Source organism: Leiobunum rupestre, chromosome 1 (genome assembly GCF_980474605.1).
Source record: "Leiobunum rupestre chromosome 1, qqLeiRupe1.1.hap1, whole genome shotgun sequence".
In the NCBI taxonomy this organism is placed as follows: Eukaryota; Metazoa; Arthropoda; class Arachnida; order Opiliones; family Sclerosomatidae; genus Leiobunum; species Leiobunum rupestre.
The window spans coordinates 90100417-90244595 of NC_143384.1; the positions used below are offsets into that span (position 1 = coordinate 90100417).

Here is a 144179-nt window from a genome sequence, read left to right on the forward strand (position 1 = left end):
CTATTCACTGGATTTCTATGTACAGTGACTCCGCTTACTACCGCCGTGGCCGCACGTTGAGGTTTTATGTAGAGTCCTTCGCTCCCCTTACGGAAAAAACTATTGGAATCCAATTGGCAAATTTTCCAATAAGAAACCTATTATGTTTTGGGACAATTCCCAATAAGAATTCCAATTGGATTCCTAAAGGTACGAACAATTACATTCCAATTGGATTCCAATAGGAACCAACAATTATATTCCAATTTGATTCCTAGAGGAACCACTTCCCAATTGGACTCCTATAGGAACCAACAATTATATTCCAATTGGATTCCTATAAGAAATGTATTTTATATTTCCCAATTGGAATCCAATTGTGAGGTAAATCATTTCTATTAACATTTTGCTTTGATTTCCCTAAAAGGCATGAATAATTATTTATTAAAATAAGCTTACGAAAAGAGATTTTTATAAAGCCAGAGCCATCAAAATGGCTACCACAAAATATACAAAATTTATTGGCCTAAAATATTTATATTTAACCCAATTTACTTATTGAACGTTGGGAAAACCAAGGAAAGCAATACAACACATTGGTTTTTGAATTCTTAAGTATACTGTTTCCTGCATGTGTTATGTAACTGACACCACAACACGATTCTGACTAATACAAACATCTATTTAAAAATTATTCTGTGCAGGTTAATTAGATTCAAAATTATTACCAATTTTTGACTGTTTTGGTAGCGAAATTCCTATTGGTTTTCTTTAGGAATGATTTACCAATGTCTTTTTAATAGATTTTGTATTCCGTTGTCAATATTGTATCAATTCATTTAGCTTTTAACTTTTTACTAAATTTTATATTATGTAGTTAGTTCATTTATTGACGGTTGCCATTATTTCTATTGATGTTTAATCGGCATTTTATAGTCCGATAAGCGTTTAAAATTCAGTTTATAATACTCCAATAACTCAAAAATATAAATTTATACGCAATTCAAATATTTATTGGTTTTAATACAGGTTATGTAGGTTTTGTATGGGTCGAACCACGAGGCGAAAGCACATATTCAATGGGAATTGCGACACCGTGACCAAACCAAGGGATTACCAATTTAATTTAAAAATGGAGAGTTTACCAATAAACCTCCACTAGGACTGTTGCGCGAATTGGATTTGTATTGGAAATTATTTCAATAAATATCCAGCGGGAATTGTGATATCAACCCAATATATTAACAATTGGATTTTTATTGGAAAAGTTTCCAATAAATTCCCAATAGAAATTCTTTATTTAAGCCAATTGGAATCATATTGGAAATTAATCTAATAAATAACCAGTAGGAATTGTGACACTAACCCAATAGATTACCAATTGTATTTATATTATAAATATTACCAATAAATCTCCAATAGGACTGTGATATATGCACCAATTGGAAAGCAATTGGATTTGTTTTGGAATGAAATTATTCCTATAAATATCTGGTAGGAATTGTGACACCAATCCAATAGCTTCCCAATTGGATTTATATTGGAAAAGTTTCCAATACATTTCCAATAGGATTTTGGTATATATGCTAATTGGTAACTAATAGGAATCATATTGAAAATTATTCCAATAAATATCTGGTAGTAATTGTGACACCAATCCAATAGATTCCCAATTGGATTTATATTGGAAAAGTTTCCAATACATTTCCAATAGAATTTTGGTATAAACGCTATTTGTAAACTAATACGAACCATATTGGAAATTATTCCAATAAATATCTGGTAGGAATTGTGACGCCAATCCAATAGATTTCCAATTGAATTTATATTGGAAAAGTTTCCAATAAATTTCCAATAGGATTTTTGTATATGCAGCAATGGGAAACCAATTGGATTCGTACTGGAAATTATTCCAATAAATATCCATTAATAATTGTGATACCAATCCAATATATTTCCAATTGCAATTATTTTGGACAAGTTTCCAATATATTCCCAATAGGATTGTGATATGTGCCAATTGGAAACCAATAGATTTCCAATGGGAAATGTATTGGCGATATTTCACCAGTACCTTTCAAATTGGAACCAATAAATTTTAATTTTTTTCAATAGATTTCCTATTGGATTCCTATAGTTTTTTCTGTAAGGGTCGCATCCCTCGAAACGGACCGGAACTCTGGAGTTACGGGACCTAGAGAAAGAGAGATAATACGGTAAATTACGAGGGTCTTCTAGGCTATGTTAGTTGTTTTAAGTGATATAGTATTATATTGTACTATTCTTGTGGTACTCATAAAATAAAGTTAACTATTTTGAATACGTGTAAAGTTAATGTTACCAACATAATCTAAATTCTAAACATGTATTATAGGTTTTTTAGGCATATAAATGTATAAATGACATTAGAACATTTTATATAAGACCAGTTTAATAATTCATAAGCTAGGGGGTCACTGGTCATAAGGACCAGTTTAAAAAAAACCTTATTTCCAAGGCTGCTTATGACCAGTGACCCCTAATATTATCATATGTAACATAATTACTCATAAGTATGCCACTGTACCTTTATTCCATTCAAAAATCTTCACTAACGGTTTGTTTCACCACGAACTAGTAAAAAGGTGGACTACGTTAGATTTTAACCTTTTTATTCATCCTAGTAATTTTGGGAGTCACACTATTGGCTACTAACATATTTATTTAAGCCAATGGAAAACCTCTAAATTGAGAAGGAATTTTTTGCGTCGGAATTTTAGTCAGCCCAATGTAGCTTTATCGAAATTTATAAACTCGCTCGGTGTGTGCGGATGAAGTTAAATAATGAGTAATTTAGAAAAATAAAAGGTTGGGGAAAATGATCAATAAGTGATCGCTTTCCGAAAATGGAAAAAGTCGTCGAAGTGGAATATTCCACCAGCGTTATTAAAACCCATATCAAGCCTAGAAGAGTTAGGCCTAGGTTCAAAAGAATCTGCAAAGACTCCAAACTTGTAGATGGCCCGGAAAAGCTCAACCTGAATTTCAACTATTTTTTCCAATAAACCTGCTTCTTTTATTTGACAATGCAAATTTATTTTAGAACGTGAGTCTCCGAGAACTTCATTAATTTGCAAATTAATTACATTAACAGAACTTGACACTATATTGTAGTTCATTTTAGCTCCTAAGCTTTGGTTGTTCAAATCGGTTTGTTTACTAAAATAATAATTGCCGTCGGTTTATCAGACGTAGAGCTAATTGGGCATTTGAGATTCGATGACGTCAAATAAGACATCGTAGGGTACGGATGACGCAATATCTGTGAAACAAACCGTTAGTGAAGAAATAGAGCTAGTGGCATACTTATGAGTAATTATGTTACATATGATATTATGAATTATTAAACTGGTCATTATGACCAGTGACCCCTAGCTTATTAATTATTAAACTGGTCTCTTATAAAATGTTCTAATGTCATTTTATAAGTAAAAATCCCTGAAGAAGGAGGAACAGTTCCTCCGAAACGTTGGATTTTTAAATATATATATTGTGAATTTTAAAACCGTTTTAAGTCTCTTTTCATTTAGTTTTTCACAATGTGCTTCTCTTCACTTCATTTTATAAGCCTAAAAAACCTATACTACATGTTTAGAAGTTAGATTATGTTGGTAACATTAATTTTACACGTATTCAAAATAGTTAACTTTATTTTATGAGTATAAGCTATGGTATAAGTCATATAGCATAGAAAACCCTCGTAATTTCAGTGATGGGCATTTTTCAAAATTTTGTGATTACTCTCACTCCACCTCATTCCCGTTTCTAAAATTTTTAACTCAAAATCATCTTCTCTAACCACCGTAAACTAACTTTATATCTCATCGAATTTCGCTAATTAATCTAACCTCGCGCACACTCCCGCTAGTTTTGTTGAAAAATCTGATCTCATCTCACACTCTTTTCCGTTTATGGAAGTCATAAAATATCTCCTTTCAATCTCCTCTCTCTGAAATGCATACTTTGCGAAACTCCTCCTTTTGAAGTTTTGCGCACCTCACCTCCTCTCAGATTCTCACACCTTTCTCACAGGGGTAGAACAACGACCATCACTGGCCGGTGGCCACATTAGATTTACTGTCTTTATCTTCTTTATAGCCTTCTAACGTCAGCATATTATGTTATTGTACGTTTGGGCTTTGTTATTGGCCAAAGTTACATAATTATATCCAAGAAGGTCATGTTTTTATATTTCCATTGTTTTGGTTTTCTTACATCTAAACTCAAACTCACCTCCTCTCACCACCGCAAACTAAATTTTTAGCTGATCTCCTCTCATCGCATTTCACTAATTAAATTAACCACGCTTACACGCCAAATATATTCTTAGAAAATTTTTATTTCCACGCACTCTCCTATAAAGAAGTTAAAGACAGTAAATCTAATGTGGCCACCGGCCAGTGATGGTCGTTGTTCTACCCCTGTGAGAATCTGAGAGGAGGTGAGATGCGCCAACCTTCAAAAGGAGAGAAGCGTGAGAGGAGTTTCACAAAGTATGCATTTCAGAGAGAGGAGATTGAAAGGAGATATTTTATCACTTCCATAAACGGAAAAGAGCGTGAGATGAGATCAGATTTTTGAACAAAACTAGCGGGCGTGTGCGCGAGGTTAGATTAATTAGCGAAATTCGATGAGAGGAGATGAGATAAAAATTTAGTTTACGGTGGTTAGAGAAGATGAGTTTGAGTTTAAAATTTTAGAAACGGGAATGAGGTGAAGTGAGAGTTATCACAAAAGTTTGAAAAATGCCCATCACTGAAATTACGAGGGTCTTCTAGGCTATATGGCTTAGATGAGATAGTACTATATTGTACTATTCTTGTTATACTCATAAAATAAAGTTAACTATTTTGAATGTGTAAAAATAATGTTACCAACATAATCTAACTTCTAAACATGTAGTATAGGTTTTTTATGCTTATAAAATGACAATAGAACATTTTATAAGAGACCAGTTTAATAATTCCTAATCTAAGGGGTCACTGGTTATAAGGACCAATTACTAAGCTTGAAAATAAGGGGTTTTTTAAACTGGTCCTTGTGACCCCTAAATTTACAATTACTTAAAGGGGCTCCAAAGTTCGGTGGCAAAATGTGTGTAAAGTCAGTAAAGTGCGAAATTTATGGTTGACTCTGCCCGCCTCTGCCAAGGCCGAGTAAGGGGTTGGGGGCAGCCTTGGAAATAAGGTTTTTTTCAACTGGTCCTTATGACCACTGACCCCTTAGAATATGAATTATTAAAGTGGTCATTATGACCAGTGACCCCTAGCTTATGAATTATTTAACTGGTCTCATATAAAATGTTCTAATGTCATTTTATTAGCCTATAAAAACCTATACTACATGGTAACATTAATTTTACACGTATTCAAAATAGTGTATAGTTTATTTTATGAGTATCACAAGAATAGTACAATATAGTACTATCTCATCTAAGACTACGGCCATAGCCTAGAAGACCCTCGTAATTTACCGTATTCTCTCTCTACTCTAGGCCCCGTAGCTCCCGAGTCCCCGGTCCGTTACCGCGTAGATTACCGTACTCGGGGGAAAGCGAGACAGAGGATTGAGGGTTTGGGGCTTTGAGGCCAGAGGGGGTTCGACAGTTCGACTCGTTCGTGGGATGCGGAGTTGCGGTAAATAGAAATCCGGTGAATTGGGAAATCAAAATTGATCGAAACCTTGAAAAAATAATCTGTTCATCTCCTATTATTTGATATTATTTCGAATTAATAAACTGGACACGGTGACCAGTGAACCCCCAAATTTTGAATAAATAAACTGGTCTGAGCAATTAATAAACTGGTCTTTGACCACCTGACCACCGTTATTTCCAAGGCTGGTTGGGGGGAAGGAAAAGCATGCTCAATTTTCTTTTTTTTTTGCCACCTAGCTTTGGAGCCCCTTTAATAGTCGCTTAAATGAATCATCCTTCCAGGAAATCACCAAGAAGAAATATTTCCAAGAGCCAGATCCCGCAAGTAATTGTTTGTATAGGCTTGTGGAAATAATGGGATCTTTTCACCTGTTAACAGAACCATTGAGTTGGGAATATTAATCTAGAGGTCCAATCAAAACGTCGGATTTCAGTATTTCGCGAAACAAGTTTTTAAAAAATAAGAATACTAGCGTCTGCTCCCAAATGACTAGAAAACTTTATCATTCTACGCGTGGCGCCGTCTATCTCTCAATGGTTCGTTCAAATAAGACGCATTTTCCGGCAAAAATATTTTTTTTTTCAAAAATAATGGATGACGCGGCTGGCGCCACGGGTCATATGATAACGTTTGCTCGTCATTTTAGAGGAGACGGCATAATCGTAATTTTCAAAAACCTTTTTCGCGGGGAGATTTGATTGGATCTCTAGATTAATATTCCCAACTCAATGAACAGAACGTCGTTTTTTGCCAAGCCTTAATATGTCAAAAAAGCTACCTGGTTAAAAAGGAACGCCTTGGGGAACGCTTGTTGCTGCCGTAAAAGCGTAAAAGTTAATAATTTCCATTATTGTAACAAGCAGGCTCTCGGAAATTTTACTTCTTGGCGATTTCCTGAAGCGTCTATTCGTCATTGGGACCAGTGACCCCTTGCTCTTTTTGTTTTTTAATGGCCCAATGTATCTCTCCCAATATTCAAAAAATTTGTTTACACAGTAGGTGGTTTTTTTCGCACGCGACAAATTTTCAAAGATCGCGTCGTATGAAGGGGTTTTATTAAGTCGCATGCGACGTTGACAGAAAATAGGTTGGAACCTATTTTATCGCGCGCGACGGGTAGCTTTAGTAGTATTAAAAGTTGGAGTAAACGGGAGACATTCCTTTGGAAAATTTCTAAGTTTCTTCCACGCGACGAAATTCTATTTTAGCATACGGGCCGGGGCGTTTGCCTCTTCTTTCGACGGGTTTATGCTAGCATAAACATAAAATGTCCAAAATAAATGGTCAAATTGGGAATTTATATTTCATTTGGGAGCATGTTTCTGGTATAAGCAAATGGTTGAATGATGCGATGGATTATCTATTTGGAAGCTACGACTTGTTTCATTTATGGTCATTGCTTTCTTCTTTGTTATCGTCGCGTTGTGTGAACGAAATTCTGGTGCGACCGCGTTCTGAATCGCGTACGACAAAGAGTCGCGTACGATAAAATCGCATCGTGTGAGCCAAGCTTTAGATTTACACTGTCCCGAATTTTGTTCGCTTGTTCCAGAGCTCTAAGGAGGTGTAGAGGGAGTAATCTAGCTTTGTCGTCTGCTTAAACGAAAACATGACTCGTTTAGGCCTCTTCACATGAGGCAAGCTTTTTGTAAATAACCTTTAACCTTTAACTACTCCCTTCTTACTCCAACTCGTTTTTTTCGTCAAGACAGAATTGAAATAAAATGACGTCATATGGCTAAACTTTTTAACCCGCGCAAAAAACCCAGAACAGGTGAAAAAAACCACCTAATAACACAAAGCCCTCCCAGGCTTAATCTAACGTCGGAAATATTAGTAAATATTTTTTCCTTAATAAGCCTTTCTATGAAGTCATTACGCTTGCCGAACTTGTTTAAATGTATCGCTTTCGTCACGAAATACGTTGGAGTTCAGTTCAGGTTAGATCATAGGGCGAACGTAGCGGCTGCCCCAGGCGCCAAGTCTCAGGGGGCGTCTCAGTGGTAAAGAAAAATTAAGGAAAACATATTTTTATATTAGGGGCAAGCAGGGGGGGGCGCCATAATCGGATCTCACTCCATCCTCGGGCTGGCAATGAAGAAGGCGAGGGGATCTCATCATTTCATTTCAAAATTTGTAAGTTTAAAGTTCTGCTTGCAAGTCTCTTATGGTTCTCCTTTTCTTGTCGAGGGTGAGAGTCTTTTTATACCCTCGGCCTGTGCGTCATTACTTAATGATGGGGCTCTTCTTGGGCATTGGGTTCCTGGGCCAGAGGGGGTGGCTTACGCCTTTGGCTATCCTTTTTTGAGTCACGGTCGTTTTCGGATGACGCCGTTGAGAACAGGTGGTTGCATTTTCGCGTAAGGAACCAATTTATTATTGCAATATTACGTAAAATACGTCAACTTAAGCTTAAACACATGTTGATGGAAAGTTCGAGGGGATATACACAAACAAAGACATACTTCGCTTTCCGGATTAAAAACAAAACGAGTATTACACAAAACCTGGAAACACTTGGGGACTTAACATAAAATATAAAATGGAATAAAAAACGAAAAAAATATAACAAAACAAGGTGGTTACATTTACTGGAGCCCCTTTTATTATTTCCAATATCTTTGATAGAGCTGGATATCGAGTGGTTTATTTTTTAAAGTTAGAGGGTATACATCTTTAGGGCTGTATTTTTCTTTACGTCTAAACTGACAAGGAGACGACCCGAGGTGTTACACACCGATTTTGTTCAAACTCGGGGGATTGGTAGACCTTCATGTAACTGGAAAAATCCTAAAGGGAATTTATTCAATGGGCAACGGTTTTGCCATGGCAACGAAAAATGTTTTTGACAACATAAAATGGAAATTTTTCCTATTTAAGCCATATCGGTTAATTTTCACAAATTTGGTTCAAATTGATCAAAATGTGATAAATTTTATTTTTTTTCGTCAATTTTTAACAATTTTTTTTATAATTTTGGTATTTTAAAATTTTTTCAATTTGTAAAATTTTTCCCAGGGGGGGGGGGGGACCAGTGGAATCGGTCCAAATCCCATGTTATTTTCAATGGGAAAATTTCCATTTTATGTTGTCAAAAACATTTTTCGTTGCCATGGCAAAACCGTTGCCCATTGAATAAATTCCCTTTAGGATTTTTCAAGTTACATGAAGGTCTACCAATCCCCCGAGTTTGAACAAAATCGGTGTGTAACACCTCGGGTCGTCTCCTTGTGAGTGGCTATACCATTCGTTTAAAGGACATCCACTCAGTTTTTAAACTAATTTGTTCTTCTTCACTAAGAATTTCATGGAAAAAATGTCCCACTTGCTGAATTTCAAGTTTATCAATATCTTGATTTGCTTTAGTGTTTTCGTAAAAAGGGAATATGAGGTCATTTCTGTCGTCCCAAGAGTTCCAATATTGACCGCTCTTACCAATGTCGTTGGAGGTAATATTCCCTTTAAACTCAGAATATTAGTTTCACAAAGTTTGTTAACATAGCGTTGGAATATAAACCCAATTTTCGTGATGAAATAGTTTTAGAAGATTAGTATAATAATAAATGTCACCATAAGTGTATAATATTTTTACATGAGTGTGACATTTCCTATTCTCCACATGCAAAGGTTATACTGAGAGCTATTCACAAGACAGACTGCATAACGGATTTCGTCGTCGTTTTGCGTCGGCTTGCTAACGCGTCACACGTAGCCTTTGACAGCGCCTCGCTATGGGGGAGAATTGCTTCTTGTGACGACATTACTCCGTTACTAGCTCTCAGTTAAATATTCCCCAAAATAACAAACTTATGAAACAATATTATAGACTTATGATGTCACGCATTGTTTTTTCTTCCGAAACCTATATTGATAAATAAGCGGGAGATTGCGAAGGTACATAAGATTAGCGGTATACGAAGATGAATTATTCTCACTAACATTTATACTTTTGTTATTACGCATCGCTTTATTAACAATAAAGTTTCACTTGCATATACGATAAAATAAATTGATCACGTTAAAATGGTAACGGTCCAAAGGGATGATTTTTTAAAAGGCTACAGAAATCATTTGAAAAAAATTAGCCCGAATTTCAGCCAGTTCTTCCCCTTCCGTTCCTCGTGATAGCAGATATAAACATTAAGAATAACTGGTTTTTCGTGCCCTCACTATCGCTATCTTAAATTTACGAAATCCCTTGGTGCCAGGGGCGGCGTTTGGGGTAGGCGGGATAAGCTGTCGCCTACGTTTGTTTTCACTTAGGGGCCCACAAATCGACTTCAGAGGGCGCCGAAGGGGCCTCCTCATATCAAGTTACACATAAAAATTTGCAAAATTTAATTTTTTAGTCAATATATAGGGGGCCCCAAAATTGAGAAAAATCTCCTGGCGCGCCGCCCCTGCTTGGTGCTCTAAGCTTAATCCAGCTCTGTCACCATTGAACAGGCGGTTTCTAAACTTTGAAAACATTGGTGTTTAAACTGATACATACGTGCTAAACTAATACGGAAGTGGGAAGTGATTTAGAAATAAATACTTTATAACTATCTCAAAAGTCAATTATTAGAACTTACCATGATGAATTCGGTTGAGCGTAGGAAAGTAAAATAATTTAAATAGAACATTAAATTTATTTATAATTGATTTATTTGACGGTACTAACTAGCTATGCTGTAATTCCGTAAGTGGTAACCCACTCTACGGATTTTCCATGAAATAGGAGAACGAAGTAGTTGTGACAGTTGAATACGATCGTAACACTAAACCTTGGTACTTCCTGCCCTCGATCTGCATTCGAATAGGAACGGGGAGATTGTGAGTACGGGTTTTTCGGTTTTTACCATCAATCAAACAAAAATTCATTTCATGTACAACTTTCCTGGTTAACAGGTGCGCCGGAAAAAATGGGATTTCCGCTTCGTTCTGAGCAGTTTCCTAACACAAGGCGCTTCAATAACGTTCCCGTACTTTGTGGTAACGTGACTGAAGGTACAACCGGATTCTTCAAAGACCTTGTAGAAAGGAAAACTATCACTGGGAAATTATATTTGTAAGACTATGGGGGCCCTGATGATTGATTCGCACCAAGGTGCCAATGGATCTTTAGACATTCCAACTGTATACATACGTATATGCATACGTAGTTTCTTCGTAGTACGCGGTAAAACTTATTCGTGATCGAAACGAGTTCTGATGGCACTACGGCGCCACGGTCTTCCGAGGTAGCGCGCAGGCTCGTAAATAAGGGTGGGGGTCAAAAACCAATTTATTAATTCGCGCCCGAAACGAGTCTAGGTGGCGTAACTGCGCTTGCTTCCCCGAGGTTACGCCTAAGATCTAGCGTCTGCTAAAGACAAATTAAAAAGTCATAAGAACGTTATTTTTTAAGTAAACTTTTCAAAATATAAGCAAACGATTATTTATAAAGTCAAATTTACGAATAACGATGAGGAAAAATTAATAGTGTCTGCTTTAGCCGCGACCTATCTAGGTTGTATTTATGGCAAAATGAAGAGACCCAAATTGTGGACTCGATTGGAGAAAGCAACGAAACCAAGAGAACGTATTCATTTCGACTTCTGGGGAGCCTCACCGACACCATCTATGAAGGGCAAGCGCTATTACCTTATCTTCAAGGACGAAAATTCCGGCTTACTGGTCTCTAAGTTCCAGGCGAAGAAATCATAAGTGGTCGAACATTTCAAAGATTTTGGGGCCTTGTGCAGTTCAAGAAACGGTCACCGATAACGGCGCAGAATACGTCAATGTTGAATTTCATCGGATGACAGCCCAGGGAGGCCTCAATGACATACAACCCCGAGCAGAACGAAGTTGCCGAGAGGGAGAATCGTACAGTCATGGAGTCTGTTCGAACGATGCTACATTCAAAGCCAGATTTAAAACTGAAGCGGTCAACACGACGATCTACATTTTAAATCGAACAGCACCTGGGAAAAACACCGTGTGAACTGTTGACCGGGAAACCAAATCCATCGATTAAACATCTATGAGTGTTTGGAACCGAATGCTTCGTGGTGATATTCACGATAAGATGGCGGCCATTGCTCTAAGGTAGATAGTTATGGGGGAAAGGGGGATGACACTAGCCTTCCACTACAGTGATGATGACGTCACGAGAATTCACCCTATTCCGAAAGGAAAGAGAAGAAAGCTGCCAAAGTTAGCTTATAAGGAATTTCTCATGGGGTACGAAAGCTTGATGATGTTCTGTGATCTAGAGCTGTTAGGTTTAATCCAGAGCGTTGCATCATAGACACGTATTCACCAACTTCTGACGACCTCACTAACCAGTGCGAGCATTTATCCAAACCCGTCAATGATGACTGCGATGAAGTTTCCAGCCAAGGCGAGTCATACGGCGCTACAGATTCCGATCTCCCAGAAATAAAAGACGTGGAAATTACACCCGTCCAAAGGTTCGTAAAAGAAAAGCACTAAGGTTGGCTCTTGTAAGAGTGGCGGGAAATTGGATTTCGGCAGCCGCTGGGAAAGGGGAAAAAGAGCGTTGTTTTTCCTAGTCACTAGTGAGAAAAGTCAAGGATACTGTACAGTATCCTTGGAAAAATTAAACAAGACGTGGCGTGAAGTTATATTTGTTATATCTACGGCGCAGGTGCAAAGGAATAAAAAAACAACTTCCACCTGCAGAGCTTCCACTGAATAGATATATCAGCCAAATTTGACTATAAACAACAAAAATAGATATTTATGATTTACTTTATAAAACGTTTTTTAGAGTTGATTGTATTTTTTAAAGCTCATACATTTAATACTATAACCTTTAAATTAATATTGGAGGTCAGTAACGTTAAAGATGGTACATAGTAATCTTATTTTATTGAGCGATATTTTTAAGAATATGTGCGGGCACAGTTAGGCCATGGATTAGTCCATATGGTTAGGTCTAATGGTTACGATTTCCTACAAACCACGTGGCGACGGTGGCATTGTTATGATTTTCAAATTGATAATAAATTTTAACATAAGCCTATCATAAGGTCCCCCCCCCCATAAGCAAAGGTCTACCATAGGGGCACATGGTAACGGCGTTGTCCTGGAGATAAGAAAATGAACGTATGACGATAGGGCAGTAGCGACATCTTTTTAAAATTTTCTACATCTAAAATATTATCTTACTTGGTAGAGCAGCTACGCTCGGGTTGATAAATGCAACTAAAATACGTCTTAATCTCAATTTTAAAAAATAAACACCTTCAGGAACACAACTCTTATTTCTCATAGCCAGTTTTAGGTTCCGATGAATCATTTTGCAAAGATAGGCAGGGCCGGACTGGCTAGTAGTTGGCCCCACCATGGACACTGTATCTCTAACCAGACGGGAAAAGCTGTAGCTTCCACCATACAAAATCACCTGCCGCCGTCACCGTCTCTCTGTAAAGGGGCGGAGGTTCAAGAATTTTGAAAGTTTCGGGCTGTCAAGGCCAGGCCCCTCTCTACCATTGGGCTAGATAGGGCTAAGCCCTAGGGCGCCACGCCCGGCATGGGCCCGGCGTCTCCCCGGAGGGGCGCCGTCTGGCCCTTAATTTTTTACACATACTATAAAAAATATATAAAAGGGCGCCTAATATAATTAGCCCAGGGGCGCCTGAAAGCTAAAGATGGCCCTGGTCAAGGCCATATAATTAGTCACGTGGTCGACAAAACGTTCCGTTTGAAATGGGAGTTTACATTCTTTCGAATGACCTTGACGGCCCTGCGAATCGAGTACGGCCGACTATTTCAGCTAATACGAAGTAGGACGCAAACGGACAGTGAGGGGGTACCTCTTTTAGGCTGCTTTTCCCGTACGGTTAGAGATACAGTGTCCATGGCCCCACCGGCTATGCAATCGTGTTGGCCTCATGTCCCATTAATGCCAAATTTTTCCACTTAAGCTCACAATTTGAGTTGGCCCCGATCTGACCGGCGGAGATTTATCCCGCGTGGTTTTAAGTTTAAAAACATTCGTTCACGGCTTGTGCGCATTCATCATGCATTTCGCGAAATTTATTTCAGAAATGCATAGTTGAGGACGTAGCCACTAGGAGGTGTAGATTTTGGATACCTACCTCTTAATAACGGGTATGTGATCGTCAAAAATTTGGCCTAGACCTTTGCTTATGATTTTAAGGTAAGAAAATAATTTAACAATGAATGTTTTTTAATATAATATATCTACGTTTTAATTTATATTCGTGTATTGAATTCCAGGCTTCGGTTTAAGTTATTTTTATCTCTAAAAAAAACAACAAAGCTTCCACAACACTAGCCTCCATAAAGGGGGCGGTTACCTCGTAAATCGCGTTAGTTCACGTGGTGCAATGGGAAATTCCCTGGAAGGGTCGAGTAATGCCAGAGCCATGGCGAATATTCTTCAATATTCTTAAAAGGGGTCGTTCATAAATGATATGGCTAGTAATGGTAATAAACGTTACAATGGTACAATTTCCAAACACAAAGCGATACTCGAGAAGGAGTCGATTACAACGAAACTTTTGCTCTAGTTGCCCACTTCGATATGCTGAGAATTTATCTCAGCATTGCTGCCTAGAAACGACTCTGTCTTAAGCAATTTGACGTAAAGACCGCATTTCTTAACAGGGAATTACCAGAAGAAATCTACGTGAAACAACCAGATGGTTTTGACGATGGCAGAGGAAGAGTTTGGACACTCTGGAAAAGCTTGAAAGGTCTGAAGCAGTTACCGCGCTGTTGGAACGAACAAAGTCCTACGCGAGTTTGGTTTCAAACAAGCAGATGTCGATCACGGCCTATATATCTTCTCACAGGGTAATATGTACCTCGTTCGTCTACTCTACGTCAACGACGGGCTTATTTCTGGAACTACTGCCGACTTTGTTCAAGACTTTTTCCGTTAATTTTAATTCTCCTCTGGGGCAGCCTCTACTTACCTTTGTTTGAAGATCGACTTCACGAAAGAGGGCTCAATCTTCCTGCATCAAAGCGCCTGTGTTGCAAATGTCCTGGAAAGATTCAATATGGGCGATTTCTAAACCGATGAAGACGCCTGCCATTGCCCAAGTAAAGCCGGAAGCATTTGAATCAACGAAAGTTTGCTCATCAGCTTTGGAAGCCTACGCTACGAAGCCTTGGGCACACGGCCCGACATTGAGTTCACTGTTAACCGAGCAAGTCATGGCGAAGTCAACTGTCGCTGATTGGAAGGTTGTCAAACGTATTACCCGGTATTTGAAAGGAACATCAACCCAGGGTCTTTTGATCAACGACACTTTGACGACGATACTCTATTGTGACGCAGACTATGGTGGTTGAGAAAAAAAGAGACGGCCACCGTCAGCGATTGTCTGCCTTTTGGATTTCCCTCCAGTCATTTGGGCCAGTCCCAAGTAGCAACATGTCGCTCTCGCCACCATCGTAGCCGCCGCAGAAGCAGAAAAGGACGTCGTTTGGATCCAGAGCGTGAAATCAGAGCTACATATCAGCCTGCTCTTCGCATTTATAAAGCCGGAGCCCTTAAGCTCATCAGAAATCCAGTTTCACCGGCGCACAAAACACATCGGTATCTTGCAATTCTACATTCGAGAATTGGTCGAAAAGGAGTCATTGATGTCACCTATTTCCCCAGCGAAGATCAGGTAGTGGACATATTCACGAAGACCGTATGCAGTGAAGCGTTTGCACCACTTGTAAATAGCAAGTAGTGACTATTTTCAAGGGGTCCGCGTCTACCGATTGATTTTTGTAACGAGTCTTTTTTCCTTCTTCCCCTTTGGCTTTATTCCTCCCCTATGACATAAAACTTCACTAACTTTCGTTCCCCATCAGTAAAGCTGATGACGCGTTTTTCGTCACGGAGTCGTAAATTACGTAATTTGCATCATATCCCGTAAACAATGCTTTTATGGCATACTTATGAGAGATTATGTTACATATGGTACTACAAATGGAAAGTTGTACAAAAAATTTATTATTCCTTTCAAGTAATCAACACATGAAAACATGCTGATGCATATAATTTTTTGAAATAAACCAAGATTGATCAATTGTTCTTGAAATAATTCTGGTAATCCTCTTACCTTTGTGTACGCATGGATTAAACACTAACTAGTGTACGGTACTTGCCAACTTTTCATTTAGTTTTTTAATTTTCAATTGCTATCTTCTGCTTGAATATGTTTTCAAATCCGCTACTTGAACCATTTTGTTTGACTTTGTCTCGATATTAGCTTTAATAGCCTGCTGAATTTCAATTGTAGGAATTTCCACTGATAAAGAAAATCATATGAAAATTTAATGGAGTTGTTTCGAATGAAACTTTACAATCTACAAACTGTAGATATATTTTCGCTGGAACTTGCTCCAACTGAAACACAGCTCCTTTTTGTAGGTCTATTGTTGCGCTCTTCCACCATTTCTACAGACCGTTTACTAGATTCTATTTGAAATTTGATTTTTAAGTTATGACCCCGTTACCAGCTCCTGCCGTTACTAATATATAAATTTCACCGTACCAGTTGTTTTATAAAAGTCCTTGATATCATTTTCTACTTAGTTCTATGGAACATTTACGTTTGAGCAACTAGCTAAATGATCATTCCCTTTGGAAAAATGTTTAATTTAAATTAATATATAAATAAACAATACTTAAAACTAAATTTTTACTTGTTGGCCTAAATTCATTTGGAAATATTGTTTGAATAGCGTTTGGTGTCAAGTCTGTATTTTCTTATAAGAATCCTCAAAATGTAGGGCGCATATTTTATTATGATGTAATTGTATAGCATCTTTCAAATAAAGATCGCTTCTTCCGACATTTATCTGCCATTTCACAGAGGTAAGTTTATTGAAAAACCACATATTAAAGATAAGCCTAACAAGAGCTATTAATTTTCCCACCGTTTTCCCTTTTGGAAACTTAAACTAGGATATCCATGGCTTTTCTTTAGAACTATTACATAATTTTGCAGAACAATTACTACCGGGAATATTTCTTTATTGCTACAAACACTCAAGATGATAATTTCTGAGACGAAACGCGTAGATACATTTTTGCGTCTGAAAACCGCAGTATGGGATTTCGGAAAATAATAAGCTCCGCCCCCGTCGGAGCCAATAGAAACGCCGGAAAATATCGGCGGGAAGCAGGTCACTTCAGTCGCTTAGTTAAGCCTTAGCGTTGTCTGCAATTTATTTATTTAATTAACTAATAGTAACTTGGCCTACCAAGACGAGTCCCGCTTTTGTGTAGGCACTTACAGGAAGGTAAAGAATCGTTCTCATAGAAACTAATATACAAAGTACAAATTTTACAAAACTCCAAATAAACAAACAAATGTAATAATAGAAATGGACCAGCATACTAATATGGGGCCGAAACATACAAAGAACTAGATGGGACCAAGAAAACCAAGAAAGAAAGAAAAAACTATATACAATAAGGAGAAAAGAAAAAAATAATCAAAAAATACATACAGTACAAAGAGTCAAGAATATTTAAGGGGTTAGAACGGCTAGGTGTAGGAACTACGGGGTGACAATTAAATGGTCAGTTACAGAGGAGCAGAATTTATGGTAGTCCTTTATTGAAACAATAAACTGCGGAAGTTTATTCCAATCGTTAATGACAGCGGCAATTTTCCACTTTCGACTTTGAAATCTCGGCTAGTTATCAGTTATTTTATAATATATATATCTTAAATTTTATTTATATATTTACCTTGTTTTATTTATTATTAATGAACGAGAAATTATTTTAAAAATTGGGAAAGCAAAGGGCAAAGAAGTTTAACCAAGGTTGCACGAAAGGGAAAAGTAAGTGTTAGTCTCGAGTCGTTGGACATATGGTCGGTGGTCCCGGAGCAGAGGGCGGAGTTGGGCGCTTTATGTGGGGAATTTTCGTCTCTATTTTCGGAAAAACCTGGGAAGACGATGGAGATTTGTCATCATGTTAGGTTGAGGCCAGGGGCGGTTCCGGTTTCCGGTCAGCCCTATCCGCGGAGTCAGAGGGATAATGAAATCATAGATACTCATGTGGCGGACTTGAGGCAGGGGTTGATTAGACCTTCGAGTAGTTCTTGGGACTCTCCTGTGGTATTGCATAACAAAAAGAATGGGGAAAAGCGGTTCTGTATTAATTATATTGCCTTGAATAAATTGACGGTGGCGGATCCTCAGCCGATGCCTAGGATTTATGAAATTATTGACCAGATAGGGAAACCTAAATATATATCTCGTCTTGATCTACGTTCGGGGTTTTGGCAGGCAGGCTCCCCGCCAGCAATAGGCACAAGTAGGCACGTGCCTACGTTGAAAAAGTGTAGGCCTACTTTGGGGGCCTCTAAATTTTTGAAACGGTGCCTATTATAACCCTCAATATTTTTAGTTACTAGTTTGTAAAATAAGATTTGATATTTCCATTTTTAGCCTACTGAGAGTAATATAACAGATTGGAAACGAAGAAAATCGAAAGTTAATTTTATCGAAATGTACTATAATTAGAGTACGGTTGGTAACGCTGTCCGTGATTATAGATTTTCCCCTTGAAAAAACTTTTTCTTTTGAATTGACTGATAAGAGATGGTGACGCCGGGAGGGGGAAATACGTCATGCTAGGCCGCAAAGTGCAGGGACACCTGTCTTTTTGCCTCGGTGTCAGTGAGAAGCTACAATACACACAACAAAGACATTTAGTTTCTTGGAATTTGACGACGTCAGTGAAGAGGACCGGAGGGGGGGGGGGATTGCCAAAACTGGATTTCTCCCTTTCTCGTCCCAGCAGAGGTAAAGCCCAAGCCTATTGCTTTGATAGGAAGGGGTTATTCTTTCAAATATTGAGGAATTTGGGTTTCCCCTTTTTCCCTCTTTTGCGAAGTCACGTGATTTCAGTGACCATCGAACGGGGTCCGTCAGTGATTAGGGCCTCGCGTTTCGTCAATCGTCATTTCGTGTTCGTCTCCTGAGCAAGATAGTTATCAATTTCGAGCCTCTTTTGGCCAGAATTTAACTAGATTTTAGTTGATTTTTCAACAGCCTTTTTCAAGGCTAATAAGCTATTTGTAGCTTAATTTTCCAAACAGCCTTTTTCAAGGCTAATAAGCTATTGTAGCTTAATTTTCCAAACAGCCTTTTTCAAGGCTAATAAGCTATTGTAGCTTAATTTTCCAAACAGCCTTTTTCAAGGCTAATAAGCTATTGTAGCTTAATTTTTCAACAGCCTTTTTCAAGGCTAATAAGCTATTTGTAGCTTAATTTTCAAAACAGCCTTTTTCAGGGCTAATAAGATATTGTAGCTTAATTTTCCAAACAGCCTTTTTCAAGGCTAATAAGCTATTGTAGCTTAATTTTCCCACTGCCTTTTTGAAACCTAATTAGCTATTATATTTACATATACTATAGCTCTGCTTTATCCAAACAGTCTTTTCGAGACTACTAAGCTATTACAAGCTTCGTTTAGAATAGGTTTTAAATTAAGTTTTAAAATATGAGCACCCGAAAGTTTTTATCTGGGGCCCAAAAACGCCAGAAGCGCAAGAGAGAAGATGGTGTTGTTAGTAGTCAGAAAGGCGCGATGGAACGTTTTTTGAAATCGTCTGGCAAGAGTCATAATGATAGTCCCGGGGAAAGCTTGGGAAATAAAGAGGGTTTAAAATTCGAAGGTGGTAATATTTCTGAGGTTCTTCCAAACGTCAGTTCTGCTTTAGACATTGCACTAAGTAATGAAGCCGAAATTATTAGAAACCCTACTATATCTGCCGATGTGCAAGATTTAACTAATTTAACAGAAGTGCGCTTACACGAATTGGATATTAGTTTAGATAAAGATTGCCTTCTAGTTCAGCCTAAACTCAAACCTTTTCCTAAAACTTTAATGGGTGGTAAAAATCGTGGTTTCATTTCTTCTTGGTACGACAAATATCGAATGCTTGAGTATTCAGTTGCAAAAAATGCAGTTTAATGCTTTTGTTGCCGTCCTTTTCTAGGCAGTAGAAATACTGGATTTGTGAACGGATTTTCGGATTGGAAAAATATTGCGAAAAAATTCGAAGAACATTTCACTTCGAATAAATCTTCCCACCAACTAGCTTATAGAATGTATTTAGACTACACTGAATTAAAATCTCGTGGATCAATAGCGTGTCAGGTTAATGGCCACCATAGACTTGACGTAATTAGAAATAGAGAGGTATTATCTGCACACGTGGAAGTCATAATTTTATGTTCTCAACAAGATTTAGCACTTCAGGGGAATACATCTGCCGATAAAATTGGAAACAGAGGAAATTTTAGAACTTCTGAAAAGAAAATGTCCTGATTTGAAAGCCAAATGCGAGAGTATGCCCAATAATGCAAAATATATTCACAGCACTGTACAAAATGAAATAATTGACATTTGTGCAAATTTAGTAAGGAAAATGATTGTCGAAGAGGTCATCGAATCCGGTGGGTTTTACTCTGTAATTGCCGATGAAACCCGAGACAATGCAGGGGTGGAGCAGCTAAGCGTTTGTATTCGATATACTAGAATAGAAATAGGTGTCGTAGAAAGATTTCTAGGTTCCACTGATTTACATAAGTTCGATTCTGAGAATATCAGCTTGGCAATTATAAATCTTTTGACAGAGGGTGGTTTAAAACTGGATAATTGCGTTGGACAGACATATGACGGGGCAAGTGTTATGAGCGGACACGTAAAAGGAGTGTGGGTGAAAGTAGAAGAGGCAGTAGGCGGACATTGTCCGTACGTGCATAGCTACGCGCACCGCTTAAATTTAGTTTTAGTTGACTGTTGCTCCAAAATATTGGCAGTTAGGGAACTACTTGGTTTGGTTCAGGCCATATACAATTTTCAAAGCAATTCGGTTATTAGAAGCGAATATTTTGAAAACTCTCAAAAAGATCTGGGCTATGAGATACTTAAAATGCCACAAAGCTGCGACACTCGGTGGTGGAGTAAAAAAAAAGGTGTTAGTTATTTTAGAAATAGACTCGATTCCGTAGTTTTAACGTTAGAGAATCTAATTGAAAACGGAAAACCAGAGGAAGCTGCTGAGTGTCGTGGGTATATATCCCAATTACATAACTTTAACAACTTAATATTAATTGTCGCACTAGACGAAGTATTAGGCGTAACGAATTCCCTGTCGGAATACTTGCAAAGTTCGAAAGTTATTTTAACGGAAGCCGTTGCCATTTGCCAAGCTACCGTTAAGACCTTAGAAGAATGTAGGAACTCGGAACGTTTTGATTTAATTTGGGTAGAAGCTACTAAAATCAAAGAATCTGCTTTTATTGCAATACCTGATCGTAACAGCGAACCGATAGCTTTACGGGAACGTAAAATAATCCCTAACAAGAGATTAAAACATAGTGTGGTAACGAGTACAACGGGTAGCAGGGAAACGGAAGCAAAAACCCTGATTGACCAGTTGAGGTCCACCTATTTCGAATTAGTTGATAAATTTATTTCAGATATGAAAATTCGACTATTGGAAAACTCTGGCTTATTCAAAGGTATAATGGCGTCTGACCCTAACTCGGAAAACTTTCTTAACGAAAACGATATCGTAACCCATTGTAACACTTATAATCGGTTTCAATTCGACCTGAATTCGTTAAAAAGCCAAATTAAAATAGCCAGAAATTTAATTATCCCCAAGAAATTTACCAGCGTAATCGACTGCTTCCAAATTGTTTCTTGCATTCCTGTGGCAAATACAATCTCAGAAAGAAGTTTCAGTTCACTCAAAAGAATTGAAACACGTCTACGGACAACTATGGGAGAATTTAGGCTTTCAAATCTGGCTTCACTGTCGATAAATCGTGATTTGTCGAATTGTTTAAAAGAATACCCAAAGTTAGTAGTCGACGAATTTGGAAAAAAAAACTAATCGAAGAGTGTCATTCCTTGATTAAAATGCCTTTAAAAAATTCAATGGGAAAATAGAAATCATGTCAAAATTTAAAACATTTAAATAAAAAAATCCTTGAAACTCAAGAATTTTTTAAATAAACATTATAGATGGGGCCTCTAATTCAGGCTGGGCCTACGTGCATAAAATCCCTGGCGGGGCTACTGTTGGCAGGTGGGGATGGCTCCTGAGAAGACGGCCTTTGTGACTAGGGAAGGGAAGTTTGAATTTTTAGTGATGCCATTTGGTCTCACGGGGGCTTCAGGGACGTTCCAGAGGTTAATGAATAAGGTCCTGAGGTATGCCCGTAGGTATGGGGTTGCGGTATATTTGGACGATATCGTCATAGCTTCACAGACTTGGGAGGAGCGTATGCGGGCACTGCGTTATGTTTTCTCTCAACTTCGTCTTTCGGGTTTGACTTTACGGTTGGACAGATGTAGTTTCGCCCAGTCTGTCTTACTTGGGTATAAAGTTAATTCCGAGGGGGTACGGTTGGACCCTGCGAAGATTGAGGCTATAAAGGAGTTTCCCAGGCCTACAAAGTTGAGCCAGGTTCAGCGGTTTCTCGATATGTGGGTGGCATTCTCGTTTTATCCCTCAGTTTGCGGCGCTGACGGGTCCTTTGAATGGGTTAAATTGAAAGAAACGGCGTTGGAAGTGGGAGAGGGAGTAGTACGAGGAAGCTTTCCTTAGTTTAAAGACGCGGATTGCGGAAGCTGCCAGGTTGCGAACCCCCGATCCTGATGGGAAATTTTTTGTGACGACGGACGCTAGCGGCCAAGGCATTGGGTGGATGTTGTCGCAGATTCAGGATGGCGTGGAGGTGCCTTTGGGTTATGTCAGTCGGTTATTACGGGGGCTGAGTTGAGTTATAGCACGCCTGAGCAGGAGAGTTTGGCTGTGGTTTATACGGTTGAGAAGTTTCGGCATTATTTGGAGGGGCGGGAATTTACCGTAATCTCCGATCATCAGGGGCTGTGTTGGCTCCTTCGGTTGAAGGGCAAGAAAAGTCGGCTGATGAGATGGGCGCTTCGGTTGCAGGAGTTTTTGCCGTTTGACATAAGGGGAATGAGAATGTGGTCGCGGATGCCTTGTCTCGTTGTCCTCTGGGTTCCGGCGACGGGGTCAATATTGTGGATGGTGTAGATCAGCACGGTGATCCTGAGGTCGGCTGTATTAATTCGATGATTTGTCATGAGGTCAACACTGGAGGGTTGTGAAGCAGATTTCCTTGGATGAGATAAGGGAGGCTCAGAAGCAGGATCCTTTTTAGGTGAAAGTTCGGGATCGGCTGGAACGTGGGCTGGAACCTGGCGAAAGGGCCTACGAGGTGAGGGAGGATTTCTTATTTCGGCGGGCTGAGGGATTTAAACCGGCGAAAATAGTGATTCCTTCGGCAGTTCATGCATCCTTGCTGCGTGCTTTTCACGATCATCCTTTATCGGTTCATCGGGGGCGTACGGCTACCTACGAGAAGTTGGCTGCTAGATATTTTCACCCTAGGCTGTATACTATAGTTCGGGACTATGTGCGTTCCTGTGAGATTTGTCAGCAGTATAAACCTCGGAATGTGAAGAAGTCAGGTTTAATGCTGCCGTCTACGAAGCTTTGTCCGGGGGATTTGGTGGGCATAGACATGATGGGTGACCAAGAATCAGAATAGGTTTTTGGTGGTGATCGTAGATTATTTCACTAAATATGTCGAGATTTTTCCTGTTCGAAACATTACGGCTATATCGGTGGGTAAGGCTTTGGTCCAATACGTATCTCGGCATGGTACGATGAGCGCGTTACTGTCGGATAATGGTCCTCAGTTCATTTCGGGGCTATGGAGGAATGTTTGTTGACTCCTAAGGATTAAGTCTAAGTTCACTACGCCGTATCATCCTCAATCTAATCTTACGGAGCGGGTCAACAGGGTTTAGGGGGAGATGATCAGTATTTATGTGGGGAATTGCCATACTAAATAGGATGAGAACCTGCCTTTGAATCAGTTGGCCATCAAGTGCTGTCCATCACTCGACGCTCTGGACCGGGCTGTCGATATTAATTTGGTGGCTAGTGATAAACAGAAGTCATATTATGATAAGGGGTATAAGGATGGGTCTCTTGAGGTGGGGATGCTGGTTTGGAGGGTTAATCACCAGATCTCGAAGGCTGCGGAAGTGCGGATCGGATATGTCGGAAGTTTCTTCGGAAGGGGTAGATGCTCGGCGAGGTCCTTCGGAGGGTTCTGGTGGTGTATCGACTCCTGGGGTCGCCTCTGATTGTTCGGGGGTTGAGTCTCTGGTTCCTGAGTTTTAGGCTCACAGTGGCGTGAACGAGTGTGAACAGGGCTCTGGGGATGCGTTGACCTTGTCGGGTCATTATGGGTGGACCCGGTTTTTGGTTGGTCGAAAGGTAGGTCCTAGACGTGATGTTTATTACGTTACCCCGGGGCGGTTCGGGAAAAGTTGCGGTCGGGTCCTCAGGTTGCGGCGTATTTGCGAGATCATCCTAGCCAGGGTCAGGTGTTGAGTTTGGAAAACTTTCCTTTTTTTTCCTCTGGTGTGGTTTTTTTCCGAGGCTTCCCTTTTTTGGTGGGTTTATTTATTTTTCAATGGAGCTGTCTCCATCTTCATGCTTGTTTTTCTCTAAATATCAGTTTGTCGGTAGATTTGAATTTCATTTGTATATTTTTCAAAGGTGGTTATCACCTTCCTGTAATTTTTACCCATAAAAGTAGTTTGTGGCTCAATAAACATTTCATTAAGTATATTTGGGAGTTTTTTATCATTGGGTGTCAGATCAAAAGGGAAATGTCTCCCCCTTTTTGTTTAAATGATAAATAAATACTTATACTATAGGAATTTAAATAATTTTTATTATAGTGGAGGAAATGTTAAAATCAAGGTGTAATACAAAAAATAATTTGAGTGTTGATGTTGTAATTCATTAGACAAACACTCAACTTAACAGTTCTATGTCAATAATATTTTGCAGTCTTCCCAAAACAAATATAGCATAGATCTGTAGTAAGATTAATTTATTATACAATTGCTCCAATAGTGACGTTTTAAATATATTAAAACGAAAAGATCGTTCTTTCTTCTTTTCGTTTTATTATTAAAAATAATGGTAAAGGAATTCTTACCTGCGTAGACTGTATAAGGGGCGCCCTTCAATTCGGGCTTTGGCCATTCCTATTTGTAACTCAATAAACGCGGTTTCAGGTAAATGTTTGATTGGTAGTGCCAAAAATCCTTTTTCTATAATCAATTCATAGTAATTTAATGATACATTATTTTCAGCGGGGCATATGTTTCGATATTGTTTACACCTTGATTTATCATGTTAGATCAAAGAAACTCCGCTGCCATTTAAAAAAAATTATTTTAACCGGCTCTCGTAAACGCGTTCCGAGGCTTTCTTAATGTTACACTTCTGGCCGGGTTTAATGCCCTTGCCCGTTGGTGCATTGAGCAGAATGGACTTTTCAAAAGATAGAACTTTTCTTAAAGAGGATCCAGTCAAATTTCTAAATGGATCGCAAAATTGTTTCTGTCAATTGCCTGTGTGTGTATAACAGACAGCGCAAATACTATACTCCATTGGATTAGAGAATAAAATACTTTTATCTGGTCTAGATACTATAATTTGATTTTAAGAACCTGGCATTGGTTACAATATTGGAAGAGGGGTTGCAAGCATTTTAAAAATTTTGTTTTTGTATTTAGGGTCGATTTTAGCCACTTAAGGACCACCTAATTCCTCACGTAGTATAAAAATTCCTCGAAGATTTTACTAGGGGCTTGTCTGAAATCTTAGGAGGGTCTTAAAAAATTGTTTTGTGGCTCAAGCAGCCCCTAAAACTCCGTTCAAAAAACAGAGCCTGCAGTAAAGTACTAACGCGGCACGCCACAGCTAAAGAAATGACTATTAATTAAGACAGTGTAGTTTTTTTTCTAAATCTTTTCACCAATTCTCATTATATACTTTGGCATCAGTATTCAATTTCCAAATAAAATTAAGTATTTCAAATATTTCTATATTTTAATATCACAAGATAATAGAAACATTTCATATTACTGGTACAAATACTGCCAAAATGTGCTACAGTTAAATCTTATACAAACTTCTGCTTTTCATTTGCTAAGAAAACAATCAACAGCAAAGCACTTTTTTGAAGCAGATGTTTTAAAAACTGCAAAATTGGCAATAAATTTAAAATTTTACATAAACAACTAAATGGGTTTTTAAAATCAGTCTATTCCTTTTATTCAAATTTTAAATAAAACTTTTGCAACTAGAAAATTTTCTTTAGATGGTATGCGTGATAACATACAAAGCTACATTCGTACTAATACAAAAAATTTTTTCAATTACCCATATTATATATTTACAAAATTTATATTATTTGTAAAATGTTCATATATACAGCGCTAAAAGAATTATTTTGAAGTCTATATAATGAAATATACTTAAAATCAATAACAAACCTACATTTTTTTCAGAATTAAGTTTCCTGTTAAACATTTGCACGTCTTTCATTATTAAACTCGTTCATTCAAAAAGTCCTTAAATATTTTTCTAGCTTTATTTCCAGATTTCATCAGGAAAAATTGGAATATACAAATATTATATTTTTACAATATTATTTATATGAACAAGTTATTTTGAAACTTTATTTTACATACCCACATACGCAGCTTCTCTTTCAAACAAATGATTTATTAAATTTATCACACCTTTTATTTAGTATGCCGTCTTTTGTTTTCATAGAAGAAGAAATATAGCTTAAAGAAATCTTCTAAAACATACAGCAATTGCACACATCATAACTTCTTTAGGTGCTACATTAGAGTGGGCTTTGTCAATTTATAAACTTTCTATAAAAACCACTGATGGTGCAACACTTAGAAGCAATTGCAATTCAATACAAAAGTGTCCCCAAAATCTGTCAAATAGATAAAAAGTTTATTGGGACAATTATTTCCAAACTTTATGGGATTTTTTTCAGAAAATAATGGCATATAAAAATGTTTATAACATAATAGAAATCTACCTATACTATTTGTTATTTGCTTAAAACCTCTACCTCTCTAGTCTCCTGCTGCTTTTCTAAAATACACAAGGCAAATATCATTTATAGATAGATACTGTGCAATTTTTTTAATTTATTGTTTATAGAATTTTACATTACTAGGCAAAGTAATACACATTGTAAAGTTGCCAACACAATGTAGTGAAATCCCGTGCAGATTAAAAACTGCCTTGATATTATGAATATACTTTAGCAGACTAGATGGATTTTTCTTAACTTATTCCAATAACCTTTTTCTTGGTAGGTTATTATTACATTTATATGTCTATTAAATGAAGCGTTTAGGCAAGATTAAAAAAAGTTTAATAAAAATATGTGGACAATACGAAATTTCTTTAACACTGGTTTTCTAACCTAGTAAAGGCGTTAAATGACTTGAACCTAGTGTACAAAAAGGTTTACCTCGTTATTCATTAGTATGTGACATAGGTGGGAATTCATTCTCATCAACATATGCTGTATTACTTATGGAACCCACACCTAGAGAACCGTGAGAAGGCGACGAAGACTGTGCCACATCAGACGTCAAACAATCTGAATTTATAAAACCGATCGGGGAGAAAGAAAAAAAAAAGCATGAACTACCCTAGGCATTACATCTAATGTCATTAGTCCTGTGTTAATTTTCATAGTGTTAAAGGTAATGTTTGTTAACATTTTAAAGCAATAATACCACTGTAAGTTCAAAAACACAAACCTTCCTTGTGCTAATTTCAAATAAAAAGTTTATTATTTTTTGCAAATAAAAAAACTAGTTTAAAAGAAAATAACTTAAATTGGTGAACATAGTACTCATTCAGAAAAAAAAACACTTAATTTTAAATTCAGACTTTGGGTACTATTATTAACACTATATAAAATTTAAATGTAAAAATATATTTTACAAAATGAACAAAAATATACAGTCATAATAGTAATTAAAAATTTTCAGCTTTTGTAAACAACTGAAGAGTACATCATCGGTATTCATTATTTACTAAGCGAGCAAATATCATGCTTGTCTTTATGAAGCCATAATTGTACAAGACAGACGTAACAGAAAGCCTACACACCTTTCTGAGAACCAGAATCGGAACCGCCGCGCACTATGGCAGCATAGCTTGTGGTTCCTGCACATTCAAATAGAAAGACAATTGTCGGTTTTTTGTGTGTGTAATCCCGCAAACGGGGGTATGAATTTTTTTAATTGTGAGAGTAAATTTTAGGTGACGATTAGTACATGAATAATGAAGTTAGGAAGTATTATGAATTTAGAACAAGATAATCACACCTATAGTACCAAGATAAAGATCTATTCATAACGTGAAACGTTAGCCCTTAAAATATATTGCAAACAGGCAAAAACATTAAGATAACATGCTTAACAGCAACTTAATTATTTTTTTTACTGAACTTTAAAGAAAAAATATTTGTAATAGAGTAAGACGCATGCATAAAATAAATTGGTTTAAGCAATGCACTACCTTAAAATTAACTTCCTCACATTTCCCTTACCAAAAAATAAGTGGTCTAGGAAATACTTTAAGTTGGTATTTGAGACAAATACCAACTTAAAACCAACTAAATACCAACTTAAAACCTACTTAAAACCAACTTACAAATGTCATTTTCTGACCACTAAAAACCAACTTAAAGAAAAAGGCATTTTCCCACCAACTTAAAACCAACTTATTACCAACTTAACTAGTTTACTGAAATATGCTGACCACTTAAAACCAACTTAATATCAACTTAAATGTGAATACCAACTAAATACCAACTAAAAACCAACTTATTTTTTGGTAAGGGTTATCGAAATATATATCAAGTGTATTTATTTATACTTTGGAAGAATTATCCACCTGCACAAGAAGGGGAGGGGATCATGTTGGAAGATATCAGTTTTAGAGGATACAATGAACTGCCAGGCAGATTGATTTTTTTTAGGGGCAAGGATCTTACGGCTTCACACAATCACATCTCATACCTTCTCTTCAACTTATAAAGGGGTTTGAATTTCACTAGCATCCCACATATCTCCAAACCAGATTATTATTGGTTGGATCTGCTAACAATTAGGGTATCAAACCAATTTTGGCAGTGTCAAGTTACAAACTTTTTTTTCCAACCATATTACTTTAGGGTTATTTTTATTTATACCACATAATGGTTTTGCACATTACTTGTAGGCTTACTATTACCACACCTAATTATCAGTCCGTGGAAGCAGATACTAAACATGGTTAGCTGGGTTAAAAGTAAACCCAAGAAGCTAAAGAAACGAAAATACTGGGTCAAGTAATTTCACTAAGCAAGTAAAGAGCGGAGCGAAAGAAAACTTCATTTTCTCGGAATTGTCAATGTATATGTGAAAGGCTTTATCACTTGGTGCATTTAAATAAATGCAGGCTGTCTGTTACTGCGTTAGATTAGAAATCAGCAGAAAAACATGAATGGAAGTTATCAACAACGTACAGAACAACACTAATGTTGGTTTCCAATACGATGAACTAATAATGATATTATGACATTTAAAATTACTTAATAGATCTTTAAAAAAGTTAAAAGATTACAACTAATAATTTGGTCAATTAAATGGTAAAGCTAAATGAGTAACACCAGAAAATCATAACAAAACACTTTTGAAGAAAACTGCTTACTAAAAGTTTTGTAACATGCTTTAGATGGGCTCTAACACAAATGGCTATTTTCCATTTTCTCAAAGCATGCATGGTAAAGAGGAAAATTGATGGTTAAATTCCTAATTCTGACTATCAGACGATGAGATGATCTAAATCTTTAAGGCCAACAATGACAGATACTTTCAAATTGGTCCACCCATTCATGCAAAGTGAATTTTTAGGGTCTTGGCCTAATAGTTTATTTTTTTTAAAATAACCTTGAAAATCAAATTCCTATTAAAGTTGATAATTTTGCCAATGCTAACCACTCTCCTCTAAATTTCTGCATTTAATCTATAGAACTTTCGTTTAGTTAAAACATTTAAAACAGTAAAATTGTCATTTGTAATCTTTCTAATTTTTTAATTCAAATCCAGATATTAAACCACATATAATATTTTAAAATCAATATTTGTTTCCATAAATTAATATTTAATGGGAAAAAGTAAAACATTGTAGAATTTGGCATGCACAATTAAAGTAAAGGAAAAGAAATTCTGAAATTCTATGAAATTATTACAGGTGGACAGAATGACATTGCATTGCCGATAGACCCTTAGAAAAGACTAAAAACACTTAAATATCACATCTATTAAACCTTTTAGCACTACCCCGTCCAGTCTTTGCATTGCCTTTTAAATCATGTACCTTAAAAATATTTTATGGAAACATCTATTGAAATACAATCCAAGATTAAACCTAATTTTCAACTTTTCATTTAATATATTAAAAACTCCAAAATCAACTGACAAAAATATGTAACTTTTAAGTGTGCTTCCATATAAAACTACATAGAAAACTTTCAGATAACACAATTTTACAAGCGATCATCAAATGAAATTCTGCGATTCTCAAATCTGGCTATGATGTCGAACTTCAGTTTCCAATCTTACGATGTCTATTTTATCATGAGTTGGGACAAGGTTTAATTATGAAAATTATCACTATGGCACACATACATGATTATATGAGTTATACAGTCCTGAACATGACTATGTAAAACAAAAGTTATTTTAGGAATGATACACTTGCTAAGCTGACACGAAAATGTGACACTGCATAGATTAAGGAATTATTTATCACTGATAACTTCTATTCACTCAATTCTGCTACATAATTTAAAAATTTCACACCAGTGCGTACCATTGACGGCAAAATGATCTTTCCACCACCAAAATAAATCATAAAATGAATCTTACGAATCACTGACAAAATTGAATACATTACCAGGGGTTCTTACTGGACGTCGGCTTCCGACAGCACTACTACCAGTCGCTGAAGGATTGGGAGATCTGTCCGCACTTCCAGCAGTGCTTTCTTTACTTGAGCTAGAATCATCTTGGCTGTCCAGCCTGTTAATTATAATAAAAAGTTTACACTATCAATTTTCTATTAATACTTAAAGGGAGTATAACCACAGTATGGAAGGTCAAGCTTCCAATATTACTAAACACCTCGTACCATGATGGGAAATTGCAATTTTCTACTACGTTTCAGACTGTTGCACCATGGGTGAGTATTGATGGAAGCCTGACCTTCCTTGCTAGGGGTTATGCTTCAACACTCCAAAAACAAAGATAAAAGTTGGTTGTAAATCATCTTTATAAAAATCAGGGTTGGCAAAACACGGTTTTTTTCTTGAAAAGTCCACTGGTATGGTTTTTATCAGGCTAAATTTGGATTTTTGGCGTTTTATCCAGATTTTTCAAAAATCATACATTTGCCTTGTTATTAAATAAAATTGTGTTATTTTCCGTCCTCCACTATGATGCCCACCCGCTTTCGGCATCCTACAATATTAGTTTTACTATTATTCAACGTGGATAAAACTGGACTGGCTACCACTGTGCCAACCCTGATAAAAATATTGTGAATCACCAATATAATCTTTATTGATATATTGTAAAACATCTTTAAAAATTCATTTTGGAGTTCATTTCAATAACTTTATAGCCATCACTCGCAATGGCTACCGATAGTTCAAATGTAATTTTTAGTGGCTACACTATTCCATAAAGGAACTGCACTGAAAAGGCATTGCTACTTCTATGAAACTTTACAATGGAATCGCAATTGGAAACAACAATCAACTACTTTGAATACAAGTGAATATTACAATAAAAAAGATTGATTAAAATTAATTCAAAAATACCTATGTTGCTTGAGCATAGTGCAATCACCTCCATCTTCAGGATCTAGACTGTATATATACAAATATCCATCAGCCGATGCGACTAACACAGATAACTGCTCTTGAATTCTGAAAAATTAAAATATATTGTAAAGAAATCAAAGGTTCTCTAAACATGTCTAAATAAGCATGAATAAGGTATAAAACTTACACAGCTAACGCGCAGACATTTTTCAAACCAGAGAAAGGCAAATGAACTGTAGCAAAAGATCGACCTTGATTAAACATGTCAGTAACTTGGGCTGGTAGATAACTCGCGCTTTGCATAAGAGCCTTGCCAAAGTAGCCCATCCAACCTTGAGGTTCCTCAGCTTCAGTTCTACAAAAAAAATTATAAATTAAATACTATTTAGGCAATAGTTTATGGGCAGTGATAGGCCAAAACCAATATGCCATTGGTAACCGATATCACAATTTTGACAATTAGATCTAAACTTTTTCAATATTTTAAAACTGATCTTCTCAAAACCAAGACAGATGGCGCCACTAAACTTAAGCTTTGGCATTGCAATTTAATGGGAAATATGTGTATCAGTAAAAATAGGTTAGATATGGATAATTATTGGTTACATATTGGTAATAATAATAATAATAATCAGCTAGGCTAATACCCAAGGCACCACCTTAAGCCTAAGTCATCAAGCGACTTTTAAAGCCAATAATTCAGGTGGTTGGGTTACAATGCGTAGGAGGGTGGTGGCAAGCCCTTCATGCCACGCGAGCCAACAGCTCCCTACACTAACTATTACCGTTAACCTCGAGAAGTTTTTAGGGAAAGGGAAACTGAAGAACTTGGGGGAAACCCCCTTAATTCAGTGGGGAGAGAACTTGCAAACTCAACGCAGAAGGAGTAGTTCCGAGTTTTCACCCAGTGCCACAAGCTGGGATCGAACCCGGCTCCTAACAATCTGTTAGATATCGGTATCAGTTAAATCACAATTTTGACAATTAGATCTAAACTTTTTCAATATTTTAAAACTGATCTTCTCAAAACCAAGACAGATGGCGCCACTAATCTTAAGCTTTGGCATTGCAATTTAATGGGAAATATGGGTATCAGTAAAAATAGGTTAGATATGGATAATTATTGGTTACATATTGGTAATAATAATAATAATAATAATAATCAGCTAGGCTAATACCCAAGGCACCACCTTAAGCCTAAGTCATCAAGTGACTTTTAAAGCCAATAATTCAGGTGGTTGGGTTACAATGCGTAGGAGGGTGGTGGCAAGCCCTTCATGCCACGCGAGCCAACAGCTCCCTACACTAACTATTACCGTTAACCTCGAGAAGTTTTTAGGGAAGGGGAAACTGAAGAACTTGGGGGAAACCCCCTTAAACCAGTGGGGAGAGAACTTGCAAACTCAACGCAGAAGGAGTAGTTCAGAGTTTTCACCCAGTGCCACAAGCTGGGATCGAACCCGGCTCCTAACAATCTGTTAGATATCAGTATCAGTTAAATTACAATATCAGCCAACACTAGTTTTAAGAGTTCAAAAGGGTGCTTTGAAATTAAGTCTAATAAAAGCAGATTTAGATTGTTAAAAATCTCAAAGACTGAAGTAACGGTGATTAATGAAAAAAACTTCCCACCTTCGTCCCAGGCATTAGTTTAGTTTTTTTTTACTAAACTAAACTTTAAATGAAAACTATGTTATAGTAACTTAACATTTGATCCTTGATATTTTTTACAGCGTAATTGAATTTGGCAACATTCAAGCGCAATACTTACAAATCACTTGGTTCAGTTAACTTAAAAACGTGAACGGTTTCAGTATTACTTGATGCACAAAGAAACATGGAATCCATACTGAATGCTAAAGAGTATATATTCACACACCTAAAAATAGAATGATACTTAAAATGAAATGAATTTAACAGGGGTAATAGCTGCAAAACTGAAATTCCCACTGACCTCTTAACACCTCTTCGAAATTCAAAAAGTTTTGTACCATCCAAAACATTGAAAATACGAATCACAGTTCCCTAGAATGATTAACGTATTCTTGAAACACATAATTGTAACAATATTTTGAATTAAATATAACAATGCTATTTCACTATTAAAAACGTTTTTGTTCATGCAATTCAGAAAAATAGTTATTTAGTAAATAATTGGTGATTATCTTCTCTCAAGCTTTATTGAATACACGGCCCAAACTGACATGAGCTTGCAATTTTACAAATAGTCGGTAAACATCAAATTTTCCATTATTCCCACAAATTAATTAAAAAATAGCTACTGGTACCAATTTTCCAACTTTTTTATTGATTATTAAAAATCCACAGAGGGATAAATTGACCCTTTTGTAACAGCTAATAACACTGAACTTTGATGTAGCAAACATAAGTTGAAGGTTAATCAGATAATCTGTAAAGAATAGGCATCAGAATCATTTAATTTACAATATTGACAACACTACACTTATCAATAAATTCTTTTAAATCTTTTCTAAATCTGGAAAAAAAATTTATTTTAACTACACGAGATGGGGCATTTAGTAAAGCTATTAAGCGTCAATTTACTGTTTTAAAGCAACATACTCATCCCCAAAGTTTTCTTTAATCAAACTAAAAGTTTTAAGGAGAACTAGTTCAACTTAAATTTTTTGGATAAATTATGAGCAGGAACCTTTTCAAACTTGGGTTATCTTTCTTAGTTCATGTTTCTGAATCAAATTTAGGGTAATTTAAATAACTAATGTGGACATAGTTACGATCTTAAAATAACAAGGTGACTCAAAACCCTTTGAAAAAAATAATCTATGGGTGGTATTAGTCAAAAGATGTCCAGTGAACCTCGAACCTATTTGGTACAATTATTTAATTATGAAAACATGAGTTATAATCCATGGTTGTGCTAGTTAATAAAAAGGCAAGATCAGATGTCGGAGAAAGATAAGAAGAACATAGCTCCCCAGCAATGTAATGTTTGAAGGTTATTTAGTGCAGTTGTAATTTAATTCCCAAGGATAAACACAATTTATTAACCTGTTGTTGAAAATTTGTCAGATTTAAATTTAGAAATCGAAAATAAATACTTAAATAATTATTACTAACTTTTAAATAACTTAAGTTTAACTAAAAGAGAACGTTTTGATTTGTTTTAAATTTATAAAACTTCAACCAATAGAAAACGTTTTGATCTGTTTTAAATTCATAAATCTTTAAGCTTTTAGAATTAACTGTTTTATTTATAAATTTAAGGAACACCCCTCCTTTTTCAACTTTATGAACTCTCCACCTGACCTTGATTTCACGCTAAAACGGTTCGTTGGAATTTTCAGAAAAACACGTTCGTGAAAAATCTTAGTTAAAAATTAAAAAAGGCTGTTAGAAGCAGTAAAAAAGGGCTCTGCAAATCAGAGTAGATGTTCGTAATAAAACTAGTTAAAAGTATATATAAAGTGGGATTTTTGAAGCTCCAAAGAGTTGACTTGTAATGAAGCATTGATCTATAAAAAGTTTAGAGAGTAAGAAAGAATTTCCAATAATTTTGTGTAAACTTTGATAAGCCTAAAGCTTTCCCTAAATAAATTGTTAAGTTGTGCAAGGGAAAGGTCACAACACCTGCTTACCCATGGGGAATAATATTTAATTAAAACATTCTTAGGTTCCACTGAGTTGTCTAAATTAATTGTAACAAGGATAATTTTTCACTTGCATAATAGTGAAGGCTATATGTTCAATAAATAAGCTCCTTAAGCACCTGATGTTATTAATTTTTAACACTCAACTTTCAAATTTATTTTTAAGGAAAATTTTTTATCAATGACATTAGCGCATTAAAAAATACCTATAGCAGGATAATTTCTTTAAATTTTTGACAGTAATTGAAAGTAAAATTAGTTCCTGGTCTTTGAAGGTTTTGTGAAATTGATACTATGAAAAAAGGGGAACATTCAGCTATTTTCTACCATTTTTCCACACATGATGATAAGTTTCAATTAATAATTTGCATTTTAATTTAACAAGTTCGAAGTTAGATAAATTTATAGCTAACCGAGCATATATAAACATAACTTGTCAGTTTACTTAGTTGGCACCACAATTATTTCTCAGCCAAAGGACAAAAACTGTCTAAGAGCATCAATCAATCCGTTGTTGAGGTAGCAGCTTAGTTAAAAATTCCTTTTATTTTATCATCTATTTGTTTTCTATCTCCATGACAAAAATTGCTTGACTTTTTACTTATTGACATGTCCATCAGATATAGTTATTAAAGATTTGGCATAGCATTGTAACTATGGAACCAGACCCAGATAGGTTTATAGGGCTATATAACATCTGGTTTTTCATTAGGTTTTACGCCATAAAATTTACTGGGCAAATTATCAACACACCAACGCACGTCTGACTTTTTTTAATACTTTAGATAACACTTAACATTCCTGTGACAAAATTATTTTGCGGAAATGAAATTTCGCGGAGATATTAATTTTGCAAAATTAATTTGTGGCCTTTGGCAAAAATTCGGCCTGCTTAAAAATTGTTGTAGGCAAGTAGAAAACGCGATGGGCTTAAAAGGAATAAATATGAAATAAAAGGAGAGCACTGTCTAATTTATTTGCGGAAATGGTTAACCTTGTATAAGTTAAATGTTTGTTTAAAATTTTTTACATGGTCAAGGAGTAGGAGAGTTCAAAGTAGCTGCTGCCTTCAAAAATGACAAAAACCAATTTCCCCCAATAAATTTTGGTAAAGCACCTATCTCCAAACACCAGGTGACCACTGAAAAACCCCAAAAAATTAATAGGAACATAGGTAATTCAACAGTCGATTTATAGGATAATATAGGAGTATTTTCTTTAATAAAATAGCAACATATAGGAAAATTTGCATAAATAATATTTAAATTTGTGTTAATATAAAAGAAACTCCATTTAAGCAGACGACGATATTCTTAATTCCATTCAGTGCAGTTCTTTAGAGAATCAGTTCACTTTTTATCAAAGGCATTAAGTACATCTGTATTAGGAAAAGCAAACTTGGCACGCGGGAAATTCGTAAACACCGAGCAAAATACCAAATATGGTTAAATATTAGGAAAATAAAGGGAAGCATTGAAATATAGGAAAAATTATAAAAAGGAAGAATAGTCACCGTGGAACACAAGACGAGTGTAAAAAAGTATCATGGACAAATACCCAAATAAATTCATAAACTAACAAGGAGACGACCAGAGGTGTTACACACCGATTTTGTTCAAACTCGGGTGATTGGTAGACCTTCATTTAACTTGAAAAATCCTAAAGGGAATTTATTCAATGGGCAACGGTTTTACTATGGCAATGAAAAATGTTTTGACAACATAAAATGGAAATTTTCCCATTGAAAATAACATGGGATTTGGACCGATTCCAAGGGTCCCCCCTGTGAAAGATTATAAAAAAATTGAAAGGTTTTAAAATACCAAAATTATACCAAATTTTTTTAAAAATTGACGAAAAAAATCAAAAATGATCACATTTTGATCAATTTGAACCAAATGGGTGAAAATTAACCGATATGGCTTAAATAGGAAAAATTTCAATTTTATGTTGTCAAAAACATTTTTCATTGCCATGGCAAAACCGTTACCCATTGAATAAATTCCCTTTAGGATTTTTCGAGTTACATGAAGGTCTACCAATCCCCCGAGTTTGAACGAAATCGGTGTGTAACACCTCGGGTCGTCTCCTGGTAAGTGTTGGCACCTAACAGTGCCGCACATTCGCTACGCTCTAGTGCTGGGGGAGCACGGCGCCACCCCAACCCCATTCTTGCTAATCACAGTGGGCCCTCTAGCATTGCAACCTAGAAAAAATAGCATATACTTTGTCCCCACCCAATACTCCACGAACGGAAAAGTAACGCTTGAAAACGTCAATTTTCCACAAAATAATGTTGACACAGAAATGTTCAGTATCGTCAAAATATCCAAAAAAATTAAATAAAAAAATTGGACATGCGTTGATATTCACCCATTTATTGCAAAACAAATAATTGATTATAATCTAAACAAAGAAAAACAACGTACCTTTATAGAAGCAGAGGCAATTTTTGTGCCTTCAGAATTAAATGCCATGGCTGCTAAAGGGTTGTCATGAGCTGGGATCATAAGTTTGGCTTGCTAGAAAAGAAATCAACATCAACTTTTACATAAATTATGTTACAATTAATTAAAATCTTTTACGCATTAAACTAGTAATTAAAAATTCCAGATAATTTATACACCAGACTTTGGTATTTATATACCCCGTGCAACGCCTAAGCATTACAGGGGTTTTTCATCATTTATCCCGGCCGAGCCATCGACCTGTATACAAATTTAGAAATCACTTCCTAAAAAACGCACACAAACAAGTATACACCCGTATACTTGTACCACCTACTCACGACTCACTCGTGAGTTCGTCAAAATTCACAAAGATATAATGCATTACGCGTTCAAGATCGTTGATCGTTTCATTATCCAGATTTCGAAGCCCATCCACTTCTTATCAAATGGTTCTTTTTGGGACAATTACGAACATATTGCTCTGAGTCTGCTTCCAGAGCACCGCATATGCATTTGGGCGATGCAATATGACCCAAGTTGAATAGGTAAAGTGGGAACTTACCGTGTTCACTTAGGATTTGCGTCAAATAGTAGTTAGAGATAATTTATAAAGTCAACATAGTCTAACCTGTCTGAGATAACAGTATTTTTCAATATCCCTTTTTCAATTTTCGAATTCCCTCTTGTTTTTTCATACTCATCTTCAATGATGCATAATTGCTTCTCCTGGGCTAGATAATACAAATTCGCACCCAAAAAATGATTTATTCCACCTAAATCTTATGTCAAACACGCCTTCTAACTTTGTTAGTAATGTCGTTATTAGTGTTGCCGTTTAGAACCCGAACCGAAATTCCCGGTTCCAAGAAATGGGAACCAAAGCCACTTTGGTTCGGTCCAGTTCCTTGGACTACACTTTGAAGAATCTTTGGATTGGCACCCACATATACAGTATATCATCAGCAAAGTCAAGAGTAGGCTTTGGCTTATGAAACCGCTCCAAAGCCATATCTCGATCGACTCTCTTAGACTAATTTTTAATACTTTTATTAAACCAATCATCGACTATGGCATAATTTTCTATGCGTTGGCGACTAAATCTGATCTCGTTAATCTCCAGAAAGTCCTAAACAGCGCTACGAAATTAATTGCCGGATTCCCAAAATTTTCGTCATTAACTGAAGCTAAACATATTGCTCGTATTAATTCTATTGATTTTACCTATTGGCATAATCTCTTAATCTTTATGTATAAAATTAAAAAGAATCAAGTCCCTCGTTATATCTTAGATAGATTCCTCCCCCCTCCCCATAATATTAATACGAGAGGAGCTAATGATAACTTCTATATAGAAAAAATCCTCAAAACATTTCGGACAAAAACTTCTAAAAGTGTTAAAATAGTAGGCTCCCAAAATTGGAACAAACTTCCAAATCTCTTAAAAAACGTTGAGAGCATTAATCTCTTCAAAAACCTAATCACCACCCATTATTTGACTTATATTAATTCGTCATTATGGTGATTTTAGTGACGCTTGTTGGAAATTTCTCCTTCTTAATTTTAATTTAATTTAATTAATGTATAACTGGACTCTTATGTAAAGAAGTTGTAAACTTATATGATGATCCAATGAATAAATCTATTATTATTATATAGCCGAACTGGAACCAAAGGAGAACCGAACCGAAAGAACCGAATACTATTACTTTTGAAAAGGCCACGATAAAGAATAAATAACCCACTGACAACAGTGAGAAGAACTATTATGTCTATGGTCTCAATTGGAAGGAAAAACCGTTGTCTTTAGAAATCACTTAATTTCATTTTTGTCCAAACTATTGGTTTTTATTTCACCGCGTGTTCTATTTTACTTAAAATAGCTTCTCCACCTGCGCAAGCTAGTTTTAATTTTAGTTTTGCAGAAAAAGTTTTCAGCAATGACGAGTGTTAATGATGATTAACTGAAATAAAATACAGTAATTTACAGTTATCTCCCTAATTTTTGTTTTGGTTCTCGGTTCAGTTACAATTTGTCTTGATCGGTTCTGGCACACTTGAGATCTAATTGTTGATGATACCAGGCAAGGCATACAATGAATATAAAATGCATAAACGAATTAAGTTAAATTCACTATTGGGGCGTATGTCAAATTTAAATCTTCTCCTTATGACTTAATAGCTTTGAGCCACAGGCCTCACTTTAAATCTTGCTCTTGCCCCGTTGCCTTTCTTTTGATGACGTAGACCCATTTGGTTCCCAAAATCTTTTTTGTAGAGGGCCTTGGTACTACCTCATAGAATTCTCTTTCCTTAAACATATTCAATTCATTCTCTGCAAACACCTCGTCTAGGCACTTCTGACAAATTAGATTCAATATTATCCTCCTTGAAATTGAAATTTTTCAGTTCATATTTTTCGCCTCTTTCTTCTAAATATTTTTTCATCTCATTTGCTGATCTAATTCTTGTAGTGGAATCCCCATCATAATAATTGGCATCTTTCCATACTTTGGACCCGCCAAACTCTTATCTTCACTTCTCTTCTCCATCATTCAGCAGCTCTAAGGGTTTCATCAGTTCTCTGCATATTTACATCTTCTTGAATTTGACTTTCTCCCATAACATTATCAAACATTTGGACTCTTCTTGGTTTCAGCAATTCCTTCAGTCCTGGTTTTGACTTGTCAAACTTAATGTATTTTGTCTCCTGAATTTGATCTTTGTGTGGATACCACACTGTCTCAAATGTCTGATTGACACTCCATTTCTCCTCAAGTACTGCATGTGATATTTTGGAATGCAGGAGTCTATTGTTCAGATAAACAAAAGTTTGCAGCACTTAAGCCCAAATTTAGGGGTAATATCCAGAACCTTGGAAGTAACGTACGAACCCCATCCAGGGCGGTTCTATTAAATAGTTCAGCAATGCCGTTCATTTGGGATGAATAGGAATTTGTTCGTGGTAATTCTAAACCTTCATCTTTAAATGCTCTTTCAAATCTGTTCGAGCAGAATTCCAAACCGTTATTGGTTCTCAACTTCTTTAATTTCTGTCGTGTTTGTCTTTCACACAATTTTTTAAAATACAAAAACATCTTAACAGTTGTCTTCGAGTCCAAAAAATAACCTACCCTCATCTCACAGGTTATGAACCCCAAAGATCACAGTGTACCAATTTCCGTGGTCTTGATGATACACATCGGCAACTTCCCTACAATTTTAATTAACTGCTTCATCCTATCCCCATTTGGATGGCCCAATCGTTTATGCCATACCCTCTCTCTCTCTCTCTCTCTCTGACATACTAATATGACTTTCGCTCGACTCATATCCATTTTTGGGTTGCTATACATAACCATCAATAATATAAATTTATCTTGTAATGCGGCATATAATACACCTATTTGAGTGACTGGTGTATCATCAAATGAAGTCTTCAAAATGAGTGTTACACCTCCAATATCTTCTGCCTCAGAAATACGTTCTGATGTGTCAACCAATGAATATCTTCTGATAATTTGTCATCCACTCCTTGTTCATACAAAAATTACGGGTTGCGCCTCAGTCTATTAAACATGAATATGATTCCACATCTGCTACATCTTGTTTTTATAGTTTATGGCCCATGTGATCCTAGACAATGCCTTTTGTTTCCTGTGAGTATATCGTTCCCTTTCTTTAGGCTTGGCTGTTGCTAGAGGAGCAATTTCAGTAACATTCAGTACACGCCATAATCCCATAACTAATAGAGCCATCTTCATGTCTAATTATCAGTTTTAATTTCTGGAATCCATACAATGGCATAAAAGAATGTCCTCAAGATGATCATAGCCCTTCACCATATTAATTCTTAGTTAGGCCTAACTAGACACATTCCCGAAATTTGACTAACAATCTGTCCGCTAAAAACAACTCACTACTACTTAAGCCAATAAATAAACAACGCTCTTCACTACCATATTAAACTGGTGATTAAAACTTCCAGAGAATTTATTTAGTCAAGATTAAATAAGAATTACACATTAAAATAGTTTAAGTATAAACATTTCCTAAATACTACCATAGTCTAACCTGTCTTAGAGAATAAGAAGGGAGAGGAAATATCATACAATGTTTTTCTGGCCAATTATAATTTTTACCTTTTTACACAGTTATTCCATAAAAACTTGCTGAGAATAACGTTAATAGTTAGTGTGGGTAGCTGTCGGCTAGCTCGTGTGGCATGAAGGGCTTGCCACCACCCTCCTACGCATTGTAACCTGGCCACCGGTAAATAAGGCACTAAAAGTCGCAAGCTGACTTGGGCCTGTGGTGGTGCCTACGGTATTAGCCTAGCTAATTATTATTATTCATTCTTTCTTTCTTTGGGGGCATATTTAAAAAAAAAACAACAATGATAAAAATATCAAATAAATTTATACACATTTTTTTCTTAGATTGGGTTTCCCACAAACATTGTGAGAATAAATAATATTATATTTCTAAGAAGAAAAGACAAAATTGGAAACAATGGCAATTATAATAATCTGAATACTGTAAAAACGATGTAGAACCTCTAGTTGAAAACCTAAGTTTATTTCAAATGTTTTTATTTGACACAATGTCATGTTAAGTTTTTTAATTAAGACTACAAATTTTTAAATGATTGGTAAATCATTCCTGAATTATCAAATATAAACAAGAATCTAAACACAGATCTCAATAGATTGTGACCATCAGTATCAGAAAAAAAAACTTACTTTTTAAGGAAGTATAGCCCTAAGAGGGAAGGTCAACGTTCTGTAAAAACGCACTGGTGGCGCGACTGTCTACAAATTTAGTAGATTAATTCTAATTTTCCACCCTGCTGTAAGGTGCATTTGTGAGGATATAAATGCTCATGGCCGGATTTTCCACTACGTTCTAACAGGCCCGGACTGGCCAGAGGGCAGATTGGGCAAATGACCGATGTAGTGTTTTTGTAGAAAGTAGGGGGCTGAGGTCTCTAAAATGCCCGGGCCAAATTTAGGTTCCAGTCCGGGCCTGGCCACTAGTGAGTATTGACGGAAACTTTACCTTAACTGCTTTATTTATACTCCTGTAAAAGCAAGATGAGTGCATAACCCAAGACTCAAAATGGGTCAATTTTAAAGATCGCAAAGATCAATGTTACAATCTACAACAGGGGTGTCCAACCTTTTCAGCTTAAGGGCCAAATTTGAAAATTCTAAATAAGCCTCGGGATTCAAGATTATAATTTAAATGTCTCGAACCAAAGTGGAATAAAACCATTCAGTCCATTTTTCATGAAATTTAAGATTTTCATATATAATCTCCCTTTTTCTGAAAATCCCACGTTCCTTCAACAAATAATAATCCTTTGCCATACGATACTATACCGTGGACACTGCCTTCTCTAATAATTATCTTATATTAGAGATAACATAGTAGCATACAGAGAAGCAGACGACACAAGGAAAACATTTCTCAACTAGAAATTAGAATTCAAGGCTATGATGGTTCTGCTTTCTCAAAGGGAATGAGAACATTACAAAATGCACACTACATTTGTAAGTCACAATTCCAAATGTCTTAAAAGTTAAACGTGAGTCACAATACAATAACTATCAATTACATTCGCGAGCCGCAATTTAAAACAAGGTGGGCTGAGTGTTGGCCATCCCTGATCTACAATTTAAGGTCATAAATTTGAAATAATTTAAAAAAAAAAATAGATTCAAACAGTTAAGTGAGAGCACAAACAAAATATTTAATACATACCAAATTAACAGCATCAAATATCTGGATTTCCCCAACAGAGCTGCTGCCTGGATATGCTAAATAACAATTTTCATTGCTGGTAGAGAGAGCGCAAAGACCCCGTGGATTAGGCGGAGTTTCTCTAATAGTGTGTAACAATTTCATATCTCGAATATTGTGTATGTAAAGGCTTTCCTCCAAACACACCACTAATCTCTGAAACCGTTACAAAAATGAAGGAAAAACTATTTTGGGTACAAAATAATCTCTAAAATATCAAATCAAACTAACCGCTCTATTCAACTTGACAACGAGAATAGTGTTTGAATAGCTATAATTGCAGATTTCTGTTCCTTTCTTGAAGTGTAAAATTTTAAGCTTTCGTGGGGATGATAAACTGACAATAGCAACCAAACTTGAAGAAAAAAGGCGCTCCACAATGCATACATCTTCACCTTCTAATGGAAAAGGAAAAAAAAATTTATGGATTCCATATTATCCAATCACTGTTAAAATATAACAAATTAATAATCAGCTAGGGTAATTCCCAAGTACTCTAGTAACTTTAAATAGGTGACCAGGGGCACGTGAGTCAACCACTTCCTACACTAACTATTACCGCAAGATCACTGCAAATTATAATGCTCAGAGTTTATCGCCATACAGCAGATGCAAACTTTATTTTCAGTAGAGTTGCCTAAATGTCTTGGGTGGTGTGGATGGCGTAAAAACCAAATCTTCAGCCCCTAGCTATTTTCCTAGATCTAAAAAGTAGTTTTTTAAATATTTTTATTATAATATAATATTTTACATCATACAACTACTGTAAAAATTTCATCAGCTTTATAAGCTTAATTTAGACATAACTATCAATGGTAAGATTTGAACTAAAATCAAATACACCTGGAATTCATAACTACATTTTAAAAACTAGTACCAATCTGTCATGGCAACTAGGGTATGCAGCTGCAACCCCTAGATTAACTGTATAAATTACCAAAGTTCCCCTGGCTCTAGAAATTGTTATCTGTTAAATATTATTTCAATAAAGAATATCTAGAGAGGGTTTAGGTTTGGATTATTTGAATTTCAACATGAAAGTAAATTTGGTGGAAATTATTAAATAAAACATTGGTCTAAAGATAATGTTAGAGGTAAAAAAGACCAACAATGTTTGGGGAATCTAAAATATATTTATTTATTAAATTAAACCGATACGCGGTACTTAGGCCAATAGGCCTTCACGGCGAAGTTACAAGTTGAGACTAACTAACTGAATGTCTTAAAAATAAAAACATGCAATGCAGCGGCTACGCTAAGACTTTATTCAAGGTAGGCTATAGAAGGTTTTGGGGGGCATAGGTCAAGGGCGAGCGATGCTACACTAATTGAAATTGTCTTTTAATTTTCGTTAACATTTTAAAGATAAGAGTAGAATCACACCCCAGATGAAATTAATTCAAACATAGATTCAAAAAAACTTTTTATTTTAAAAAGTTATAATTAGGCTAGAAAAGTTTAGCAAATATATAGGCGCTATTTATTTTACAGCTTAAATTGAAGCCTGCGATTGAGGGGGCCAGATAATATTTATAATTTTAAAGTATACTGAGAATCATTTTGGGCCCCCTTTTCATGAAATAGGGGCCCCCTATAATAGGCTACATAGGCTACAAAAAATTTGACATAGGCTATAGCCTACTTAGCCTGAGTGTAGCGCCGCCACTGATGCAATGTGAGAAATTCAAAACACGCTACAAGAAAAACGCAAAAACAAGCATGCGACCCACAAAAATAAGGAAGTTTTTAATGTTCATGTACACTTTTTGTTTTGCCATTGTATAACCTTAAATCTTTTAATTGTCAAAATTGGATCAGTAAGCTCTTTGGATGAAGTAATGAAAAAAATGTTTACAGGTGCACCATATTGAAATTAATAATTTAGTTTAAAAAATAGTGGTAATATAAAGAACAGCCTTCTCACGAACAATATTTTTTTTTAAACTTATCACAATCTTTATCACAAAGATAAAAATATAAGCCTACTGATAATTCCACTGCGTAATTTCAGGAAAATTTCAATATTTTCCCCAAATTCTTTACCAGTACTTAGATTTACCTTCATTACATGAAGAAATGCTATTATTACAATAGAGTAGTAGCACTCTGTAGCTTTGGCCATGGTCGCCATTTTGGTCGCAAAATTTTTATCTATAGGAAAGAGCTTGGGTGACGTACTAGGACGTCACAGTGCCATTACTCTATAGTGTGCTAATTTTTGTCACTTTCTGTTAAACCTTTTATTATTCAGTTACAAAATAAAGAGCTATCAAAACCAACTAAATGTTAATAGTTTAAAGCCACTGAGGATGGGCTCTGAAATAAAACATTTCAAATTTAAGAAATTATAGAGGTAAGAACGTGTACAAAAATCAAACAAAATTCATCCGAGATAACCTTAAATATTCTACAAATCCATACCATCTTGAAATATCTGTTCCAATTTTTCCACAGCATTCAGGTGATACAATCTATATCCTGTTTTTGTTCCAACAGCCAAAGATCTGAAGAAAAAATTATAATTTCTATTAACATGCACATCTGCATACTCATATTACAGAATTTAGAACTTGATATTTAAAGGGCAAAATAAAAAATGTCCTTGTCAAACGGGGCTAGCAGTGCCAGGATTTATGTCAAATGGAATCCACCTGTGACACTGGCCAAAGAAAACTTGTTCAGCATCACAGTACCATTCGGGCAGAATCTGCCACGCCATCTTTATTGCTATTTAAAACAGGATTGGAAGATGTAGAAACAAAGAGACTGAAGTATATTATTTCTTCTTTGGTTGATAAATGGCCTTGTAAGTCGCACCAAATTACACCTCTGACGCCATTTATTTACCCTTGCTAAATTCATCGGCACAAGTTCTGAAGTACTTAAGTTTTTAATAGTGGCAATCACGCTAGTAGAAAATTAACAAGACTAGCTGTTCTCCAAGGTTCAGATTTAGGCATTCCTATGTTCCTATTCACAATTATGGTTAGCAATATGAAGTGTCATCTCAAAACTCTTCATCAACACGAATGATGTTGTTTGTACCAGACCATTTGATGTTTCAGTGATCATGCGAGTTCCCAATGGGAACTATAACCCAATCATCATTCTCCATCAGCAGCTTCATGGTTGCTAATTTGCAACAAAGTCTAAGTCCAGAGTTCTTCAAAATGTTCACTAACCATTTGATATGTCAATGCATCAAATGGAAATGTATTTTACAACTTTTCATCATTCATTTTTAGTTTTTTACATCTGTAGAGTTCAGGGAAAGAGCACTACCTTTTTATAAACTTTATGCTAGCAAGTTAGATTTTAATAGTAATTCTTAAAATTGTAGAGTTAGTCTTCTAGCACAATCTTCGTTAAACGATGTTATAACCCATAAGATGAGATGAATGTCCAAGAGAAGGGTTAAGCATTCACACTTCAAAAGCTAGCTTAGAACTTATAGCATGAAATTTGAGGTCCAACCTCAAATAGCTACTCCCTCTTATGTATTTCTAGCTCAATCCTTGTGGGAGGGGCTCTTAACATGTTCAGCCTGGGGGGGTATCTTTCATACTGATTTAAGTCTGGCAATAATTTGAAATACAAACTAGTATTTGCTATTATGTTGGTTATTTTCTGAAGGCTAAAATAATTATTAATAAGGAAATTTGAAGACAATTGTTTATACACCAAGGTAACATCAACGGTATTTCAATAATAAGAAGACGCAAATCAGCCTAAAAAAATTTATGGTCGATACAACAACGTCTATACGAATCAGGTGCAATTTAAATATTATACATAAAATATTTTAGACATTTTGTGCCATAAACCCCATAGCCCGTATCCAAAGTTAGTCAAGGCTACTTACGTTGCGTCTTGATTAAAGTTTACGAAAAATACTCCGCTTGAGGGGTCTCCCCCTTCGCTTGCTAGATTCATTAGTTTATCGTCAAAAAGATTGACGACAGGATTAAACTTATTGTCAAAGTGTTTAATTAACTATATATAAATTAAATTATACAAAAAATCTTCATAATTCGCGTTTCACCTCATCATTGAAACGACAAAAAAACTCCAACACAAAAATCCTTTGTTGTTTCTAGGGAACTGGGACGGTCACCTATAAACTGTCAATTCCAGACTGCTTTTCCCAGCTGTATGATTGTAAATAACCGAGGATTGGTTGATTTTATTCAAACGGTATTCAGGATCCTATGTCAATAGTATTATACTACTAAATTCGTAGCACACTCTAATCACGTTATCAAAACTAACCAATAGAATACAGAAATTTCTGAATATCATTCTGCGAGTGTTGTGTAAAAATTGAGAACATGTTTGCCAGTTTACTTTTGGTTTGCGCAGTTTTTGGGCGTTAAAAGGAAGGACTGGTGAAGCCAGCGCTAAAATACACGTTACACATATAGGGATCGTGAAGGATTTGCGACGTAGCTGTATTGTTCCAAAGATAATATAACTACGTACCCTAGATTAGAAATCACGGCGTTTCTCGATAGCGCGTTTTCCCGTGAGGCTTTTACTGAGTTCGCGCCGGAAGTCGGAAAAATCGGGCTCCATAGCAGGGTGAGAAATAAGGAATTTCAATAGATAACCCAAGATTATAGAGTGTTGTCGTCTGAAACCCTGCGACGCGACATCACCATTGTAATTTGCCTATTGATAAAAAACGGTAACTGTCATGGCGGCCACTATTAACACTACAGCTGTGACGTTACAAGTTTTCAAAAACGTATTAGACGACAACACTCTATATTACTCACCTTTAGTTTTCTTTCGTTTAGAAACATTTTTAGAGCTACAGGCATGATCCATTATTGTTTTAAAACAATATAATGCAAAAATATCTGCTATCTTGAAAACCGGAAGTCAAAATTTACGTTTTGACTATAGTTTGTCGGTAGCCCTGCCAGCTCCATGGAGGTAGTTTTTTCAGACTTGCGCCGGGAACTCCTTGCACGTAACGCAGGCTCTTAAAGAGCCTGCGTTACGTGCAAGGAGCTTGATTTCGAATCTAGAGTACGTAGTTAAATTATCTTTGATTGTTCACAGGCTGTTTACCTTTCACGTTCTATGTGTTTTTAGATCTAGCTTGACGAGACTATTCAATACTACCAAGCTAAAGAAGCAATTTGAAGTTGGCCAATTACAAGGAATCACCCAAGATTTGCAAAAATTAATATGTACTGTACTGATTCTGGATTTCTGGGAAATATTTTTAGTTGGATCGTGTTTTCAGACTGTCTGTAGTCTGCTAAACAGCCCAGGATTATTACGTGTTGGGTTAATGTGCTTTATTTCAAATTAACAATATAAAATTATGGTAAAATCTAGCGTTAGTTATGAACTTATGATGGTTGAATGATTGAGCTGTATTATTTCCTTTTTAAATAATTATAATCAATGGCTAGGAAACAGAAAAATAAACAGACTAAGTCGGTTCTTCTTTTTGACGATCGCGAAAGAAGGTAATTTTCATTGTTTTCCCCTAAAGTAGGAGTTAATACTTAAATAAATTAATTTATTAAATTAATAGTAAAATGTATCTTATACTTTCTGTGGTTTTAAGGAATCCGTTTTAAACATCTGAAACATTTGTGTAACATTTTTTTCTATGGTTCAAAACTGTATAAATAATGGTATTGAAAACTGAACTCTATTACGTAACTACTCATGAAGGGTTATTTATTAATACTGGTTAATCTTACTGTGGGGAAATCTACTGTTTCGAATTAAGAGTTTCATTACAATAAAATGGATAAACCTAAAATCTGCCACTGAAATTACACTAAAGTGTTAAAATGAATTCAATGAGTTTATTAAAGACTAAAGAACAAAGGTACAACTTACAAAACAGTGCTTGCTTTATAAAGCAAAATTAAACTGGTTAAAAGCTTAACTGCAGTCTACGTTTTCAATATGTTATATTACTTTCACTATAAGACTATCAATGGGATTTTAACGTTAAGCTAATGACTAGCCAAACTGACTTTATGAATCCGCCTGGTGGTGTAAATTATTTTCTTTCCCGCGCCTGTCTAGTGCTGAATGATTACGCCTTTATGTATTCAAACTTAGGGGGGGGGGGCCTTGATAGTCTTATGCATTATGAGACCTAACCATATTTAAATATGATTTGCGAGTTTGGTGGGGTAAAGACAATTTAAAAAAAAAATAGTACAAATCACATTAATTCAAAATATAAACAATTAAAACTAATGATAGTTGACCTGACAATATGTGATCAGTGCAACCACCCAAATCTTGGGGCTTATATATATTATATATGGAAATGGCTGCAGTGTAACCTGAAAAAGAACGATCTTCATGCAGATACGTCGGCTGTGGAAACGTAAAAGTTCCAGAGTTGATATAATTACTGTAAAGTCTTAACACTAAAGTTCCAGCCTATGTCACCATTTACATTTCTAAACATTGAAGCTTTAATTCTGCTTAAGAAACCTAAAACTTACACTGCTAACGCCTCCTGATTGTGCAATACCACAAGCAAATTACATAAATCAATTTTTTAAGATAAACCTTTATATTCTATATGTGTTCTGTGATAATATGGAATGACAACAAACCAATTAAAGTAAACTGAATTAATTTATTAGTAATTAATGAGTGAACGTGTTACACCTATGGTGGGTGGCTTTAGACTGACTGAAAAACTGAATGTATGCAGGTTTGCCAGACCTGATAAAAAATCATGACAAAAATGCACATAGTATTACACACATTATGCACTACATATTGGCTATGGCAAAGTTACCCAACAACACTCTCCCTACTTTGACATATTTCTTATGACAGTCCATCTTCTTGTAAGTTTAATAATTTAACACAATTAATGAAGTTAGTTTTACATAACACTTTTGTAAAGATATCAGCAACGTTATTTTTTGATTGGACATATTTGAGAGTGAAGAGTCCTTCTGCTAACTTTTCTCGTACAAAATGATATCTAATATCAATATGTTTCGATTTATGTTTTTCCACACTATTTTGACTATAAAAGATTGCTGATTGGTTATCACAGCACAATTCCGGCTTTGGTAAATTAAGTGCAAAATGGTTGAGTTCGTTGATTATCTGTGTAAGCCACATAAGTTCTTTGACTGATTCAGAGAGGGCAACGTATTTGGCTTCCATAGTGGAAAGAGACACTGATTTTTGTTTTAGTGACCTCCATGCTACTGGGCAGTGCCCAATAAAAAGAACGTAACCACTTGTCGATCGTCTGGTATCGCGATCGGAACTCCAATCAGAATCGGAATACATAACTATCTTTATTTCTTGTTGTTGTCGTCGATATATAAGCCTGTAACTTGCAGCCGTAAGAACGTATCGCGTAAGTTGTCGTAGTCTGTTCCAATGAACTATACCAGGATTATTATTAAACTGGGATAGTGCAATGACTGTAAACATAATATCTGGTCTAGTCCTCTGAGCGAGAAACAGGAGACAGCCTATTAGCGCCTGGTATTCCTTGGTGTCAACTTCCCCTGGGGTCTTTGGACAATCTTCTCTAGTTAAAATGATATTTGGGCTCATTGGGAGACTTACTGGTTCGTCCGCCTTGATATTGAATCGTACAGCAACCTGCTTGATATACCTTGTTTGATTCAGTTTTAAACTATTATCATAACTCTGGGTTGCGAAATCCACGCCTAGAAGCGTTTTAATTGGACCCATACATTAAACTTCATACACCTTGGCGATTTTGTCTTTTATATCTTCCAGGATTTCGGTATTCTTTGCTATAATCGGTATATCGTCAACATAAACGAGGATTATCGCTCGTCCTGGAATGCAATACACACAATTGGTACCAAGTACCTTCTCGAATCCAAGTTGCTGAAAAGTACGATCCAATTCAATAAACCACTGCCTTCCGCTTTGAGGCAGGCCATACAGAGCTTGATCTTCAAGCAATAAATAGTCGGATCATGAGTTACGAAACCAGGAATTTGTCTCATGTAAATATCGCGGTCCAATTCGCCATAGAGATAAGCGTTCTTGACATCAAGCAATGAGTGCACCCAACCAAGTTGCACGACAAACAAGGCTACAAAAAATCGAATCAAACTAAAGTTGACTACGGGTGAGAAGGAGTCATCGTAGTCCAGACCTTCCACTTGATTATAACCTTGCGCTACCAGACGAGATCGGTAACAGATAATGGTCCCTTCACTATTCTTCTTCACCGCAAATACCCAACGGCATCTGACAATCTTCTTGTTCTGGCGTAGTGATACAGTCTCCATAACTTGTCGACTATTGAGAGTTTGATACTCATCCGCCATGGCTTCTTCCCATTTCACCTTCTCCGGTGAAGACATAGCTTCATCATAAGTTTGTGAGATAATCACATCGGCAAATAGTGCTGCTGGCGAATCCATTATTTCCAGTAATGATGCTAAATTTGATGTACTGGATGATGGAGATTCGTAGTCCTTTTTCGAGAAGTCAAACAATGTGATGTCATGTGTTAGTCCCTTGTTCTGTAAGTACGCCATCACCTCATTTTTGGAACGAAGCCGTTTGCCTTCTGGATTCCTCTAATAAATATCAATCGCACCCGCAGTAGCGCCCTTTTGTCGTGTGACGACCTCATAGCTCCAATCTGCAGGCAGTGTCTTATTTCCCGGCAATTGTTCTTTGATTTCTTTGATGGTCGCCTCCGGGACTAATGGTTCGTCACCTGTTTGTTCTTCTGGGTTGGTAGAAGTCGTTTGTTCCTCACCAGTAAGAACTATTTCTGGATCATTGATACAGGGCCACTGGAAAAATTCCTCTCCTTTCTTTATGTTACATTTCTCTTCACCCAATATATTTTATAATTCTCGAAACAATCAAAAACGTCACTTTTCTTGGCCAATATGTATATTTTAATAAATCTACTATAATCAACCACACTCTGCTACCATGTTCTGTGATAATATGGAATGACAACAAACCAAATAAAGTAAACTGAATTAATTTATTAGTAATTAATGAGTGAACATGTTACACCTATGGTGGGTGGCTTTAGACTGACTGAAAAACTGAATGTATGCAGGTTTGCCAGACCTGATAAAAAATCATGACAAAAATGCACATAGTTTCAACTACCAAGTATTACACACAACATGCACTACATATTGGCTATGGCAAAGTTACCCAACAACAATATGCAATGCTGTAAATGTAGTTTCTAAGTTTGAATATCTGACATGAATTGTTTGAAATCAATATTAAATCCATGGGAAGTGTTCTAAAAAACCAATTTTACATTTGAATAGTTCTACATAACATATCAAACTACGGTACAGGGTTGGCAAAAAATCGGATTTTTTCGGAAAAAATCAAAAAATCCGATTTATACGATAATTATCCGATTATTTGGATAAATATCGCATCTTTTTGATAGTTATGAATATTTGGAATTTAAGTTGTAAAATTTAACGATGATTCCGATGAATTAACAACATTGCCTTTTCAAGTTTCGAATAAATTTCAAATTTTAAAGTTTAAAATTTGATAATATACATTTTGGATAGTTGAAAACATTACATAAATGCGAGCATAAATGTCATAAATACTTAATACTGCTCAATATTGCTTTCAAAATTATTAAATTAAACTTTAAAAACTGTTTTCAGAGAATTTAATTTAATTCGATAATTATCATGATTTTTTCATCGGATAAATATCGACCAACCCTGCTACGGTAGTTACTATTTTGATCATAATTGAGCTTTAATAATGGTTAGTTTTAGTATAAAGCATTTTTCAATTGTCCATTATAATATTTTCCAAATATTTTCTAGTAATTATTTAAGGGGCTTCAAGAAACGAAAAGATGAGAGAAGATTAAAAGCTCAAGAAGAAATTAAGTTAAAGAAAAAGGAAGAGAAACGTGTTCTTAAAGAAAAGGTTAGTGGGAAAACTACAAAGAACTGCTCAAATTTATTTACGATACTGCTATTTATTTAGAATCTGTACAAGCATATGAGAATAGTTGTTTATTTTTACTCATTATTTACAGGAAAAAGAAATGTTACTTGAAATTGTACAAATGTCTCAAAAAGATGAAGAAAGTAAGTTCAAGAAGTTATACAACTTAGGAAAAGTAGAAACCAAATTCAATCCAGTTAAAGTCATTTTTGATTTGGCCCTGTTCAAATTGTAGTATATTCTTTGTTGGAATAGATAAACAAATATATTACTATTATTGGCCTGAAAACTGGGAAGTGTTTTCCTTAAAAGGAACCAATTCTATTAAATTAAAGCTAGTACCCAGGCAGTGGTTTTCTGTGAAAAATTGTATTAGGGGAACTGAATTATTTTTTGGGTGATAAGTCAGTTACAAAACACTTTTTTAGTCTGTCTGTAGGAAACTCCTACTCTGGAAAAATTAAAGTACAGCTGGCTTTTTTTTTCTGGAGGATACAATAGAGTTTGACATGGAGATTATGAGGGTACTTTCTTTTTGGGCCCAGCGCCACCCCAGCCCCATACTTATAGTACACAGATGGGCCATCTAGAATTGTACCTACTAACGTTGTAACTAGTGCAGTTGTAAAGAAAAGCCTTTATTCCTTGCTGTTTGGCCCCGCTTTTAAACATGACGGTGGATAGATATCCGGGGATAAACCGTTTCCTCCTATATGGTTAGTATTTGTCCCAGTTTCAGGATCTTTAAAGTGTAACGAATGGTTAATTTTAAAGTGCCTGAAATTTGGATCACAATCTAACACGTCGTAACTTTTCCAGCAATCCGAATTGCGACAATCCAAGTGTCAATGAGAGGAATGAGCGACTGGCACCATAAAAATTCTTTACTCTCTCGATCAACTGCCCCAAACACCCACTGTCCTTCAACTTGACAGCTGAGCTTGAACTTCTGTCTCCCAAATTTAGTTTCATCAATCTTGACAACAACCCCTGGTCCCCCAATCCTTTCGCTGGTGAGAATGGCAGTTCTTGAGCATCAAAGGTTTGCGGTATATTAAATGTGAAAAAGTAAATTGTCAGCAAAATATCTTAAAACGAACGGAATTTAAAAATTCTTGCCATTCGTTACAGGAACCTTTTACACCTGTAGGGGTTAATGGGATCAAGGTTTGACCACTGAGTTCCAATCGATAAAAACCACGTAACACAGGAAAATAGTCTTTAAAAAGTCTTTTATTCCACCTTCTGAAAACCTATTCACAATTTACAACTCAGGATACTCCCGATATAAATACAAGCAAAGTATTCGTTATTGGAATCCGGAACAACAATGACCTCCGGGCTCCTGAAAACGCCCCTTATATTGTCTCAGAAAGCCCGCCGTTGTCGACCCTTGAGCTCGAGATAGCAATGGTGGCGCCATCTCTCCATTCCTCCTGTGATAAAACAATAAACAAAACCCACCGAGGCTTCCCTTAATAGCTCCCCGTTACATCCCTAGATGGTGCCAGTTCTCCCCTCCATATTTTTTTAATATATATAACCTAGGACCAGTTCTAGTTTTTCCTTCATCAAAGACAAACATATTTTTAGAGTATGGATTTATAATTGTTTAACCAAGGGTTAACTAATATTATAGCAAGTAGACTTCCGAGAAAGGAATATATTGATTTTACGCTGTAAGATTAATATTAATTAGAAAGGAATACCATCTGTTAGAATCTTATAACAACAATGAAGATTCCTCAAACCACAAATCTGTGCGAATGGAAAATTTAGTGTTGCACTGCATGTTCTTCTGTTTCGGTACTGCGTAGTACTGGCCACATCTCTATACAAAAGATTTTTTTCTTGCAACCATTCGATCATTTCAGTGGAATTACGCGATTGATGATCACCTTCATATATTTCGCGGTCATCTGACGATTCACCAGTAGAATCTGTTGGTTCACCACTAGAATCACTTTTGCCTGAAGACGTACTTAATTTATTTTTATAAACTAGCGGAATAACATGTTGGACAATAACACATGGCACTTATTTTCTAAATCTTACTCTAACACACGTGTGGGCTACCAAAACAGTGGTGTCGGTGAGCACACACAAGAATTACAACAAAAAATTTAAAAAAAAATTGCAAAACTTTTTAATTAAAAAATACCCACGCTATGTGACAAGTTCTACCAGGTGCAAGCCAAAAAAAATTAAAACGCAAATAGGCCGCTACGGTTTACTTCAGTCGCAAAATCTGAAGAATTTCGGGTTTTGGATAGAGGATTCCCTCCAATGGAAATTAATTAAACCTCTACAGCCATTTTTAGATGTCTCTACAACGTGATGATTGGCCCTTTGATTTAGTGATATTTGATATTTTCTATAATAATGGCCATATAAAAATTCTGCAACAGATTTGCCAGAACCAAGGTGCCAAATTTGTGACAATAACCAGCAAATGCTCCTCTGCAACTAATGCTAGAGAGAGATGTAACATGAAATCACTCAAATCAAGATCTATGTTACACCTGCTAATGTTCATGCAAAAAAGGCCCTAGCTACATCACGGAATACTTAAAATTAGTTTAAACAAAAACAATACAATATGGAATTGACTGAACGTTTCTTTTTAAGTTGTTAAAGTGTGAAACATAAAGAAAGAGGAACTTTGTGGAAAAATAATCCCAGTGATAAATTAAGATTCATTTAGTTCTGCTAATCTAATATATAAAGATGAGTGTTTGTACATAGCGGATATACCTAATTATTAAATTCAATTAGTATATATATATATATACTAATTGAATTTAATAATTAGGTATATCCGCTATGTACAAGATATAACACTTTGATCTTAGCCAAAATACTGGCACTTTTCCCTTGGTTATACATATCCCCCCAGAAGATACTGGTTACCCCAGTTACATTATAAAATTTTACCACCAACTGAATGTCAATTAATTTTTACTCTAGGGCTTCAGCATTTGATAGAAAAAGATGATGAAAAACAAGATGTAGAAATTACTTCAAATAAGTATGTAAAGAAAGTCTAAGTCACTCTTGATTTTCTACTTTTTTTCCTCTTAGAACAACAAATAATGAAGAGCCTCAATCAAAACTGACATTGCAAGCATTACCAAAAAAGGAAAAGAAGAAAGCCATTAAGATGATAAAGGCTCAACTCAAGTTAAAATCAAAAAAGAAAACCAAAACGTCTCGTAACAAGAGGAAAAGATGAACTAAATGAAAAGTTTAATGCATTTTGAAATATTTTTGATACAATAAATGGAAATTTTAAATGATACTTTCCAAAGTATTGATTGTCAAGATAATCAAGTACAAAAACTGAATTTGAAGCACCAACTTTTAACTAGTGGCATGCACATATGAGATAAAAGGAAGTTTTCTTTAGTATTTTTTTATAGTCTGGCATTTTTTACTTCCCAGCGCCATCTCTTTCCACCCTATGAAGTAGATCTTGCTACCTAGGAGCAACAAACGCAGCACACAAGGAGAACGCAACCCGTCAAAAGTCATGGATTTTCTTGTGTACAGTTTTCATTGTTTAGACGCTTTAGCGCCTGCTGCCGTCGGAAGGGGAAAATTTGGAAATTGTCTTCCCCCTTTCCGTAAAAGGATCAGCGTAAAGGTTCGTCCAATGAAATTCATACGCAACACTGTGTTATGGTGTTTAAAGGCTAGCTGCGTTCTCCTTGTGTTAGTTGCTACTAAGAGTTAGCGTTAACATCAGGAGTGGAAAGTGAAGTTTGCTTTATAAACTTAAGCATTGTTGGCCAATTTTTTTTCTGGTAAAATGTTTATCACTTTTGTAATCACGCTGCTAAATGTTCCATACCAAATTCCCAGTCTTCACAAGAAAATAAAGGCAACCAAGTTAAAATGGTGAAGAGTGTACCCATTACAGATAATCTGTTCAATTTTACACAATTAAGGCTCAAAGTTAGAAACCACGTTTTCAACTCCTTTTCACACAAGAATGGCACCTGAGCATATGGTGTAAATAAAATATTTGGTTCATATTGATGATACTTAAATACCATTAAAACCAGTTGTAAGTTTGCATAATTAATCTAACAATTCTTTAATTTTTGATGGTACAAAAACATTTTAGAACATGAAGGGAATAATCAACCAGTTTACTAAGCTTTACTGAATTAAAATTGAAAAACTGGCGCAAAGAACTATATTTCCAAGTAGTAAGGAAATTACATATTTCTTTAATATTTTACATTAAGTTAAGATAATGAATGTTTTAGTACATACTCATGGCCAAATTTTTGTGACCGTGCCGAAAAAATTATCTGGTATATTAAAATGCTATAATATATTATAATATTAAAGCCCTAAAACTACAAAAAAATTATATAGATCGTGTTTTTATGAAAAATAAGTTTTTTCTACGAAATTATTATAGTAATCTACATTGTGAATCTCTCAGCATGGGTAAGGGGACACCAACCAAATTAACACACCACTGAATATTAAACTAGCTTTTACAGTCAAGGCAGATGAAGTCCATCACTGACTAAATTTCCAACAAAATGTACCGGTTTTATGTGAGAAAATTGATTTTAAAAGTAATGAAGATGATATATTAAAGAGTACAATTACACAATTGAAATGATAGATTGGAGTATAAAATCTATAAAAGAACTAGCATTACAATATACAAATATTTGATATTTGTGTCAATAAATTTAAATTAGAACGCCTTTTGTTAATTCTCATAATCCAGTTCCGTATTCACATTTATCCGTAGCCTTCATCACAACATCAAATTTCCATTTCCAAATATATTATTTGGATCAACGTATTTTTTCACAGATTTCATCATTCCAAGTCCTACATCAGAAATAGTGTCACGAAGCCAACGTTTTCTAACTTTACCAACTGAAATTAATAAATTAATTTTTTTAAGTCGGAAATGTTTAGAGTAAAATAGATGGGTTAATTGTGGTGGAGAAATTTTATAAAATTGTTTTAATTTACTCATACTGTTCCTATCCTACACTCTGAAATTTAGCCCTCTTAAAATACCTTCCTGATTCCACTCCGAAATTTGACAGTCTTAAAATACTTTCAGATTCCACTCCGAGACTCTTAAAGACACTTCCCATTCCGCGCCAAAATTTAGCCTTTATAATACACCCTTCAGATTCCGCTCGGATATGTTATTGTACTTAATAAAATGCTTGTTGAAATAATTCATTCTTAAATTTCCAATAATGTATAAAAGGTATTACCGACGCCTAACCTAATAACTCCTGCTTGAGCAGCGAGAGGAGATTGTAAAATTAACAACATCATGTTTGATGATGTCAGTCTTCTACAAAAACCTAGACAGCCAACGAACAGACGTGACAAGGGGAACACACTTTATTAAATGTGCGTGAGAAAGATAATTTAGTTACTTTCCTAAAGCCTTTCAAAGTACCCCACAAATAGAGAAGTTTAATTAAGCAATATTGGTTCGCCTACAAAAATTCATAAGATTTCCATTTCCAAAACCTTTTTTTTAGTTTCCAAATTCTGGCCAATCAAAAAGCAAAAAGCTTGTTTAATCCATTGCCATTTTTTTCTAACTTCTAAAACACAACTTAGGTCAAATTCCATCTAAATACTATGGAAACTTGTTCAGGTTTCTAGATTAGAATAGCTAAATAGAGTATCAATGCCAGAAAATAATAAATTTCAATAAAAAACTCAAATTAAGTACTATTTAGTACACTATTGAAATTGCCGTACAAGCTACAATTATTCTATAGTAATGCTGGTAAGTGTATTGAGATGTATATCATTAAAGCTTAGATTTAAATAATTATTTAGAATGTTTAGTCCCTACTTAATGTTCAACAGTTATACCTCCATGATGATGCGATATGCTACCACCCGAAGCAATTATTTCGTCTCTAGCCGCACACTATGATAATATAATAAGTTATGTTAATACATTGCCACAATAGTAAAAATATATGAAATCCATACTTCGATTTCTTCATAGACAGTAACTGGATCAACAAGTCCCTTATAACTGAAGGCAAAGTAGAAATAAATACAAGCACCAGAATCGTAGGACTGTGTGACTCTGCAGCTTATGAGGGAAGGATACTGAATTCCATGATTTGAAACTTCTCGAGAAACCCTAGTTTTAACATTTCTGCACACATCTAAAACTCTAAATAGGAATTAAATATTAAAAAAAACTTAATTAAGCTCAATAAAGATTAACATACCTGTCCCATGGAACCGATGTTTCGAACGATTCAGCAACAACCCCAAATTCTAACCCTAAATCCTTATTTATAAAAAAAACCATGTATTAATGTTTTATTTAAATAACAAAAGTTAATTGTATGTACCCTGATATAAGCAATAACAAATGTCAACATGTATCCTTGTTTGCCATTTTCTTCACCAGCAGGAATACCACTAAAGGAAAAAATCATAACTGGTTATGAGAAAGTTTTTTACATGAGTTATTAAGGCAGTGTTTTGAATTAAAAGGCCACGGAACCTTTTGAACATTGAAGGTGGGGCTAAAGAATTACCTGTTTTGGGAAGCAAGACGGTATGTGAGACGTGTGATAGAAGAGGAGGAGCTACTTTAAATTCATCCCTAATTTTTTTAAATAATATTGTGGTCCTTTAATTTAATATTTTTTTTTCTAAAAACCATAGGTGTGGAATTTCTTAAAATTCTTGCTTAAATTGAGCTTTGTAACCCTCAATATCTATGTACAAAATTTAATTTCAAAATTCCATTACCCTTGCATTACGTCAACCTGAACCTAGCACATTCCTGATTTTATAATAATCAATACATTAAAATAAAACCGTAAGTGCTAAAGAGGGACCAATTTGGCCCTATCAGTACAGTGTGGGAGTTCTGTAATGATGGGCCCGAAAGGGTGAAACCTGTCTACAGTTACAATTTCTGGCTAATGGTCCCGTATTGGTTGATTTTCCAAACATAGGACTTTAGACACTAGCCTGAGCACAAAATATTTTCAAAGTAGTGTCATAAACATAATGAACAAATACTGCATTAGCAAGCTCATATAGGACATGTTGAACAAGTATTACTCACCCCAAGCTGGTTGCTATGGCGTATATTCTTTTCTCAAGTAATTCAACATCCTAAAGTTTAAATTGAATGCTCAGTTGTACAGATAAGTATTAATATTGTTACAATCCTAAAAAATTTAGTTTAAAATATATAAGCTTTTGAATTTATTGAAATAAACTTTTCCAGATTTTAGATTATTTCGTTGTGAATTGAAATCAACTATGGTTTCATAAATTTAATTCAACCAATTTTTGCTAATTGCAAAATAGGCTATTTTTTTGACAAAACCAACTTTAATTGTATGCTCTACAAATCCATTTTCCAAAATAAAAACTAATAGCAGCATTTTCTTATTTCATGAAATTTTAATCTGAATAGTTTTCAAAAAAATTCAAATTATGTAAAATTTTCAAACATAACAGGGATTGGAACTAAATAAAAATTTTAAAAGTGTAAATTAAATTTTTTTTTATCAGATCTCAGTTCCTGAGTAAAATGAATAAATCTGAGTCTCTCGTACTGAATTATTTGATTCATTAATCACTTTTAATCACATTTAGTATAACACTAACCTGTTTATTTCCTTCAAACAGCAGAGTTGTCACACACATTTTATTTAGGTCAAAACCCTTGAATTTTGTCAGGTACAATTTTTTAAGGCTGTTTATAAGTGGACCGAATAAAGACCCATCATCAGGTTTCAATGCGTGACCGAAAAGGAACTGCTCGTTATCCATGAGCCTTATAGAAGCTGGTTTCAATTGCTGTTTATATAATATAATTAACAACAACAAATTTATCTTTACTAAAAACATTTAGGTTTATCTGAGAACCTACGAGTCAACTAGTTTACAGAAGCAAAACTTGCTACTCAGGCCAGACCTGGTGGGGCTTATATTTAAAATTCAAATAGAAAAGTTACTCTATTTGCCGTATTATTTATTGACAATTATTTTGCTATTCGTGTTGACTTGACGACCTCAATTGTTCAATTCAGCTTTAATTAAGTTGCACAAATTAAATTAGGTTGCAAATTTAACTAATCTGTAAATACTTTTTTTCTTACATGAAAAAATGTTCATATGATTAATACTAAATACATTTCCTGTAAGAGAGAGGAACTTAGTTACATCATGCTAGTGAGGGCCTGGAAGGTAGACTCGGAAGCACTAACGAGGAGACAACCCGAGGTGGTTCTCACTGATTTTGTTCAAACTTGGGGTGAAGTTAGACCTATATGTAAGATGAAAACAGCTACAGGGAAAAGTTACGCTGGGCTTCCGTTTTGCCATGGCAACCAAAAATGTTTTTGACAACTTAAAACGGAAAAAATCCAATGGAAAATAACATAGGAAAATGACAAATTCTGTGCAAAATTTAAAAAAATTTAAATATATATTTTTTTAAAATTAATAAATAGTAAATTTTTACGTTTGTAGAGTACTATGCACTAATGAAGGGGGGATAAAAACTATTTTAATTAATACGTCGTAATGTTAAGAATACACAATATTGGTAAAATGTATGCTGTAATAACTTCCATATATTTTCGCCGAGAAATCCACAAAATTATACATAACAATGTCGGAGCCATATCAACAAGCTTTTTATATTTTGATAGAAATCCGTCACCATTTTTCAAAATGGTGGATATAAATATAAATCGTGGCGCGATATATTCGGTAATTTGTATCCGATTAAACTGAGATTTTCTACGTTGCCTTATCTGACCGAGTGAATTAGTAGTATAGATTTTAATAGGAATCCGTCGCCATTTTGCAAAATGGCGGATATAAATATAAATTGTGGCGCGATATATTTGGTAATTTGTATCCGATTAATCAGATTTTCTACGTTGCCTTATCTGACCGAGTGAATTAGTAGTATAGATTTTAATAGGAATCCGTCGCCATTTTGCAAAATGGCGGATATGAAAACATGGTGCGATAAGTTACGTAATTATTCGTCTATTAATTTGAAATTTTTTACGTTTCATGATCTGCCCGAAATAAATAGTTCTATAGCTTTTCCATAATAATCCGACACCACTTTGAAATATGGCGGATATAATGATAACTTAAGCTGTCATAACTACCTATATTATTGGTAATTGGGAAATTATTGGTAATTGGGAAATTATTGGTAATTGGGAAATTATTGGTAATTGGGAAATTATTGGTAATTGGGAAATTATTGGTAATTGGGAAATTATTGGTAATTGGGAAATTATTGGTAATTGGGAAATTATTGGTAATTGGGAAATTATTGGTAATTGGGAAATTATTGGTAATTGGGAAATTATTGGTAATTGGGAAATTATTGGTAATTGGGAAATTATTGGTAATTGGGAAATTATTGGTAATTGGGAAATTATTGGTAATTGGGAAATTATTGGTAATTGGGAAATTATTGGTAATTGGGAAATTATTGGTAATTGGGAAATTATTGGTAATTGGGAAATTATTGGTAATTGGGAAATTATTGGTAATTGGGAAATTATTGGTAATTGGGAAATTATTGGTAATTGGGAAATTATTGGTAATTGGGAAATTATTGGTAATTGGGAAATTATTGGTAATTGGGAAATTATTGGTAATTGGGAAATTATTGGTAATTGGGAAATTATTGGTAATTGGGAAATTATTGGTAATTGGGAAATTATTGGTAATTGGGAAATTATTGGTAATTGGGAAATTATTGGTAATTCGGACAATTCTTGGTGATTCGGACAATTCTTGGTGATTCGGACAATTCTTGGTGATTCGGACAATTCTTGGTGATTCGGACAATTCTTGGTGATTCGGACAATTCTTGGTGATTCGGACAATTCTTGGTGATTCGGGCAATTCTTGGTGATTCGGGCAATTCTTGGTGATTCGGGCAATTCTTGGTGATTCGGGCAATTCTTGGTGATTCGGGCAATTCTTGGTGATTCGGGCAATTCTTGGTGATTCGGGCAATTCTTGGTGATTCGGGCAATTCTTGGTGATTCGGGCAATTCTTGGTGATTCGGGCAATTCTTGGTGATTCGGGCAATTCTTGGTGATTCGGGCAATTCTTGGTGATTCGGGCAATTCTTGGTGATTCGGGCAATTCTTGGTGATTCGGGCAATTCTTGGTGATTCGGGCAATTCTTGGTGATTCGGGCAATTCTTGGTGATTCGGGCAATTCTTGGTGATTCGGGCAATTCTTGGTGATTCGGGCAATTCTTGGTGATTCGGGCAATTCTTGGTGATTCGGGCAATTCTTGGTGATTCGGGCAATTCTTGGTGATTCGGGCAATTCTTGGTGATTCGGGCAATTCTTGGTGATTCGGGCAATTCTTGGTGATTCGGGCAATTCTTGGTGATTCGGGCAATTCTTGGTGATTCGGGCAATTCTTGGTGATTCGGGCAATTCTTGGTGATTCGGGCAATTCTTGGTGATTCGGGCAATTTTTGGTGATTTGGGCAATTCTTGGAATTTCTGGAAATTATTGGTATTTCTGGAAATTATTGGTATATCTGGAAATAATTGGTATATCTGGAAATAATTGGTATATCTGGAAATAATTGGTATATCTGGAAATAATTGGTATATCTGGAAATAATTGGTATATCTGGAAATAATTGGTATATCTGGAAATTAGAAATTCAATAAAATATTGGTAAGTGGGGAAATTATTATTATGCAATAAATATAAAGGGCTTATTTATTAGGTCTAATAATGTAAATCGGTTAATAATATAGGTTCATGTAGGTATGAATATATATCAGAGAAAATATGTATAAGCAAAAATTTAAGACTTTATAAGATGAAAGGGATTTTACAGGTATTATAGGACCTCTGGGGGAGGGGCAGGTAAAGTAAGAAATTTAAATGAAACTGCAAATAACTATAAAGGGCTTATTTATTAGGTCTGATAATGTAACGTAGAAAGTTTAACGTCAATCTATGAATAATATAGGTAGTTATGACAGCTTAAGTTAAAATTATATCCGCCATATTTCAAAATGGTGTCGGATTATTATGGAAAAGCTATAGAACTATTTATTTCGGGCAGATCATGAAACGTAAAAAATTTCAATTACGGAACTTAATCGCACCATGTTTTCATATCCGCCATTTTGCAAAATAGCGACGGATTCCTATTAAAATTTATACTACTAATTCACTCGGCCAGATAAGGCAACGTAGAAAATCTCAGATTAATCGGATACAAATTACCGAATATATCGCGCCACGATTTATATTTACATCCGCCATTTTGAAAAATGGCGATGGATTTTTATCAAAATATAAAAAGCTTGTTGATATGGCTCCGACAGTGTTACGTTTAATTTTTTAGATTTCTCGGCGAAAATATATGAAAGTTATTACAGCATACATTTTACCAATATTGTGTATTATTCTTAAAATTACGATGTATTAATTCAATTTAGCTCGAGCTCACCTAAAATAGTTTTTATCCCCCCTTCATTAGTGCATAGTACTCTACAAACGTAAAAATTTACTATTTTATAATTTTAAAAAAATATATATATTTAAATTTTTTAAAATTTTGCACAGGGGGGACCCTTAGAATTTGTTATTTTCCATTGGATTTTTTCCGTTTTAAGTTGTCAAAAACATTTTTGGTTGCCATGGCAAAACGGAAGCCCAGCGTAACTTTTCCCTGTAGCTGTTTTCATCTTACATATAGGTCTAACTACACCCCAAGTTTGAACAAAATCGGTGAGAACCACCTCGGGTCGTCTCCTCGTAAGTAAAACCTAAATACATTTTTGTCTCAACACCAATTACTCAATTACCTGCCTAGCCACTTCTCGCAAGCACATAACTCCGGGTTCAAATGAAGGAAATACAATAGAACCATATTTGCGAACTTCTGGTAATGGACGAACTTTCAAGGTCACTTCAGTTACAACTCCAAGAGTGCCCTCAGATCCCAGTATAAAATGATGTATATCTAAACCACTAGATATTCGAGGTACTTGGCAGTTTCTTTCCACAACGCCTTTAGGAGTTACAAATCTTACATGCACCAAAAGATCTTCAATGTTTCCATATATGTTTTTTTTCATTCCAGATGCTCTTGTTGCTACCCAACCACCAAGTGAACTAAACTCGTACGAATCAGGCTCATGACCCGTACAAAGGCCATGCTCAGCTAACTAATTAAAAAACAACAGAAATAAATTTAAAAAATTAAGTTAATTATGAAAATCAAAAGGTCTAACAGTTTTTGGAAATTTAAATATACAAAGCAAACACAAGCTCAAGTACCATGATCTTGTAACTAATTCAGGAGGAGTAAATATGCAATCTGTCAACTTAACTGGCTTGAAATTTACACAAATCCTAGATTAAAATTACAGCCCGAACATTTTTGCCTCAAGCTCCAACAGCAGATTGTGTTCTTCCATTTGTCAGGTTTTTTTGTTTCAAAAGACGAAAAATATTTAAATAAAAACTGCTTTTCAGAACTATCGCACACTGTTTTAAGGGTAGTTCTTTAAAGCAGGCAATGAATTTAAATCGCAATAAAATATACCAACAATATAGCTATCCTTAATTTTGGAGTCGGGCTTATATTTTACTGTAATTGTAAACTTGGTATTTTAGATTACCCACAGATCCACCACTGACTGTTAATGAGCTCAAATACACACCTTGAATTTAATTAATAAATTGTAATGGACAAAATCCCTTTGAATCAGAAGTTATAACAAGTCTTTGTGGTGTGACAGAACTGATATAATACCCCTCTAGCAAGAAAAACGCGCAACTTGGAGAACTAACACAAATATGTGAAACAATTATAAACTTATGATATTATCCAAAACTTTACACTAGATACTGGTACCATTTATATATTATAAAAATCTTACACATTTTTCCAAGTCCACTCCAACAATACCAGCTTCTACGTGAGCTGTTAAATTTTCTTTATCAACCCATAATATTAGATTCTAGTGGTAAAAAACCTATTAATCATATCAGTTTTATAAGAAGTAGTAATTGGCTTGCATATATTGTTTACCATTTGAGATGTATCTAAAGAAACAATCATTCTTGTTTCTTCTGATGGGCATTCTAAAGCACCACTGACACTTGTTCCACCTGAAAAATACATTTTATCTTATAACATACCACAAACGATGAAACTCTTCATAACGAAAAAAACTGAATAATCATAAAAAGTGAAAGAATGCCCAGTGGCAGAAGTTTAGAATAAACCTAATTTGTAACGAAAGGGAAATATATACACATTTCCCATTAAGTTAATTCTTCAGTAATCGCTTTAAATAGATGTGCCCTGAAGGTGGTTTATCAATAAATTTCTGAAATGTGCATGTTAATCATTAATAAAAAACCCTGAAGATTTCAATCTATCCACAATAAAATATAATAAACTGTTTGTCCATGATTAAACCACATTCGTCCACCCCCAAATATTTTGATATTCTTACGTCTTGTACATGAAAAAAAACCTATTAGTTTTCCATGTTTCTGCAGATCCCATGAACAGGTCTCTAATAATTAACATTTTATATTAACTTTATATGAATGATTCTAGCTTATTATTTATGGGGGGAATCGAAGATTTAATAAAAAGAAAACAGACCTCCAAATGGTATTAAGACCACATTATGCAAAGTCGCTAGATGAACCACTTTTACCACATCTTCATGACATCCTGTGAAAATAGGTTTATTAATTCTAAATAATTTAATGGAAAATATTTAAAATACAAAGTGCTTAGAGCACATAGTCGACGAAGATCATCTGATTTTTTTTAAAGTCGACAGTTAAATCTTTTCAAATTATTTTAATATTAACTTTAATTTAGTAAATAGTTTAAAAAGACTCGAAACAGGGCCAGATTGGTATCAAAGACTCGAAACAGGGCCAGATTGGTATCAAAGACTCGAAACAGGGCCAGATTGGTATCAAAGACTCGAAACAGGGCCAGATTGGTATCAAAGACTCAAAACAGGGCCAGATTGGTATCAAAGACTCAAAACAGGGCCAGATTGGTATCAAAGACTCAAAACAGGGCCAGATTGGTATCAAAGACTCAAAACAGGGCCAGATTGGTATCAAAGACTCAAAACAGGGCCAGATTGGTATCAAAGACTCGAAACAGGGCCAGATTTGTATCAAAGACTCGAAACAGGGCCAGATTTGTAACAGCTCTAAACAAGCCCATTTTCAAGGTCCTGTAGTGGAAACTTCTGTTACTATAGGGTCCTTGCTGCTTAAGTTTCAATTAAGCGTTACCACCAATAAGTATAGTTTTTCACTAAGGCATTGACACAAAAAGTTATGTTAATTCTTTGAATGAAAGCGTTTAAGCTATATTAAGATTTATTGTGGCACCTGTTTTATATTGATAATGATCTGCAATTTTGAATTAAAACTAGTTAATCAATTTAAAATAAATTATACCAGTAAATAACCGGAAATTTAACAATATTCCCAACAACAAACTTAATTTACTTCTAATTATAATGTACAGGAGGAAATTAACTATGCAAATACCATTGTATAATATACTGGTTCTGCGAAAAAATTTCAGTTAGTTAATACAAATTAGCCTCCTCCTCTTCAGGCAATATAAAGGAGTAAAATATTGCTTATAGTTGATACTTAAGAATTTTAAGAACTAAACCATTTGAAAATTATGATTTCATTTAATTAGGGGCACCCTGTCACCTATTTAAGTATACCCTCAGTGAAGTACCAGAATCTTTTGTTTACAATTAAAAAATGGCAAAATTATGATTTTTTTAAAATTAATTTCAACTTTACTCACTTGGCCAGAGCACTAAGTCTGGAATTCTCTCAAATTGTCCTTCACGTAAAAGAAATATTTCTCTCATTGTGTGACCTGAATTAATTTTACAATTTTTAATTTCATAAATTTGGTTAAATTATGAGATATATTCACCATGAGCTCTAAATAGCCGATCACCAGCTTCAACGGAATGAGCAATTTCAAAATTTTTAATTCCAGTCAGAAAAGGCTCATTTACAATTGGTGTTGGAAGGTCTGGATCTTGAAGTTCTGGCTAGAAACACAACAGAATCATTTTAAGGGCAGAAAGATAATTTCTGGCTAAAGATGCATCTATCCTAGCACTAAAATATTTTATTGAAGTGGAGACAATGCAAGCTGTACTTACAAGGAGATGACCCGAGGTGTTACACACTGATTTTGTTCAAACTCTGGGATTGGTAGACCTTCATGTAACTTGAAAAATCCTAAAGGCAATTTATTCAATGGGCAACGGTTTTGCCATGGCAACATAAATTTTCCCATTGAAAATAACATGGGATTTTGACCGATTTTAAGAAAATTGAAAAAAATTTAAAATACCAAAATTATAAAAATATAAAAATATCGATAAAAAACAGTAGTTTCGATCAAAATTCATAGTAATTGACGGAAATTTATAAGTTGTGTAAAATTGGATTAATGTATAGATAAATTGCGATTTTTTTAAAAACATAATTTATTTTATTTATTTATTTTGGTCAATTTGATCAAACTTGACCAAAATTGGAAAATAATAGATCTAAATTAGCCCAATAGTTCTTTTTATAAAATGACCGTGGCCATCTTGTTGAAATGTTGCCTCCCCGATTCAGCTGTGGATCCGTTTTTTCTCCCACTAAAGAGTTTATGAACTCATTCTTAGGCATTGGTTGAACTATTACAGGGCAACATTTCAACAAGTTGGGCAAGCGTAAAGACATTTTATAAAATCAACTACTTTAAAGTTTTGTAAAAATTATATAAAAATAAACTAAATTCGACCAACTATCTCAAATTGGTTTCAAATAATTTTTTTTTCAAAATTGAAAAATGTTAATAACACTAAAAAATTTATAAAAATCAATAGTTTTCGATCCGAAACGATCAAAATTGATAGGAATTAATGGAAATTTATTCATATAGATAAATTGTTTTTTTTTAAATTATCTTCCAAATTTGGAAAATAATAAATAAATTCAGCAAAATTTTTAAATTATTATTATTAATATTATTATTATTATTATTGATTATTTTAAGAAACAGTGTAATACAAAATTGTTTTATTTGTTATTGTTATTAAACGTTTCTAGGTTTTTCTAATCATTTGTTTTCTCATATTTTACCTTTTTAAGTACGTTATATTTACACAAACATAATTATATACAGTACTATAATACTATATAGGAAAAAATTAGTTCGTCATTTCCGTTTTCTACCAACCAACATGATTTTTTACTAACAATTGTGAATTTAATTAAAAGTTAACTTATTCGATGGTTTACTCAAGTATAATTGAAATATTTACGCGTTTACCCAATTTTATTTGAAATAAATAATAATTTTTCCCAATTTTACTTGAAGTAACTAATATTGATTGGTTTTACCCAAATTTGTTCGCTTTCATCTGTATTTAATTGTAGGCATGCAAAATTACCTATAAAAGCCCAAAATCGTCAAAAATGCTGTCATTTGGCGACTATTCTTTATTTTACCCAATTGGAGTCATTTTTAGCGAAATCTCTTTATTTTACCCAATTTTAATATTTTTTTATTTTTTCTCCCAATTTAATGAATATAACCCAATTTGATTTGATATAAATAATTGTTAATGAATTTCACCCAATTTTATTTCAAATAACTTATTTTCCAAGGTTTACCCAATTTAACCCAAATATTAAATTTTTAAAGGTTTTTACCCAATTTTATTTAATAGAAATAATTTTTAATGATTTTCATTTATTATTTATTTATTATTTATCAAGTAAATAATATTTTAGAACTTTAAGAACCAAAACAACTAAGGATTGGAAATTAATGCGGTTTGTGATCGAAACTACTGATTTTTTTTAAATTTTGTATACTTTTTTATACAAATTAGGAAAACGATTTAAAAAAATTTATCTATATAAATAAATTTCCATCAATTCCTATCAATTTTGATCGTTTTGGATCGAAACTATCGATTTTGATAATTTTTTTCGTGTTATTAACATTTTTCATTTTTGAAAAAAATATTTGAAACAATTGAGATTGTTGGTCGAATATAGTTTATATTTATATAATTTTTACAAAAACTTTAAAATTGGGCTTATTTAGATCTATTTTTTTCCAATTTTGGTCAAGTTTGATCAAATTGACCAAAGTAAATACTTTGTTTTTCAAAAAATCACAATTTATCTATACATTAATCCAATTTTACACAACTTATAAATTTCCGTCAATTCCTATGAATTTTGATCGAAACTACTGTTTTCAATTTTATATATTTTTTTTCAATTTTGAAAAAAATTAGGGTGAAGTGTAGTACAGCGGCCTCATCGAATTTGATATTAATTTTAGTTGCGCCTGATAGACATTGTCACGTAGATGTCGAGGGTAATTTTTATTTTGGCCGCAAATGATTATTTAATTGTTTAACTTAATTTTTTTAATTTTAAAAATTTCACATTTTCATTGAATTTTATATTAATTTTGGTTGCGCCTGATAGACATTGTCACGTAGATGTCGAGGGTAATTTTTATTTTGGCCGCAAATGATTATTTAATTGTTTAACTTAATTTTTTTAATTTTAAAAATTTCACATTTTCATTGAATTTTATATTAATTTTGGTTGCGCCTGATAGACCTTGTCACGTAGATGCCGAGGGTAATTTTTATTTTGGCCGCAAATGATTATTTAATTGTTTAACTTAATTTTTTAATTTTAAAAATTTATCATTTTCATTGAATTTTATATTAATTTTGGTTGCGCCTGATAGACCTTGTCACGTAGACGCCGAGAGTAATTTTTATTTTGGCCGCAAATGATTATTTAATTTTTTAATGTAATTTTAAATTTCTAATTTTTGGGTATTTGCACGTGTTTTGTTGTACTTATTTCCGTCGTGTGTTCGCCGGCAACACAGTTTCGGTGTCCTAATGAATTCCACGTGATATTCCCTTTTTGTATAAAATCAATTACAGTTTTTGTTCATTTTCTCGGTGTTTTCTATTATTGGGCCACTTTGTTTCTGATTGAGATTAAAAGTATATACTTGATGCGTAAGGCTTGGTACTGTCCTCTAGGTCGCGTTATAGATGGCCCATCGCTTTTTTTAGTATGGGGTTGGGGAGGCGCTGTGCGCCCCCAGCGCTTGAGCGAAGCGAGTGCGCGGCGCCGTCAGGCGCCAATACGGGGAGTTTAGTAACGTCTTTTACGTGTTTTGGAAGTAATTATCTTCGTCGGGTTGTCGCCTACACCACGGCTTGTTACTGTTTGTTTACGTTTCCACTCTACTAACTTTTTAACATTAAGTTAATTAATTTAATTATTATTTTCGACCCAAAAACCAAAGTTTCGTAATCAACGCGTCAAGTGCTACATTCTCCGCCACCCAAAAATACAAAAACACGGTAATTTCCTACAATTAGTACATTTTTAACATTAAGTTAATTAATTTAATTATCATTTGCGGCCCAAAAAATTGTTTTGTAATCTACGCGTCACGCGTCAAGTGCTACATTCTCCGCCACCCAAAAATACAAAACCACGGTAATTCCCTAAAATTAGTACATTTTTAACATTAAGTTAATTAATTTAATTATCATTTGCGGCCCAAAAAATTAGTTTCGTAATCTACGCGTCAAGTGCTACATTCTCCGCCACCCAAAAATTCAAAAACATGGTAATTCCCTAAAATTAGTACATTTTTAACATTAAGTTAATTAATTTAATTATCATTTGCGGCCCAAAAAAAATTAGTTTCGTAATCTACGCGTCAAGTGCTACATTCTCCGCCACCCACAAATACAAAAACACGGTAATTCCCTAAAATTAGTACATTTTTAACATTAAGTTAATTAATTTAATTATCATTTGCGGCCCAAAAAAAATTAGTTTCGTAATCTACGCGTCAAGTGCTACATTCTCCGCCACCCACAAATACAAAAACATGGTAATTCCCTAAAATTAGTACATTTTTAACATTAAGTTAATTAATTTAATTATCATTTGCGGCCCCAAACAAAATTAGTTTCGTAATCTATGCGTCAAGTGCTACATTCTCCACCAAAAAAAAACACGAAATTACATGAGGCCGCTGTAGTGCAATTTTGCCAAAAATTATATTAATCAATTTTAGAATATATTTCTCAATGTTTGTATTTTTTAAATTTTTTTCTCACATTTTTTCCAATTTAAGCCACATCGGTTCATTTTCACCCATTTGGTTCAAATTGATCAAAATGTGATCAATTTTGAATTTTTTTTGTCAATTTTAATAAATTTTTTTTGAATTTTTGTATTTTAAATTTTTTTCAATTTTCTTAAAATTCTTCACATGGGGGAACCCTTGGAATCGGTCAAAATCCCATGTTATTTTCAATGGGAAAATTTCCATTTTACGTTGTCAAAAACATTTTTCGTTGCCATGGCAAAACCGTTGCACATTGAATAAATTCCCTTTAGCATTTTTCAAGTTACATGAAGGTCTACCAATCCCCCGAGTTTGAACGAAATTGGTGTGTAACACCTCGGGTCGTCTCCTTGTTAGTGTAGCAAGCTCAAAAGTAACAAAATTAAATTATATTCGTCAACATAATAAACTTTGGTACTAGAACCTGAGATATATTGGATTACCTGTGGATGGAAATGACTGTTAAAGTCCACATTAAACGTTTCTTCAACCCATTTCTTAAACTGTGGTAAAGATTTATTCCCAATTGGATATCTAAGTTTTGAAAGGAAAAAATATTGTTTTGGGACAGAATAATTTATATTTTAATACATAAAAATGTAATAATGACAAAAAAATTCAATTGGGTAAATCGAAATTTAGATTTTTACATTCTCTGTTATTTACAAAAAGGTAAAATTGAAATTTAAAATTAAATTAAACTATATACTAATTATACTCTTTATTTAGTTTGCTTTTAATAAATTTTTTTCATTATTATTTCATCCAATTACGGAATTAAGAGGCCATTTACTAATTTAGGATTTCAAATTACAATTTTACAATAGAAACATTCAAAATCTAAATTCTTGGCTATAGATATTTACAGTAGGTTCCGTTCCCAACAAACCAGTTTATAAAGGTTTTTATTTTATTGTCTGACCCTAACCACGACCCCTACTCAGGGTTCATACAACATTTGGAAAATTAATTTCCCTGATATTTCCAGGTTTGCTCCTGGAAATTTCCCTGATATTTCCAGGTTTTCTCCTGGAAATTTCCCTGATATTTCCCGGTGCTAAAACACCGTATGTTTTCGTGTAATCGAAAAAAATTATATATCATTATTAAGGCGCTTCCAGACTCAAACGAATTTCCCTGATATATCCAGGTTTTGGTTAAATATTTAAAATTTCCCTGATATTTCCCTTATTTTTTTTGGAAAGAATCTGTTTCACTGATATTTCCAGGTTTTCCAGGTTCTCCAGGTTTGTATGAACCCTGCGTAGGCTACTAAAAATATCACCCCAAACAATTCCTAAGACTGTACTAATTTAACCATGTAGTAAATATTCCTAACAATAACAATACATACCTATTCCCTGTAAAATAAACTTTTTCATCAGTGACATCGTAGAGAAATTTAGAATCTTTGTAGCCCCATCCATTCCACTTTAACACGTCTTGCCTGGGGAAAAAATAAAAGAAAAAAATGGAACTCAGCAAACACACAGAAATTTGAAGTTGATTTACGAGTATATTTATCATTGATTCAAGCTGCCTACACAAAATGTTATATTTATCTAATTCTGAGTACTTGAGGTAATCAAAACTGATAAAGCTGGGGTTTTCGTTAAGTGGTGTAGCGAATTATATGCAAGGTTGTTAACCTTTAACCAAGACTGTACTGACCCAGTTTCATGATTTTCTTAAAGTTTAAATGACCCAAACACTAAAAAATAATTATCGTTCCCTTTGTAACATACTCAATGGGAATAAAACAGGTCGAATTAAACACAAAAGTTTGAGATTTTGATTACAAAACTCAATTGTAGTAACTCAGTTAATAGACATCCCAAGCTACACAAAGTTTACATTTCAAGTTTGGGGTGAAGTGTAGTACAGCGGCCTCATCGAATTTGATATTAATTTTTGTTGCGCCTGATAGACCTTGTCACGTAGATGTCGAGGGTATTTTTTATTTTGGCCGCAAATGAGTATTTAATTGTTTAATTTAATTTTTTTAATTTAAAGAATTTCTCATTTTCATTGAATTTTATATTAATTTTGGTTGCGCCTGATAGACATTGTCACGTAGATGTCGAGGGTAATTTTTATTTTGGCCGCAAATGATTATTTAATTGTTTAACTTAATTTTTTTAATTTTAAAAATTTCTCATTTTCATTGAATTTTATATTAATTTTGGTTGCGCCTGATAGACCTTGTCACGTAGATGCCGAGGGTAATTTTTATTTTGGACGCAAATGATTATTTAATATTTTAATGTAATTTTAAATTTCTAATTTTTGGGCATTTGCACGTGTTTTGTTGTACTTATTTCCGTCGTGTGTTCGCCGGCAACACAGTTTCGGTGTCCTAATGAATTCCACGTGATATTCCCTTTTTGTATAAAATCAGTTACAGTTTTTGTTCATTTTCTCGGTGTTTTGTATTTTTGGGCCACAAAGTGATATTCCCGTACTTTATCAAATCTTTTACAGTTTTTGTTCATTTTCTCGGTGTTTTCTATTATTGGGCCACTTTGTTTCTGGTTGAGATTAAAAGTATATACTTGATGCGTAAGGCTTGGTACTGTCCTCTAGGTCGCGTTATAGATGGCCCATCGCTTTTTTTAGTATGGGGTTGGGGAGGCGCTGCGCGCCCCCAGCGCTTGAGCGAAGCGAGTGCGCGGCGCCGTCAGGCGCCAATACGGGGAGTTTAGTAACGTCTTTTACGTGTTTTGGAAGTAATTATCTTCGTCGGGTTGTCGCCTACACCACGGCTTGTTACTGTTTGTTTAGGTTTCCACTCTACTAACTTTTTAACATTAAGTTAGTTAATTTAATTATCATTTTCGACCCAAAAACAAGTTTCGTAATCAACGCGACAAGTGCTACACTCTCCGCCACCCAAAAATACAAAAACACGGTAATTTCCTACAATTAGTACATTTTTAACATTAAGTTAATTAATTTAATTATCATTTGCGGCCCAAAAAAATTGTTTCGTAATCTACGCGTCAAGTGCTACATTCTCCGCCACCCAAAAATACAAAACCACGGTAATTCCCTAAAATTAGTACATTTTTAACATTAAGTTAATTAATTTAATTATCATTTGCGGCCCAAAAAAAATTAGTTTCGTAATCTACGCGTCAACTGCTACATTCTCCGCCACCCAAAAATACAAAAACACGGTAATTCCCTAAAATTATTACATTTTTAACATTAAGTTAATTAATTTAATTATCATTTGCGGCCCCAAAAAAAATTAGTTTCGTAATCTACGCGTCAAGTGCTACATTCTCCACCAAAAAAAAACACGAAATTACATGAGGCCGCTGTAGTGCAATTTTGCCCAAGTTTGTATAAAATATAAAATAAAATTTCGAATTTATGTAGCAGGTAATTCTTACAAAATTGTAGACGACGTTAGACCTTGGGTAATTTTCATTCATAAGGGCAAAGTCAAATGTAAACTGTTCTTTATCTTTAAAGTTGGACCATAATATTCATGATTACTTTACAGATTTGTGGACTTATCATTATAAAAATCCAGGTTAAAAATATTCAGCTCCATTTTCATAGTTGAATCCCATAAAATAAATTGGTAAAATTTTTATGTTTAAGTGGTCAAAAATGAAGGTCATAAAATAATTATGTGGCCAGTAACAAATATATACTGGACATCAGATAGGTAAAACTGCAAAAGTTAAGACAGCAAAATAAATGGGGGTGGGATTTTTAACAGTCACTGCTACTTTAAAACTGGACACTAGCTAGGGAGCGTACACAGGATTGTTTGGTATTTGAGCATGTGCTCAGACAGATTTTGGCACACCACTGAGAGCAAGTGGCGCCATCTAAGTAAACTGATTGTTATATTTTGGAAATAAAAGCTTTACAAAATGATCGTTGATCCATAAATTTAGGTATAATCGTGAATTCCTTAAATTAAAACTTAAATTACTAATTGAAATGAATCATCATAGACAAATGACCTCAGTGACAATTAAAGTCGCGAAGCTCTGAGACTAGCCGCCATACTGTCATGAAATGTTCCTCTTTTTTCCTACCCTGAACTTCAAATTTTAATATTTATTTTTCCATCTATTCCATATTTTAATAAATCTATTTATGAACTATATACTCTTAATTTAGTTTTCTTTTTATCAATTTTTTTTTAATTTTAAAATATTTTGCATATTTTATTACACTATTCTATGTAATTAGTAATGGTTGTATTGTAAAAGGCTATTCATAAAAAAGAAGATAAAAATACCATGTGGAATTTAAAAAAATATATTGAATCATTCAAAATAAGTATCTCCAGCAACAAAAGCAAAAATAGGGTCAAGAGAAAAATTATGTAGAAACTTGTTTAAAAACTGGTTTGAGAGAAAGTGGAAGAGGATAACTGAAGAGCATAAAAAATAATTTGACATATAGCAATACAAAAGATTCTATTAAAAAAAAGTGAAGGTTACTTCAAAATTCAAACACATCAAAATGGTAATAGAAAGGAAAAATAAATCACTGTCTTAAAAACAATTAAAGCCAAAAAGTTAAGAATGTTACGGGAACACAATACAGGATGTGAATATAGAAGTTTTCCTTTAGTAATGTACATTATGTATTTTACACAGCTAACACCTTAAGTAACCAACCATAAATAAGACACAAGGGTAAATTTTTTATTACCTCCTTTCTCCATGGAGCAGTAAATTAAAATACCAGAATGTGATCAACCACACGAGATTTCTAGATTTTAAGGCACCCAAAGAACTAGCAAAAGTGAAAACTAATAATGATAAATTATCAAATTTATCATTAAAAATGCCTTTAGTTTATAGAGGAAATATTTAAAATTTGAGATGTCATCGAGTTTCTTGTAGAGATTAACATGATTAATCATCATTTTCTAAGAATAACATATTGGCTGAATTAGCTGATGAAAAGGAAAGAAGTAAATTTCCTAATTAAAGAGTTGTAAATTTTAAGTGCTGAAAAAGAAGGTAGTAGAAAAAAACGTATACATAAGTGTAATACTTATGGCTACTATGATACTTATACATACACACAACATCAAAATAACTGGCCTCACCAAAAAATAATTTTATAATACACAATTTTTTTTGTATTTCAAAAAATACACAAGCCTATTTTCAAAACCGAAAAATAAGCAGTTATTACCATGGGCTTAAATAATGCTCGATCTAATTAGTAATGCTGCATAGACTTCTTTTTGTTTAGAGCCATAAATTTTGTTGTACATTTAATAACCGTGTAAACTAAAACTTTGAAATTTTACACGAAATGAAATCTTAGATGGCATTGTAATAATATATTAATTAACATGAAGAAACATAATGAAGGTTAGGGTAATTAAAAAACCTAATACTTAAGAAGGATTTCAATTAAAATAAAATTTTGCTTTATATAAATAAGCTAATTAAATAGAAATATTTTATTTATATCATTATTTCAAGTCTAAACTTGTTAAATTTTATTTTTTCAATATCAACACACCAACACTTTAAACAATACTAAACATTTCTGTATCAAAATTATTTTGCAAAAATGAAAATTCGCGGAGGTATGAAATTTGTAAAATATAATTTGGTAGTCAAATTCAGTGTATAAATTGCTAATCAAATTCACTATATAAATTGGTATAATTTCACTATAATAATATTGGTATATAATTGTTGTTAAATAAAATTAACACAAGATTTTATCTCCTAATATTAAATTTCTATTAAAATCTCCAGCCGATGTGTTCCTGATCTTACAATTAAACAATTAATTTTCATAACGAGAGCCTTATAACTGATAAATTTGTGTTTAAATCTCTTACCAATCGTTTCAGAAAAGTGTCCCTAGTGTATGTAAAAAAACTATAAAACATTTATAAGTTACAAGTACGCATATTTAAATAACAATTATTACGAATACCAGTAATGAATAAAACTACGAACAATTACAATAAAAGCTAGTATAATAGTATCTCATAATCATCAATTATTTTAGTGACCTCCATAATCTTGGAAGTCAAACAAAAAAAATGGTAATTAAGTACAAAACTTATGTAGTTCATTTTTAGTTACAGAAAGTAGCACGCTACTCTTCCACTAGGATGTTTACTAATTAAACAATTTTAAAAAGTGAGTAAGTGATAAAAGGAAATTGTAGAGCTAGAGCACAATGATCTTTCTCTAAATATGTAGTGGTACATCATGGAACCAATTAACTTATAGGGACGCTTCACTTCAGTAGAAACCCGTACAAAACGCGGCATCATCCTGTGTTTCGAATTTTCAGGTTGCCTTCCCTCAGTTTCTCCCCCATTTTTGGTACAAACGGAAATAGATTACAGCCCCACCTGTCGTATTTCTATTGCGCTACGGGTTTTTACAATATGATGTGACCTATCTACTATCGTAGGATATGTTTAAACGGTTGTTTTATTTGAATATCACTCATCGATTCAAGCTCATAATTTAAAGGTTTTTAATAGAATTAACTGATTTTCGTGAGATTACTTCTAATCATTATTTAGTTTAATTACTTTGGTAAATTTTTTTGACTAATAACTTTATCAAATTGGTAAGTTATTGATACAATATCCTTAATATTAATGGTCTAGTTTCCTAAACCTTATCACATTTCTCTTAAAAACACACCGCGAATTCGCACGTGGATTTGTTTGTCCCAACAAATTCTACAATTTCAGTTTAGCCAATTTTTTCCTAGAGGTGTTGTGGGGAACAGTTATTTTTCTTTTTTCGGCAGAGCTAAAGGTCCCCAAGTTAATTGGTTCCATGGGTACATCATAAAAGAGAGCTTTTATCATTATACCAGAAGTACATAATATATCTCTTAAGAGCTAAGTATTCTCAACCACCCAACCCCTACTAATAATAATAATACTATAATAAGTATTCCTCACTCTAAACTGGTAATGTAATTTGCTTGAAACATTTAACTTCGCAGGCTTGGCAGATTTTTCAAAAATACAATTCTGAAGAAAAAGACTGTGGCAGAAATTCTTTATTAAAGTAACTTCTCAATCATTTGCACAACAAGAATATGGTTTAAAAATAAATATGTGACCAAAATGTAGTTACATATTTTACAACATCAGGCAGAGTAATAAAGAGTAAATTTTGGGCTGTGATGAGATTTGTACTTCTGAAGTTTTGCATGAAAAATGAACCCATAGAAAATTTAAGAACTTAAGCATTACTATGGGAAAACTTGAAAGATCAGTAGGTGTCCTTTAATAAAAACCCCTCCAAACAAAAGATTGAATTATGTTTATTGTATTGGTAGCCCATAAAAATGAAATTACACCAGAAATGCTACAAACGTTTCTCTAAATTTGAATAATGGTTTTCATTATTTAAGAGTTTTATTTAATCAAGGATTATCAAGCTATGCTTTAAGAAATTACAAACAGGAACAGTAAAAGAAAATTAAAAATCTGACCAATTAAAAATACATTTTAGAGATTCCCTAAATTAGTTTATTAGGATTAAAACTAGCAAAGGTACACCAAAATTATAAAATAATTCGCCTATGTTTCAGGAATACAATGACAGCTCACTAATATATAAAAAAAAACATTGCAATATAAACTGAGACTCACCTATGTTTTGGAATTGACCCGCAAGTCTCATCTGGAAAAATATGTTGGTTTTTCTTACTTGACTTGACTGCTGGTGAATTTTCCAAATGCCTTTTTATAGTTTCAAGTCTTTCTTTAGCAGCCATGAAGCCAGTTTACAAATTTAAAACAACTAATTTCTAAGTACCGTACACGAAATTTCCGTTCTTGGCTTACCACTCTACCGGTTCGGAGGCTCTAGATAACTGACGAAGCAGGCTGTCAGAGAGTAGGCAGGAAAACTTAATTTTGCGTCAAATGAGTCTTATACACCACCTAGCGATAGCCGCTTAAAGCCACAAAATCAATCTTTTTCCGGTGCCACGGCCAACTTCGATCACGCGTACCGCGCTTTAGCGGCCCCATCAATCGCCTCGCATCTAATGTTAATTGGCGTGTATGAATAATCCCGATAGGGGCGCTACATACGACCAAAATGTTTTTTCTTAGGTTTTCCACTTTCCTTTTTAGAAAAAACAAGGTATAGTAAGTTAAACTATCTTTTCGCAATATATTTATGTATAATTCATAGTTTAAAAAAAAATTACCTTATAAATATTAAATGAAGAAAAAGAGACGCGTTTTTTACGCGAAGGCGCCATATTAGAATACATAGTTTTGAAGGCTGTAGAGGTGTTTAGAGCTTTTTGACGCGTAAATAATGTCTCTCTTAAAATGTATAAATCTTTAATAATAACCAATCTTTATTAATAGTATATATAGCAAATTCACGAGTTTATAACCGTTCTTAGGTAGTATTTTCTGTAAATCTAATTAGTTTTAAGAGTAAGAATCTTAAAACTAATATAATTGAAGATAAAAGATGCTTAAGTTCATCTTTGGAACTAAATACGTAAAAGATAGAAATATTCATCACAATGCCTTCGTCATGGATGAAGGATATGACTGGAAGGCGATACAGTCATAAGGATACGCGACTCTATAGGAAATTTAGCAGACTGGATTTTGAAGCGCCGCCTGTGAGCCAGCGCTGGTACTGCGAAAATAAATAAATATAAATTATATATCGTTTTTTCCCGATCGACTAGAGCTTTAAAATGGCCGACGGTGGAGAAAGTTTTAGTTGGAATTCGCAAAGTTGCGCGGCCTATAAATGTGAAAATTCGAGGGCAAATAGTCCAGAATTATCATTTTTTCGATTTCCTAAGGATAGAGAAAGGTAATTATCATAAAATTCGTCCGTCGAAATATCATTAAACCGTACATTTTATACACTCATAATGTAGATGTCAGAAATGGATTGAGAATACTGGAATGCTAGATTTTTTAGAGCGGTCAGACTTGAACAAAACTGGTGTCGTTTTATGTGCAAATCATTTTGAAGAAAATGTCTTTGCAGATGTCAAAAAGAGGTTAGTGTTAAAATTACATATTTTAAGTACTTAACCTTTATTGAAAATGAAAAATTTTACAGGAATAGTTTGTTAAAAAACGCTGTACCAACTATTTTCCAAAAACTACCAGAAATTGTCCTGTTTGAAAGTCAGCCACTTAGTGAATCTGGATCAGCCAATGATATTTCTGAAGATTTAATGGAGATTGATGAAAGAGAATGCAAGTCCCCAAATGCCGATGATTCTATGGTGATTAATGAAAATCAATCTGAGAATGCAAATGTTGAACTACTGGAAGTGAATGAAGTCAATTTAGAAAATTTTAATTCTAATGTTAATTACCAACGAAAATTTGTAAAAGCTAGACGATTGCTTAAAACTCAATATAATGTAAACCAAAATCTCACTAAGAAAGTTTGTAAACTGGAGAGAGAGCTCAAATTGGATCCAATTGACATTCATTTTTCAAATTTACCTGAAAAGGGCAAACTCTTTTTGAAAATGCAATTACGGCTTAATAACAAGTCTGCTAGGGGTAGGAGATTTTCAAATTATGAAAAACAAATGTGTCTTGCATTACATTTTCAAGGGCCCAAAGTATACAGACAGCTACGTAAAATGTTTCACTTACCAGCACCTCGAACCCTTAACTCTTGGCTTGAAAACTTACCTTGCAGAACCGGATTTCAAAAAGATATTGATTTACTGAACTTAAAAGTTGAAACTATGACTGAAGAAGAAAAATTAACAGTTGTTACAGTTGATGAAATGTCGTTAAAAGAAGCCCTTCAATATGACACGAAAAATGATGCTGTTGATGGCTTTGAAGATTTCGATAAATGTAGAACTTCAGAATATGCCAACCATGCTGCAGTTTTCATGTTGTCAGGTTTAACTTATTTTTGGAAAAACCTATCTCGTATTATTTTGTGAAAGACTCTATGAAAAAAGACATGCTTCATGACATTTTGGTTGAAACAGTAGAAATGTTAATTGAAATTGGCTTTAAAGTAAAAATAGTGATATGTGACCAGGGTACGAACAACCAGGCAGTATTCAAAAGACTTAACATCTCTGAAGAGACCCCATATGTTATAATAAAAAATAGTAAAGTGTTTTTTATGCCAGATGTTCCTCACCTATTTAAATCTATCAGAAATATGCTTTTGAAATATGACTTTGAAGTTGAAGGGGAACAAGTTTCTTGGGATGATATTGAAACCTTTCACGGTCTGGATTCAGTAGAAGAATTTCGAATGGCTCCAAAATTAACAGAAAAGGATTTAAATCCAACCAACTTTCAGAAGATGTCTGTGAAACGGGCTTGCCATGTATTTAGTCATTCCGTTGGTATGGGAATATACATGTACGTATTGACCAAAAAAATGAAAAAAGAGTGCTTGGCAATAGCAAATTTTATAAAAGTTATGGATACACTTTTTGATATATTTAACTCCAGCAATTTGAAATCAGACAAAGATTCAAGAAAACCACTGGTAAAAGACTGTGCAAGCTTATCATTTTTGAAAGAAAAACAAGAATGGTTTACAAAGATAAAAGTATTGGATTGCAAAAGAGAACCACCATGTATTAAGGGATGGCGAATTGCCATCTCAGGTTTATTGAAATTAAGCCATGATCTCTTTGAAAACCATGAACTTAAATTTATTTTGACGTCTAATCTTAATCAAGATGTGCTTGAAAATTTCTTCTCAAAAGCGCGGTCCTTAACAGGAAGCAATGAGAACCCAACTTGCCAGCAATTTCGTTACACATTCCGAAAGCTCTTGTGTTCTTCTTTATTCTCAAAATCAGACAAGTCTAATTGCAAAAATGTAGAAGAGAAATACATTGTAAAATTGACAGAATTGATGAGCATTAATTTAAATGAAGCTCCAGTTGAAGATGAAGAAATAAATTTCTGCGACAGTTTAAATGTAATGCCTCCACCTACATCAGTTACCCATCTTCCACTTGTACATAGAAATGTTCTAACGCATGTTGCTGGTTATATAGGAAAAAAAATTATTGAAACTCACCCACATTGTAACAAATGCCAAAATGCCATACTAAAAGATTCAACAAAAATAGACAATGACAATAAGATGCTAATCATACTGCGTTCCTACATAAACGGTTCGGATAAAGAGTTTGGAAACTTAAAAGTGCCTACTACCACATTTTCGGAAGCTATAATGAAATTTGACATTTTATTTGATCAGCTTTTCAGTCGCACAATGCATAAGAAAAATCTCATGGCAAAACTGGATTTCAAAATGAGAGAAATTGAACTTCCCGAGTCAATATGTAAAGAAATACAAATAAAAGCCCGACAGTTTTTCATCAGATGTAGGATTCTTCGTTCCCTTACAGTACATAATGAAGATCACGCAGTAGCTAAAGCTGCCATGAGAAAAAGTCGAAGTATTAAAGAAAATATAGATGTGAATGAAAGAAAGAATCGCAAACTTGCAAAGGTTCTACACTTGTAGACGTACTATACAAGATACCAATTTGGGTTATACATGAATATGTAGTTTGCTATTTTGAAATATATGAAAGTTACCATTTTCTATTTAGAACAGTATGAAAAAATTTTCTACCTGATTTCAATGCAGTCTTAAGTTTGTAAGACTTAATGTTATATGTGAATATATTATAAGAGGAATATATTACTACATAAAGAATTAAACATATTATTATTCATAATAAAACAAAACTTTAATCCATACTGATTTTTGAATTTATCATACACGTATTACTAATTATTAAACAGTTTAATAACTACATTTAGTAAGTTTAATTTAAAACCTTAGTTGTAAATGAGTGACAAAGGCCTAGTAATTTCAGTTAGATAAAATGCACGGTTTAATGATATTTCGACGAATTTTATAATAACTACCTTTCTCTATCCTTAGGAAACCGAAAAAAATTATACTTCTTGGACTAATTGCATTCGAACTTTCACATTTATAGGCCTCGCAACTTTGTGAATTCCAACTAAAAACTTCTCCGCCGTCGGCCATTTTAAAGCTCTAGTCGATCGGAAAAAAAAATAAATATATATTTATTTTCGCAGTACCAGCGCTGACTCACAGGCGGCGCTTCAAAATCCAGTCTGCTAAATTTCCTATAAAGTCGCGTATCCTTATGACTGTATCGCCTTCCAGTCATATCCTTCATCCATGCCTTCGTGTTGCGTACCAGATTATACATCAAACCATATAAATAGAAAAGACCTACCTTTTCACGAGTTTACTAGAGAAGAAAGCCTTAGAAGTTTATGGTTAAAAAACATTAGTCGGGATGATTTTGTACCAAAAGATACACAGGTGGTTTGCAGCCTGCATTTCAAGGAGGATGATTTCTATTCAGGTTTGTAACTTTATTATGGAAAACATTTTCAGTCCGATAAAATTACAAACCGGCCCTTACTAAATATACTATATTATTCTAGGTTTAAAAAGACGAAAGCTTAAAACTTGTTGTAACCTAAAATTATAATTTATTGCGCTTATAATATATTTTAACTTAATATTATTTTATTAAAAATGTTAAAATAATATATTTACCCTATGATTGAATCTTCTTTTCACTTTTTGTTTTATTTATTTATTTACATATTTTTCAAGTATTACGCAATAATACTATGTTGCTGGCAGCATCTAGAGAAAGTTCTTGGTTTCTGTTTAACTCTTTTATATTTTATAACCACAATTAAAAAATTATAATCTTTAAAAAAATATTATAATATTATTTAAATATTGTCATACTTTCGGTTCAATTAAATGTTTTTTAAAATTCATTTAAAAAAAGGTGTTTTTAGTTGATTTTTCCTATCTGATTAACGTTAAATTTTGGTCGTAGCGGAACCCTGACGAGAAAATATATACACGGTAAATTCGGGCGATTGGCGGGGCCGCTAAAGCGCGGTACGCGTGATCGAAGTTGGCCGTGCCAGAGCGTACAGATGACTCTGAATTTCAAATATCATAGAGCCACCTATCGACCAACGCGAGAAACGTGCTGATTTTTTTTCGCTTAGCAGACGCTTTGTGTTCAGTTTTGCTAGGTATTGAAAAGTTTAATGTGACCAATGAAACTCTGTTCCCAATAATTATTCGCGACCGAAAACTATCGTCACGGCTTATATAAACAAGCTGGAATTCAAAAGAGATATGTGGGAGACCGTTACGAACTGCAAGAAGATGGGCCATCTTAGATGGTGGCCCAGGGAAATTATGGTGTTCAACGCGCCATCTATCGATGAATTATTGAAACTCTTTTTTAAATGGTTTTTTGTATTATTATAGAATATGGAGTCGTGCATTTTAGATAATTGAAATAGCAGTGTAGAGATAAATAATTAAGTTAAATCTTCATATTGTTTATTAAATAAACGGGTCTTTGAAAAATTAGGCGGGGGCATGTGCCTTAGGCTTTAATCATATAATAAACATTCAGAGTGCCCTATATGTGAGCAGTCCATTGCAACTTATAGTGAAATTCTTCACCAATTATTGCATGGCAGACATTTTTTACGCTCGGGCTTCCATTGAATTTCAGCGTTAAGATATTTATATCTGTAATGTATGTTATTATTGTCTCACGCTCTCAACAGTCTACGTTCTCAGATGTCGCTATAGTCAAGAGTTCCTTTTCCCTCAAGTGGAGGTGAAGAAGCCCGCTGGTCGGAGGCCGCCAGTTATCAGAGCAAAGAGAGAGAGCGACTGAGTAAAGGACATGAATGACAGTTAATAAAGATTTAAATATAAAGTATCATTAGTAGTTAAACAGTTATAATTAGTTATAGACAGGCAAGCACGTAGATATAGAAAGTCTAAGGGGGGGGAAGAGTTATTACACAACCAGATGAAATCGCGAGCGTAGCGAGCGCGAAATTTTTCGTTAGCAATAAGTTCAATAACGCATGTTTAAAGTACTAGCTAGACTTGGGAAGAGTGACAATGACATTTCCGCATGTGTATCAAACGAAGTTTTTTAATACATTTGCGAGAAAATTATAATATTAATGATCCTAAATAAAGAACAGAGAAGCACTGTTGTACAATAAACTTTTAAACTTTATTAAAAAGCTATGCTACGGCCGTTTCGGCGCTAAAATTGGCGACGTCGTCAGGCAAAACTAATCAAGATACAATTTTTGGCCGAGAGTTATTGAGAGAAACAGAGTAAACACGGTTCGAGTGTAGGCACAAGAATAACAACAATACATTTTATACCAAAGCAATATTCCCCTGGTTAAGTAACTGTACATAGTGCATAGCAATCTCCTGGGCGGGGCCATCAATGTTGTTAATAAGTCGATTAGCAATTTTTAATTTCACAATTTCTATAGACTCTCTAATGTTCAATTTTATTGGGTTGTTTTCTTTGGAGATTAGTTTTGCATTATTGGTGTCTATAGTGTGTGAAACCCCCCGAACATGTTCAACAATGGCTTTGGGCCTTTTTAGTCTAAGATCCGCATTGTGTTCCTTTAATCTGGCTGATAGGCAACGTTTCGTTTGGCCTACGTAGCCCATTGAGCAACTGCATGATAGTAAATAGATTCCACTCTGGTCAGCCTTATCTACTGTGTCTTTTCTAGTTGGCAAATAATTTCCAATCTTGTTAATGGGTTTGAAAATCGGTTTAACGTGATTATTTTTACACAGGTGGCCTATTTTTTCTGTGAGTTTGCTATAGGGTAATATTATGAAGTTGTCCTTCTTATCAAACGGTTTGAGCTTGGTGTGGTTCAAGGTTTAGGCTTTATTTTGTACAAAATAAATGATCTTATTGACGAAATTTAAATCAAAACCCCTATTAAGTGCTACCATTCTAATGAAATTAATTTCGTGGTTATATTCCAATTTTTCGCTACAAATGTTAAACGCTCTTTCAACGTATGAGAGAAACGCAGATTTTTTCTGAGAGAAGGGATGTGTGGATTTGTAGTGTGGTGGTGCTACTATTGCAAAAGGTTTTCTAAAGACGGTCGTGGTAAACGATGTGTCGTTCTTCTGAATTACGGTATCTAAGAATGGAATTTTACCCCCTAACTCCACTTCTACTGTTAATTTTATATTAAGGTTTTGTGAGTTTAAGTAGTCGAGGAATATATTTAAATCGCTTACACTATGTTTCCATTTAGCTAGAACCCGATTTCTTTAGATCTTGTATAAGTTCTTTAGAATTTTTTACAGTATATTTATGTTTATTTACTAAATATCCGAAGCATTTGACGATGCATTTTGCGATGCGTTCCGATGAAGAGTTGATGTTCGGGACAATCGGTCTAAACTTTAGTACTTCTTCGTGTATTTTTGGCGATAGGTAGAATCTGGGGGCTATAAACTTGGAGGGTATTAGCGCTTCCTGTTCCTTATTGTTTAGGTGTAGGCAACTTTTTACCGTACTCTTAACTTTGTTGTGAAAACTATTTATAGGGTTGCTCTTTAGCTTGCTATACGTATCGTCATTTAGAGTTTCGTCAACCGCTTTTTCATATTCACCTTTATCCAAAATGACTGTACACCCCCCTTTGTCTGCTTTACAGATTATAATTGACTTATCAGAGACTTGAGAGCTGCAAATTCACCTGGTGTTAAGTTTGGGCTATTTTGGTTCGATCTGTGTTTTTCCAGCTCTCAAGTCTCTGAAAAATGATAAGTCAATTATAATATGTAAAGCAGACAAAGGGGGGTGTACGGTCATTTTGGATAAAGGTGAATAGGAAAAAGCGGTTGACGAAACTCTAAATGACGATACGTATAGCAAGCTAAAGAGCAACCACAATGCGGATCTTAGACTAAAAAGGCCCAATTTGAACATGTTCGGGGTATTCACACACTATAGACACCAATAATGCAAAACTAATCTCCAAAGAAAACAACCCAATAAAATTGAACATTAGAGAGTCTATAGAAATTGTGAAATTAAAAATTGCTAATCGACTTATTAACAACATTGATGGCCCCGCCCAGGAGATTGCTATGCACTATGTACAGTTACTTAACCAGGGAAATATTGCTTTGGTATAAAATGTATTGTTGTTATTCTTGTGCCTACACTCGAACCGTGTTTACTCTGTTTCTCTCAATAACTCTCGGCCAAAAATTGTATCTATATTAGTTTTGCCTGACGACGTCGCCAGTTTTAGCGCCGAAACGGCCGTAGCATAGCTTTTTAATAAAGTTTTAAAGTTTATTGTACAACAGTGGTTCTCTGTTCTTTATTTAGTTATAACATGTACAAGTTAGTCCTAAAACATATTTAGTTAATGATCCTATTAATATATTTAATATATTAAAATATTTTACTGTGCTGCGTTGCGGATATTTCAATTCATTTTTACGTCTTACTGTTTATTTCTTAATATTGCGCTCGTTTCGTAAGAAAGGAATCGAGTCCTAAGGGGGGTGTTTGAACCCCCTAAACCCCCCCCCTTATATACGTCCTTGTCACCATGCCTCTAACTATACACAATCACTTGGATCTCAATGTTTTGATTAAGATTCTCAGTTACTCCCTGTTATTCGCAAGATTACTACCCGCCTCAGCCCTTTCGATAAGGCATCTTTGGGCTGCAACCTTCCGCCCCTCATGTGATACATACTTGCGCTGTGTTCTTAAACAATTGTCTAAAGCCTACTCTCCACTGTCTGACCCGTGCAATCTACCGACTTCCCCTAATATCTCAAGTGTTTCCTCTGTTTTTTTTTTTCCAATGTTAATGGACTCACTCGTTACAAACTTGATGAACTGTCACAAGCCATTACCAATCAACGCACATCTATCATTGCCATCTTTGAAACATGGATGAACACTGATATGCCTAATACTGAGTTTCTTATCCCGGGTTTCTTTATATATCGCCATGATCGTCGATGTGATCTCCAAACGTTTATGAATATAATTGGTGCTATTTAAAAGGGCCCCGAGTAGTTTTTCGCGGGGGGGCCCCGGAGTTACGCCACTAATTACGCCAATGCCTATTTCCCCCTCTCCACTCACTGTCAACCCGCCACATTCTTTTACCTCGTTCACCTGTGTACTTTCCGATATTGTTCGCTTGCTTGGCAGACTTAAAACCAATAAGCTCCCAGGGTCAGATGGTCTCCATCTCCTCTTATTATATAATTGTGCTAAATCCCTTGCTGGCCCTCTTTATTTATTTCCTTCTCTTTTGAACCATGTGTTTTACCCCAGTCATGGAAGACAGGAAATGTAACCACTATCCATAAAAAAGGGTCACAAACTCGACTAAATTTACGTCCCATTAGCGTTCCCAATCAATTATCTGAATATCTACACTCCACTAATTTTTTCACGCGGGCCCAACATGGTTTTTTAGCTAAACACTCTTGCCATACCAATCTTTTATCCGTCACCAATAATTGGTCCCTATGGCTTGATCAAGGCCTTAGCGTTGATGTCATCTTTCAAGACTTTGCTAGGGCCTTCGACTCGCTTCCACATGCTGTCATAATTTCGGCCCTTCGCGATGTTGGCGTTTCCGGAGATGCGCTTGCGTGGTTGGCTAACTATCTTTCTAGCCGTAAAGAACGTGTGGTAGCGCATGGGGAAGCATCTGATTGGTCTAATGTGCATTGTGGTGTACCACAAGGTTCGGTCCTTGGCTCATTATTGTTTAACGTAGTTATAAACTCCTTCCCGATTCTGTACGTGATTGCTTTGTAGCCCTGATTGTTGATGATACCAAACTGTATGAACCTATACTTTCAATCCTTGATTGTCAAAGTTTACAGTCTGATCTTAATGCTGTGGTCGCGTGAGCTGCATCACAGGGTTTTACTTTCAATGCTGACAAATGTTCAGTTTTACACTTAGGAAAAAACAACCCAAACTCGGTTTAAACTATATCTGGTTACCCTATCAAAATAACTCCTGGAACTCGCTTCCCGACTCGATCACTGGGGCTTCTTCCATTTTCCAATTTAAATCCCTTCTAAGGAAACACCTCTCTCTAATTAATTTTTGTTATTTGCTTTCGAGCCCATAATCGTTAATTTCTGTTCTACAACTTAATATTTTTAACTACATTTTTTGACAGTAATTCAAATTTAATTATTGTATTATCTGTATGGGATATGTCGATTTCACTTGTTCGAATTATTTTGAACTGTTATAGAAGGACTCCTGCGAATTTTACTGGAAAAATTCCACCATTAAACTATTAAAAGGTTAGCTTTCGAATGAAGTAGTTGGTATTCCTAAAATATTGCAATTGAATGATATCAGTTAATCGCTAAGCCTAATTTTGTTCCCTGTGGTTTTGCATTATAATGAGTTTTCAAGGTATGAAAACTATTTTTAATCCACCTTATTCCCGATGCGCGAAACAAGGCTTACCGAGCTCATACTTAACTGGACACATCCGCTAAAAACGGCGCGTCGTCTGCTAAAAACATTGAAATTCGAATTTAACTGTTTTACACGTACAGATCTCGTATACTTCGCCGTTTTTGATAAATAAATCGCAGGTAAATGGTTTTTTTAATTCATTTTACGTCTTAATAAAGTTAAAATACAGTATTATACTATTTTTTAGGTTTATTCTTTCTGATAAAAACCTTTAAAGCGATCATACTAGGATAAAATATCTAGTATATTTTGCTTTTTTGTAACGATTTCAAAAGTGATCATAACGGAGGAAACATTTCTATAGCTAGGCCATTCAAAGGCTGGTCTTTCAAAAAACTCTGAAATATTCTTTAATGTAAATAGAAGAAAAAACCTATTAAAATATCCAATCACAGGTGCAGTTACTGTGTCTTGATCTCGACCGTTTTCATTTCTTCTTAGATATTCGTCAGATCTCTCCTACCATTCATTATGGTTAAGCAATGTTGTGTACCTGGTTGCGCAAATACTACTCGCAAGGTGAATCTCAAATATCATTCCACGCGTTCCCTGAAAATGAAGCAGAAAGACATCCTTGGATTTTAAATGCAAGATTGGAAAATAAAAATATACTCAAAAGTTACGTTCCAGCAGGTGATGGCCCAGTTTTTCTACGTGTTGAATTTCCAGACACTGAGATTGCAACCGAAAATTTTCTACTATTGGATAAGGATATCAAATCCCACAACAACCATCTACGACCAGGGCCGTCCAGATGTATCCTGGGGCCTGGGGTTCAAAGTTATCCGTGGGCCCCTTCAAATTGCACCCTTTGAGCCTAGAAAACATTTCCCAGGTTATCTTGATTTACAACCCCCCCCCCCTTGAGCCCTGCGAACTTTTCCCAAGTTATCTTGATTTGCACTCCATCCCCCTTGAACTTCTTCGATGGGCCCTACAGCTACAGGCCCCCCTACTAGTCCCTCATGGGCCCTTTTCGCCCGGGCCCTGGGGATTTTGCCCCCCCCCCTGCACGGCCCTGTCTACGACGCATCTTGGACGCGCTGGCCTTACTTTCAGTTCTGACAAACTGCAACTGGCCGTGAGTAAAATTAAATATCTAGGTCATTACATAACGCCAGGGTTAAAGCAATTATGGATTTGCCACCCCCGGTCCATAAAAAAGTCCTCCAACGATTTTTAGGAATGGTCAGATACGTCACGAAATTCCTACCAGCGTACTCAGAAATAGCTGCTGTTATTCGCGAACTACCTAAAAAAGATGCTGTATTTTATTGGGACGAAAACAATCAGACCACATATGACTCTTTAAAACAATTAATTTCTTCAACTCCAATTTTGGCAGCATTTTCCCCACAGAAACCTTGTACGATCTCCGTTGATGCAAGTTCAAAAGTTATTGGCGCAACTTTTCTACAAGAGGGAAAGCCAATTGAATACGCATCCACCACTTTTAACGCTGCTCAGAAACGTTATGTACAGATCAAAAAGGAACTACAGGGTATTGTATACGCTTGTGAAAAATTTAATTATTACATTATAGGTATAACAGTTTGGATTTAAACAGATCATAAACCACTCCTGGCAAGTGGCAATTGTACAAAAACCTTTGTATCTCCTTTCACCTCTGATGCAAAGAATAGTCTAACGTCTTATGCGATATAGTGTCTCATCGACATACGTTCCTGGCACGAAATTACCAATTGCCGATACTGTCCAGATCTGCCTTACCTACATGTAATATCGATACCTCCTAAATGGAAAGACCTCAAGCAGCGATCTACACCCTTACAGTGTTACCAGATGATAAAAAGACATCACTAATTTAAAGGCCATTGAAAATAATATGGCATTCCAATCTTTAATAACATATTTACGAAGGTTGGCCAATATCACCAAAAACGTTGAACAAGGAGCTCTCATCGTATTGGTCCTAAAATATATACCTGTTTATAACTACTTATAAATGTTTAACTACTAATAACTGTTTAACTACTAATAATTAATCTTATAATATTTTCTATTTAAATCTTTATTAACTGTCATTTACGTATGATATTCAGTCGCTCTCCGTCCCAGCTAGACCAGCGCCCTCTTCCTTTGGGCTTCCTCGCCTCCGCTTGAGGGAAAAGGAACTATTGTAGCGACATCTGAGCACGTAGGCTGTTTAGTGCGTTAGTCAATAATAACATAATATACATTACACTATACAGGGGAACAAAACTAGTCATTCCACCAGACATGAGAGAAGAAGTCATTCGTCCACTTCATTCCATTCACCAAGGGATTTATGCATGCATAGCCAAGGCGAAAATGCACGTGTTTTGGACTTCAATGGCAGTAGACATAACAAACACCATCAAGAATTACCACACGTGCCGCACTAGGGATCCTGCTAATCCACCCATAAAAAAACCATCCCCACCAGGTTCCAAGTCTGCCATGGGAACAAGTGGCCACGGACATATTCCAAGTACACAATGATAAAATAATTTTATTATTTGACTATTTTTCTAAATTTATCGAAGCTAAAGAGTTAAAAACAACTAATGCCACCTCGGTGATCAACTTCTTGAAACCTCACTTCACACGCTACGACGTCCCACAAAGAATTATATCAGACAACGGCCCACCAATCCAATCATACCAGTTTCAGGAATTTCTGAGAGCAAGTGGCGTAAAACATTTAACCAGCAGCCCACATTACCCTCGTTCCAATGGTATGGCTGAAAGATCAGTACAAACCATCAAGAACCTATTAATCAAAGCAAGACAATAAGGGCATGATCTACAATATGTAATTACGGAGTACCGCTCAACACCTTCTGCAGACCTCCCGACATCGGCACAGATGCTGATGAGACGGCACCTGCGAACTCCAATCACTACAACTAATGCATCTTTAATTCCACAATACCCAAGAGGCCTTGAAGGAACGTCAACTAAAGATGTCAATGAACCAAACAGTAACTCGTAACCCATTACCAAATTTCCCGCCCCCCAAGATAGCATTTATTACTAGCACGGGCATAGAACGTGGTTACCAGCAACTATCATGTATCCTGCACCAGAACCACATTCATACCAAATCAAAACGTCGAACACGGGTTCACTTGTGACCAAGAAACGAACATCGTCACATCCAAGACTACCAGGTCACTTACAGTGGTTCGCAGACTAATGAAAATGAACGAAAACATCGATTAGTATATCAAGATGGAACATGAGCGGTGCACAACTTAAAAATCAAAGTAGTTAGACATCAATACCTTCGGCATCGGCGTTCCCAATACCTTCTGCACAGACGTCTCAATACCTTCTGCACAGGCGTCTCCAATACCTTCCGCCCAGGCGTCTCCAATACCTTCCGCCCAGGCGTCTCCAATACCTTCCGAACCGACGTCTCCAATAATTTCCGAACCGGCGTCTAAAATACCTTCCGAACCGGCGTCTCCAATACCTGCCGCACCGGCGTCTCCAATACCTGCCGCACCGGCGTCTCCAATACCTATCGCACCGGCGTCTCCAATACCTGTCGCACCTGCGTCTCCAATACCTGTCGCACCTGCGTCTCCAATACCTGTCGCACCGGCGTCTCTAATACCTGTCGCACCTGCGTCTCCAATACCTGTCGCACCTGCGCCTCCAATACCTGTCGCACCTGCGTCTCCAATACCTGTCGCACCGGCGTCTCCAATACCTGTCGCACCGGCGTCTCCAATACCTGTCGCACCGGCGTCTCCAATACCTGCCGCACCGGCGTCTCCAATACCTGCCGCACCGGCGACTCCAATACCTGCCGCACCTGCGCCTCCAATACCTGCCGCACCTGCGTCTCCAATACCTGTCGCACCTGAGTCTCCAATACCTGTCGCACCTGCGTCTCCAATACCTGTCGCACCTGCGTCTCCAATACCTGTCGCACCTGCGTCTCCAATACCTGTCGCACCTGCGTCTCCAATACCTGTCGCACCTGCGTCTCCAATACCTGTCGCACCTGCGTCTCCAATACCGGTCGCACCTGCGTCTCCAATACCGGTCGCACCTGCGTCTCCAATACCGGCCGCACCTGCGTCTCCAATACCTGTCGCACCTGCGTCTCCAATACCTGCCGCACCGGCGTCTCCAATACCTGTCGCACCTGCGTCTCCAATACCTGTCGCACCTGCGTCTCCAATACCTGTCGCACCTGCGTCTCCAATACCTTCTGCACAGGCGTCTCCTTTACGTCCTTTATATTCGACCTCGACGTTCAATTGTCCTTTATGTTGACTTTGTGCCCCGAAAAGGATGTTAAATTGACTTAACATTTTTCTAGTATCACCAAGTTGATTATCTTCTTAACTTTAACTTCTGATATCAATATGAAAGCGGATCCGGTATCCATCTCGAATTCCACTCGTTTTCCATTGATTATACAGTTAATCATACAAGGCTTAGGTACAGTTTCCGACTTGTCTTGGATTTCGTGAATGATGGCGTTCATCTTTAAACTGCTATCCTCAATTTCAGTCTGTTGATCCTGCTTTGTGATTTTACTTATAGCATCTTGTGTCGTTGTGGTCCGATCCGCTCGGATGTGATGCATAACATAATCGTCAGTTTCTATTTGATTTGTATTGACTCCCCCACGAGATCTACGACCTCTGTCGGATGGTGTCTTCGCAAAACAAGCTCTCTGCAAATGACCTTTCTTCTGACAACTTCTACATATCCTCTGTCTAATTGACGATCCATATTATTTCATCTTGTGCATTTCATTGAGTGGTTATGTTGAAGATTATTTTGATTACTTCTATTGTATCGTTAATAGGCGCTTAAATAAAACATCTTCCCAGAAATTGCCAAGTAATATTTCCGACAGCCAGGACTCATAAGTTATTATTTATATAGTGCTTGTTGAAATATTAGAAAGCTGGAAACTTTCTCGAACGTAACATCGGTTTTTTGCTAGCCTTAACATGCCAAAAACGTTACCTGGTTAAAAGGAAACACTTGTTGCATACCGTACTGCAAAAGTAATATGTTTAGTTCTAAATGAATGAGTTTTCATCTTTTTCCAAAAGATAATTTTATACGAAATGAATGAGAAGCTTTAAAATTGCCCGGTATTATAAAAATATTACATATAATTTTAATTATTTATACCATAAGAGGATGATAATAATAACAATATTATCTTCTTATACTTAGTTTTAGTAACATTATATATTTTACCTTAAAATATATTATCGAAAATTAACATTAGTATGTTCCTAATACACGGGAGCCGACGCGTTTCTTATCTGACGCAAAATTATCATGAGGGCAAAAATGCGTCTCCGTTTGGCTTAAATATGATTTTTTGGCTAGCCATTCTAACCGTTTAACCGACTGACCTGAAATAGCTCCTTCCCAGATGAATTTGGAGAGGGGAGTAGAAACCGAGTATCTTTTATTGAAGCGTCCATTAGAGTATCTGGCCTGGTATCCCAGATTTGGTTGACTGGTTCTTCCTCTGTTTCTTTAAATACTGCGTTGAGTCCACCATTAGGTTCACCGTTCGTTGCTTTCAATTCCCGGTACTCCTATGTCGTGGATTCGACTGCTTGTGCTATAGTCCATGCTTTTTCCAACGTCGAATCCACCTCTTCCAATAGTCTCATGTGTGTGAGTTCATCATCAATACCCTTAACGATCAGATCCCTTAATATCTTATCCAGCTATTCCCCATAGTTAGTGTTCAGATAGCTTTCGTAACTCTGCGTGTAGACGACTATCGTCTCATGAGGGTGTCGTATTCTTTTCTTGAACTTCAGGCGTTGAACTTATTCAGTTGGTATTCTAACCGTCAGAATTTGAACGATTTCCTCATAGGTTTTCGTCTCAGCGTTCACTGACAATAGCACGATCCGTAGGCATCCATATGTTTCTGCTCCAGTGCATGATAATAATATTAGCACTCTTCTACACAGGAAGTACAATATCATTCGCCACAAAATATGGTTCAATTCTTTACATTAAATATTCCTGTTAAGTATTTATCGAGCTAAGGATTAGTTAAAGAGACCTTTCCCATTTATTATCCTTTTCACACCTCCCCAAAACCCAGCCAAATTTGGGCCAGCCTAAGTAAGAGATAGTCAAGAAAAACAATTGTATCACGAAATTCAACCCCAGCGCGCCTAGAAACCGGGCCACGAAAGGAAGAAGCCCCCAAACATCACCCCCTTGATGGAAACTTTACCGTTTCTGCAACCTTCCCTTATACGACCCGAGATTCACAGCACAAGGAATCCATTTCCCGTTTGTCATCCACGCACCCAAGAGAAAAGAGACTGCGGAACACGATAGAGAATCTATTCCACTTGAACGGATTGAGATCACCTTCAGCCAATCAAAAACTTGGTGGCATTTTCACGTCATCCAAGACCACAACCAAAAGTAACTAGTGCACCCAAGCCCACGTTTCCGGTACCCTACGTTTCAAGTCTCCCCAAATAAAAAGAGAACAAAACCAAGATAACGAGGAAAAATTAGATAATTCCAATACTGGCTGGAAAACCGAGACTCGAAAGTACGAGACCGTCCCAAGAACGGGAAAAATCTCCCCCGAGAAATATAAAAATCGGACTCCATTCCTCGATTTTCCCCCAAGTTGAATAAAAGTTGCAAAGCACAAATACCAATCTCCAAAAGATGCAATTTTGCACAAGGGAGAGAGAAAGTGAAGTGAAGAGAGGAGAATCCCTCTTGAATCAACTGAATCGTCAGCGAGATCATCCCGTCGAGAAGAGGATTCATCTATCCGAAGTCGTTTGAAATACCCAGATCTTTAAGACACCAAAGGGACAGAGTCGCCCAAAGACTCCCTTGAAGTCAATCGTAACGTATAAACTTTCCTTTACTTCGTTCTTCTGGGTCAAAATAACTGTTATTATGTACTGTCGCAAAGCATTTAAACTAAAAACTAACTGAAAAGAAATAAACGTGAAGCTTTATTCACACACAAAATGAAGGGAAACTGTCAACCCCGCAGTTTCTACAATCAATATAATATAATATAACATAATAGATGGCACTCTATAACAAATCCGCGAAATTTAAACATTGTTATTATTAATGCCTAACACCCCTCCTTGATCAACGATCCCCAAGCATTGTAAATGGTTATTCATTCGTAGGCTCGGCCAGTTTTTTGTCAACTGATCAGCTAGGTTCGATTCAGTTGGTACGTACTTTAATTTGACGTCTTTGTTTTCTATTAGTTCGTGAATGTTAAATAGTTTTAAATCGATACTAACTGAAGGCACGCCCTACGGGCGGCAAATACAATTTTTCCAACCTCCCAGTAAGGCACCCTTCGCCCTTTTCCCAATGCCAGAATTACCGGGTTACCCTTTTTCCCTCACAAAAATAACTTAAAAACTCGCCTTCTCTCTTGAAATAACTTAAAAACTCGCCTTTCTCTCTCGTCCCAAACCCCCTAGTAAGGCACCCCTTCCATTTTTCCCATGCGATAATTACCGTGGTACCCTTTTCCCCACAAAAATTACTCAAAACGTTGTCTTTCTCTCTCTTCCAAACCCCCCAGTAAGGCACCCCTCCCCCTTTTCCCCATGCCAGAATTTCCGGGGTACCCTTTCCCCCCCGCAAAAAACAACAAAAAACTCGCCTTTCTCTCTCGTCGCAAACCCCCCTGTACCCCTGTAAACCCCCTGTATCCAATGGCTGATTTGCTCCCCCCTCATGACGAACAGAAACAAATACGCTCGTCCACGAGCCCCGATTCCCCTCGGCCCCGCGCTGTTTATAGTCGAACCATCTCAGTACGGTTTCCCTCTATTCCGCGGAAGCGTGGGAGGCATCGCTGGCGCCTCGCTATCTCTCTAGCTAGAAAAATAGGAAGCCTATAGGCTAGTCGAACCACCACCAGTAACAAAGCGAAAGGCAGTCCCGGTTTATCTCTGTCCCGTGCCGCCTTTGTCTTCGCCCGGTTCGCCACACCGCCTTTGGTACCCTTACTGACTACGCAAAAGCACAAAGGCTATAGTTGAGCCACTAACAAAGCGAAAGGCAGCAGCTTCTCTCTCAGTCCCGCGCTGTCTTTCTCTTCGTCTGCTTCATGGCAGACTAAGCAAACATTCCAGAAAGCTCGGACGTACGAATGACCGACGTACGAAGCCCTCCTTATAATATCAGAAATGCATGAACCGAAATTATCAGCGAGCAAATAGGCGATATAATAAAGTAACGTGGCTTTCTTGTTTTGATGGGAAAGGCCACCTTCCACTATGCTTCCATTAGCTTTCCCACCAAAGAGCCTATGAATTCATCCGTAGGCTTTACCTGTACTATTTCGTTATCCCATTTTAACAAGTTGAGCAAGCATATAAAGTTGATAATTAACTTCTTGTTTATCTTGAGAAAAAATGTGTTAAAGGGAATATAACCTCAGGTATTTGGTGTGTAACACCAACATTTGCAGCTCTGGCCGCTTTTGCCTTTGGATTCAAAAATGTTTGGCGTCACACTACAGGGAAGTTTGAAAAATTGAAGGGGTCTTCTGTAAAGATTGCTTTGCAAGTTATATTCCCTTTAATGATTAATTGATAAGCTGGGGCATAAAAGCTCAAAGTCAGGGAAAGTGATCATTTATACAAGGCTGAATAATTTTTAAACAATACAGTTCCAGGAAATATTTTATTACATAGTTCATAGTTACTACTATGTTTTTAAAACAATTCATCATATCTACATTTGCAATCAAAGTAATAGTTGCCTATACTCTCACAACTGAACTCGAAAACGTTTATTACTTCCATTCCAAAAAAATTGAAGAAAGAATCACAATGCTCTCGGCACAATAGTCTCTCAATATCATTGCAGTCTTCAAGCTCTTAAAAATTAAAAGCAGAAAATGAAATGTAACGTTATTATTAAAGAGTCAGGCATTAGTGTTTAATTCCCAAGTTTTATAGTAGTGCATTGTTTATTCCAATTACTAAAATGAATTTCAAATTATTAATAATTTATATTTCAGAGGATAAGCTCTGACTGCTCGGACATAATTCAACCGATATTTTTTAGGGGAAAATCTATTCCTTATGAGATAAATATCCATCTAGATAATAAAAATTAAACATGTATCTTCTGTGGTTCTATTTGACACGAATTTCCTCCAAACCACAGAAGCATACACAAATGGCTCAAAACTATATCATAATATAAATTGTAAACATTTTCTTGATTTAAAAGGTTTAGAAAATCAACATGAAACATTTATCCTTCACTTTGTTTTTCTTCTGAAATGTATTTTCAAAAAGCAGCAATTAAGTACGTGCAAAATACTTTTCCGAAATATCAACATTAGCAGTATACTTATCTGTAACAGACAGTATTATACATTTTTTAAATAATTTCACAAAGATTTAATTTTGGAACGTAGAAAAACACTGATGCAAGCCTTAAAATTCACACTTATTCAGAAGATATAAAAATTATTTCAATAATATACCTGCTCGAACACTGAATATCACCAAAGAAAGCATCAATACAAAACAAAACCACTTGAGATTTAGCATTTTTCAGCACACCCAAAGCGCAGCTGCCCTTTGAATGAGAGTCCTTAGATTGAGGAAACAATATAAGTACGTCCTATCCATAAGAGTCAATTTATTTCAAATTTATTACATTAATACTTTGAGCTTTGTGTATTAAAATATAGTTATAATTTATATGGAAAAGTGTGAACTTTAAGCAAGAAAAATATTTCCTTACAAACAACAAATCATAGTAAAATGAGTTAAAATTCATATAATTTTGACATAGTGGAATATTAACTCACAAATGAAATGTAATCTCTGGCAACTCATGTGAAGCATGCTTATTTTACTTAAAACTTTATATAAAAATTCTTTGGTCATGAAGTTACTAAGTCTACCATAATAATAAGATTAGCCTATAATCTAGCTACATGGTATTCCCTATCCTAATGCTCATTTCATAACTTAAACTAATAAATATACACAACACCGACTCTATAGTGGGGTTTATCTGCTCCTTGTTGGCTTTGACTGTGCCTTTTCATAGGGCGATTTTCTTCCTGTTTATGGAACAATAAAAACTTACGATTTTTACATTACAGACCCAGAAGCAGTTTTTTGGCCAAATTTATTTTATTCATCACTCAAAGTTACAGTAAATTTAAAAATATTTACATGGTAACATTGTAAAAATCCATGTTACCATCCTTTTTTCAAATTACAACAAATGTAAAACGATTCATTAGCTGGCTGTTGTCTCTAACAAGGTTACCAGATAATGTAAAAAAACTGATTCGTTCTCACACTGAAGTTCTTAGAAAATTTAATACATATATACAGGGTGTATTCTTCCATCCGTATCGAGCGACCCTTCACCAAGCTCTGCAGTGTGTCAGAATTTATAGCCCGGTGTACCTAGTATCAGAGATCATACCACCATGGAAGTTGTGATTGTGAAAAGTGGTCCACAACTATAGTTCGCCGATAATCCGAGATCGTCGCTTGCACCTCTAACGCTTGCTCGAGCCTCGAGGATACACAACAAAATAGGCTAGAACGGTGTCTTCCATGTTGATGTTTTGACGACCTGGTTCACGAAATCTGGGATTGACGTTTCCGTAAGTCTGAAAGTCACGAACAGCTCCAAGAACGGTGTTGTGGCTTGGTCTTCTATCTGGATATCGAATGGTGAACAATTCACTAACAATATGCGCGTTACGATTGGCTTCACCATAAAATAGCTCGACAATAAGAGCACGCTGATCACGAGCATAATTTAGTGGCATGTTGATTAGACTCAATAATATTTTAACGTGATTTCTTTCTTTTACGTTCAAAAATGCGAAGGCTATTGATCCCTATGGACAGCTTTTTTTTTCATCAGCTCATATCTTCGTGAAAGTGTTATTTTCCACTGAAACCAATTTCTTTGAACATTTTCGACAGCACTCTACAACTTTCTCATTGAAACGTTTTTTCTAGCACCTACCGGTGAAAAAATATTTTTTTACAAAAACCCGAAATTATTTCCGATTTTTCTGAAATTTATGATTTAAAGCGACCCCGCACTAGAAATAATACCCTGAAAATTTCGCAACTCTATCTCTTGCAGTTTCTGAAAAAACGCCCAGTCAGAGCAATTCAAAACACCCTGTTTTTTATATTTCACATACTACACCAGGAAATTATATTGTAACTAGCTCAACTATTGGAGTTACATTGAATACTCTTACACACGGAAAATTTTAGGAAATCAATGTTGTATTAACCGTGTTTACGGTGTTAATTAAGCGATATACGCTGTTCTCCTTCGTTTGTGTTTAAAAATATTTCTATACAGTTAAGTCAAAAATCTGACAATTTTATTAAAACCGACGGGAAATTGAAACAGCTCTTTCACAATATGTTAACCTTTTGTAACTAATTTTCAAATGTATGTAACACAAAGAATTTTATATAAATATATTTGTGTGTAAATGTATGTAAAACAAGTTTAGTTTCAATATTAATCGTTGAGCTGAAGTTGTGGATAAAATAAACAGATTCTAAGAAGGTTGTGACATTACTTGATGGTGTGTTGCTGATTTTATGCACTCTGAAAATGTTGCAGATCTTTAATGGCCAAGTCATATCGAAATCTCCCCTAGAGCTATGCCTTTGCAAGCCATTTGGGGGCACTCTCAGTTTTACTATTACCAAATGATGGTAGAAAAATACGCTCCTACAACGTTTTTCATGAAATTCAATGGCCCAGCTTCAAATTGTGACTTCACGCTATCTTAAAGGGAGTATAACCTCTAGTATTTATGTCGCCCCAACCCAAAGGGTTAACACATTGGCGACTCCCTATCGTCATTTTCGGCGTTGGTTAGTGGTTGCGGAGCTAGATAATCTCTAACATTGTTGGGATCATCTTTAAACAACGTGTTGGAGATCACACTCCCTTTAAATATATTTTGTGCAAAATATTTGTATGAAGACCCCAATGGAAAGTTATATTTACTTAAAATAACCCAGTTTATGAAACTGACCCAATCTTGACAATGTACAAACACTATTCCGTAAAAAAAAATTACTAACCCAAATTTAATTTTCTTTTTACTTGTAGTTATATAAGACAATATATTAATGGCTAACGATTCAGTGAAATAATTATGAAAAATAACATCGTAAAGAAACATTTCTTTATAAATTTATCAAGGAATGAGGTTGCCGTTTGCAAAGATGTTATTGGGATCTAAGAAACCTTTCACGGATTTCAGCAATCCTACGCCAACATCAGACACACTCTTTGATAAGAATTGTTTTCTGAGTTTTCCAACTGAAAAAAAGAATAAAACAAATTTGAACCGAAATTAATGCTGGACGTTGCCTTGTAAGCTTTTGGGTCAAACCAAATTCATAAAACTGTATAATATAAAATTTTTACACATAGGAGCATAAGTAACATAATACCGGCCATAATGACTAGTTTTATCTTATTTAAAATTTTATTCAAAAACATATTCTAGAAATTTAGTAATCTTTGTGGGTTTTTTCTTATAGGTCAGCCAATCCATTATTGATAAGACAAACTCAAAACAAAATTAATTTGTCTCAAATTCTAAAATTATTACATCCAGAGTGTTTTTAAACGGAAAGCTCCAAGCATATCATTATCCCCCGCATACTTATACTTGTTTTATGTTTTATTTACTTTTGCCATTACATTTCCCTCGCACTCTTGACCATTTTTTTTATACTAATTTAGCTATTTATAGATAGTTAATTTTACATTTTCGTAAAGCCCAATATATCTAATGTCTTAGAATTCAAAAATCTATCTAATAAAAACTAATCCTAGTGTTAAAGATATTTAAAATTAGTATTGAACTAAAAACCTAAATAACTTTTGAAACCCACATACGAATTAAATATAGTTATTACAAATAATATAAGACGATCTACCCTCGCCATAAAACATAAAATTAGACTAATTAATTAAACCATTATCTTACAATAAATTATAAACTAAATCCCTGCCTTCAGCAAGGCTCAAATTAAATGCTAATTAAAGTGTTTTTCTCTCTGTCACAAGACCGTGGTGCAATACATTCCTCTCCCTTCCCAAGCCCAGATTTCCCCCCAAAACTTTCCCGAGGTATGAGTTAGACAAAAGAGCAACATTCCCTCAGCTCAAGGAGATCCCATGAAACCATTTTCATGTTCGAGGGCCTCAGGTAAAAAGACCCCAACAAAAGCGCGATTTTCCAATGCTGCAGCCACAAGGTCTAGAGTGCGCCACGAGTTTCCGCTACAAGACAAAACCAAAAATAACCCCGAGATTCTCTGGCATCCCCACGCCGTCAGACGACGCCATCCGTAGCATCGCCGAACACGAGTCTTAGGTGCACCAATGATCCGATCCACATAAAATGGGAGGTCACCATTTGTTATTATTTCAAATGCGCCCCACGATCCCCGGAACAAAGCTAGGAGACAGAGCTCCAAAAGGTCAGAATTCGGATTTTGCTAGCCATGTAAAGAATTCAGCCGAGTTTCAATACTCGGGCAGTCGAGTGCACGGAATGCGCAATCAGTCGCGCTTATACATATTAAATAACCTCGACAACTACCCGGATGAGATCCATAACGGGCATTTCAGCCAGAGGAGCATAATCCAAATGGCCATGAATCCGGGAAGCGTTATGTCCTCGCCACCCTCAATAGTTCTTTTTATAAAATAACCTTGGCCAACTTGTTGAAATGTTGCCTCCCCGTTTCAGCTTTCCCACTGTCCCTATCTAGTGGTGTGATGGGGTCACTGGAGCCTGTGGGGGGCTCCATACCCGGCTCTCAAGGTCATGTGATCGGGGCGCTGGGTCACTGGAACCTCATGGGTGTTCCACACTCGTCATTCTGTGACCTACTAAGGAGGGTAGTTTGCAGTGGAAGAGGAAGCCACTCTAGTCCTCAGCTGTGCGAGGGTGGGTCTCGGGCAGCCCATGGTGTCGCCTTTTGTTGGGCCGTGATGAGGGCGTTTGTTTGCTATATGTGAGGCGGTCAAAATGGCTGTCTCACTGGCCGAACGTTGTTTCGCAAAGCGCACTTTTGTCCAGGGCTGGTTGTTTAAGGTGGCCGCTGTAGTGCTTAAGGCGGAGCAGCGGGGTACAAATACATATACTTATGTCCCCGTTTCAGCTGTGGATCCGTTTTCTCTCCCACTAAAGAGTTTATGAACTCATTCTTAGGCATTGGCTGAACTATTCCAGGGCAACATTTCAACCAGTCGGGCAAGCGTAAAGACATTTTATAAAGTCAACTATTCACCTGTCGATCACCAATTATCTAGCCGTTTCGAGAGAAGAGAGCCAGATGAATGAGACCGATTCCCTCGCCTAACCAGATGTTTTAGACCAAAACCCGAAGTACCTACGGCCGCTTGTAAGAAATTCGTCGTCGTCATCCGGGCATCCGTGCCGTAAGCGAGACGAATTTACAGTTCGGAACTGTCACCGGGAAACAAGAAGTCCCCGTCGAACCCCTCCAAGAAAACGCGTGTGCGTGTGTCTTGCGTAATTCGGAACCCCGTAAACCGGAAGCTCCCGTAAATCGAAGAGCAGCCACGAAGAGAATCAAGTGATGAGTAAAAATTTACCATAAATCCCCCCTCCCTTGTAGAGTACCCGGTGAAACGTAGAGAAGAATTTTTAGAAAGAAAGTTTAAGCCCTCGCTATTGTTCGAGAAAAGGGGACCTCCCCTCGAGATTGAGAGCTCATTCCGTTGTTGTATGTTCATACCGCTAGGATTACCTTTTTCGTTCGTGCTTTTGCCCTCGCTGAAATCATTTGTAGTTAGTTGTTTTGACTATACTAAACATATTTAGTTAGTTATTTTGTTTAAGAGGTAATTGTCACCAAGTAATTTTAGTATTTAATTTGTGTTTAGTGCATTATATTGGTCCCCCCCGCTTTCTTTCGAGCTACGATTCCCGAATTTACAGACTCGGTAACTGATCCCATAGAAAACCGTAAGAGATAAAACTTTAATGAATATATGGTCAAGTAGTGTATTATTTTGTTTAAACCCCTCTGCCCCCCTGTTAATTTTAAATAGAGTAATTAACAATATAGTCGTGGTGGCTTAACAATATAGTCGTGGTGGCCTAACCATCACGAGATTAAAGTAGAACTATCCCCTCGATATCAAAAGAACAATAACTGATTTCCCTGATTTTTGTTCATTTTGTATCTAGTGTGTTATAAATAAGTGTTAAATAAAGATTTTGTGATTGATTATAAACAAAGGGTTTCCATTCTGAATTCGAATCTCTCCTCTTTTCCTTCTTATGTAACCCCCTCTCTCAGACTTAATTCACGCTACGATAGGCCACGACTTGCATTGTGTTGCCATCTTTCCCGCCTTGGCGAATTAATATCATTGAGCAAGGGTAGGAATATTTTCTAGATCGCACTCGTTATCCCAACCGATAAGATACGCGTTGTTTGAGAAATATTATTCCGAGAGGTTGCACTTACCACCATGATGGTGTGATATACTTCCACCACAAGCCATTATTTCTTCTCTGGCAGCTGCCTAATTTTGAAAATAGATTAAAAATATGGTTAACTAAAATAAAATAAGCTAAATAAACAGGAATAAATTAATTAATACAATCAGGAATTTTTTTACAGTTGTATACAATTAATGGGGTAATATCAACACACCAATGCAATATCCAATTTTTTTATTTGTTTTGGATACTTTAGACGATACTGAACATTTCTGTGTCAAAATTATTTTGCGGAAATCAAAATTCGCGGAGATAATAATTTTCGAAAATTAACCAAAATTTCCGTATGTGGTATACTAGGATACATGAATTTTAGCAAGAATGGGGTTTGATGGCGTCCATTCTCCATTTGTGGTATAGTAGGATACACGAAATTTTCCGCTTGTGAAATATTGGGTGGGGACAAAGTATATTCTATTTTTTCTTGGTAATATGTCATCTAGGTCGCGATGCTAGACGGCCCATCGTGATTAGCAAGAATGGGGTTGGAGTAGCACCGCGCGCCCCCAGCACGACGTGCGGCGCCATCACTTTATTATTATATTTAAGTATTTACCCTGTCAATAAAAGGGATGCTGCCACTTTAATCCCTTTGATTGAAACCAGGGTCAATAATTTACACTGCGGCTCTTGAATACGATCCAGATTTCAGGCACTTTTCCATGAACCATTCCCTTCACTTCAGAGATCCTGAAAACGGGGTCCACACGAATCGCATAGAACTTTTAGTTCACGCTAAAAGGGCCCTTCCTACTTCCAGTCGATTAATGAAACGTTTTATCCCTTGATATTTGGCCGCAGTCATGTCGGGCTCTTTTAGCGTGAGCCCAAAGTCCTGTGCGATTCGTGTTAAATATTCATGGGTTAAATAAAAAATAATACTGGCATTAGGGGTTGCTTCAGAATGTTCATTTTTTCTGGAGGGGGTATTATTCAGTCAAGATTGGGGGAACAGTGTAAGCTGAACTAGACCTTCGTGTAAGGGGGTACAAATTTCCAAGGTTCCTACAGCCTTGGTATGAACCCTTTCATTTACAAAATATACATGTATTTCTGTAATGAAATTTGATTTATTACAATCTTAAGATATAACAACACTTTTAATTAGTGGAGTTTTTATTACAAACTAAAGCTGTTCTCTTATATATGGTAATTTTATAGTCAATGTCCCTCAAACTGAAATGCCCCATCGGCGGTGTAGCGATGGGAGAACAAAGCCTGAGCTGGAGGGGCTGGAAATAATTGCAATGGTACTGTAAGCCAAATGTACATAACTCTTCACTATACATAAGCCTAAAAAATAAGCCAGCTGCTTGAAGGCATCCTCAATTCACATTTAAAACAATGAGTTGTGTTACTTAACACTTTAGAGGAACCTAATGAATTCGTAATCTTACCTCAATATCATCAAAAACAGGGACTGGGTCTTGAATTCCTTTGAAATTAAAGGATAAATAGAAGTATAGACAAGCTCCAGCATCATAAGACTGAGTTAATCGACAACTGATGAAATAGTGGTTTTTAATTCCATGATTTTCAAGTTCTTGAACTATTCTACTTTCTACATTTTTGCACGTATCCATGACTCTGAAAGAAAAATATTTAAACATATTATATTATATTTTATAATACTGCTAACGTATCAGCCCTGCTTTCGTTTTGTCTTTTGTTTTCTCAGTTTCACCACTCCCCTCGACACTTAACCGAAAATGTAATGTTGTTTTGCACCACAACAGCGCAAAAAGAGTGGGTCCTTAAATATTCAGGGGCCTTAGTGCGCCTAAGAATAAAATCTCCCAGGCTGTATAAGTGTGAACACTTATCTGTGGAAAATAGATTAGTTCTATTCTAACCTAATAACTCACAGAGCCATCTGATGTCAAACAGTCTAACATTATTAAAATAAATAATTTTAATTTCGCTCAGGGTTTGTAATATATTTAATTATATCAAGAACTTATATATGTATACATATATAAGTTCTTGATTATATATAGTAAATTTATTAGGCTTATATGATTGCACTGAAATTGCTGAATACTTTGTTGCATCTCATCTACGTTTATTATTAAGTAAGCCAATAAAGAAAGGAAACAAACTAACCGGTCCCATGGAACTGATGTTTCAAATGAATCTGCAAGTACTCCATGTTCCAGCGCAATATCCTTTAAAATACAATATAAAAAAGTAATTTTTTGAAGCACTGAAAGACTACGCAACCTATTCATACCATAGGAATTCAAAATTAAGAAAAGTGATTTTAAAATTAGAATTTTTAAAAGAAAATGTTCATTTTCAGGCTATTCACAAAAACGTGCAAGCCACAACTCACTAAAATATGAAGAGTGTGTCCAAAGAACACACATTTTATAACATGTACTGTCTTTATTATTTTAAGAATCCTATATTGCCAACACAAATGTTCTATTTCCCGTGTTATTCTAGTTTATAGCTAGTCTAGGGTTCATCATAATCAGGCTTCTTCTTCAGTCGAGTACTTCTGTGTGGTTTGTCATCGTCATCGTAATCAAAGTCTAAAATCGTAGGTTCTGGAATTGAGCTGGTGCTTTCCCAAGATCCAGGTCCTTTGCGTTCATCCTTTGCGTTCATCATCTGCGTTGTCTCCGAAATCGAAGTCATCATGGTCAGTAAACAAGTACCACCGTTTCAACTTATCCACTGGAGCTGTATTACGGTAGAATTTCTGTGAGCGTTGAGTTTATGAGAGGTCTTCTATGTTATACCTATGATGTGGAAGTTTCTGGCCTACAATATAAGGGTCTTTGTACTTGGCATTCGTTTCCTTGGCAGCCCAGTAGCAACTGGTTCCCGTTCCACGACAACCATGTCCCCTACTTCATAGTTAGGTGATTCGGCCCTTTTGGCATTGTACCTAATTCTTTGACATTCTTGATTGATTTTTATATCCTCAAGAGCTATTAAGGCGCTTCTTTATTACGTCCGGATCGAAAGAATCATCGATTGCGTATATGACTTAATTTCCTTTAGAATTTCTTGAATGGAAGTTGAACAATAGAGAAACGGGCGTTCTCTTTGTGGCTTGATCGATAGTATTATTCACACCCCATTGTACCTGAGTTAGGTTGTAACGTTCCATTACCAATGGAACATTTATGAATCACTTCCCCTGAATTTTTACCCCGTGGCTAGCTCCGGTTTCCCGAATGCGCGAGTGGACTCTCTGATATTTCGCAACCCCCAGCAATACCTTTCTGCGAACTTCTTCAACGCTTTCCAATTTTGACTAATGTGGGCCCCGTAGTGGCATTTGTCCCCTTCGACCCCCCTGCTCTCCCCTCGTCAACGACGTCAAGCATAGGTCAACGCCAGGAGCTGGGCTCGAGCTCAACTCACTGAATTCGTATATAAGCTTACGGATGGTCTCGGGCTCACCTTGGTCTTACCAATTATTGGCCGGGTCTTGGGCTCGAGCTCTCAATATAAATTTCCTTAAAACCTACAAACCGTCTCGCGCTCGGACTCATTGTAGTTATAAATATACGAGCAGTCTCGGGCTCGCACTTTCTATATTTACAAATCGACGGGTGGTCTCGGGCTCGGGCTTGCAACAATTATAATTCGAGATGTGATCTCGGGATGAGGCTCACTATATATTCTTACAAATAAAATGGTGGCCTAAGGCCTCAAGCTCGGTCTCACTATGTTTTAAAACTACTAAAGGCTCAAGCTTGAGTTCGATGTTTCAAAATACTCAGACAAGCTCAATCTCGGGATCACTATTTTGTGCTCAACATGATATCATTAAATCCTTTCGACAGCTCTGGACTCTAGAGTTGCTCAAGTTGCTCAACCCGATTTTTCGTCGCACAATTCATTTATCAAATAGCCCAATTACTGTTTTCGAGTTCCATTCCGGCAACACGGGCACACCTAGTAGACAGCGGAGGTGGTCAGGCAGCCCTGAGCCCGGGAATCCAAACGGCGCTAGGCCGCGCTAGCTTCTAACGCTTTTTTTCCCAAAATAAATTTCGAACGTGGACTGAGGGCTAAACAATATCGCGAATTGGAAGGAGATTGAGCTCATCCTCGGATACGAAAACATTATTCAAATCGGGGTCGGGTTCGGACGCAATCGTAATCGTGAGTTGAGCTCGGGTTACCCTCAGACATGAAAACTACCAAAATCAGTCTCGAGCTCAAGTATTATGTCGGGCTCAAGGTTGAGCTCTTAACAGGGGCTCGAGCTCGGGCTCACTAGTTACAATATTCGATCCACAATACCTCAGATCGGGCTCGGTTTTAACGTGAAAACTTATCGGTCTCGTCTCAGGCTCACAATACTTTTAAAAGATGCTGACCGGTGGTCTCCTTTTCGGAGCCAACTCCAGTTGTTCCAGTTCAACGTAAAGTTCGGTGTCAGCCCGCATTGAGTTAAACTTTCGCGCCTTTCGGAGAGGAGCTTTGGATGTTTACCCATCGAACTAATCTCATCGAGATTCGACAACACTCCTAAGAAGGGCAATATCTGTAACTCTTTGAGATTAATTAGCCATGTAAGTAATAAATTACTTTTGTAGCACCACATCCCCAAATACTTATCATTAAAATGCAATTAACTTTTTTTCTATCAATGACGACACTTTTATTGCTCAATTTTACCTTAACTAAAAATTACTCTAGACAATTAAATGGACTACAATTTGATTAATTCCTTTCTAGTTTCTACCCATAAAAAGTGTCACAAGGTGTTCGTCCCAATCTTCTTCATCTGGTCTTGAGCAGATAGAGGCTATTGAAGGCGTGATGCTTCGGTTATAACGTTCAACTTGACCATTTGCTCTAGGTGTTACTGTAGCATTCTTGGTGTGAGTGTAACATTTGGAAACCTTTAGCAATGTCTGTTTCTCAACTTTCTCCAAATGGTGCTCTACTAAGTGAGTCGATATGAGCCATGGATTTTCTTAGTCGGTGAATTATCACATACCTAAATTCCTCCAGCTTCAGACACCACCTTCCGATACGTGGAACTATGTACTTTTTCGTTACAGTGTTTCTAACAGCATTACAGTCTGTAACTATTGTGAATTCCTTCCCTAATAGGTAGAATCTGAACTTGTCGATACTCCACACAATAGCTAGTGTTTCTAATTCGTATGAATGGTGTAATATACAGGTTCATTGTTTCCATCGCATTGAAGTAAAACTGAGGCAATTCCATCTTGACTAACATCCGTGTGTAACTCTATAGGTGCTTCAGGATTATAGGTATAACGTCGGTCTTTCTACTAGTTTCATCTTCAGAGCTTCAAAGGCACTTCTTTCCTTTTCATTCCACTGCCACTTAGCGTCCTTTTGTAATAAGTCTGTGATGGGTGCGGCTATACTGGCAAAACCCTTGATGAATTTTCGGAAATAGCTAGCTAGTCCAACTTATCTTCTCACTTCGTGTACGTTTGTTGGAGAAGGGTAATTTTTAACGCATTCAACTTTCACGGAGCCTGGTTTAACTCCACTAGAGTTAACATCTACCCTTAGGTACTCTATCGTGTCCATGAAGAAATTGCACTTCATCAAATTAAGCTTAAGCTTTGCTTCCCTGAGGACATCTAGAATGCTTCTTAGGTGGCCCATTCCAATCTCCACATTCGAACATCGATAAATTATGTCATCCAAATAAGTCACAGAGATCGCATATAGTAAATGTCATACAGCTGGGGCGTTTGTAAGTTCCGAGGGGTAAGTCACTCTCGGATGACCTGTACACCGAGTTCGCGTACTTAGTACTGTTAAAGGTACGGATTTTAAAGTGTTCGAGAACTCTTATTATCACAGTCAGAGGTAAGACAGTGTACACCGAGTTCGCGGAGTGACCAACCCCTCGGTAAGTTCGCAAGGTACCACTTGATATTCGTCCTTGCTTAAGGGGATCTGATAATACCCTGAATTTATTGCCTTGTAGGCGTTCTATTTGATCTTCCATGCGTGGAATAGGGTATGTGTCCATTTCTGTTATCTTATTAAGCGAGCGATAGTCTATACAGAGTCATTCCTCGCCATTCTTCTTCTTTACTATTATGATTGGGCTTGCGTAAGGTGAATTTGATTATGAGATGATATCAGCTGCTCTTTTACAAAACAGTCCACAAATCCAACATAATTGCCTGGTACAACCGTTGTTTCTTTCACCCACAGGTTGATGGGTTGTTTTGGAAATTCTGGAATCTGTATTCTTTGGAGACATTCATCTTAGTCCTCATCTTCCTTCGTTAATTGTCCTTCATAAAGTCGCACTGTGTTTAATCGCATGACAATAGCAATGTGTGGCTATTCCGTGAAGGGCTGTCCAACCATTAACGAAATATGCTGAGCTTGATCGGGAACGATGTGAATTTCTACCTCTGCCTTTGCTTGATCAACTTTTGTTATCAACCGGGTAGGTAACTCCTGCTCCGTAACCAACAATGTTTGTGCCTGGAGGTGCGTCCCCATAGGTCAATTTCAAAGCTTGTACATCACTCTTCCGTAGCGTAATACATTTACTGCCTTGATCAATGTAAGACTTCACTTCAACTCCATTGACCATTGCGATCTTGTAGTATTTTGCATTTTTATCGATGAATTTTACATCGTCTATGTGATGACGTTTCTCAGCTTGACTTTGTGATGTCGTTATGCTCTTACGATTTGGACATCTCAGCTTCTTTGAAGGCTCCTTATAATATTTACCTATGTGTCCGTATTGTTGGCAGATAGGGATGCACCGATATGGGTACAGTCGATATATCGGCTATTAGAGGCCGATAATGTTGGCCCGGCCGATATTAACAAAGTTGCCTATCATAACAGTAGTGTATATGATAAAATCAAAGTAAAAGACGGTTCAGTACACTATCATACCATTTTTTCTAGTTTTTCATTAAAAATAGTTTATAAAAGCATATCCAAATATGTTTATTTTAATTTTCCATATTTTCTATCACGAATCCAATATCGTTGTTTTGCCTAAAAAAAGGTATGATCTAGCGTCTGGAGTCTGGCGTAAGTGGCGCGGCCAATCAAATAAAATATTATCATTACCCCCAGTGGCGTAACTAGGAACTCCGCCCCCCCCCCGCGAAAAACGGGACCCTTTTAAATAGCACCGATTTTAATCATAAACTTTTGGGGGGCCCCTAGTTCTCGCCCCCCCCCCGCGCCGCGGGGTCTGCGGGGCCGCTGTTTGCGCCACTGATTACCCCTGTAGCAAAGTAAGTCGTTTTACGGTCGGGGTACGGTCGAAAAGTCGCTTTATAGCCGACGACCAAATGCCGACCTAAAACGTCCGAACGTTTTTCGACACTAAAACCGTAAATCCTTTTTTGGGACTATGCCGACCATTATCTGACTTAAAATAGACCCTATATTTTATTATTGGATTCAACATTAACTTTATGAAACAGACCATATTTATTTAGGAAAAGGGGATATTTTAAATTTTTTCTGACTATTTGATGATATTCTGAGATATTATCATAACAACTTATTTGTATTCGAAAAACGCGGCATCTAAGAAATTAGATCAGTTTTGTGTCGGAATTAAGCATTAATACAAAGTCGGCCCGACGTCGTTTCGGAGTCGGTTCTTAGTTCTATTAAAAGGCGGTAAAGAGTCGACGTATTGTAGTCGGCCGACCTTTTACACCTAGGACATTTACCCTCAATCCAAAGGTCGACCGACTTTAGTGTTTAGTACCTTTTGCCGACGTCGGCCCGACTCTAATTTGCTACTGGGGTAGTTAGTTAATCGAGAATGTTCTTATTTTTAAATGTTTTCCTGAAAAACATTCTAATACTGGTATCCGCCAATATCGGCTTCACTTAAGCCGATATTGGCCGATATCGATATTAGAAAAATAGGCTGATATATCGGTGCATCCCTATTTGCAGTTGAAGCATCAGACTTCCCCTTTTTCGTTTTTAAGGGCTTCCTTCGTTGTTCCGTTGACTAATATTTGGACGTCTCAGTTTCTTTACGTTGAAAGGTGCGTTGCTGGAAATCTTTTCTTTCTCGGTCTTGATTTGTCTTGGAACGCGACTTTTCAGAGGACTCGTGACAGATTGAGTCTTTCTTCAGTTTTCTTAATACTTTTCATCAATTATTGAGGAGAAGCAAAGTCTTTTGAGCTCAAAGTGGTGATGATAGTTTCGTCATTTAGATCAGTGATGAGATAGTCAATCATCGCTGTATCACTTAGTCTGGCCTTGGCTACTTTGATAGTATATACTTCTACCTTTTCATTAGACTAATTCTATTTTCCGATACAACTTTTGGGTGCAGGCGCGTAGCCAGCGAGGGGGCCTGAGAGGGCCTGGCCCCCTCAAAAAAATCTGAGTGCCCCGTGGTGCCCCCTCAAAAAGTCTCGGTGCCCCCTTTAAAATATTATAGTGCCCCTTGAAAAATTTCAAAGTAAACAAAATCAATAAAATATTTCCTATTTACATATTATATTTAGTTCAGTCCAACAGTACAAAATTCTATTATTACATTTCGTGTACCTCGCTTTACTATATTAGTTCAATTCCACGTTCGCCAAGTTGAAAGTTTAGGCTGTAGCAGAAACAATAATATGGGTCGTAATCTGGTACAAATATTGATTTGACTATACTAACTAAGGTTAATTTCCCGTAGCACTGTAGTCTAACTGCTAATGGTCGTCGTCGTCGTGTATTCAGTTGTATCCAAGTTATCCAACTATTAATGGCGGCGTATTTCACTTCATTCAATCCGCGTAGTTCTCAGTTTACAACAGCTTTAAAAAAAACCCTGTCGAAGAATCGAGCGCAAAGAATGGACTTATCTTTATTCGATCTCGTTGGCAATATATTAAATTACCGGTAGAACAGAACCAACGACGTAAGAAGTAAGGAAGATAAGGAACTTGTTTACTTGTTAGTTGTGAAATTAGTCCAAAAACTCCAAATCGTCAATTTAGAATGTAGTCTATATCGAAACTTCGAAAGGCCGTTATGGAGATTTCTAGTTGTTTTACAGACTTTAACAGGAGTCTCTTACTTTTAAAAATAATTTGATCAAGAATTCAGCAGATAATTATAGGTACTAATCTATTAGGTGTTAGTTTCTGTTACTTAATATTTTTAAAGTTCATAACAAACAATCAAAACAAAACCCAAATTGGGGCAATCGATTGAAAAGTAAGTTTATATTTGTGCTATTGTTACATGATAATCGTTTATTATAAAAGTTATAATAGCAGAACTGTTCAATGTGCCTAACATATTAGTAATTAAAAAAAAATAAGCCTTTCACGTTACTTTTGGTAAAATACAACAAACGGTAAAAGTTAGGGCGGAACAGTGTCAGTAATAGTCCTATTTAAAAAAAAGTAAAGCGAATGGCGATTATTATCGGAAAAGGAAAAGAGATTCCGATGTTGAGGCTTCTAAATCCAGTAAATTCATCGTGTTTAAATCATTTATATTTCAATATAATTAAAGAAAGTGTCGTCTCTATCATTACCTACGTTATTTTGGATTGGGTCTATGTATCGAAGATGGCTATGGTTGCTCAGATCGCCGGGAAGGTGCTTCCACCTAGTATCGACTTTCAAAAACGATTTATCGTTTATTTTCAAGTCGACAATTACGTGTCTGCCGAAAAGCCAATCCAAGCGAGGTCGACTGAGCACGTGATTACAAATAGTCTTTTCTGATACGTGATTACGAATACCCAATGACCTAAAAGCATGCTTTTGGGCCACACCATATAGGTAAATCTTGGAATAAGTGCCGACCTGGATATATCACTTGGAAAAAACCTGACAAGCAAATGACTTTTGAGAAAGCAGTGCCGCTTCGGCGACGTTAGCGGAGAATTTCCGAAACTCCCGTAACACGTAGCCTTCTACAAGGCAGAACCCGTAACAAACACTTAGGAAATGCACGCGGAACGCTAGAGTGATATATCCAGGTAAATAATAATAATCCAAGGGTAAATTATGTTGGGTAATGTGCCTAATCAACTTGTTTAAATTTGCACGGTGGCGACAACTGTCGAGCCAAAACGAAACTCAACTAGAGCCTAATTTACTTTAATTGGGGGCGCCAAACTCGTTTTAAACCGGGCGCCACAATCCCTCGGTACGCCACTGAGCGTGCCCCCTTCGGAATTTTTCAGGCCCCCTCAACTGAAAAATCCTGGCTACGGGCCTGTTTGGGTGCCTTTTTCCGATGGAAACCAGCTTTTCAATTATCACTTCCACTGATTCCATGTGTATGTTGTGTCAGCCAATCCTTCATACCAAATTTTTGCTGTTGCCTGTAGCTTGGGGATTCCATGATGAATGGTAATCTCTCGCTCCATCCATAGGTGGCGGCTGCGTCGTCAACCTTTTTAAATCCAAACATCTATACTTTGATGAGGTGCAGAAATTGGATCAAAATCTGGGATCATCTTGCTTGCATCACACCAGTGGTGATGAATTGGTGCCACATTTTAACCATCTACAGTATTTTGATTTCTTCGAATTGGACGATCTGGAGGGTTTTCGTGCTGATTCTCGTCGCTTTCTTCATCTGAGCTCTCTGCGTTACTCGGTTGACGACTTGCATTCGACCGCCTTCGTCTCCTCCTTTTTCCGTCAATCGTCGCTATCGCTTGTGCAATTCCTCGACTAACTGCGGCCTGAATAATTTGTGCAAGTTCACCTGAGTAGTAAATCGCCGGAGCTTCCTGGTTACGAACATTTCCGTCGCCCTTTTCGGACATGGCAGCGTTGTTAACTATCCAATTCGCTGGTTGTTAGCTAACTCAAAAATAACCTCGCTTACGTTATCCGCCGAAGACTCGTCTTCTTGTGTACTGCTCCCTTCTAGGGCCGTTATTCACGTTTTCGTTGGGATTAACTTGATCGCTGTTTTCCCCGAGACTTCCAAATGTTAGTTATGGGCAACTTCGTTCCCGCTTTCACTTCCGATAACGTTCGGTTCGTAAGTTTGTCCATCGTTTACGTGAGGATCAATTTCGCTCCCGTTTCCGTGCAAAGTACAATTTACGGAGCTTATGTTTTCGTTGTTCTAGTCGTCGACGATTGCGTGGTCGTTGAGATTTTCTTGTCGCGATACTGGAGTTTTGTTTGGCTTACGATTTTCACGAACCACTTTGGTTGCAGGTTTACGCGAAGTTAAATACGTATAACTTCGATTTACGTTGTACACTGGAGCTTCCTTTTCTTTCAATCTTGAGCTTTTCCTAGTTCCCTTTTCGGCGTCTTTGTCAAGCATTAACTTATCTTTATTTTTCGTGTAGAAGCGTTAACCTCGTGGGCAAGGCTTAGGTTTTTTTTTCTAAATCCGCGTACATCGAGCTCAATTCATAGTTATCCTTATAAACGTTCACTGAAAATCTCTATCCCATTTCTGAATTGATAACTGCATTTGTTATTTTGCATAATCGTAGAGATTAACTAGTTTTAAAAGTTTAATGTTCAGAAAAATAAATTATTCACATGTAGCGACTGCAGCAATCGACGGCTCGAGAGAGAGAGAGAATAAGAGAGAGACTGCCCCTCACCGCCTCACGGGGGGGAAAAAGTAAAACTGTTAAAATTTAGGGTGGCTTATGCTATGTGTTACAGTGTTAGTGTCTGCCTGTCTATGGGGAAATGATCGATAACAATATCGTCATAGTGACTGACAGGAATCCATAGCTCTACTTGGAATGCTTATCCTGCTGTATGGTAAGATCACTCTGACGGCTTTGACCCCGCCTACGAGATAAAAAAATATCCTTTGCGCGCGCTCCCCTCTCACGTTGTTGTTTGTTAAGTTAACATAGTGACGTCAAAAAAAACCGACAGCCACATCGAGACGAAAATTTGCCGCGATAGGCATTCCAAGTAGAGGTATGGATTCCTGTAACTGTATATGTTGGGAGCCATGTCGAGGTGTTGAAACATGTAATTCGTGATTATTGGTTTTTATTATGTGCGGCTGTGCCAAAAATATTGTCACCTCATAGCGAAAGCGAAGTTCGGAAGTTTAGAAACTTATTCTCAGTTGTGACTAGTGTCACGAGTTAATTAATGTATAATATACACTGTAGTTATTTTCACTTGACTCTAACTGGAGTCGTATTGCAATGGTCAATTGTCCGGCGAAGAGCGACAAGTCGAAAGAATAGGCGAGCGAGCTTCCTCTTTAAAAAATCAACGGTTTGCTAACTGGGTCGCGTCAAAATTCTAAGAATTCTTCTCTTGATAGTGAGAATTCTCACTTCTGAAAATTTTGATGGTCCTTCTGGCAGGAAGTGACGTATTCTCTTCTCACGAGTTCTCTTGATTCTCACTTGGTCAAAAAGGGGGTATATTTTAATAAAAATGGCAGCTAATATTCTAATCAGTTTACTTGATGCTGAAGAAAATAAACAATATGATATTTTTTAGATAGAATGGTTAGTTAATTTCCGATGAAACATTTCATTTTAAATTATAAATAAAATGTTTTCTTCCTTCATGTATTGTCGTGGAATCGTGTAAAAATAACATTTATTTTCAAAGGCTTAGTTTACAACGTTCGTGGCATTCTCGTGAACCGCCATCTTTAAAAGAATCTTTTTACATTTGATGCATTTTAGCGAGTTCTCACGGGGAGAAGAATTCTCAGGAAGAACTCTTCTCAAGAGAAGAATCATTCCCAGAATATTGAAGCGCCCCTGCCAACCATTGGCAGGCAGAAAATGTCCCATTCACAAATCCGGCAAGCCACTCTTCTTCAAAAATATGTTTTGCGGGAAGCGTAAATGCAAGGAGAAGCATCGAGGGTAAGAAAATTTTAAGGGTGACAGGCAAAAGAAAATCTATATAATCTATAAGAATATCAAAATGTTTGGGAATAGAGAGCTGCAGAGTAGCGAAAATACCACACCGTTTCCGCTCCGTTTTGTTTCCCGTTATGGTACATATATCCGTTTCCAGTCCGCTTTGTTTCTCGTCCGTTTCCGGTCCGTTTAGTTTCTCGCCTATTATTTCCGTCCGTTTCTGGTCCGCTTTGTTTATCGTCCGTTATTTCCGTCCGTTTCCGCTCCAGTTTATTTCTAGCCCAATATCTCCGTCCGTTTCCGCTCCGGTTTATTTCTAGCCCAATATTTCCGTCCGTTTCCGCTACGGTTTATTTCAAGCCCATTTTTTCCGTCCGTTTCCGCACCGTTTTGTTTGTCGCCTATCATTTCGGTCCGTTTCCGCTCCGTTTCATTTATCGTCAATATTTTCCGTCCGTTTCCGCTCCGTTTGTTTCTCCGATATTATTTCCGTTCGTGTTCCGCTCCGTTTCATTAATCGTCTATAAAGCCCCATTTTCATGCTCGCTGGTAGCGGGTAAAAATCGACAAAATCTGCTTCAGCTATACACTTTATCACTTTCCGCGTCGATCTGTTTCAAACAGATATTTTAGCTTTATTTTCACGCTTGCGAGTGGCGGAAGCAAATTTTGACGAGTTTTATCCACTACCAGCGAGCATGAAAATGGGGCTTATTACTTAATGCTCAGTTTCCGCTCCCGTTTAATATTTTTCTTTCCCTCAGTAAACACTCTTTTTAGAAACGTTTACTGGGCGCCGCCATTATCGTACAGACAACCAACGAGCCAGCCCTCTACCGCAGAAATTTCATTCCCCAAAACCGGTTTTCTCATCACCCTCCCCGTAGACTGTAAGGTAATGGCGGTCGATTGGGAAGGCGCGTTTAAGAGTCTTGAAAAATGAGGAAAAATTATTTTATTTACCTGAATACAGAAATTTACAGAAACAATTATTATTTATATTGAATTGAATGTAAAACTAAAACTTTACCGCAAGCTGGGTCACCCCGCCAATTTATTCCCCCTTTTCGCTAAACGGCCTTTGTACCTTTTGCGATTCTTCGCATTGATGTACGCAACGTTGTCGTAGAGAAAAAGGCTTCAGTTGCAGTTATGTTTCCCACGAGCCGGTGAAGAAAGGGAATTATGATCTCACTGTCTGGAAAAGTGGGAGACCCAATCAGCAGCCAAGAGATAAATGAAAACAGTGTCCATGCTTCAATATATGACGTTTTTTTTCGGAATTTTGCTCCGATCCCGTTCTATTAGAAAGGTTTTGGAAAATTTTACTCCGATCCCGTTCCGCTAAAATGATTTTTCGGAAATGTGCTCCGATCCCGTTCCGTTACAAAGATTTTTCGGAAATTTGCTCCGATCCCGTTCCGTTACAAAGATTTTTCGGAATTTTGCTCCGATCCCGTTCCGTTACAAAGATTTTTCGGAAATTTGCTCCGATCCCGTTCCGTTACAACGATTTTTCGGAATTTTGCTCCGATTCCGTTCCGATACAACAAATTTTCGGAAATTTGCTCCGAATAATTTCCGGGAAAAATGGGCTTGAAATAAACCGTAGCGGAAACGGACGGAAATATTGGGCTAGAAATAAACCGGAGCGGAAACGGACGGAGATATTGGGCTAGAAATAAACCGGAGCGGAAACGAACGGAAATAACGGACGATAAAAATGGAATCGGAATTTTCCAAAACCTTTGTAATAGAACGGGATCGGAGCAAAATCCCGAAAAAAAACGTCATATATTGAAGCATGGACACTGTTTTAATTTCTCTCTTGGCTGCTGATTGGGTCTCCCACTTTTCCAGACAGTGAGATCATAATTCCCTTTCTTCACCGGCTCGTGGGAAACATAACTGCAACTGAAGCCTTTTTCTCTACGACAACGTTGCGTACATCAATTCGAAGAATCGCAAAAGGTACAAAGGCCGTTTAGCGAAAAGGGGGAATAAATTGGCGGGGTGACCCAGCTTGCGGTAAAGTTTTAGTTTTACATTCAATTCAATATAAATAATAATTGTTTCTGTAAATTTCTGTATTCAGGTAAATAAAATAATTTTTCCTCATTTTTCAAGACAATAGACTCTTAAACGCGCCTTCCCAATCGACCGCCATTACCTTACAGTCTACGGGGAGGGTGATGAGAAAACCGGTTTTGGGGAATGAAATTTCTGCGGTAGAGGGCTGGCTCGTTGGTTGTCTGTACGATAATGGCGGCGCCCAGTAAACGTTTCTAAAAAGAGTGTTTACTGAGGGAAAGAAAAATATTAAACGGGAGCGGAAACTGAGCATTAAGTAATAAGCCCCATTTTCATGCTCGCTGGTAGTGGATAAAACTCGTCAAAATTTGCTTCCGCCACTCGCAAGCGTGAAAATAAAGCTAAAATATCTGTTTGAAACAGATCGACGCGGAAAGTGATAAAGTGTATAGCTGAAGCAGATTTTGTCGATTTTTACCCGCTACCAGCGAGCATGAAAATGGGGCTTTATAGACGATTAATGAAACGGAGCGGAACACGAACGGAAATAATATCGGAGAAACAAATGGAGCGGAAACGGACGGAAAATATTGACGATAAATGAAACGGAGCGGAAACGGACCGAAATGATAGGCGACAAACAAAACGGTGCGAAAACGGACGGAAAAAATGGGCTTGAAATAAACCGGAGCGGAAACGGACGGAAATATTGGGCTAGAAATAAACCGGAGCGGAAACGGACGGAGATATTGGGCTAGAAATAAACCGGAGCGGAAACGGACGGAAATAACGGACGATAAACAAAGCGGACCGGAAACGGACGGAAATAATATGCGAGAAACTAAACGGACCGGAAACGGACGAGAAACAAAGCGGACCGGAAACGGATATATGTACCATAACGGGAAACAAAACGGAGCGGAAACGGTGTGGTATTTTCGCTACTCTGCAGCTCTCTATTCGAGACCCCTCGTCAACGGTATTTTGAGAACTTATACGAAAACATATAAAAATTAAAAAAACTTTGTGCCCACTAATGGTCTTTGGTTAACGTGACCATTTTTAAAAGGGGACAGTCCCTTTCAAAACGGGAAGTATGGTCACATTATCCTTGTGTGAAGTATCTAACTTTATGTTATGTTTAAGTTAACAATGTATAATATCCTATTTAAAAAGATGTTACAAAAAATGATAGTGGAAATTTGCAATAAAATAACTTACTCTAATGTATGCTATAACAAATGTCAAAGTATAGCCATCAATTCCAGCTTGTTCTCCACCAGGATAACCACTATAATTTAAAAAAAGATAAGTCAAGCAGTAGTAAAAATTGGACTTCAACTGCTTGGGGACGGGGTTGATCAAAAGCATTTGGCTCATTATTAAAGGGCAACGCAAGCTCTGTGGCAAAAAAAAAAGAAAAAGCACCGTGTTTTTAACCCCCTACACCCCCACTTGGTACTAGTGAGACCACGCAGAGTTTACCGTAAATTTCGCAGAGTGTAAAATAAATTATCTTGTGAATGTATAAGATTTTTATTTAGGACATGAATCTACCATGCAACTAAAAAGCCAAGCAAATTTTGGGTGTTTTGTAAAAAAAAATTGGATAGGTTTGAAAATTTGCCAATTTTGGGTGATTTTTTTAATGCAGAAATTTTGTTGGTTTGGTCCATTTATAATAAATAATATAATTATAAGAAATATAATTGCCAAAGGTACTTAAACTGTGTTTACAGTTTGAAAGAATTTAACCAAATTTATACCAGTTATTGGGTCATACAGATTTAGTGCTGAAACCTTTGAGTTTAGTATTTGCTTAATTGATTGCTTAACCAATAAGCGTCTCCTTATATCAGTAGTTTAAATATTGGATAAAGCATAAATTACATCAAGCTTCCAAATTGATTGTATGGACACCTATTGGAGATTCATTTTATATTATTGGAAGTTATTCAGGATAAAACGTCCTATATGAACACAATTTAATTTATATAGCAGACTATAATTCAGAAAAATTAAATGCTTCCATTCCTATTTCCATGGATTATTTCTTCATTTAAATTAAAAATTTCAAATGCACACATTTTAAAAATTGGGAAGTGAATACCACATTGGTCCCCAGAGTAAGGCACATGAAAAATGAGCTAAATTATTTACTTACCCATACTTAGAGGCGATCTCGCACAGTTTTTTCTCTTGTGCTTCAACTTCCTTTAAATTTGAATATGTAAATGAATGATGGAAAAACAAACAAATTATAATTTTTTTTATGGCTAAAATTTACCATTTGTAACAAAGAACAACAAAGAGCTATAAATAACCTTCGTTTAGTTAATATGCAATCACTTGGTGGTTTTAATCACAAAATATTTAAATAACACTTCTTTTAAACTCACTGTTGCGTAATTACATATGAAATTGATAAGTCATGTCAACATGAATTAAATTTGCATGGCTTGTTAAAGTGGATTAGATATGGGGGCACACAAAAATTTTATGTAAAAAAAATTTTGTGGCTGCTCTCTAGGATGAACTTATAAAACTCTTGATTTTAAAACTAGGAGTACCTGCTCCAGAGACTGAGCAAATAAACACCTAAACCATGAATTTAAGGAACACCAATTTGGTTTCCCAGAGATGTTGAACAAATTAAAATTTTAGTCTAGTTAATCATCAATTCGGGTGAAGTGCACTACAGCGGCCTCATCGAATTTTATATTAATTTTGGTTGCGCCTGATAGACCTTGTCACTTAGATGACGAGGGTATTTTTTTTATTTTGGCTGCAAATGATTATTTAATTGTTTAACTTATTTTTTTAATTTTAAAAATTTCTCATTTTCATTGAATTTTATATTAATTTTGGTTGCGCCTGATAGACCATGTCACGTAGATGCCGAGGGTAGTTTTTATTTTGGCCGCAAATGAGTATTTGTATTTCCACGTGATATTCCCTTTTTTTATAAAATCAATTACAGTTTTTGTTCATTTTCTCGGTGTTTTGTATTTTTGGGCCACAAAGTGATATTCCCGTAATTAATCAAATCTATTACAGTTTTTGTTCATTTTCTAGGTGTTTTCTATTTTTGGGCCACTTTTTTTCTGGTTGAGATTACAAGTATATACTTGATGCGTAAGGCTTGGTACTGTCCTCTAGGTCGCAGGGGCGGCTTAAGGGCCGGGCAACCCGGGCAACTGCCCGGGGCGCTGTTTTGAGAGGGGCGCCAAAATTGAGTTGTGCGCCTTTTTAGTTTACCAAGAATTGGATTTGTTTATAAAAATTTTAATCTAAACATAACATAATTTGAAAAATCTTGAGCTAATTAGAAATACAAACCGTTTTCCCAACCAAAATGTCCAACATCGTCGATGATCGTTTTTTTTAAGACTATTTATTTTAAAATAGTAAATAAACCATAAAATTACGGTGCAAAGTTCTGACGGATAAAGCATTTTCCTGGTATTTTCATTATAAACCAGGGTATATAATATGAACAAGAAAAAGTGGTTGGGAGATACTACAAGAATAGAAGCGTGTCAGAATTTTTAGCCTGGTGTACCTAGCAACAGGGGCCATACCACCGGAGGCCTATCGTCATAGTGCCCTACGCCAGCGTCCCCAAGCCCGGACAGGTGACAAATCCAGCATGGGTAGTAGCGTGGGGCTAGCCAGTAAGAATTTGCCTGTACATCGATTACGTAATCATTAATGTGTTCAGATGATTACGATGAGTACAGAATGATTACGATGAGTACAGAATGATTACGATGAGTACACAGGCAACCCAAAACTTTAAAATTGTTACAGATGAGTAATTGAGTACGGGATAATTTCAATGAATAAGCGTGATTACAAATGATTACGCACTTTACAAATGATTACACGTGATTACAGATGAGAACGCGTCAATTCATAATAATTACGGTGATTACAGATGAGTACGAAGATTACAAATGATAACGGGATTACAAATGAGTACAAAAGATTACAGAAAAATACGTAATCATTACAGTTAGGGTGTACACCGATTACGGGAAGTCGATAGCCCCTCGGGTAGTAGTACCCTACTACTGATGGTCGGACCTTTGACGCAAGCCACTCAACCCAGCAGAAGGTGCAGCAATGGGTGGACCAATTCTCACTTCGGAAACAGCCGTGCGAGTAAGAGTGGATGCTATAGCAACTCCTTCCGACACCCTACCTACGTAGGCAAAGAGTCATACCCTTTGGAGAGAGCTGCTAAAGGGGAACGACGGGACACAGCGGTCCACATAACCCGGCACAGCTGGCCTAGAGATACGAATCGGTAATTTACAATGGTAATTTACGCGGTAAATTACACTGGTAACAGTAATTAACAATATTCTCAGGTATGTTACGAAAATGGTCTCGTGTTTCACTGTTTCTCAATTTTCTTTGATTTTTCGGTCTAAAATGTACGTAAAATACGTCGCACAAGATTACAAAACTCAAAACCTAACGTTATTCGCGTTTTAGTGTATTTTTGCATCGTTTAATAATGTAATTTCACTCCAGCAAACAATAGATCATAGGCGTAAGCCGCGTAACGCACTAACCCGACGAGCTAGGCACCGCTGCGACACCTAGATTATTTTTGGTTGCGAATTTCCAAGGAGTCGAAGGCCGTGTTAGAATAGTTTGATACGTTTAATAGGAAAATTACTTATGTCTAGCCCTGTTTATGTCAGTGTAATTAACTATCGATGAATCTGACGAGGATGAAAACGATAGTGAGGACCCTGTGGAATATGAAGATAATTGAACAGTTTTGGGCATTTATAACCTATTGTGGTAATTTATAAAATGTATAATACCCAACTAAAGCGTTTCTTCTTTGTGTTCCTGGTTTTAATCGTAAAAAAACCGCCCTTATGGGTTACAAGAGCCGGACCCCGACTCCCTGGTAAACCCACCAGTTATTGCACACTCTAACCAATTTAGGGCCAAAGTAATACAATACTTCTATGTACTTGCTTGCTATTTCGTTGTCATTTATCCAGCTTTATGATAAATAAACTAGCTGGCCATTTTCAAGAATTCTATTTGTTTCTTAGACTATTATGAACCTGCATTTAATATTCTATAATGCATTTAAATCGTTTTCGATGGCTAGTTCCAACGCAGTCTATCGGTACGATTTAATCTGTCGTGCGTCCGTGGTTACAGTTAGTCTCTTCTATTTTACGTGCACGCGCAGAAAGCCATTTATTAGTTTCAGTTAAATAGTTTTTGTTAGATAGATATTAATTAGAGTCACGTTTGAATTGAATTAAGATGTCCGAGAAATAGAAGCATTCTGGTTCTTTTTATAAAAAAAATTAAGATAAGCCGTTAAAGAAGAAAAGCAAGCGACAGCTTTAAAAAAGGTAATCCCACAAAAAGTTTCTTAATTAAGTTGTTAAAGCAATTAATGTAATGAATAAAATAATTAAGTTTACTAAGAACAACCCGTTAGTTAAAAATAAAAATATCCAGGGATTATTTTTATCTTTAACTCACGGGTTCTTCGTAAACTTAATTCTTTTATTTCACATATTAACCGTGATACTATTCAGTATGGACATTACAATTAATGTACTTAAGGTATACTAGTCTTTCCACCTTACCTAGTGTTTCAAGCTCCATGTAAAATGACCCTGTACCATAAAGAAGGTATTAAATATGTTTACACAAAGTATTTAGAAAGTGATTAAAGGGATTATTTATTGTTAAGAAAACGGTAAATTTATAACATGGAGATGGTAATGTTTTTTCCTGGTGGGTGGTAGTTTAATTTAGTCTCAAAATAAGAGGGGCGCCAAAAATCCGCTTTGCCCGGGTGAAAAATATTTCTTGAGCCGGCCCTGCTAGGTCGCGTTATAGATGGCCCATCGCTTTTTTTACTATGGGGTTGGGGAGGCGCTGCGCCGTCAGGCCCCAATACGGGGCAGAGATGGGCGCACTCTCAGCTCAAAAGAGTGGGAGAGCTATTTTTGAGCGCGAGCGCCACTCTCGGATGAAAAAAGAGAAGAGCGCGAGTGCGAGCTCCACTTTCGGATAAAAAAAGAGAAGAGCGCGAGCGTGAGCTCACTCTCGCATATAAAAAGAGAAGAGCGCGAGTGCGAGCTCCACTTTCGGTAATAAAAAGAGAAGAGCGCGAGCGCGAGCTCCACTTACGGATATGAAAAGAGAAGAGCGCGAGCGCGAGCTTTACTCTCGGGTGTAAAAAGAGAAGAGTGCGAGCGTGAGCTCCACTTTCGGTTAAAAAGAGATGAGCGCGAGTGCGAGTTCAGCTCTCGGATAAAAAAGAGAAGAGTGCGAGCTCTGTTCTCTTAAAAAAAAAGAGGGCGAGCTCCAGCCTGCCTTTGATATAAAAAGAGCGCGATCTCCGACCTCTGAGTCAGAGGTTGCCAGGTCGGACCATCGAACCGTTGGAGATGATGGCGGTTTTTCTTTCTCTGACCACGGCCAACTCGCGCAATAGCGGCCAGCCCATTCATTGAATTTTCTATGTTAACCTACGAACAAAACTATCTCTCGGCGTCGAGCGCCCCTAGCGGAAAATTACTTTAAGAATAGTTTTTGCGTTGATGCTAAAATAAAAACGAGCGTGGCGCTGAACGCCGAGAGTTTATAACGGGAAAATCCTTGTTCATGGAATTTCGGCGAATGGGTTGGCGGCTATTGCGCGAGCGTCAAAGTTGGCCGTGCTCTGACAAAGAACGATAAAAGTGCGGGTTTGGTTACGAAATTTTAAATTCGCGGGGGTCACGTGCAGAGATGGGCTCACTTTCAGCTCAAAAGAGTGGGAGAACTATTTTTGAGCGTGAGCGCCACTCTCGGATGAAAAAAGAGAAGAGCGCGAGTGCGAGCTCCACTTTCGGATAAAAAAGAGAAGAGCGCGAGCGCGAGCTCACTCTCGCATATAAAAAGAGAAGAGAGCGAGCGCGAGCTCAAGCTTTCGCCAAAAAAGAGAAGAGCGCGAGCTCAAGCTTCCGCCATAAAAAGAGAAGAGCGCGAGCGTGAGCTCAAGCTTCCACCAAAAAAAGAGAAGAGTGTGAGCGCGAGCTCAAGCTTCTGAGAAAAAAAGAGAAGAGCGCGAGTGCGAGCTCCAACATCTGACTCTAAAGAGAGGAGTGTGAGCTCTGAAAATTGGTTTTTGCCCATCTCTGATACGGGGAATCTCAAAGTGCGTCAGGCGCCAATACGGGGAGTTTAGTCTTGGAGGAATAAAACAAGTATACAGGAGTTGCGGAGAGCTGCGAAATCGGTTACGTCAGTGACCGTGAACTCAAGCGAGACGGAGGGGTTCAAACGCGACTAGCGCCAACTGCATTCGGAATTTTGAAACTATTATCATTTTATAGCATTGTTTTCACGTCGTCTGGTTTGTTTTGAAACATTTCTAAATTCTTTGCGCTTTTTTCCAAATTGACTCTTATTTGTTTGGAGGAATAAAACAAACCAGACGACGCGAAAACAATGATATAAAACGATAATAGTTGCAAAATTCCGTATGCAGTTGGCGCTAGTCGCGTTTGAACCCCTCCGTCTCGCGCGAGTTCACGGTCACTGACGAAACCGATTTCGCAGCTCTCCGCAACTCCTGTATACTTGTTTTATTCTTCCAAGGTTTAGTAACGTCTTTTACGTGTTTTGGAAGTAATTATCTTCGTCGGAATGGGGCTGTGTGAAAAAAGTGGTGTCGACGAATACACGACGAAAATATGTTTTAGAAAAACGTTACTAAACTCCTAAAATTACGCCTTTTTTAAAAGTTAAGTTGATTAAAATATTATCATTTGCGGCCGCAAAAAAATTGGTTTAGTAATCTACGCGTCAAGTGCTACATTCTCCCCCACAAAAAAATACAAAAACACGGTAATTCCCTAAAAATACTAAATTTTTAAAATTAAGTTAATTGATTAAATTATCATTTGCAGCCCAAAAAAATTAGTTTCGTAATCTACGCGTCAAGTGCTACATTATCCGCCACAAAAAAATACAAAAACACGGTAATTCCCTGAAATTACAAAATTTTTAAAATTAAGTTAAATAATTTAATTATCATAGGCGGCCCAAAAAAAATTGTTTCGTAATCTACGCGTCAAGTGCTACATTCTCCACCAAAAAAAAAACACGAAATTACATGAGGCCGCTGTAGTGCAATTTTGCCTTTAATTCTTGTACTTAGATCACAAAAAGGTATAGTAAAGTATCTGATTGCTTCACTTGAGGCAAGACTTAAAACTACAATTATTAGCCTCTCTAGGCTACTATTGACTATCTTCTCCCATATGCTAGCAGGCTCTGAAAATCATTTCGTAATTTGTTCTCATTGTGGTGCTTCTCCTTATGATATAGTTGAATATTTATGGTGTTAGCTAAATTCATGCGCTATGAATGTTAAAATTGTTTTTAGCCATTACTATAGTAGTATAAAAATCAGCTTACCTTTCTTTTCCCTTCTAACAATAATGTTGCAACACACATATGGTTTGGGTCAAATCCTTTAATTTTGGTTATGAAGAATTTATTGATGAAACTTTTCCAAACACCAAAAAAAGTGTTATCTTCAGGCTTTAAAGAATGACCTACAGAACAACCCATACAAATAATATCAGAAAGTAAGATAATGAACTGAACAGGATTGTTTCATTAAGTACCAAGCGTTTTGAAAATTAGGGGTAGTAATTGTGGGGGTACTGTTTTAATTTCAATTGATGATCTTGCCTAAGATTCAGACCGGATTTGGTTCCCTATAGCATTACGACCTTTTGATGGGTCTTTAAAAATTAACTTAAAACAAGTTAATGTGGTTAGTAATTTCAAATTAATAGCCATTCGACTTCAAGAAGATTTGGAAAATAAGATATCATTTTGGGCCACATAAATAATGGGGTACAATCTTATTTCTAACAACTTAGCCTTGGAAAATTCAAGAAAAGCAACAAGTCTTTGGTGCGGCAACTCAACCAATACCTGGCACCCTCTATTGGCCCTTACAACATAATATCACTAATGGCGATTTTAATTTTTTTAATGCTTTCTGCTCAGGATTAATTTTTTTTGCTAGATACTTTTGAGTAAATTAAGGAGCCCTCGAGGGGCAGGTCACTTCCATTTTGGGTGCGTCTTAATCAAAGTAAAATGATTAAATCAGAGTAATCGTGATTAAATCAGGGTAATCAAGATTAGAAAATCTAATCAAGATTAGAAAATCTAATCAAGATTAGAAAATCTAATCAAGATTAGAAAATCTAATCAAGATTAGAAAATCTAATCACGATTGAAACGAGATTTAATCATTCTAATCATGATCTAATCTTTTTAATCAGGATTTAATCATTTAAACGAGATTTAATCATTTTAATTAGATTTAATCATTTTAATCATGATTTTATCAATATAATCGGTCGAATAGATAATTTATCATTAAAATCAAAACTAAAGTACGATTTAATCATACTAATCACGATATAATTTTTTTAATCAGGATTTAATCATTTTAATCAGATTTAATCGTTTAATAATGATTAAATCAGATTTAAACATTCTAATCATGATTAAAAGTGATTTAATCAACTTAATTGTAATTAAATTGAATTTAATCAAAATAATCATGATTAAATCGGATTTAATCTTTTGAGGGGTGCGTCGTTAATCAAGTTAGTGACCTGCCCCTCGAGAGCCCTACATAGTACTAATGAGCCTCAAAAGGGTAAAACTTGTCTAATGTTGAATTTTCTAATGACTTTTGTCTTTTGGTAAAAATGGATTGATAAACTAAGTATGTTTCACAAGGCAAAGTTTGCGTTTAACTTGGTTATAACCGTTAAACTTTGATGTCAGTGTATTACAAATTGGGCACACTGGATCTCAGTTCGAAGTGAGCAGCTGGGCGTCGTACTGAGAATATTGGGATGCTTCAGCGTATGTCTTTTGAATGAAATAAAATTATATTGTAAGCCTTTTGCAAGACTGGCAGTATAATTGTCGAATATGTAGTACAGAGACATCAATCAACAGGTGAAAAGTCACTAGGATACAATGAAAGGTATTTTTCCTAACAACATAACTTTAAAACTTAGCTAAGAGTGCGGGACTTAGTGAAAGTTTTAGAAATATCTAAATAGATAACATCAACTCTTTTCCCAGAATCGTTAGTTTCAAACCAAGGTGAGATGACAACAGCTTAGAAAACATTTATTTATTATGGAGGTAGACGTATTGTAAATTAGTAGTATGGAGAAAAAGGTGAAGTAAATAAGGTTACATAATTACCAAATATAAACTGCTTATTATCCAAGAGACGAACTGAAGTAGGGTATAATCGCTGAAAGAAATATATTATAATATAACTAATAAAATTATATATTATCTAAACAATATGTGTATTTTGGGTCAAATAAAAGTATTAAATGATATATATACATCATTTAATATTTTTCTTTGACCCAAAATACACAGTTTTTCTGACCATATTCTTTTTTAGCTGTGTAACCCTAGAACTATTTAAAAAAATGGTTATGAAACAAAATGTTTAAAAATTGTAATAATTTTTTCTTTGTTTTTTTAGAAACTTGGGCATAAAGATATTCAGTTCCAAGTACAGTAAAAAATAGTATAATATCTACAGAAATATATCCCTACATTTAAATTGAACCTATTACAAAATTAAATTGATAAGTGTTGCTTGAAAAGCAATTTAAATTGTATCACACTAGAAGTTCCAGTGATTGATTAAGATACTGCAGTAAGATAAAAGAACAATTAGCGTTTGATATCCGTACTACGATGAAAGAGAGCTATCTTCTTGGAAGCGCCTTGGGTTGACTCAATCACTGGTAGACTGTACTGAAAAGGGCTGGCCAGGGGTGTTCAGGATTTTAAAAAGATTCACTAACAAGGAGAGTACCCGAGGTGCTGATGGCCAATTTGGTTCAAAGACGGGCGTAATGTAGACCTATATGAGATAACAAATTTCCCAAAAGGAGACGTTGCACTACCCATTCAATTTGCCATGGCAAACGAAAATGTTTTTGACCACTTATAACAAAAATAAGATTTTTTTCCTTATATTACCCAAAACTAGTTATAATATTAACCTAAAAATGTTCCAATTTACCCAAACTTGATGAAATTTACCTAACTGTGGTCCAAATTATACCATTTCGTGATTTTCAAATAAAAAAAATTTCTGTGAAACCTAGAAAATCCCATGCTTTTTTGAGATTTTTTTGTTTTAAGTGGTCAAAACTACTTTCGGTTGGCATGGTAAATTGAATGGGTAGTGCAACGTCTCCTTTTGGGAAATTTCATATCTCATATAGGTCTACATTACGCCCGACTTTGAACAAAATTGGCAATAAACACCTCGGGTACTCTCCTGTAAGTTTAAGAAGGAGTGATGAGAGAAGGTCAGTTAAGATTTCTATCATTTTCATGTTAATGTAAAAAAATTATTCAAAGCCAAATATCATGACAGATTAATACAGATAAATGACAAGATTTTCACTAAACTCTACTTCACTACTGTAGAAATTCTGGTTAGCGATAATATTAAAAATTTTTTTAGTATTATTGCTATGTTGTCATTAGATATATAAATTTTTTAATTTCAGTTGTAAATTAAACATTTTGTGGCCCCTTTATAAAAATAATTATCAAAAAAATTAATTTTTTTAAATTTTGTAATTTCATCAAAATTGTGACTAATTAAAATTCATAAATAAATAAAATAATGAGGAAGATTTTTACTCAGTTTACTGCACATATTAATTAGAACGTAACACCAAGCATGCATTGCGCTGCTAATCAATAGAAGCAGTAAAGCCTCCCCCCCAGAGTTGTCTAGATACATTTTATGCACAGGAGTAAAAATCTTGCTCATTCATACCTCGCGTGCAAATTCCCTGAGGCACTGTACTCCAGCTTCAAAATTGGGAAAGAAAATACTTCCATAAATTTTGCACTACAGTTCATTAATAAATCAATAGTTAATAAATTAATAATGAATTTGACGTTTTAAAAATATACCTCAGGTAAGGGTCGAACTTTTAGAATTACTTCGGTAATAACACCTAAAGCACCTTCAGAACCTGTAAATGTAGTACAAATTAGTAAATCTAACTTAAAATAATAAATTTTTTAAACTAAACTCATTTGGGAGCTTCATCAGGTCTAACGTCAATATACAGGGTGTATCGTAAATGGTGGTAGGACTGAGCGTCTACGGATTCTACAGATTAATTGAATAAATAGTGTGGTTGCGTCCCAACAAAATTATTTTGTAGTGAGTACGTTAATTTTTTATTCATTCATAAAAAGTTACGTTCGCTGAGAAAGATTTTTTTATTTTGGGCGCGTGCCTATGTCTATGAATGAAACAGATAATTTACATTAAGGCATTAAAATGTAATGTTTAAATTAAGTAGTCATCCATACATCAATTGTTTCGTAACTTTGAAACAATGGCTTAAATCGAAAAAAATGCCAAAGAACATTTTTGTCTTTAAATAATCTGTAGAACCAGTAGACACTCAGTCCTACCACCATTTATGATACACCCTGTATAAAGAATCTCCCTAAAATTTCTTACTTATATTATAAAGTGTATAAAGGGTATGTATAAAAATCAATTCTATGTAAAGTTAATTTTGTTTTTAAACCATTTTTAAAAGCCAATTGTTATCCACAATTCAAAAACCTTTTGACATCAGCTATACCCAAACATGTCGATCCAAACACTATCCAAGAGAAACGTTAGAGATTATTAAATATGCAATTCAAATTTGACAGCCTTATCAAAAAAAACTTGTCTAGGAACTTGGTTTTAAGTTTGTATTAATTAAATATTAATTAAAACGAAACTTTAAACCAACATGTAATTTTCTGACTACTAAAAACCAACTAATTACAAACTTAAAAAAGAAAAAGGATCCGATTATCCAGCCAACTTAATAACAACTTATTACCCCTTTAACTAGTTTATTGAAATATGCTGACAACTTGAGCCTACTTTAAACCAAGTTAATATCAACTAAAATGTGTATACAAATCAAAATCCAACTTATTTTTTCGGTAAGGGATAATTTTAACTGTTTTTTAATACATGTTTTTGATGTATACTTTTAATATAGAGATGACAAATGGGATTATTTAGCCAGAGGTTAAAACCCTTGAATAAGATTTTTTTTGAAAACCCTGATGGCAAATTGCATTTTCCTTTTTATAAATTGAAATTTTTTTGCATAAGAAATCATTTCATTGGAGATTGGTGTATTTATTTCATTGAAAAAAATTATATTTGAAAATATTTATATTTTATGGATGTGCAAATACTTGATGTGCAAATACTTTTTTCTAAAGCATGATTTTATATGTAAAATTTTAAATATCTATTAATTTTGTAGAATTTTTTATTTATTAATATATTGAATAAGTCAATACCTAAAATGACATGATGCATATCCGGGCCACTGGAAAGTCTTGGAACTTGGCAATTTCTCTCCAAAACTCCATTTGGGGTTACAAATCGTACGTGAACTAGTAAGTCTTCTATGTTTCCGTAAGTAGATTTTTTCATTCCCGATGCTCTTGTGGCAACCCAGCCACCGACTGTACTTAATTCTAAAGAATCAGGTTCATGACCAGTGCATAGACCATATTTTGCAAGCTGTATTTTTAACAAAATTAGTTATTTATTGAATTACTGGTACTCATTTTTTGAGTGCCAAATTATAACATTTACCTGCTTTTCAATTTCTACACCTCTTATACCAGCCTCTGCACAGACAGTTAAATTATGCTGGTCAACCCACAACAGTCTACACTAAAATATATTTAATTACACCATAAGTAACATAGTAACCATACATGTTAGTTACACTTATAGCCTGGTTCATAAAAATTTTCTTACTACCCAAAATTTAGGTGTCCGATTAAAAAAAATGGTTAGATCTTTCAATCCCCAGATAATAATAAAAAAATTTAAATTATTTCCTTTAATATATATGCTATAATTTGATTGAAATCTTCGGGGGTGTTACATTTCAACATCAAATATTTTATTTGTACCAATTTTCAATAATAATAAAAGCATATTTATTGAGGATATCAAAGATTAGCCGTGGCTAGTTTACACATTGGTCCTCACAAATTAAATTAAAAAACAGAAATTGAAAGAAACACAAAAATTAATCTACATATTCTAAAGTTTTCAAATAATCCAAACAATTCGTTTTGAAAAGTTTGAATTTAGAGAAAGGCAGTGCTTTTATGTCGGATGGAAGAGCATTCCAGAGAACTGAACCACGATAAACAATACTCATTTGGCTATAATTAGAGACCTGCGTATGAATAAATACATTGTTATCAGAAGCTCTAGTGTTATAGTTATGAATTAAATTTATTTTTCTAAACATATCATTCATATAGAGCGGGTTAATACCATGGTAAGATTTAAAAACAAAAGCAATCATGTGGACTTTTCGTCTAGTATCCAAAAGTGTCAAAGAAAGTTTAGTGTGTACAAATTTTGTAGATGCTCTTCGTCCCACACCAATAATAAGTTTACCCATAGTATTCTGTAATACCTGTAATCTAGATAGATTTTCTTTGGAAGATGTGTGATACAAGATATCACCATAGTCAAAAATAGGTAGAACAGCTGCTTTATACCAAATTTGGAGGATACCCTTACCAAAAAATAAGTGGTCTAGGAAATACTTTAAGTTGGTATTTGTTCCAAATACCAACTAAATACCAACTTAAAACCTACTTAAAACCAAATTACAAATAATATGTAATTTTCTGACCACTGAAAACCAACTAATTACCAACTTAAAGAAAAAAGTATTTTCCCATCAACTTAATAACAACTTATTACCCCTTTAAGTAGTTTATAGAAATATTCTGACCACTTGAGCCTACTTAAAACCAACTTAACGTCAACTAAAATGTGTATACCAACTAAATACCAACTGAAATCCAACTTTTTTTGGTAAGGGTATCCGTTGGAAGAAAATTTCTTACAATGCGCAATATACAAATTCTTGATTTGATTTTACTTATTGTATTGTCAATATGGGCACTCCAAGTTAAGGCTTCATCAAGGATGAACTCAAGATATTTAACTTCCTTTACTCGTTTAATCTTAGAAATAGTTTAACTTCTTTTTTGAGCGAAATAAAATATATACAGACTTGCAGGCGTTGATTGACATATCAAGATCTCCAAACCATTTCACACAGTTATTATATTATTGATCAAGTTAATTTATAACAACTTGGGGGTCCAAATTTCTTGTGAGCATAGAAAGGGTTTTATATGCTTCAGTGCCATAGCAAAGTCATTTACATAAATAGTAAATGAGAGCGGTCCCAATAAAGTCTGATGATCAATGGTAAACCTTCTTAATTAAGTTGTTATTAAGTTGTTATTAAGTTGATGGGAAAATACTTTTTTCTTTAAGTTGGTAATTAGTTGGTTTTCAGTGGTCAGAAAATTACATATTATTTGTAATTTGGTTTTAAGTAGGTTTTAAGTTGGTATTTAGTTGGTATTTGGAACAAATACCAACTTAAAGTATTTCCTAGACCACTTATTTTTTGGTAAGGCTGAATATTTATCTCATAAGATATATCATGTACTTCTGGTAAAATGACATTAATTATAATTAATATTCATTACCATTTGGGAGGTATCAAGGGATACTATCATCCTGGCTTCATCAACTGGACATTCTAAAGCTCCACTCACATTTGTTCCTCCTACAAAACTGAATATTAACACATTCATTGAAACAAAAATATTTTAAACCAAATATACCTCCATATGGGATAATAACAACGTTGTAGATTGCCGCCTTCATTACAATTTTCACCACATCATCGTGGCATCCTACATTTCAATTTCAAAAAAGGTTATTTATTTCAGTTAAAGCCTTAAGTTTTGCGGAAAAAATAGGACCAATAACCAAACTGCAGTTACAACACTTAATTTACAAATTACTAAAGTTGTTTTTGGTCATGCAGTAGGAAGCAAATAACAAAGTCAAGGATAATGATTTTGGCAAATTTGCTTTAAATCTTCAAACTGTAAAAATAAATAATGATTCTTAATGCAAAATGTTAAATTATCATTAGTTTAATAATGGACCCCATTAAAAACCTTAATTTTCTTGGTTTAATTGAATCTGGACAGCTAAGCATGATAAAACACGACTCCTCAATCTTGATGGGAAAAGTGTGTAGCGAGTTCTGGTTCCTCTGTTTGCCCCCAAATTTATCATAGGTATTATTATTATTATTTATGAGTGGGTAGAAGGGCAAAAGGTGTGCCCATTCTTGCACTTCGACCAGTGGTCCATTGTGCAACCCCAGACCTTATGACTTAAAAAGTCAAATATCTGACACAAAACGGAGAATATCTGCTTAGCCAGCATGTTATAGAAATCAGAGGTTCCCAACCGATGCATACCAAGATGCTCGAACCTTTGGGCCGTGTAATAATCACATCTACAAAGTACATGAGATGAAGTTTCCTCCTCAACCTAACAAGCCCTACAGATAGGATTCATCATTGATTCCAATCAAGCAAAGATGACTGTTAGTAGGCCAACGACCAACCTGATATTGGACTTGGAGAATGAGAGCAACTCTTTTGCTCTCTGCCTAGAGGGGCCCGAGATACTCTTTAGCCTGCCTTTGGCCATCCATGTCAAGCCAAAGCTTGAGTTGATGGTCAGTCATAGAATTTGAGATAAGGCCGTGCACTATGCTAGAGGCTATAGGAATGGCAGGTTCAGGACCAAAGAACCTAGCCTCTGCACCATTCTTGGCCAAGACATCGGCCTTCTCATTACCATAGAACCCCAGATGGCCAGGAACCCAATAGAGCTGAACTTCAATGTGTGTGCCTAGCTCCAAGAGGAGATTCTAACAGCTATAAACCAGTTTAGAAGAAATCTTAAGTTGATTGAGAGCCTTAAAGGCCACTTGATTATCCGAATAAATTTGGATAACCTTGCCATGAAGCTTCTTTTTAAGACAAAAGTCAACACCGAAGCAGATAGCTGCAATTTCCGCCTGAAAAATGCTAGCATAAACACCAAGGCTTTCATAGAAGCCGAGATTGCTAGTAAGACAATACATTCCCAAACTTGAGCCAGAGTGAGTCTTAGACCCATCAGATAACCAGACAATTTCTCCTCCAGTTCCGAGGGTTTTGTGATTAGACCACTCCATGCGGCTTGGGAAATAAGTATTGAAAGATTTACTAAAATGTAATTTAGTAGCCACAATATCAGAAACCATTAAGAAAACAGGTAACTGACTAGAAATTTCACGGTAAATCTTGGTGTGGCTATTATCCCAAATAATAATAATATCCACCAACCACTCTGGTTGAGCCTATAGGGGCACGAATAGCAGCGGCTTCCTCTATGAAAAGATGAAGAGGAAGAATGTTCAGGAGAATTGGGGCTGTTCTCATAGCTCCTGTGATGCTGACACAAGCCAGCCTTTGTAGGGTGTGCGAAGATAACTCTGCACAGTCTTAATACGGACTTTAGGCCACCAGACCACAGCAGCATAAGAGAGCAATGGTCTGATGATCATGGTGTATAGCCAGTAAGTCCCTTTAGGGCTAAGTTCCCATGACCTGCTTACTGCACTTCTGGTTCTCCAAAGTAACATCTTAACCGTCTTAAGTACAAAGTCAAGATGAGGCTTCTACATTAGTTTGCTGTCTAGAATAACACCAAGGTACTTCACCTCAGTGCTTTTACTGAATCGCTAATAGTGTTGGGGAACATTTCGACAAAATTTAACTAAGCGGCCTCATGTTTTTTTTTTTTGCCGGAGATTGTAGCATTTGACGCGTAGATTACGAAGTGATTTTTTTGGGCCGCAAACGATAATTTTTATAATTTGATTTTAAAAAGGAGTAATTTTAGGGGATTAGTAACGTTTTTCTGAAAAATAGGTGCGTCGTGTATCTGCCGACAACACATTTTTGGCGGCCCCAGCCCCATTCTGATAATTCACGGGGTGGGCCATCTGGAATCGTACCTAGTAGCATCGTAATTTGTAAAGTCGTATCACTGAAATAGTAAAAAAATGAAAACAGTGTTGAATCATTTAATATACAGGTAAATGTAAAAATCGCTTTCACTAACAAGGAGACATCCCGAAGTGTAACCCACCAATTTTGTTCAAACTCAGGGGATTGGTAGACCGTCATGTATCATGAAAAATCCTAAAGGGAATTTATTCAATGGGAAACCGTTTTGCCATGGCAACGAAAAATGTTTTGGGTGAAGTGTAGTACAGCGGCCTCATCGAATTTGATATTAATTTTGGTTGCGCCTGATAGACCTTGTCACGTAGATGTCAAGGGTATTTTTTATTTTGGCCGCAAATGATTATTTAATTGTTTAACTTAATTTTTTTAATTTTAAAAATTTCTCATTTTCATTGAATTTAATATTAATTTTGGTTGCGCCTGATAGACCTTGTCACGTAGATGCCGAGGGTATTTTTATTTTGGCCGCAAATGAGTATTTAATTGTTTAATTTAATTTTTTTAATTTAAAAATTTCTCATTTTCATTGAATTTTATATTAATTTTGGTTGCGCCTGATAGACATTGTCACGTAGATGTCGAGGGTAATTTTTATTTTGGCCGCAAATGATTATTTAATTGTTTAACTTAATTTTTTTAATTTTAAAAATTTCTCATTTTCATTGAATTTTATATTAATTTTGGTTGCGCAATTTCTCATTTTCATTGAATTTTATATTAATTTTGGTTGCGCCTGATAGACCTTGTCACGTAGATGCCGAGGGTAATTTTTATTTTGGCCGCAAATGATCAATTAATTTTTTAATGTAATTTTAAATTTTTAATTTTTGGGCATTTGCACGTGTTTTGTTGTACTTATTTCCGTCGTGTGTTCGCCGGGAACACAGTTTCGGTGTCCTAATGAATTCCACGTGATATTCCCTTTTTGTATAAAATCAGTTACAGTTTTTGTTCATTTTCTCGGCGTTTTGTATTTTTGGGCCACAAAGTGATATTCCCGTACTTTATCAAATCTTTTACAGTTTTTGTTCATTTTCTCGGTGTTTTCTATTATTGGGCCACTTTGTTTCTGGTTGAGATTAAAAGTATATACTTGATGCGTAAGGCTTGGTACTGTCCTCTAGGTCGCGTTATAGATGGCCCATCGCTTTTTTTAGTATGGGGTTGGGGAGGCGCTGCGCGCCCCCAGCGCTTGAGCGAAGCGAGTGCGCGGCGCCGTCAGGCGCCAATACGGGGAGTTTAGTAACGTCTTTTACGTGTTTTGGAAGTAATTATCTTCGTCGGGTTGTCGCCTACACCACGGCTTGTTACTGTTTGTTTAGGTTTCCACTCTACTAACTTTTAACATTAAGTTAGTTAATTTAATTATCATTTTCGACCCAAAAACAAAAGTTTCGTAATCAACGCGTCAAGTGCTACATTCTCCGCCACCTAAAAATACCAAAACACGGTAATTTCCTACATCTAGTACATTTTTAACATTAAGTTAATTAATTTAACTATCATTTGCGGCCCAAAAAAATTGTTTCGTAATCTACGCGTCAAGTGCTACATTCTCCGCCACCCAAAAATACAAAACCACGGTAATTCCCTAAAATTAGTACATTTTTAACATTAAGTTAATTAATTTAATTATCATTTGCGGCCCAAAAAAATTAGTTTCGTAATCTACGCGTCAACTGCTACATTCTCCGCCACCCAAAAATACAAAAACACGGTAATTCCCTAAAATTAGTACATTTTTAACATTAAGTTAATTAATTTAATTATCATTTGCGGCCCAAAAAAATTAGTTTCGTAATCTACGCGTCAAGTGCTACATTCTCCGCCACCAAAAAATACAAAAACACGGTAATTCCCTAAAATTAGTACATTTTTAACATTAAGTTAATTAATTTAATTATCATTTGCGGCCCCAAAAAAAATTAGTTTCGTCATCTACGCGTCAAGTGCTACATTCTCCGCCACCCAAAAATACAAAAACACGGTAATTCCCTAAAATTAGTACATTTTTAACATTAAGTTAATTAATTTAATTATCATTTGCGGCCCCAAAAAAAAATAGTTTCGTAATCTACGCGTCAAGTGCTACATTATCCACCAAAAAAAAACACGAAATTACATGAGGCCGCTGTAGTGCAATTTTGCCAAAAATTTTAACAAATTTCAAAATTTCAAAAATGCCAAAAATAGAAAAAAATTTACAAAAAAAACATCAAAATTGATCAACTTTTGATCAATTCGAGGTCAAAATCTCATGTTATTTTCAATGGGAAAATTTAATATTTTGTGTTGTCAAAACAATTTTTCGTTGCCATGGCAAAACAGTTGCCCATTGAATAAATTCCCTTTAGGGTTTTTCATTATACATTAAGGTCTACCAATCCCCAGTTTGAACAAAATCGGTGGGTTACACTTCGGGATGTCTCCTTGTAAGTGACTGGTCTTCAATTGTAGACATGGTAATTTCAATTTTATTTTGCTGAAAAGTAACACCAAAAGCGACATAAGACCCAAAAGTGTGTCAGTACAGTATAATGTTTAATGGTAGCTTGTCGCGAAGTAAAACGAGGGAGTGGGAGAGGGGGTTGAAAATACATCATCAAAATTTGAAATTTCCTCCACTTCAGCGCCGCCGAGTGAGGTGTTTTAGAACGTATGTCTACGGGAGCATAAATGGAAGAGAAAAAATCGCGCCAGACCGTAGACTAAATATATCGTTGCTTGTACTATTCCAACTAGTAGGTTATGTAGTCTGTTGTGAGACTAGCTCTCAGTAAATATTTTAACGGGCGCAAAGGTAGAGTTGACACACTTTTGGGTCTTATGTCGCTTTTGGTAACACGGATTCAAAACTAAGACGTGTAAAAGTAACACTAACTGAAAGCAAGAGTGAAAACCGAAATGGTTAGTAACAAGCCGCGGTGTAGGCGCCAACTCGACGAAGATAATTACAACCAAAACACATAAAAGATGTTACAAAATTTAGAAGAATTTACAAAATTTAAAATTCCCCGTATTGGACCCAAAAGGGGCCGCGCACTCACTTCGCTCGAGCGCTGGGGGTACGCGGTGCCTTCCCAACCCCATACTAAAAAAAGCTATGGGCCGTCTATAAAGCGACCTAGAGGACAGTACCAAGCCTTACGCATCAAGTATATAATTTTAAATTATCTAAATAATAACAATAAAAAACGTGAAGAGGCTAAAAAAGTGCAAAATTTAAAATTAAAAACTGAAATAAGCGTTTGCGGCCAAAAAATACAAAACACCTAGAAATTTCCCATCAAAACTTTTAATTTATTTTATAAACTACCGGAATATCACGTGGAAATTATTAGGACTGAAAACACGTGGTGTCGGCGAACACACTTTTCTGTTAAGATGGTAACAGGGAGCTATGTTGGGAAGCCTCGGTGGGTTTGTTTATTCTCATAGCTCGAGCACGTGTGGAGAGATGGTGATACCAGTGTCACGGCAGGTGTCTTATCTCGAGTTCAAGGGTCAGCAGCGGCGGGGTTTTTGGGACGATAAAAGGGACGTGTCAAGGAGGCCGGTCGTCATTGTGAACCAGGAAGCAGACTAATGAGATACCTCTCTAATTCCGTTTTGTACATGTGTTATCGGCTGGTTAAATAAAGAGTTTTTAAAAGAAAATTATTCTGTGGACGTGGTTTTTTAATTCGGTTTGAACTGACAGAACTCAAAGGTCAAACCCAGGGCCTTAACCAGGGGGGGGGGGGCGGTCGGTCCGTGCTCCCCCCTGAAACGTATGGTTGTATGTACAATTTTTTATTTGTTTCCATTGCGTGCCCCCCCTGAAATCAAAACCTGGTTACGGTGCTGGTCAAACCTTGACCCCTCGTTCCCCTACAAGATGATAGCGATATCGTCAGCATAGCCGGAAGCAGCGGCACCCATCTCTTTTCAGTCTAACCAATATTTTATCCACAAACAGGCACCACCGTAATGGAGAAAGAATACCACCTTGCCTGCAGCCACAGCTAGCGGCGACCATAAGTGATTCACCATGCAGGGAGGATACCGTAAGTAGCATTAGAGTGAAGAAACAACAGGCTTAGTAGAGGAAAAGTACTGGATATTTGTCCTGGATAAAACCTATTATGCGTCTATAATTAAGCCAGGGTGGTTAGCACTTTTGCCTCACAGCCAAAGGGCCCACTTTGGATCTCAGTTTGTGGCACGGCATGAAAACCTGGGAACCAATTATGCAATTTACCTCGATGCCCGGTAAAGAGGTTGTGTCCTCCAAGTACTTGGGTTTCACAATATCTTAAAGAGTAATAGTTAATGTAGAGACACTGGTTACCTGTGGCAGGGCTAGCCACAACCCTCCCAAATGGTGTAAATTTCCCTGTATCACTGTGAAAAGCTCATCAGGCCTGTTGCAATGCATGTTAAAATAGCTTATTATTAATAATATATATTGAGAATTACATTGATAAAACTAGTACCTTTATTTAATATTATAGAATATAAGGACAATAATAATAATAGCTTGATTGATAATACCAGGAATCCATGATGATGGGATGACCATCCATTATACTTAATGCAAAAATGTGGCACCCAGAGAAAACTAGTTGTAGATTTTTAAGTAAATTTTCAGGTGTGTTCATTTACAATTGGATGAATACCATAATTTCTTACAGCCAATGAAAGATGTCACACTGTTT

The 144179-nt window shown here is 35.9% G+C and overlaps 3 protein-coding genes and 3 long non-coding RNA genes across 7 annotated transcripts; 3 read left to right on the top strand and 3 right to left on the bottom strand.

Annotated features, from left to right (window-relative positions):
- The first annotated feature begins 10245 nt into the window (after positions 1-10245).
- On the top strand, positions 10246-15228 carry LOC149968848 (uncharacterized). Its single transcript, XR_016480648.1, has 3 exons — positions 10246-10490; positions 10566-12112; positions 14298-15228. It is a non-coding gene; the product is annotated as an uncharacterized LOC149968848 (long non-coding RNA).
- A 10364-nt stretch (positions 15229-25592) lies between these two features.
- Atg18a (Autophagy-related 18a) lies at positions 25593-47560 on the bottom strand. 2 transcript variants are annotated; one of them, XM_090154997.1, is made up of 13 exons: positions 47228-47560; positions 45787-45869; positions 43597-43763; positions 43327-43521; positions 37546-37638; positions 33442-33512; positions 33259-33366; positions 31675-31842; positions 31485-31592; positions 30560-30684; positions 27725-27781; positions 27075-27206; positions 25593-26525 (listed from the first exon to the last, which is right to left on the bottom strand). In XM_090154997.1, exons 1-12 carry the CDS (start codon positions 47296-47298, stop codon positions 27079-27081), a joined length of 1374 nt encoding a protein of 457 aa, XP_090011123.1. In that variant the 5' UTR covers positions 47299-47560; the 3' UTR covers positions 25593-26525; positions 27075-27078. The 2 variants fall into 2 exon arrangements, with proteins under 2 accessions (XP_090011123.1, XP_090011124.1); XM_090154998.1 differs by lacking the exon at positions 27725-27781 and having other exon boundaries at positions 25606-26525; positions 47228-47546.
- Positions 47561-48320: 760 nt separating this feature from the next.
- On the top strand, positions 48321-56618 carry LOC149968850 (uncharacterized). Its single transcript, XM_090154999.1, has 6 exons — positions 48321-48396; positions 48463-48845; positions 53193-53298; positions 53411-53462; positions 56287-56347; positions 56401-56618. Exons 2-6 carry the CDS (start codon positions 48781-48783, stop codon positions 56549-56551), a joined length of 435 nt encoding a protein of 144 aa, XP_090011125.1. The 5' UTR covers positions 48321-48396; positions 48463-48780; the 3' UTR covers positions 56552-56618.
- A 772-nt stretch (positions 56619-57390) lies between these two features.
- Positions 57391-80516, bottom strand: Agps (alkyldihydroxyacetonephosphate synthase). The gene is made up of 16 exons (XM_090154996.1): positions 80226-80516; positions 73953-74045; positions 73042-73132; positions 68336-68456; positions 68201-68275; positions 67010-67081; positions 66425-66504; positions 66273-66353; positions 65193-65555; positions 60973-61164; positions 60422-60471; positions 59694-59763; positions 59568-59629; positions 59320-59509; positions 59197-59254; positions 57391-58224 (listed from the first exon to the last, which is right to left on the bottom strand). Exons 1-16 carry the CDS (start codon positions 80348-80350, stop codon positions 58100-58102), a joined length of 1848 nt encoding a protein of 615 aa, XP_090011122.1. The 5' UTR covers positions 80351-80516; the 3' UTR covers positions 57391-58099.
- A 19140-nt stretch (positions 80517-99656) lies between these two features.
- Positions 99657-100627, bottom strand: LOC149968852 (uncharacterized). Its single transcript, XR_016480649.1, has 2 exons — positions 100485-100627; positions 99657-99866 (listed from the first exon to the last, which is right to left on the bottom strand). It is a non-coding gene; the product is annotated as an uncharacterized LOC149968852 (long non-coding RNA).
- A 28458-nt stretch (positions 100628-129085) lies between these two features.
- LOC149968853 (uncharacterized) lies at positions 129086-129523 on the top strand. Its single transcript, XR_016472736.1, has 3 exons — positions 129086-129276; positions 129339-129410; positions 129469-129523. It is a non-coding gene; the product is annotated as an uncharacterized LOC149968853 (long non-coding RNA).
- Positions 129524-144179: the final 14656 nt, after the last annotated feature.

Bases quoted from the DNA above. Each gene is read 5' to 3' on its own strand.
- Atg18a (XM_090154997.1), bottom strand. From the start codon at position 47,298: ATGAATCTAGCAAGCGAAGGGGGAGACCCCTCAAGCGGAGTATTTTTC. The intron at 33,367-33,441 runs GTCAGTGGGAAT...TTCTATTTTTAG, and splicing joins TTTCGAAGAGGTGTTAAGAG to GTGTGTGAATATATACTCTT. The intron at 27,207-27,724 runs GTGTGTAGGCTT...TTATAAATTCAG, and splicing joins CGATTCTGGTTCTCAGAAAG to ATTGTTTGACGTCTGATGTG.
- Agps (XM_090154996.1), bottom strand. From the start codon at position 80,350: ATGGCTGCTAAAGAAAGACTTGAAACTATAAAAAGGCATTTGGAAAAT. The intron at 66,505-67,009 runs GTCTGTTTTCTT...TGTATTTTTCAG, and splicing joins GGTCTTAATACCATTTGGAG to GTGGAACAAGTGTCAGTGGT. The intron at 59,630-59,693 runs GTACATACAATT...TTTATAAATAAG, and splicing joins TTGTTATTGCTTATATCAGG to GATTTAGGGTTAGAATTTGG.
- LOC149968850 (XM_090154999.1), top strand. From the start codon at position 48,781: ATGGCTAGGAAACAGAAAAATAAACAGACTAAGTCGGTTCTTCTTTTT. The intron at 53,299-53,410 runs GTTAGTGGGAAA...CATTATTTACAG, and splicing joins AACGTGTTCTTAAAGAAAAG to GAAAAAGAAATGTTACTTGA. The intron at 56,348-56,400 runs GTATGTAAAGAA...TTTTCCTCTTAG, and splicing joins GTAGAAATTACTTCAAATAA to AACAACAAATAATGAAGAGC.